The sequence below is a fragment of the Mesocricetus auratus genome, unplaced genomic scaffold, assembly GCF_017639785.1.
Source record: "Mesocricetus auratus isolate SY011 unplaced genomic scaffold, BCM_Maur_2.0 Super-Scaffold_100004, whole genome shotgun sequence".
NCBI classification, from domain to species: Eukaryota; Metazoa; Chordata; class Mammalia; order Rodentia; family Cricetidae; genus Mesocricetus; species Mesocricetus auratus.
The window spans coordinates 106020169-106164347 of NW_024429189.1; the positions used below are offsets into that span (position 1 = coordinate 106020169).

A 144179-nucleotide genomic window follows, 5' to 3' on the forward strand; every position below is an offset into this window, starting at 1 on the left:
TAGTTCAATGTCTCTCTTCTGAACAACAATTTACATAAGGTCTCTGCCTTTCTCTTAGACCTGCCATGGCAAAAAGGGAAGGCAGAATGTGTATCCATAATCACTAAGAAGCCTCAGAAGTAACAGGGCTCTACACTCCTACTTAGATCCAAATATGACTGGAAAATGTCTTCTACCTGTGGCTTAAGAATATGGAAACAGTATCCTGGGGGTGAGTGGGCTCTAAATTGGTCTTCCACAAAGATGGCCTAACCCAAGTAGGCTGGGATTAAAGACAGGCTAACAGACACATTCTACCTGAGTGTAGTAAGACCAGTGATAACATTATAAATCCAGGGCCTTGAAGATTTTTGAAGGATGTAGGATTATTTTCAAACTTTTGCCAGTTACTGGAATGATTTCCAAAATGTGCTTGAAGCACAGTTTGTTGGTGCATTGTACACATGGCTCTCTTTTCATGTGAAAGCCAATGCTTCCCAAAGCCCTTAGACGCAGGGTGCTACTGGTAGCTTTGTTTTGAGAATGCAACTGGTGTGTGCTTACCAGATTGAAGGGACTTTAGCAGCATTCATTCACACATTTGTTCAACATTTAATAAAGACTTCTGACCCCAAATCAATTTATATTTTACAACAAATTTTAATCTTTAAATCTCCAGCTATAATTTTATAAGAACTCACATTCCTTGCAAGAGTTTCCAAGTGGTTTTTTTTTCCCTTGAGTCATTTTTCCTTAGGAGGAAAAAAATGTAATTTTTGGATAAGAGGAATGCAATTGAGGCTGTGGAGAGACTGTGAGAAAAAAAATGACAAAATAGAGCATCCCTTCCACCCTAATCTAGACCAGTCTGCCTTTGGCAACAGGAATCATTTGTTCACCGCACCACTGGAAAGGCCAGGAATGCAGCCATCCTTACCCTACCTATGGCTACAGGATTCTAGTTTGCATCTTAATTTATATATTCCACCTGTGTGCTGATTCGGTTGCCTACTGCCCTTAAGTGATTCTAATTAGAAAATACACAGGGGAATCCTTATGGGATTCCAAAGCTGCTAGGATCCCCTTTGATCTCCCATCTGAGCCACCATGGTTTATTGTTTCAATTTCTTCCCTCAGCGCTCCGGTTGACAATTATTGGTATTTTAGAGCCTGGAGATAGCAATGGGATGCCAGGCAGCCTAACAGTCGACAGCAAGCACTCTGTCCCGGGTGGGGGGCCGAAGGGGGCAACTCCTAAAAGGAAAGGAAAGATACCATCGTGCACTCTATAAATAGCTGCCAGTTTGTTAATGAGCTGCTGGGTTTGGCTAGAATTTTAAAGATATTTCCAGCAAATAGGCAGACAGCCGGATACGAACAGATGCAAACTGAACATTGAACCACAGCTAGTTAAATTCTACAAAATGCTACAGCGACCCAAGGAACATTTGGAGTGATGAAAGAATTTGTCTTGAGGTTTCCAAAGTAAAGGTTTAAGCTCTAAATGGAGTTTAATTAAGAACCTTCTATCCGTTTCTAGCGGTCTTGGAAAGAGATAGAAAAGAGAAGAGCGGCGCCCCGGTTAAAAAAAAAGTTTTATTTATTTAATTGCATTAACCTAAGGAGACTCTGAAGGATTTATCCTATGGGCCTAGGGTCCGGATGAGGAATGGAAATGTGTGACAAGGGCTATGGGAATGTGTGCTCACGCTTGACTAGGGCTGGGCTCACCGGGAGGGAAGGGCTGGGCTGGCGCTGGGGAGGAAGGAGGCGGAGGGAACACAGTATAAAAGTCTCGAGCTTCACAGAACGCTTGCCACTCGGAGCCACTTCGGGAAGGCGGGAGCCAGCGCCACGCTGGGCCAGACTCAGTTCACTCTAGCATCGGAGGCGAGGATCACGCGTTCTCCTGGTCCATCGCGGAGCCATTTCGTTTGTCAGCTGCACCCCTTGCAAGGCATGAGTCGTTCGCAGGAGCCCGAGGCTGCAGCGCGGTCATGAGGAGGTGGTGCAGTTGCAGTGGCTGCGTTTCGGCAGCCCCCAAGTCCCCTCCAGGCGCGGCGCCCCCGGGATGAGTTCCCCAGACTCGAGTCTGCCAAGCTGAGAGTTGCCCAGCGCCCCGCTGACTTCCGAGTGCCTCCACCGCGCACACCGCGTCCCTTGCAGCCTCCCACGCGACACCTGCGCGCTTAAGTAGACGCGCGGACTGAATTCAACTCACCAAGGTTCCTGGCTCTTCAGGGCGCTGCGGGAGAGCGATCTGAGGTACCCAGGGATCAGCCATCCCAGAGCCCATCAGCTAGTGTCAAGACCCTTCTGGACGGACAGACACTGTGCCACTCCCCCAAGCTCGCCGGCTCAAAGCCAAGGCACAGTGGCGTTGTAGACACCTGGTTTGTCTAGCCCCTCAGTTCTCCACTCCTACAACTCAGGCTCTACTTTGCCCATAGACTTTTCTCAGGTGGAGTAGGCTCTCCCCCACTGGCCCGCAACCCCAAGCACTAGAGGGCTAGCCCCTCCGCCACAGCGACCTCCGCAGTGCACACTTAGCACAGCTGAGAAGGCGGACACAGGCGCCGGCGGGGCGCCCCGAGTTATCCTCAAACGGTGACAACCTCGGTGACCAGGAGCCAGCCCATCCGGGGACTGGGAGTGCAGGGCTACGAGACTGGCGGTCCCCAGGAGCTCGGAGTGAGAAAGGTGGTGGCCCTGAGGGTGAGTGGCTCGGGGCAGCGGGGGCGGGGGAGCTGAAAGTGGAGGTAACTCGGGGCTGCCCCTGAAGCCCTCCTCCTCCTTCTCCTCCTCCACCTCTTCCCCGCGCTCCTCTGGAGGCGGCTCCCGTTCCAGCTGCGGCACCGCGGCCACATCTGGGGCGCCCATGTGCGCTCGGGGGTTCGGCTGCGCCCGCCCCGCCGCCGCCCCCGCAACTCCCTGGCCGCAGGGTGGACCCTGGCCTGGCTTGGGTCTCGGACAGTCCCGCGTCCCCACCGCCGCCACTGCCGGACAGCGCCTGGGATTGCTCGGCCACCGGCTTGGACGTCCCCGGCCCCGCGGTGGCTCCGCTGTGGTGTGGGGGCGGCAGTGGCGGCTGCTCCTGCTCCCCGGGTCCCGCGCGATCGGCCGAGCCCAGAGCCAGCTCTGCGGGCCCGGGGAGCGGGGCCCCGGAGGGGGGCCGAGGCGGCTGCAGCGCAGCCGGGCTCCGGGGCTCCGACTCCTCCTCCCCCCGGCGCCGCCGCAGCCGCCGCCGCCGCTGCCGCCGCCCGCCGCGCGGGGTCCTAAAGCCGCGCGACTCAAGAGGATGGTGCGCCTGGCCGCGGAACTGCTCCTGTTGCTGGGGCTACTGCTGCTCACGCTGCACATCACTGTCCTGCGCGGATCTGGAGCGGCAGACCGGCCAGACGCGGCCCCCAGCAACGTCAGCGGATCTCAGCTGCAGGTGAGTGCGCCGCCGGAGGGGGCGTGCGTGGTCGCGCGAGGCTGGGTGGCAGGCAAGGTACACGCCAGGAGGCGGGTCCTCTGTCCGGCCAAAGAGCGCTTGTGCCTAGGCAACTCTGCTAAGGCAGAAGCATCGGGGCTAGATGATGGGGCGGGGTGGGGGGTGGGGGAAGTAATGTGTGGAGACCAGGTCTGCTGCAAGGTCTAATACCTCATGCACTCCTCAGATCTGTCAGTGGCCAGGCACCAGGAAGAGGTGTTAGGCTTGGGATGTGCAGGCTGGCTGGAGGATTCTTTGCTTCTGGGTGCTTTCTGAGACTAACATGGCTAGAGGCAAGGAAGGCTAGAGGTGAGGCGACACTACACAAAGAGGCCGTATGAAATAAATCTCCAAACTATTTAGGAGAAAGAAGACTGATGGGTGGTGTGCAAACAGTGTCAGAGGTCAAGACGCAATTTCTGGAGTATAGCCAGACACCCCAACCTTCCCAACCTTGCCCGTGTGATTCCTTCACCTTCTGTGCTCCTTTATACCTTGCAAAGGTTATAGTCAAGGCACCTACGGAGATTTGGTCTGGAGTTACTTGAGACTTTGAAACTTATAGCAGAGACGTCTCCCCAGTTACCATCCCCTTTGAAAGGCCCCTTTAGTAATAGGATTCCGTTGATCCATTTCAGCTCCAAAACAGGGGAAGGGTCGAGACCTGGGGGCATATATTGGGCCAGAGGTGCCAGATGAATTTTGCTGAGTAAAGGTTGCCCACATGGGCTTCTCTGCTATGTAAGACACTGGAACGCCCTTCTCTTGGTTCGAGGGATATGACAGGTGCATACCTGGAGAACTAGTACAAGTGAACCGGGAATTTCTTCAAGGCACAGTCAGGACTCCCCAGTCTCCAAAGAAATCAAATCTACTAAAACTAACTATTCGCTCTGCAATGTTGATATTTTTACATCTTTATGCCTTTTTGCAAAAAAAATAAAATAAAGATAAGCTGTTGTTGAGGGGAACATGAATTTAAACAGTTCTATGGCAGGCATTTACAGTGCTACTGTTTTAAGAGAATTACTGGCTTTAATTCATTTAATTTCATCATAATCCTCATTACAAGATTGCCAATCTCTCTGCCTTGCAGATTATGAAATCGAGGTACAGGGAGAATAAGAAACTTGTTAGAATGCACCCATTCCCGGCTGTTGATTAATTATACCAAGCATATTATCTGCCAGACTAAAGCAAGATGACCCTTACAAATGTAGGCCAGGCTTGCAAAAATATATACCATAAACTTAAATGTTCTTGGACCCTTCTAAAAACACTCTGATTTTTCTAGGAGCCTCTCATATTACCCTTTGTGTAAACCTGTACAGTGACAGATATTTCCCCACGCCAAACACTTGAAGGAATAATTCTTAATATCTTCAAGACTTCTGGAAATCGTATTTTATATGTAATGCTTTCTTTCCGCACGGACCCATGAAAAGCTGTAAAAATGATGCTCTATGGAAAAGTGCATTTGGCAGATTTCTTTATGAGGTGCTGGCTATCATTAGAATAATCTCCGGTTGGCCTTTTCCACCCCAACAGTAAGTTAATGAGAGAAGCAGCTGGTGGAATTGGATGGGATTCTCAGAGGGCTTTTACTGAAGAACAGCCTCCCCCCACCCCCAAGGCAGAAGACATGGGAAATTTAGAAAGGGTTCTGCTCCTAGGAATATCTGGGGTCCTAAGTAGCTGCTAATCCGGTAGCTTTCCTTTATCTCACTACAGTGTTCAGTTACGGTGAGCATCCAAAGCTCCCACTTAACCAGGCCCGTGATGACTTTAACAGCTTAGTTTGTAACTTTATGCTTTTTGTAATTTCTTCTTATAAAAGTTTTATATTCTTCCTGACCAGAGTTGTTTCTTAGGCTCGAGGCAGTATGATTCAAATGGACAGAGCCAACTGAACCTGCAAAATATATTTGTCTGCTTCCTGCAGGATGTAAAAGAATGCATTTGCTAGCAGCAGGTGTATTTGAAGACAAAACTGTAACTGCTCGATTCTTCCTGTTTTCTGGACATTTTGAGTCCAATCTTAAACCCCATCTAAATCATTTGATTATGCTGCCAAAGTCCTTATCCAGAAACTCAGTGGGTCCCATACATTATGAAATAGGTAATGTACTGTATTTTGAATAATTTAAAAGAAGCACATCTTTATTTAAGATTTGGTTACTTGGATGGGTCAAGGATATCCAATAAAAGTACTCAAAATACTAACAAAAGCTGAAACCTTATTGAGTGCCTCTTATAAATGACAAGCCATGCCCCTAGCACTTTACATATATTAACTTCTCTAAGTTCAAAGAAAAGGACCTCAGAAGCTAGGTAATGTCACCATCCCACTGTCAAGTGGGGAAATTGAGGTCACTCTAAAGCAGAAGAGCTAAAAAAAACTTAATTTGTTTTTCTTATTTTATAGTGTAAAGATTTATACCTTACATTTTGTATGTTGTATTTCAAATTATATATCAATATTCCAGTTTTTGGTAAACTCATGATACTGCCTACAAAAGAGGGACAACTTTTAAACAAGTTAAATTTTCAAATGCACATTTATAGTCTTCCTGTGCCAACTACCAGTACGTGTGTGTGTGTGTGTGTGTGTAGTTATATCTATACATAAACAAACTTAAGAATTATTAACAAGATTTCTTTGGTAGTTCCAGGGAATTCTAGGAAATTGAATTGGGGGGTGATTTTGTTTTGTTTTTCCTTTGTGACTGTTCCATCGCTACAGGTATGCTGCTATGAAGTAGCAATAAACTGTCTTGAGCACATAATATCTCTGTTGGTTAGTGGATCATAAAATATCCAGTAAGAAAGTCTCAGTTGTCAGCACTAGCTGTATAAAAATTTGTGGAACTGCCAAGTTTTATGACTTTTTACTGACATCTTAGGTTCTGCTGGCATAACTTTATCTTGTACTGATCAGACACTCTAATTCGTTTTTTCATATGCCTTTAATTAAATGATATAAGAAAATAATTATATATAATAAAAGTAGTCTGGAAGACAGAATATTTCAAAATATAGGCTTCACAGACAATAACAATTATAATCAAAATAATGCTATCTCCTTTTTAAGTGGAATTCTCATGTTCCTTCTAGTAAATCTCACTCAAATTTAAAATAGTGATTTTTCATAGTAAAACCCGACCTCATTAAAGCAGTGAGATTTAAGCAAGTTTAATCAAATACCAAATTGGTTATTTTTACAATAGCATGAAAGGAAACCGAACCTTGAACTTCAATGAAAAGATTTTGTTCTTGATCTGTCATCTTTACGAGCCAGCATGCTGCCTCTTTATTCGCCTGTTGCCTTCAATAAAACAGCATAGCTTCATGTATACCCTGCTTTATCTGGGCCATACAGCATTAGAAGAAAAGCCACTATTAAGTGAAGCTCCTCACAGGAACTCCAGGGGGTTCACACTCATCTCCTTATGCTTGGTTAATTCATTCTGAGACCTTGGTGAACGCCGCAAACCCCAGATAGTATGGAACCATGCAAACACTGTTTCTCCTCTACATACACACACTATGATAAAGAACAAAAACTTTCAAGAAGATAAGATTTCATCACAGTGTGCCATTTAAAACTTACAGATTAGCCATTTCAGAAATCATCCATTTAGCATTTTTAGACTACATTTGATTGCTGGTAACTAAAGCCAAGCAAGTGAACCGGCAAAAAAGGACCAGTGTCCACCCCATAGATGACGATGTGGACAGAAGAAGATATTGAAGTAGCTTGCTCAAAGCTGCACAGCTGGGGTGGGGAAAGGGCAGGCCCAGGACTTGGACTGAGACAGGCTGACTATAGAGTCCAAGCTCTTGCTCCCCCCGTCTGTCAACAAGATTTCTCCAGCTTTGATTCAAGTTAATAGGCATTTATGTTTCTTGCTTCCCAGCTTGCATGCCCACTTAACAGTCAAGCAATTTCTCTCATCACTGGAACCCTTTATAAGTGATGGATAATTGTTCCGCTTCCCTGCTGCTGCATAGCAAACCACTCCACAATTTAGTCGCTTTAATGCAGTCATACTTTTATTTGCTTATGAGTTTGTAGGGCAGCATCTAGCTCTGGGCACATGTGGGCAGGTTCTTCTGCTCATTGCTCCTTAAATTATTCAAGATTTAAGCCCTCTGTTGGTATAATGTGGCTGAGGTAGTGTTAATGACCTCATTCATAAGTCTGGTGGTTGTTGCTCATTATCGCCCACCTGTTTTCTCCACAGACCCTCTCACCTTTATCTCCACATGGTAGGCCCAGAGCAGCAAGAAAATGAGAGCAGGTGGAAGACCCCTTAGCAAACTTTTACCTCTTGGGATCAGCTTTGATTCTCAGGGGTAGGATATCGATTCTGTCCCTAACGGGGAGGAGCCACCAGGTTCCATTACAAAGGCCCATGTGCCTGTGAAGGAATTCTTGCAAATACAATATGAATCTTTTGTTTTATGGGCTTTGTAGATGTTCTGGCCAACCTGCTTTGTTTATGCTACTTTTGGCCATTTAGTAGCTGACTGGCTTACATGTATTCAACTCCCAATCTTTTCTCTAATGACCCTTTTTTAAAGTTTATAAAAATCTTTAAAATATATTCTGTTCAAATATGTTTGTAGTTAAACTGTTCTAGAACAGCAGTCTACTTTGAAGTTGTTCCTGGGTTTTAAATATACAACTATTTTTTTTTTGGCCCAAGAGAATAACCAGTTGTCTTGTCAGACTTGTTAAATACTCCACTTTGTCGTATATTAGGTTTTTCACATATGTAAGTCTGTTTTATCACACATCTATTCATATACATAAATTGCTGTGTTTTGTGTTATGTAGTTATATATGTTGTAATAGGGTTAATATCTTGTTTTGTTTCAAGTATATGGGTCAGTGACATAACTCAGCAGGTAAAGGCTTTTTCCACCAAGCCAGAGGATCTCTGAGAATATTGGTTTACCTCAGGGACTCATATTTTCGAAGATGAAAACCAGCTCCCCATAACTTGCTCTCTGACCTCCAAAAGTACACTGTGGTGTGTGAATTCACAGACACACACGTACAGTCACATTCAGATACACACTTTCACACATGCTCTCTCTCTCACACACACACACACACACACACACACATCGATCAATTGATGTTAAAAACAATTCTTGAAATTTTATTTATTTATTTATTTACTTATTTACTTATTTTGGGGGGAACACAGGAACACATTTTATTGTTTGGTGAGGTTTTTTCTGTTTTTTTATTTAAATTAGAAACAAGCTTGCTTCACATGTCAATCCCAGCTCCCTCTCCTTCCCCTCTTCCCTACCCCCACCAGCCCACCCAAACCCCTCACTCCATTCCCCCTCTGCTCCCCAGCTGCTAAGGCCCTTCATTGGGGCATCTCCAAAGTCTGTCTTATCATCCCAGGCAGGGCCTAGGCCCTCCTCCATGTGTCCAGGCTAAGAGAGCATTCCTCCATGTGGAATGGGTTTCCATAGTCTATTTGTACTCCAGGGATAAATACTGATCTACTACCCTAGGCCCCATATATTGCCAAGGCCTCCTCACTGACACCCACATTCAGGGGGTCTGGATCAGTCCCATGCTGGCCTCTCAGCCATCAGTCTGGGGTCTATGAGCTCTCCCTTGTTAAGATCAACTGTTGCTGTGAGTTTCACCAGCCCAGTCTTGACCCCTTTGCTCATCACTCCTCCCTCTCTGAAACTGGGTTCCAGGAGTGTTTAGCTGTGAAGGAAGGCTCTAGGATAGCATATAAGGTAGTCATCAATCTCATTATCAGGAAAGGGCCTTTAAAGTAGTCACTCCACTATTGCTTAGATTGCCAGTTGGTGTCATCCATGTAGGTCTCTGGAAATCTCACTAGTGCAAGATCTCTCTTCAAACCTATAATGGCTCCTTCTATTATGGTATCTCTCATCCTGCTCTCCTCTATTATTCCCCCAACTCAACATTCCTGCTCCCCCATTTCCTTCTCCCCCCTCTTCTTCTCCCCCTCTCTTTGTCCCAACTCCCTCTCACCTCCCCCAAAACTTCCAGTCCACTTCTCTGGGGTACCATGCATATCTCTCATAGGGTCCTCCCTGTTTCCCAGACTCTCTGGTAGAGTTGGTTTGCTTTAAATTACTACAATTTTATTGAGAATTATTTTAAATGTCTTACTGCTTTTACCTCTTCCATCTAGGATAAACAGAGGTGTCTGTTTCTTGAGAAAGGTTTTAAGTTTGTTTTTATCAAAGTTGGTTTTTTAGTTGAAAATGATTTTTTCATACAATATATTCTGACCATGGTTTCCCCTCCCATATTCTTCCCACCTCCCCACTCATCCAATTCTGTGACTTCTTTCTCTCTCCTTTTAGGAAACAAACAGGAACATTTTTAAAATGGGGTTTTTTTAACATTTTTATAGATTATTTTCTAGGTTTGAATGCTTTTGAGAATAGGTATTAGTTTTTGTTATGTTCATTAGTTTTGTTCTAGAACTGAGAAAAACAACACATAGCAATACTTGCTTTCAAGTGTTAGTTTGCCCTTTGTGTACAAATGAAAGCTGGCATTGCACTTCAGTAGTATCCTTACACACTCACGGCAAGGATTCAATTTTCTTTCTTTTTTTTCACTAGCACTTTAAATAATAAAAATTGAATGTCAAGTAAAATAATGTTAGAATACACTTAAAATCCTCTTAAGATTGCTATCTCCTTGACTGAAACCTCTGATTTATTTTGTCAGCTTTCCCTCAAATTATGGAAGTAATGTGTCCTATTTCTATTACTTTAAAAATCTTTTTTAAAAAACGTACTTTTGCTCACATGTGCCTATCAATGCTAAAAATAAGTCAGTACTTGTGACTTACATCCCCTACAAGACAGGATTCTGATTCCTTTCCTGTCTTATCTGTAGGTTGTCTCTAGATTTTTTAATTATATTTTCTGAACTTGTAGTATTGGATTTTCCATTTTTTCCTTTTCCTTTTGCTTTTTATTACACCTGGTGATCCATTGTTACCAGTTTTATTATGTTCTCAAGAATTACTTTGCTTTAATGTCAAAATGTCTTTAATTCTTTCTCTGCTGCTTCATAGACCTCATATTTTCATTTTTTATGTTGCTGAATACATTCTTTAGGAAGTGTTTTTATAAACAGCTTATCAACTACAAAAGTCTCCAACAACTTACATTTTCAGACACCTTTATTTGGTTCTTATATGTAATGCCAATTTGGCAGCTGGCTGAGTTACACTGTTTACTCTTGGAATTTTGAAGATGTTATTCACTTTATTATGCTATTTTATGTTTCATGGGAAAGTTTAATAGCATTTCTTAGCATTTGGCTTTTGAAACATGCTAGGCAAGTGATCTAGCACTGTAAGGGACCCTTGATCTACTAAAAATAAATTTGAAGCTTTTAAGATTTTCCTCTTTACTCATGATATTCATAAATTTTATCAGGTTGTTCTTTAGAATCAGGGATTGGCTGAGTTATTTTCAGCATATTGTGTATACACCCTTTTCATGTGAAGCCCCAAGCTTGTACTCTGCTCAGTAACATTTTGTTTATTATCCATATATGGTTCTTCTGGGACTCTTATCCAAGTGTGAAGCTAATATTAAGATTTCAAGATCTGTCTTCAGTGTCTCTTTTCCCTTCCATGCTCTAACCTTTGTTTTGAGAACATACTTTGCATCCTGGCTGCATCTTCTTAGGTGATTTACCCAGTAGCTGCTCATACCTGAGCTGCCATAGTGAATGTCAGGTGAATACGTTACCTCCAGACACTCTGAACGCCAAGACTGAAGGAAGCAGTGTTTTCCCTCTAGTCCTTGGGCTCTCCCCAAAGTCTACAGCCCCTTCTCATCTTACTTCATCCTCTCCCACTTCTCCATTTCCTTTTTTCTCATTTTTCTTTCTTTCCCATTGTTTTCCCCTCCCCCCTTCTCCTTTTTCCCTAAAAAAAGCCTTTAAAACAATGTGTGATTTACATGCAATAAAGTGGACGAATATAACGATACTCGAAGCTATATAGGGAAAACAATATATTTATTTACCAGAGAGAGAGAGAGAGAGAGAGTCGCACAGACCAGGAGTTAGAAGCATGGCTGGCTTCCAGGAGAAAAAGGGAAGCCCCTTTTCCTTTCACTTCCTTTTATCTCTACCTTGACCCCGCCCTGTTGGGCAGATAGCTTTGTGGGGTTCACTCCTACAGACGAACTCCAAGGGTTCAATTGCATTTTTGGTAGCTGTATGTCGCCATATAGTTGCTATCAAACATAGCATTCCCATCACCCTTGAAGGCTTTCAAGTGACTGTCCACCAGTACAGATTAACTTTGCCTGTCCCACTGCTCACACACATAGAATTGTACTGTATACATTTTTCTATGTATTTGATATGTTTCACTTAATGTACTATTTTGATATTCTTTGAAAAAAATGTATCAGTAGATTTCCCTTCTTTAATACTGAGTGATTTCCATCATGTAGCTATTCCATGATTTTTTTATCCACTCCCCATCAATGGATGCTTGGAGAGTTTCCAAATCTTTATATAGTGTAGGTAAGATCATGTTACTACCATAGATCCTTTTATAAATAAATGTTTTCATTTCTTGTAAGTAGATATCTAGTAACTAAAATTAAATTGTTCTCGATATTATTCAATAATTTTTTCTCAAGAACAAAGTTTTCTGAAGACTATACTTCTACATACTCAACCCTGAAGTATCTCACTTTTGATTGATTGTCATTGTACTATGTCTATTAGAAGCCTGTCTCCCGTCCTAGGTGATTTTTCTATTTCTTATGACATCTCATTATAATTTAAAGAGGAAATGAGGTGAACACAGATGCTTGGTTGTTCATGTTGAACTGAAACACTATAATTTTATTTCTTTTATTTTGGGGGGACAAAAGATCTGCTCTTTATGCAAGCTCTTAATCCTTTCCTCTCAGCCATGATCTAAAATGTATATTGACCTTTGTGTTAGAAGAATGTCCTGAGAATTGTCTATTATTAGAGAAGATTACATCTGGGGTGTCAAACCTCCAAATGAACCCCAAAACATCTTCCTTTGTGTCATTCAAATATTGTTTTTCATGTTTTTATTAGAAAACATTTTTATAAAAGATATGCATTTTCAAGGAGATGGCATAGCACTTTTTCATCACTTGAAAAAATACTAGACAAAAGCTACTTAAAGAGTGGAGAGTTTCACCGGGCGGTGGTGGCGCACGCCTTTAATCCCAGCACTCAGGAGGCAGAGGCAGGCAGATCTCTGTGAGTTCGAGGCCAGGCTAGACCGACAGCCTCCAAAACAATACAGAGAAACCCTGTCTCGTAAAACCAAAACAAAACAAAACAAAACAAAAGAAGAAAAAAAGAGTGGAGAGTTTCTTTTTTAAGTTTTTTTTATTTAAATTGAAAAAAGCTTGCTTCACATGTCAATCCCAGCTCCTCTCTCTCCCCTCCTCCCCCCCCCACCTACTCCCCTAGTCCTCCACCCAATCCCCACTCCATTCTCCAGGGAGGGTGAGGCCCTTCATGGGAATCTCCAGAGTCTGTCATTTCGTTCAGACAGGACGTAGGCCCTCCCCACAAGAGTCCAGACTGAGAGAACATCCCTCATTGTGCGATGGGCATCCAAAGTCCATTTGTATGCCAAGGATAAATAGGGTGTCCGTATCAGTCCCATGCTGGCCTCCTAGCCATCAGTCTGGGGTCCAAGAGCTCCCCCCTTGTTATGTCAGCTGTTTCTGTGGGTTAAACCAGCCCAGTCTTGACCCCTTTGCTCATCAGTCCTCCCTCTCTGTCACTGGATTCCAAGAGTTCAGTTTGGTGTTTAGCTGTGGGTGCCTGCCTCTGCTTACATCAGTCACTGAATGAAGGTTCTTGGATAACATATAAGGTAGTCATCAATCTCATTATCAGGGAGGGGCATTTAAGGTAGTCTCTCCACTATTGCTTAGTTTGCCAGTTGGTATCATCCTTGTAGATCTCTGGAAATCTCACTAGGGCCAGATCTCTCCTCAGACCTATAATGACTCCATCTATTATGGTATCTCTTGTCCTGCTCATGTGGAGGGTTTCTTTTACTCACACTTTAAGGGTCTAGTCTGTAATAGAAGTCATGGCTGCAAGAGCTTGAGATGGCTGGTCACAAAATATCCACAACCAGGAAGCACACAGGAGCCGATTCTCATCTTATCATTTTTTTTTCTAGACCAAGACTCCAACCATATAATGGTGCTATGTACATTCAAGGCCGTTCTATTACCTTAGGCTACACTGCTTTGTAAATACCTTCTCAGACATGCTGAGAGGTGTATTTCCTAGCTGGTCCTAAATCCAAGCAAATGATAAAGAAAGGTAATCATCACAGGTGGGCAAGCTAATTTCCCTGACTTATCCATTATGCTCTGTGTGTGGAGACATCGTGTGTCCATAACACAAAGAGGGATGCTCTCTCAGCCTGGACTCTTAGGGGAGTGCCTGAACCCTACCCTGAGTGAAATGACAGACTCTAGATATCCCCTATATGGAAGGAATTGGCAATAGGGTGGGAGGACGGGGGGATGGTGGGGGGTGCAGGAGGAGGGGAGAGAGAGGGAACTGGGACTGACATGTAAAACAAGCTATTTAAAATTAAAATAATAAAAAATATTTATTCTGGAAGAATAGTAAAAGTGAAGGTCAAAGTCACTCTTTCTTTTTTGGTTTTCTGTAACTCTCTTATGGAAGCACTTGCAAAGAAGGGTTTGAAGTTGATTTCTACAGCACCTAGCCAATAATGTGAAATGAAATAACTGGGCAGAACATTTCCCCAACTCAGTATTGTAATTTTATGTAATATTAGTTTAAATGAATATATTTATGGATCTTAGAACATAATTATACCCCCCACATTCAAATATTGTCAAACCTCGTTTTCAGAACACTTTTACTTTGATATGCCTTCAGGTCCTTTGAGCTACAATGTAATTCCATATTCACTTTTTAATCTCTCCAGTGTTTATGAGTAGGTGTCTGCTCTCTTTCCAAGAAATGTTGTGCACAGGTTTGAAGATTATTACGTATCAGTCCTCTTTCTGCTCCAATTTCAGTTATCTGTTTCTTTAGCACATTTTAGGTTGTTTTATATTTTAGTGCTTTCTTTGGTTCAATTTTTCGTCTCAGCATCTACGATCACTCTTGCAACTTGGATTGGTGGCGATGACGTCCCTGTCTTCAATGATAGTAAAGAAAGCCTCTCTATCTGTATTAGTCAGGATTCTCTACTGCAGCAAGCAGTTCTCAGCATGTGAATTGCGACCCCTTTTGGGGTGGGAGGTCAGACCTTTGACAGGAGTCACCTAAGTCCATTTAGATTGCTATTCGTAACAGTAAAATCCTATAGTTATAAGGTAGCAACAAAAATTAATTTTATGGTCTGGGGATCACCAAACATGAGGAACTGTATTAAAGGATTGCAGCATTAGGAAGGTTGAAAGCCACTGCTTTACAGGAACATATATATTATATATACATATACATGTTATATAGATACATATAATAAATCCTATCTCAAATGACCCCAGTATTTAAAAATTACTCAGAGGTGTGCCCAGCAACTTGGGTTTTTAGTTAATTTCAGATGTAGTCAAGTTGACAACCAAGAATAAGCATCACACTCCCTGTCCTTTGCCCCAAAACAGATTATTTAGTGGCTAAGATAGGAGTGTCTGGTTAATCTTGTATTAAATGCCACTAGTTCAAAGCAATGACAAAGGAGTATGTTGTTGAGGGATAAAAAAAGTCTCGTTTTGCATCTTTTAAAGCCTTATATATGAAGTTCAAACAAAGCTGTGGACATGAAATATATAAAATTGTCTTCTGGGGTGGCAATATGGTTCAGCAGCTAACAGCACTTGCTGCTTTTGCAGAGGACCTAGGTTTGGTTCCCAGCACCCACATAGCAGGTCCTAACCATTTGTAACTTCAGTTCTAAGGAATCTGACACCCTCTCTGGCTTCCAAGGGCACCAGACCCCTGTGTGGTGCACATACATACACACAGGTAAAACACTCAGGTGCATAAAATAAAAAAGTAAGAGAGAAAAACAACTTACTGTCTTCTGTGCTATTCGTCAAGAAGCAAGAACAAGCACGGTGCCAATTAAGCAAACACGTTAATGTCCTGCGTTCCTCTTAGTGCTGAGCATCACTGTCTATGCTAGCTACTTTCCCAAAAACGAGCTCTTATGCACCTTCCCTTCCCTTCCCACCTACTCCTTCTCTTCTAGGAATTCTGGGAGTCTTATCTGGGAAGTATCTCGTGTTTGTTTTTGGAAGACCTAAAACTAAATGATGCATTATTCACTTAAATATTAGTCACTGGGGTGGCTTCCTGTCTAGATAGCCCCAGAGTAGAACACAACAGGGAAGACAAAGCAGAGCTTCCATGAGACACCTCTGGTTATTGTCAGCTACAGTAATAAAGATTGTAAGACTCAGAAAGGGCTGTGCTATGGGCAGTAACAGTATCCAGTGTCTCATACAGATAGGAAAATTAATCAGGTAAAAACTACAAATTCCTGGTGGCCCATTTTCCCTTGAAAATTAACCCCTGCAGTCATTTACCACTTTAAATGAGAGGATAAATGAGACAGGAACTCCTCAGAATTCTGTGTGGTTGTCATCTAATGCCTGAGAAGGCAGAGCAGGATGCCTTGATAAATAATACCAACTCCCCAAACATAGACTAGCAGGTGTCACTGGAAAGTTATTTCTGTAAACTTAGCAGAAGTGAAAACAGAGGGTTAATGACTCCTTCTTCCTGTTGACATTGACCTTTGCCCATCTTAGAAAAGCAAATCATCTTGCATAAAGTGCTGTCTGTGACTAGCATCCCTCTGTGTGAGAGCCGCCTTCTTGTCCTTCCTGGAAAATACACTGGAGCAGGACCCCTAAAACTGAACTTACAACTTCAAGTCTGGGTCCCTGAGCTGTTGGGCTTACAATCTAGAGCAATCCAATCTCTAGGTATTCAATGGCAGTGAACTGGAAAATAAGAAAAAAGAATATAGACATAGATGGCAATAGGCCATCCATTTCCTGCTGTACACTATATATCTATTTTCAAACAACGAGGTATGGCTAGAATGTACACGAAGGATGCAGGAATCTTGAAATAATGTCATTCTCACACCAAGCGTTAACTTCAACAGCATCCAAACAAAATACTTACGAATGATACACACACAAACACACACATGCACCCACACTCCATACTTGATCTCAAAGTTACCTTTGGAGATGGACAATGAAAAGAAGGCAAGTAGTCATTTTATTACTTTCTAAAATACAGCCTTTTGAGACATAATTGATAAGTGATTAACTGAATATATTTAACATGACTATTTTGACAATGCAGACAACTGTGAAACATCACCATCATTAAGGTAATAAATTCCTAGACATTTCCTTGTGCCCCCTTTGCAATATCTAAAAAGTTCTAGGCACTGACTGGCCTTCTATCATTATAGATTCATTTTGTATTTCCTTGATTCTTTGTTAGTATATTCATATACATGATATGGCTTCTTTACTCACATAATGAATTTGGCAATTATCCTTTTTACTGTTAATTAGTATTCCATTGAATGGCTCCATCTACAGAATGTTAATGCGTTCGTTGGGTGTATATTTAAGAGAAAAATGGCTGGGTCATATGGATGCTGCATGTTTAACTTATAAAGAAATCTTGGGCCGGGCGGTGGTGGCGCACGCCTTTAATCCCAGCACTCGGGAGGCAGAGGCAGGCAGATCTCTGTGAGTTCGAGGCTGGGCTGGACCGATAGCCTCCAAAACAATACAGAGAAACCCTGTCTCGAAAAACCAAAAAAAAAAAAAAAAAGAAGAAGAAATCTTGGAAGTATTTTTAATGCGCTTGCATGATGTGCTTAGGATCCACAAAAACCCTGTGGCACCTTTGAAGAACTTCACAGAGTTTGGAAGTTGAATTACAGGAAGATATTTTCCTCAATTAAAATATCAGTATTTGCCTTCCAATATATTGTAAGAATCTGCAGGAGAAAAGAAAATCCTGAACCTTGGGAAGAGATTTTCCTTTCCTTTCAGGACAACCAAAGTACAAAATCCCTTATGACTATTACCCAGGTGACATAATGAGTGATATAGTGATCACTGTAGAGTGAGGATGAGGAATAAAAGGTGGGTACTGGACCAGAAAACAGATTAGAAATGTGGCCAAGCTTCATATGTGCTTGGTGCTGTTCAAAGTGCCTTCCTCATTAACCTACCCATTTCCTTTCAGACAACAAATTGAGAAAACCAGGGAAATGTTTTCTCTCTCAATTGAGTTGTGACTTAAAGTCCAGTATGAGTTGTGAGCTCAGAAAGAATTGTCAGCCAGATGAATTACTATGATGCTTTAACTTTCAGGAAACAGAAATAATAAGAATTTAAAGAAAGACAATCTCAAAAAACAGACTGAGGAAATGTTAACATGGGCTCATCTTCTGGCAAAGATGCATATTAGAACAATTCAAGAAGTGTTCACTAGCCCAGAGGTGTGTTTCCAAACACCCAGAAAGCAGGTAGTATGGAATCTATATTATTCAGCTACTCCCTAACAATGTTACAGGATTAATTGCACATAAAGCTCAGTAGCCTACAACAATTAGCATGTGTCTGAACTTTTCAGACCTGGGCAAGCACCCAAACAAATCCTGGCGCAGCTTTGCATTTGCTCCATGAGTCTTCCACTTCTCTGGGCACAGACGTCTTCCTGCTAAATTTTTATCTCATGGTGATAAGAATGTGCAGAAAGGCAAAAAGTAGCCATGTGTGTGGAACACAATTTAGCCCCTTGCTTGGGCTAAACCTATTAACATTCCATCAACCAAATCAAATCACAGGGTCCCACAGAGGGGCCAAAGAGTGGCTGATTCTGGTTCTGGTTCTTAAAAATATACCTTAAGCAAAAGCTCTTGCCTCTGTATCCCATTCAGTGAAACTGAACAAAATAGCTACATCCCTGGGAATGTATAATGTTGTAATGACTTTCATGTCACATAATAAAGTTTTAGAGTATATAGGTGGTCACTGAGAATTATGTGACCTTGAACAAACCACATCAAGTCTCTGAACTTCATTTTCTCATTAGGAAGCAGGTGATCTGGTGGGGAAATGCAACTCTATTAATCTGTAAACTTCACTTTTGAAGCCGATGGTGGTAATAATGGTGATATGAAAGCTAACGCAGAGCACTCACACCATGGTGGGCATTGCTGTTGGCCTTGATGTGTTTCCTCCTTTTCTTCTGTGTGTCACAAGTTCACCTTCTCATGGTCTTTTTGGGAGCAAGTGACCAAGATTTTAGATAGTTCTCCCTACCCACCGGTTTTGTCATTCTTTCTTTTTTGTATATACTTCTAGCTTGAGCAAATTGTGGGCCACTCTGATTCCAGATCCTTTTCTGCAATTTTTTCTCTGTCTTTAACTCCCATGTACCTCTGATGTTTATTTTGTTTTCTTCTCAATGGACCATCTCTCATTCATCAAGAACAACTTATTGACTTCCATTACACACTAGCAGTTCTTTCTTTGTGACTCAACTATGAATTTGTAACCAATCTCATTCAAGTTTCCTACATAATTCATTAATTTGGTAGCAATTACAGAATTCAACGCTGACTAAAGTACGGTAAAAAGGAAAAAAAGACTTCTATTTTGTGCTGCTGGAGATTGACCCTAAGGCCATGCACATACTAGACAAGCACTCTACCGTAGAATGACACCCCCCAACAACAACTCACCCCCTCAAAAAAAAACCAACACATAAAGGCATGTGAAAATGTAAAATGACTACACTATCCCACTGGAATGGTAAAATGAAGAAAATAATCCTTGTAGGTACTAAGTGTTGGTAATAATGTTGAGCAACCCAATGGTCTAGTGGAAGTGTAGACTGATATAAAAATTGTGGGAAATGGTTTTTCCAAAACGACTAACTGAAAACAAAATCTCTATATACCACTGCCCCATCAACTCTATCCTGATGAGATATTCACAGTCAGCACACTTAAAGACTGGGGAAAGAATAGTCAAAACATTATTAAACTCATCTCAACCTCAAGCTAACCCAAATGTCATGAATAGTAGAATGAATAAGAAAGCAATAGAGCACATGCTTAGAATGAATGAATAATAGCTGCACCCAGAGTGTAGGTTTATTGGTACAGTGCTGTGTGAAAGAAACCTATCACAAAACACTATCAGCTATATAGTCCTATCTATATCAATATCGAAACCATGACAAATGAGTGTATAAAGGTGGAAGGGAGGACACGGGTGGAAGGAGGACAGAGGTTACCCTTGTCAAGAAAGTGCCTAGGATGGCCGCTCCCTCTGAGTACTGATTGTATTCTCTCTGTTGATGTGAATGCTGGTTACAAAAGTGGCCTCTGTCCATGAATTTTGCTGAGCTATGTTTGTGCAATACCATGTGAATATCATACTCAGGTGAAAATATTGTCAAGAAAGCAGCAAGCAGGGAAAAAAGTATAGAGACTGACCCAGTCTCTGCATTCCCTGTTGTATGCCGTCCTGCAAGCTGGGGTCTCTACATTTTGATGAATGTAGACTAGTTTGTGTGTTATGGGGGTGCTCCTCTGCCTTCAAGGCCCATTGCTATTGTTAGAACATCAAAGACCAACTGCTGACAAAGATACTGTTCTTATGAAAAGAGTGACCAGCAAATTTACTGCTTAACTTCATTCCCTTTAAATGAAGCTGGCCCCATAGTCCTCTTTGAAAGCTCAATTGTGGACATATATCTTCTTTATAGGACATTGTGTACAATAAAAAGAAGCAATAACTTCAGACAATAAAAAATACCTTTGAGAATTCCGTGAGATGGGCATTCCATTTAATAAATATCACTGTGGTTACATACTCCCAAACCTACTGAACTCCAGACATTGGCCCAAGTGCCTTCTATTTGACATAGGAGCTCTTTTGAACTAATTGACTTATATTTATGCCCCCATCATTTCCTTAGGCTCTATAAGATCTTGGGAATGAAACAGGATTATTTACTCCAGAGTGCCACCATACTGAAATTGGACCAAATGGCAAGTTTCTCTCCTACTACACATTAGCTTATTAAGAGCTGCTTTTCAGCAGAACAAACTAAACTCCCATGTCCATTATATGATGTCCCCTGATAGCCATCACTACTCATAACCCTGGTGTGAAAAACTTTCGGCATTATTAGCATTTTCAGACACTGGGACAGGATTAGAAATGAATGGATTGTTTCACACCTACTAAAAGTAAAGATTGCTACTAATTGTCTATGAGAGAAAAAGAAAAACTACTTATAAAGGTTGTATTTGGTTTAATATTAAATATGAACTAGATTGTGGGAAAAGAGGCATCTAGAATCACCAGCCTTCTCAAATTAAATAAATCAGAATAATCCTTTCAAAGATAATTACTTACTGCAGAAGTGTTGAGCCCATAGCACATAAAGCATTCTCTATAGCAGCTAAGTCGCTGAGTGTGTTGGTACACATGAGGAGTGGAGGCTGGAGAATCAGGAGTTCAAGGACAGTGGTGGCTATATAATGAGTCTGAATACAGCCTGGGCTACAGAAAAAAATGTGTCACAAAAAATGAGCAAGTAAGTCGCCTACTTTAGAACTCATCACTCCTGGGGGGTCCCATACTGTACAACTAGTTCACTTGGTTGGAAGCAGGCTGCTGAATAGATCCTTGTTTTTCTTCTCTCCTCTTTGGTCCATTCAAGAAAATGTACTTGCAGTCCCCTGCTGTGATTTTGAGGGAGACAAAGAACTCAGTTCAAAAAAAATCTATGAAATAAATATGCAGAGTAACCATAAAAACCCACACAATCTTTGGTGAGCAGTAGGACCTCAAGCAAAAACTACTCTCCGAGCAGTAAGTGGAAATAATGGGTCATATTCTGCATAAGGTACCTGTGGAAGATGGTTTTACTGCTTTAGATTCTATCTCCATAATCCCACAACCCTGAATCTCATCTAGTGGCCCTTCTAGAGTCTGAGTCAATCCAAAAATGGACATCAACTCCTCAGCTCTAATTTTGCACATAAATGGTAAGACAGGAAGGAAAGAAGGGAATTGGGTTAGACCAGATCTAGCAGATTTGATTACAGATTGATACAGTCAATAAGGATGGAACTGTGTGCTGTGGAGCCAAGAGGAACAGGAATGCCACCTTCCTGGTGTGATCTGAGGGAAAACAAAAGCATGGAGTCACTGCTTCAAAGAGCTACCCTCTAATTATGAGGCTGCATCTTTTCTCCGGGACTCTGAGTGGTTACTCCAAGACTGCTCAAACCATTAACGCAATTTACTTTACTTTAAGGGCTCCTGGATGTGTCTGTTGTTCCTTTGGGTTGGCGTTTTTCGTGCCACTTAGAATGTGGTGTAAATAGAAATGCCATGGCAATCTGCCAGTCTGGTGGAGCCTATCCAGATGGGAAGAACGTCTGTTGGCTACACAGGCTCCCTTTAAAAGAAAAACTCAATACTCACAAAACCCTAGGCATTCAGGCTGGAGTGACATCAGGAGGCCATCTGCAGCCCACCACACATGAGATCTAAAGCAAACTTTTCTTTGGGTATTTCACCATGAGGTGGTTACTAGTGGGAAAGTTACAGTGGGTGTGGCCCTAGAAAGGTCTGATTTCTGGACCCAAGTGTTTAAGTGAAATGCCTTTGAGGGTATGTGGACACATGACAGATACTCTTATTCATTTATGGCAGGGGTACTAACCATTCTACTCACTGCGCTGAATCAAGCCTTCATCTGAACCTACTACTACCGGTATGAAGCACACTGTTTAAAAGACAGGTCACAGATACTCACCAAATTGATGTGAAGAAAGTTCCATATTTGCCTTTCATTAGTGAAGAATCTAAAGTATTTTTTCCAAATCTTAACATTTATGATAGTTAATCTTGACTGTCAACTTGATTAGATTAAGAAAATCGTAGGTGGTTTATGGTATCATGTTACAGTGACAATAATACCATCCAATATGCTTGATGAAGAGTCCAGAACCTGAGGAAATAAAATAATTTGGCCAAGACCATACCAATCATTTTGCATACAGCCAGCATCATATTCTGGGTTAACTAAATCCTAAGCAAATTGGCTTATATAAGCCACATTTCTGAACAGCTCACTGGCCTCTTAGATGAAGGGAATCTCAGTATGCATACTTCTAAGGGGCCTGTATTCTGTGACATTGCAGATGATGTTCCATTATTGCAGAACCTGAGAGGTCACTGATTGAGCAAGAATTCTCTTTTCTTTCAGAGTACTAGTCAGGTAAATGAAAGAATGTGTATATAAGTATAGGGCATTGCCCAACCATCTTACAATTGAATTTGCACATCATTGGGCTTATCAAATTGATATTATGAACATTCTAACTAACGTTAAAAACTCAAGAGAGAAAATAATTTATGTTCTAAAAGGAGGAGATTAAGAAAAATTCATATTGAAAGTCATCATAGATTGTGATGCTCATTAGGACAGCCATGGGAAATACATATAGGACATAACCAGGAGGTAGCTACTAAAAGAGGACAACCAAGAAGTACTCACTTGCAAAGTGACAGGTAAATCCTGAGCTCAGGAATAAGAAATGTAGGAATGAAGTATGGATAAGGAATGTAACTCAGGCAGATAAACTCAGAAGCACAAGAGCCTTCAGAGGGAAGAATTTTTGCTTGGCTGAGACATGGAAAAGAGACTGAAGAAAAATTTGCAAGAAAAAAATGTAGTAAATCAACTTGTAGGAAAATGCATGACCATTGTTCTGAGGTTGACAAGGACAAAGTCACTTGAAGGGATTTTGGATGATGGCTCTGGCTATTATTGTAGAGAATGGAAACAAAAGGCAGAAACATAGTAGAAAGTTTTATAAACCCAGTTCCTAGATGAAGCATAGTGGAGAGCAGTAGAGAGCCATGAGACACAGTACTAGGACAGATGCAGAAGGGTGTACAGATGACTGAACTTCAGAGGATGGATTCATATTGAACGCTTAGAGTATGAGATGTCAAGACACAGTACTAGGACAGATGCAGAAGGGTGTACAGATGACTGAACTTCAGAGGATGGATTCATATTGAGCGCTTAGAGTATGAGATGTCAAGACACAGTACTAGGACAGATGCAGAAGGGTGTACAGATGACTGAACTCCAGAGGATAGATTCATATTGAGCGCTTAGAGTATGAGATGTCAATGGCATGTCTCAGTAAAGATGATGAGGAAGGACATGTTTAGTTGGACCAGGAATTGAGACTGAAGTGCCGTGGCCAAAATGGTGGGTGGATTCAAAGAATCGTGAGGAGTATGTTTTAAGGAACCAGGAGTGGAGTATGTTTTAAGGAGAAGGTTCCCATAACCTTCCCCATGCTGCTGTCACAACAAAGAGGAAGTCAGAGAAATGTGTGTGCAAAGGGTTGCTACTGAGGGTAGTTCCAGGGACATTAAAGGGGGACTTGTGGTGTGTACTATAAAAAGGAATCATGGGGAGAAAGTGGAGATAGAAAACATAGATAAGACTTGGGAAATATTTAATGATTTACTTAAGATAAGACATACCAGACCATTTTGGAAGCTGGTGAGAAAGATCCAGGAGAAACAGAGATTTAGATTGATAAAGAAGGAAGTGCTTTCTTCATGAAGGCTTGAGCTTGAATGTGAAAAGTGGCTTTTCCTTTCACTTTTAGAATTGGCCTTTGGTAGAAGCAGGGAAACTCATTTTAGTCAGCTTTTGAAAGTGTGCGCTGTATGAATAAGAGTATGGATTTATGATTGAAATATGAGAGTCATGAGCCAATAGCTCCTATGTCTTCTGTGAAACTGAAGGTCAGAGTAAGGAACACAAAAGGGAGACGTGGAGAGTGACGTGAAGTGACTCTGTGACCCTGCTGAAGGTGAGGCTGTGGGAGAGAAGATGAGTAATTTGGGGACAACGATAAACCCTCACTTGTGTGAGGTTTAATGACATGGATCAAAATTAAAGTTCATTTGCCAATTTGGGTGATTTCCTTTTCTTTCATTTCTTCCCTAATTTTTTGGCTCCCAACATAAAAAAAGTTAGATTATTAAGTTTACCTAAACTGTAGGTGTTTTGTTCCCCAGTCACATGGATCATAGGGACAGAGAGGGACGAGGAAAACTGAGAGGAGTTGGCCATAAATGTTTATTATAAGAGGCTAGTACTGAACATAGAGGAAATTAGAAGTAAGAGGGGGCTGAAAGGTCATGAGTTTCTGGAAGTTTCCTTGAAAGGGTAAGATCTTGGCAGGGAAGTTGGAGTTCCTTCTCAGATTCTCACAGAATGCATTTTCTTTATGCTCTTGGTAAAATTGGACAAGGGGATGCTCATCCCTTTCTGTGGGAGCTGACTCATCTGCCAGCTAGAGAGATCATGTAAACAAAGGGCCTTGCTATGCTCTCACACATCAGTGCAAACAGAAACCTGGCAGAAGCCACTTGAGGAGTGAAAAGTTTATTTTGGCCCATGGTGTTATGGGCTATACATGGTAGCTGGGGAGGCTGGGCCAGCAGTCTGTAAGCACAGCAGCATGTCTGTCTGTTAAATGAGACAACTTCTCACATCTTGTTGAATCAGAAAGCAGAGAGCTAGTAGCAGAACCTGAAGTAGATCTCAATGACCATTTGTTTGGACTCCTCTGCAAGTGCTAAAGATTCTGGAACTTCTTAAAACAGCACCACCTGCTGAAGACCAAGTGTTCAAACACATCATCCTGTGAAGGATGCTTAAGATTCAAACTGCAACATTCTCTCCTCCCTAAAGACAGGCAATATAAAAACAGGCAGACAGAAATTTTGCTTTCATCTTGGATAAATGCAAAGGCCTGTTTGCATTTTTGGAGGCTAAGTTAAAAACTTGCAAGAAGAGGAGGCTTCATTCAGAACAACTTGTTTCTCACCAGTTTGCTGCTGCAGGCAAAGGAACTCTTGACCACTGTAGCGAGGATAGTTCTCCATGGATATCAAGCTATAGTGTGACTGCTCTATATGACATCATTGTGAAGATGTCTAATAGTTACTTGCTTGAATATGGTATGTCCTACGGTCCTACAGGTTACATGGCAGTGCAGTTCTGAAACTGTGCTTTGTTTTATTCTTTTTCTCACACTAAGACCATTGACAAGAACTTAATTATAAGCAGCACACTGAGCATAAAAACGTGTTAAAGAGATTTAGCATGGGGGTATTCTAATTCACAAATATGGTATTAACTTCGCTGTTCAATTCCATAATTCAAACATAAATGAGGAGATAATGTGGCCTTGTTTTGTTTTGTTTTCCCCAAATCTCCCAGCTGAGGTTTTTGTTAGCTGTCATTCGGGCATTTTTGGTACTACTAATGCATTTGTGGATGACCTATTTTGTATAAAGAGTGTATTTACCCTTCCTTAGTCCTGAAAAACTCAAGTTATTGATGCAAAAATTACACTTGAGGAAGATGTGTCAAAGGGAGAGAAGTGTGTTTCTCCTGTATGGGATTCAGAAGCCTCTTCTTTGTACTGTATACATGGTGATAATTTTCCTGCCACTTTCTACTGGACTGTCTCTCTGAGTCATTTGAAACTGAAAACCAAATGATAATTATTTAACCAGACCCAGGAAATTCTGAGATAAAGAAATGGCATAGAGATCTCCTTATATTCAATGTCCCTGGAATCAGTAACTCCTAGAAGAGCAGGTAGTTCTCCACCTGTGGGTTGTGACCACTTTGGTAAACTTCTACCTGTGAAAATATTTGTATTTCAATTCATCACAGTAACAAAATTACAATTATGAAGTAGCAACAAAAATAATTTTGTGGTTGGGGAATCACCACAACACGAGGAACTGTATTAAAAATTTGCAGCATCAGGAAGGTTGAGAACCACTGGCCTGGAAGAGAACATGCAACTTTGGGCCACGATAGTGAGATTTGAATCTCAAAGAGTATATATGTTTGTTACTTTTCCCCTCACCTCCCACATTAACTATCTTATACAGGCTACAGACACCTACTGCTGTGTAACAAATTGCCCCAGAATTTAGAAGATTAGGAGGATCCACATTTATTATCCCAGCATTTCTGTGTGTCAGGAAGTCAGCCCTCACAAGTTACAATTAAGGTATCAGACAGGACTAAATCTTCTTGGATGAGCTTTAGACCTGTTTCATGGGGGCATTGACAGCATTTATTTTGGCTGGAGGAAGCCCTCAGTTCCTTTACCACATGGCTTCTCTACAGTGCAGCTCACAAGAAGAGAACTGCTTTGTTTTGTTTACAGTGTAAGGAGGTAAATAGAGCCAGAAAGAGAATGTGAGACAAAACCCTTGTTTTTGGTAATCTTGTCTTAGTGACGTCCCTATACTTTATCACATTCTGTTTATTAAAAGAAGGTCTCTGGGCTGGAGGCACAGTGCAGCTCTTAAAGGCTAGGCTCATAAACAAAAATGCAAATGCAGGTCTCCTGCTCCATCCCAAATTCAATGGAAAGGTATCATACAAATATATACATTCTAAGCAATTGGGACACTGAAGGACATTTCAAAGCCTGCCAGACCATCAAATGTCTGTATGTGTGCTCATTCCTGTTCCCCCAGACAGTGACAGTTTGCCTTCATTCTGGTGTGGTGACCTGGATCCCTACTTTTCCAGATTTCTTGATTTTATTTCTGGTTTCTGTCCTCTCACCTTCATCCAAACTGTGGTACTTCAATTTCACACTCTAAATTGCTACTCTTCCTTGATAAAGAGAGTTTGATGGTTCCCTATTTCCTGACTCAACACAAGCATTAAGAATATGTATATCTTGGATTAACCTCATTTCCTACCCTTCATTTCATCAAGCTACAAGCAGCCAAGTCAGCGTCTGCAAGTCCTTTCCCCCTGTGTTCATGCTGTTTCCTTAGCTTAACACTTTCCTTACCCTTTCCAACTGTGAAAATGCTAACCATATAGCAGGAGAATTTTCTGTGCAATTCTGGGATTTTACTGGACTTAGACCTGAGCCCTCTTGCATTCCCTATCCACTAAACAATTACTATATTCTTGTTCCCATATAACTATCTAGGGCATAAATACTGCTGTTCCTTACTTTGCATGCCAATCAGAGGAAGGGCTGCAGTTGTAGTTTCCATCTCTGTAGTGACCTGTGGTATTCAGGCAGCCCCTTGAATATGGCAAGGGTTTGATGAAGTCTAGAATGGTGGTGACTGATTCCCAACATGCCTTTCTCACAATTAGGAAGACTTACTCATTTTATTATTTTTGTGTTAAAATTGTGAAAACTGAGATGGAAAGACCAAGGACCCTGACTTGTGAGTCCTCATCCATTTGTTTAATTTCATTTTTAAGTGAACAACCATATGACCTGACCTGATATTTTGTTTGTTTAGCTGCACCAGAGATTAAATCTGCAGCTTCAGACATGCTAGAAAAGCACACTAACCCTAAGATGTAGCCTCAGCCTTAATTTTATTTTAATTTTGAGAAAAGGTTTTGATAAATTATCATTGAAATTATGATATTCCTGACTTACCTTCCTGAGTTGCTGGGATTACAAATTTGTACCGCCAAGCCTGGGTTTGATAATTTTTAAAGATTTATTTACTTTTATTTTGTGTTCATGAGAGTTTTGCTACATGCTTACTACCGGTGTAGGGTGTGTGTGTGTGTGTGTGTGTGTGTGTGTTTGCAGGAGTGCTTGCATGTGTGTGTGCCCATGGAGGCCAGGAAAAGGATGCTGGGTCTCCTAGAACTGGAGTTCCAGGAAGTTGTGAAGAACCATGTGGGTTCTGGAAACCCAGGTCCTTTACAAGAGCAATAAGTGTTCTTAACCACTGAACCATCTCTCCCAGCTACCTAGCTTTGATTTTTTTAAATAGAATACAACAGATCATTCAGCAATCCTCATACTGACATTTTAAAAAAATAATTCTTAGTGAAAAAATGGAAACAGACAAATATTTTTAAAGTAAAAAGACCTTCACAAGTAAGAGGAAGGCCCACTTCTGTTAATTCATCTATGAATTAACCTTTTCAAGTTAGCAATGCAGCAGTGTCAGGAAATGCCATGTTCTTAAATGTCAGTGTGTGTCCTCCTGCCCTGGACTCACTTCTGGCATGCAATGATGTTACCAACTAGCCATAACCTGCACAGTTAGGAGGATTCCAGTGACCCAGGACATGTAGATGCTGTAGCTAGAACTGTAGGCATATCTGTCAGCAAAGCAACGTGTGTATGCATGTATCTGTGCTACAAAGAGAACTGACATGTGAAGGGTAATTATTTCTCCAAAGCCATTGTCCAGACCTCTACAGGCAATAGTCTAAATTTAAAATGACTTTCAGCCAAGTCCTGTTTGCACCTGGGAACTATGAGCGGTATTGAAAACTTCATAAAGGAGATGAAACCTGACCAGGACAGGAAGTGACTTACAGCCGGCAGGCTCAGATGTATTGACACAAGGTAGTCAAGTAGGAAATTATGGTTTTCAAAGAGAAGTCAGATCTTAGTTTCTCTTTTATCTCAGTATGATGTGTGTGTCCTTGAATCAAATCCCCTAACCACCGTGCATACGTGACATTCATGCAACAAGAGTGGTTGGAATCCCTGGTTTTTGTGAGTCTCATACACAGGGAAGTCAGACTTCCTTTATGAGTTGTTCATCGTGTGTCAGTATTGTGGTTTCCAAATGCTTTGGAAGCTGATTTTCCAAGTTCCAGGTGGGCTCTGGACCATGGCAGCAGCCAGAAGTGCTGAAGGCATTAGCTTGAATCAGTGGGTTTCCTGGAGACTCAGGCTGACTTAGTCTGTTTTACATTAGAGTATTTCTTGGTACATGAATTATCAAAATCCTTCATTCCCTAGCATTTCTTCACCTGCCTCTCCTTTCATAGCATGTCTTGTTATTTCTGCATGAACTGAGGTATCCAACAATAAGTGATTATTCCAAAACACTGAGCATGAACTGTGTGGCCAGTGAGAAGTATTTCCAAGGGAATGTGATCAACTGGAAAATTTGATAGAATTTTGACAATTGATGGATCATGAACTTGATCTCTTGAGCCAGTCCCCATAATACCAGTTTCTACTGTTTTCTCATGTGCCCTTGCTGGAGTGGAGCATGCTCATTCTATTTTCTCATCTCTTTCCCACTTCTTCTCCCCAGTTTTAGCATAAGGATAACCTTCTGAAATAGTCTAAAGGATAACACATGATCAATTCTCTCACATATATATATTAATATGTAATATTAATATATATTAATTGGGTCTCATAATGGGTCTCATTCTGACACTTTTATACATGTATATTCATCCACCCACCCCACATCCAAATGATGAATTTTGACCTATTTCCTTGATCCCATTAGATGATTCTTTGTTTTGACTGATCTGTGACTTAGAATAAAGGGAAACAATAAAATGAATATATTTTATCTGCAAAACTTAGCAGTGACTTTGAATTGACCTAAAGATGAAAATGGAAAACAAGATAAAAGTATATGACAAGAGACAACTGGTCAACAGGAAAATAACAGATAGGGTTATTTCTTAAGCTTTTGTAGGAGAAATAGCTATTTCTATTTGGGTGAGATTGGTCAAACTATGGGCTGAATTCTGGCTCCAAATACATGTGGTCAACCCAGGAGCCCTGGAAAGAATCTGGCTTTGTTTTAATCCAAATATTAGTCATTGCTGGGTGAACTTTTCTTAGGATGGTTTTTGAAAAGATAAAATAAGGACACAAAAACCCAGAAGAAAATCCAGGTATGACAAAAAGCATGGTGAGCCACTCTCCCAATCACTGAGAGATACAAAAACAGGTGTCAAGGCAGGATTTGAAGGTTGTTGTGGCTAATGGAAGTCCAGGACCTTCTTATCCAGACCAATGGATGCTATTGCCAGATATGAGGCAACAGAAGGTCATCTTGAGCTTCATTGTGCTCTGAATGGAGAGACACAGTGGGACCACACGGGGTCCAGTCTTTTCCCACAAAGTAGTGATGTGTTCCAGGCAAAAACCCAATTTGGGATGTTTTGGCCCAAAGGAAACATTTACAACCAAATTATACACCTCGGAAAATAAATGAGCTTTCATTTTGGAAGGAAACCCTGCCGGGCTCTTTATTATTTGTACCACAATCATAAAGTTGGTTTTAATCTCTGCAGTGGAATGCCATTGGGTTGGCCAAGTGGCAGACTCAGTGGTTGGAGTGGGGACCATTTCACCCTGTAGAAAACACAGTGGGAAGTAAAGGGAATTATTTCTCGTGAAACTGTTCTCAGGAATCATTTTGGGGGGGTATCTTTTTCTGGCATATTCATTGAAACTTCAAAGTTGGTTCCTTTCTTTGACTCTTTCTTTTATTCTCCTCTTCAAAAATTCCACGGGCCTTCTGGAAAAATGTGTCCTTTATAAATGAATGAAAATGCAGGAGTAGACCCAAGAAAGTCTATAATGGATTTCTCCCATTACTCATGGAGAATGGGATGCTGAAGCTGCAGGAGACTGAGGGCTGCAAAGTCTGCTTCCTTTTCTCCCTTAACAAAGAAATTTGGAGATTTAAACCTGATGAGCCTCTGCTCCCAGGATCCATGCCATGAAAGGACAGTGGAGCAGAGAAAGTGGCCAGGGGTCTGTGGGCTTCTGGGATGACCTGGTTTGTAAGTGTTTTGAACCACTATCGGAAAAGGCTCAGAGTTCTGTGCACCAGTTTAGGGTGGAACAGAAAGCGATCCTAACACCCTTCAAGGATGTGACCACATATTTTGGATTAGGAATGTCTTTTCCTAGACCTCAGCACGTAACAGTCTTGCAGGGAACTTCTCACTGGTTTCGGGGACACTAGGATGGAGTCTTTGTGGGCTTATGGAGGTGTAGCAAGCAGAGCATGGCGGGAGCTGTTCATGAGAAGAAGGGTTCATGGCAAGGCTTTGGCTCATGGATCAAGCAGTTAAGAAAGCCAGCTAACAATTCTGAGATGTTTTTAAATTCTGCTAATCCTGAATGTCCTGGTGTCTGCATCCTACTAAAGACACCTGGTTTAACCAGCTTTGGATTTGCCTAGAATATAAGAGCCACACCACTGTTTAGGCTGCTGCAGCCTGGACCTCAGTGAGGAAACGGATCTTGTTTGTCTTTCTCCCCATTGGATACCCAACCCTTGAGTCATTAGCTCCCAGTAATTAAATGAATAAGTGAAAAAGAGCCCTGTAGCTCATCTGCCCACACACCATCAAAACAAATCCCAGTTAATTAGATGATTTCAGCTCTTAATAATTTGGGGTGGTTGTCTGTGAGTGTGGCTTGAGTTTTGGGTCTTTGTCCCACTCCTATCCTCCCCGCTTCTCCTGAATTATAACATCCCAAGAATGGATTTAATAACCTCTTCTAGTCTGAATTTCATATCCGTGCCCTGGCAATGTTTAACTTATGAATATTAGTTGCTTTATATTTCCATGAGTGAGGAATGTATGCCTGAGCACATCTCCTTCTGGGGGTTCCTTACCCTTCCAATAATACCCAGTTAACCAGAGGTGGATCAACTGGGTCATTCTTTGCCAGAGAAACCCTGGGAGTGTCTTTGACTTCTTCCCTTGTTCTGACATTGAAGGCCTCCATTTCCCAGTGCCTGCCTTCATCCTACCTCACCAGCCTTCCACAGACACCAAGAAGTTCTGGCAGTGGATAAGTCAGCTTTTATTATAAGAATGTTTATGGAGACTGTCAGTTCTTAACCTTAAAACTGAACCGTGCTGTTTGTATTTTTCTAAGTGATGGGGAGTGTGAAGGACTGATGAAAATGGAGCGTGAAGAGATCAAACATGCGCCTTGGAATCTTTGTTCAAGACCTGGAATAGGAGAAATTCCACTTGAGGGGGGTTGGATTCCAGAGGAAAGGATCCCCTGTGAGCTGAGATCATGACCTGGTGTGGGGGAAAGAGAGGTGTGGGGAGCAAGGGGACCAGCGTGGGATGTGCAGGGTTAGGGTCATATGATGTTCTGAAAGCCAAACAAATAAAAAGAGTTAGAAATATATTTCTTTTGGTCAGAGAGCAAATGAATCTACTTGCAACAAACTCTATCTTCTGAACTTCTCAGGTCTGCTTTCAAATGTTGGGAGTTTGAAAGAAACCATTCATAAGCAGGTATGACAAGCTGAATTGCAGGACTTTTGTTTGCTGTGGGACTTTTCTATGGACTACTGGAGAGGGTGAACATTTGAAGCTGGGAGTTCAGCTCTTAGTAATTGAATACCTAGGACATTGGTTTAAAAAAAATGGACCTGGCTCTATCTAAAAGGCCAGCCTTTGTATCCGCAGACGCGGAATAAGTAGGAGAGGCTGAGCTGGAACCAGCAAAGGACATTTTCACAGAGCTGGTTATAAATCTGCTGAAAGAGAGTGAGACTACAGTTGTCACCAAGTGTTTTAGTTGGGGCCTGTGTAATTAGTTTGGCAAGAGCATTTTTGGGGACTGGTTCTTGCATAATTTGCCCATGTCTATGGAGCTTGGGACACTGAAAGACACTCTTCACATCTTTTTTCTGTCTCCTACCAGCTTCATTTCCATTTTTGTCACGTCCTAGTGGATTGTTTTCCCTTCTTAGCCTGTCTGAGTCTCCAGAACCCTCATAGGTCTCATGTGATATGTTACCTTTGGTCTAGGAATAGCTACCCTTTCCAATAGCCATGTGAAACATGCCTGTCTTTCTTCAGGACCTTGGGTCTTTGTAGAAAAAGAATGGGAAGGAGAAGGTTGGCAGCACTTTGCTGCCTTGTGTACATGCTACCTAAACCTGCCACAAAAGGTCAGACTATGTTGACACTAAGAAAAAGCAGAAGTGAGTTCACTCTCCATCTTTGCAGGTTGTGATCTTTTACCTTGGCGGTCTTATCACTCAGGGATCTTTAAGCAGTGACGGACAGTCCAGAGTGTCTTACCCTAGCTGGTTTTAATAATTTGTATTTATTTGTCATTTATTTGATTAGATTTTCTCAAGATAAAGCACTCTAAAAAGTTGAGAGCTCTTCATATTCTAACAGCCCAATCTCTTTGCTATAGTACCTCCTGGACAAAATAATGCCTTAACTAGTCCCTGGTTACCTGGTCCTTCTCCTGGAGCAAGCGGAGTTCATTGGGTATGAACTAGGAATGTTATGGAATATAAGCTGTGAACCCCAACTTGGGACTCTTCACAGGGGCTTGAGAGTAAGCATTCTAACACATTCCCAGGTAATGCTACTTTTAGAACAGATTAAAGTGATAACTTGGAGCTACCAGGTTCTTGTGGGAGGGTGAGAAAACTGTGAACTAGGGCGTGGATATGGTAGGGTATGGCTGTAATCTCAGGATTCCAGAGACTAAAGAAGGAAGACTATAAATTCAAGATCAGCCTGGGCTATATAGCAAGACGCTATATCAAGTAGGGAAAGCTATTTCAGTTATCTTTAATTTAAATAAAATGTTAAAACACAAATTAGTAAAGCATAGATACTGCCATGTACATATATAAATATATGCTAACATTCATAGTTATTTATGTATGTAAGCAAATACATATTTTATGTACATATAAGCATGCATTTATAAATAGGATATATATACACATATACAAATATATATACATATATCCTTTGAACATCTCAAACCCTGCCATCTCCTATTGTTTTACTAGGCTGTTCTCCTGGGCACTGGCTGAGTATTGGACAAAGGCAATATTCACTGGTTCTGTCTATTATATTTTTCTTGTCCCTCTAGGAGAAAAAGATTTGATCATGTTATCTCTTGAAAGCAGATGACTGTTGTAATTGAACTTGGAGTCATCACATGGAAACTGGGCAAAGACTATGTCTTATCTCTTGTAAGAGAACTTCATCCTCCCACCTTTGAAGAATTTAATTCTCTTCCATAGATAATAGGATGAGCCAACCATGCCCACACCTATCAGGCTTCAAACCCTGGTCTGTTCATTCTTTTCTGTATCCTTAATCCATTCATCCATTGCTCTGTCTATTACATGGTTCATTTATTCATGCAGAGGGCATTTAATGAGGGCCTATTATGTGTCAGATGCCTGGATAAGGGCCAAGTATATAAAGTTACAAACCAAAATCTAATATATGCTTTAAGGAATTGATATTCCGATGGGAGCTGTCACAAAAAGGATAGCCCATAAAATATTGTCCTGTGGTAAAAAAAAATCTTCAAAGGCGATAAGCAGAAAGGTGGGGGTATTACTAAGGGGTTGGAAGGGCCACTAATTATAAAAGGTGATGTTGCTATTATTGTTTCCCAGAGGGGAGACATAGGCAATATTTATTCCTTCTTATATGACAAACTGAGGCATAATTTCACCAAAGTTCACTGTGGGGAACCAACATGCTTATTGACTACGTTCCACAGCGTAAGTGAGGGGTTATTTATAGGTGTGTGGGTGTCACTCCAAAAAGCAGTGCCTGCAAAACCTTCACCCAACATAGATGAGAGCTTCCCTGAAGCTGCACAGATAAAACCCCTCCTCCCTTAGTCCACATGCAATTGACACAGAGTTGTATATAACAGGTGGTAGAGTGCAGCTGGATACTCAGGTGAGGGTGTCATGACCCTCCACCTCTACGTGAATGGATGTAAACAACCAAGCCAACAAGCTTAGCTAGGATAATCCTTTTGCAAGAGAGCACAGCTGAACTCCCCAAGACGGAGATTACTCTGCTCCCAGGATAGTGATACACCACAGGTGATCAGGGAAACCCCTTCTCCCTGAAAGTGACATTTAAAAAAGGAGAGGAGTATGCTCTGGACCAGCATGGAAGCAGAGGATTTGGGAAGTGGTTAAATTTTTCTTTCTGTTGTCATTGAATAGGAATGGACTTGAGGATTAGATTGGCTAATCTAATATATACTTTGTACAGCTCCGTTTGTCTTTCAATCCCTATTTAACCATAGATGATAACAAAAGTGAAAAGAAGCTCTAAGAATGTAAATAAATTAAACAAAAGAGGCCAGTGTAAGGTAATGTTGAAGAGGAATTCATCCGGCAACAACTTAAGGAAGACTTCCTAGAGAAGGGAATGCCTAAACAGGGTGGTTAAAAACACGTGGCAACTTTCTGTGGGTAGTAAAAGGAGTAAGTGTGGCATGGAGACATCTACCTGCATCAAAGCCTCTGTATGAATTACAAAACGTGTAATAGTGTCCCTTCCTTCAGTCTGAACCTCAATTCCTATTTGAGACTCCTTCCTGCTCTGTATATATTACTCTATGCAGATGGTAGCCCAGATGACATCACAGAGGGTCACCTCCGCCCTGCATTTCAAGCTTTGACATTCTGCTCATTTCATTAGCCAGATGAGTGCTCATTCATTATAGTGTGAAATTTTTATTTTAAAAAATTGTTATTTACATTTATTACTGAAAAGGCTATCAACTCTTGGCATATAGGTGATGGTTAATTATAAAAAAGACTTCTAACTTTAATTAATTTATTTTTATTAGTTGACATATTCATGCATATCTGTAACAAATTTTAGTTTCATCTTTACTCCATTACCACCCTGTCTCATTATCCCTCCTTCTCCTTTTGAACCTCTCCTTCTTCCCAAGTCCACCTCCTACTTACATGGTGTGTTTATGTCGTGTGTGTCCATGTGTGTCCGTGTGTGTCCGTGTGTGTGTGTGTGTGTGTGTGGTGTGTGTGTGTGTGAGAGAGAGAGAGAGAGGAGAGAGAGAGAGAGAGAGAGAGAGAGAGAGAGAGAGAGAGAGAGAGAGAGAGAGAGAGAGAGAGAGAGAGCAGGGTTTTCTGTTCCCACACAAGCATGAGGAAACACACCAATTCCTCATATGTACAATGGAAGGGGATGGTAATTATGCCATCTGATGGGGATGCATAAAAAGTGTTAGGATAAAGTTAGTCTAGAGATTGTTTGCTTAAGGAAGGAGGTAGAAGGTTGGTTGGTACTAGGAAAGAAAATAACTGAGCCCTGGGAGAAAAATCACTGAAAAGAAAGAGCCAGTGTAAGAGCACCAGGAAAACAGATGTGAGGAATTGGGAGAAGAAAAGCAGTGTAATTCTCCTCAAGCTGCTACCCATCTTTAGGTGAGCCCCAAGAAAATGATGTTTCCAATGTGAAGCCACTTATTTATTTATGTATTTATTATTTTTGCAGTGCTGAAGATTAAATGGTTGGAGCCTTGCACAAGCCAGGCAAGTGCTTCTAGTGGCCCCATCCCTAGTAGCTGCTCTTCTGTTGTCAAATGCTGTATTTCCCTGTGTTCTTTTATTCAGAAAATAAACAAGCAAGAACAGAAACTTGGCTTTTTCAGGGAGTGTATTTAACCTTTCCATGTGCCATTTCTCTTTGATTCCTTCCCTGGTTTCTTTTGTGGTCTTTGTAGTTACACATCCTGTATATATAACTTACACAGAGAGGGAGCACAAATCATATATGGTCTGCCCAGTGAACTTTCACAAAATGAACACATCCCTTCATGCATTTCCCAGATCAAGTAGCAGAATATAGTCGTACTCCATGAGCCTCCCAAGGACTCCCTTCCCTTCACTGGCTCCCCCAGGCTGCCACAATCCTGACATCTAAGACTATTGGTTAGTTTTGCCTGCTTTTGAACTTTATATAAATAGACTCTTAAGTCATATGTTCTTTTGTACTTGACTTCCTTTGTTCTCGATGATGTTTGTGAAATTTGTCTGTTATTAGATGTGGTTACAGTTTGTTTATTTTTATTCCTATATTGTGATTCATCCTATATTTTAGGTATACATTTTACTTATACCTTGAACTACTGGTGGCCAATTAGTTCCTGTCCTTTTTACAGTTCAGCCCATGTGTTTAGCAGGTCCAAAATAAATGTTGATGGTCCCACCTGCTAATATCCAAAGCAACACATATTTGCGACCCATTGCTTCATCTGTCCCCTGGAGTAGCTCTCTTCATGTTTGCATGACGTACTATGTGGCATTTTGCTTCGGCCTCTTTATGTGTGGGTTGGTCACCATCTGTTTTGTTTACTCCTTGTTCTATCTTCTGCTTTTATTGACCAGATCTAATTTTCCCTATAAAGTTCTCAGACTGCACAAATCACACAACATTGGACTACATGAGATCTACATAAGAGTTTCTCTAAGAAATAGAGACAAGTATTTTCCCAGTATCAAACAAAATGAGCAACTAAGTTGAGGATTTAATTCATAGTATGCTATAGTAGGATAGTGTTATTATTCTGGGTAGGGGAGAATAGGGAATTCATAACAGCTAGAAACACCTCCAGAGAGAAAGTTAGGATAAAATGCAAAAGAGACAAGGGATTTGGGTTGTGTTTCCTAGCAAGGATCATCTCAGCCTCTTCCTTTATAGAATTGGAGTTCTCACGCTTAACTCAAACAAAAGATTCATTTAACACATAGTACCTAGGAGGTTTGAGTGATGCTTTATCTACCCAATTTCCAGGACTCTCTCATTTTTCTCTCTAGATCCACTTCATATTTTTCTCTGCTCAATTATGGATATAGGTTCTACATGCATTGAATCAAATAAGCATTGCATCTGCCTCTTGCTCTGGCTTCAGACTGACTTTAGCCAATGTGAGACACAGCAGGCATAAGAAGAGAGTATTTTGAAAACCTTGTATATCTAATCCCACCCTCATTCTGACCCCCACGCATAACTCTCTATTTTCCTTATAGAAACAGGAACCTCTCCCTTTCTTTACATCATCAGGCCTGTGGTATAAGATCTTCATGGTGGTGTTGACCAAGAGGTGGTAGTTTCTGGCCCCTTTGCTCACAAATGTATAAGCTGTTCTCTTGTTGTGTCCTCTTCAGTTACCAAGCTTAAGAGCACCACTAGTTTTCTGTACATACTCAGACTGATTTATCCTAATATGGTAATGTTCATACCTGCATACTACTCAGCAGCGAAGAAAAAAAGAAACAGCAAAATCTTGAAATACACAGGCAAATGGATGGAACTAGAAGAAACCATCCTGAGTGAGGTAACCCAGTCACAGAAAGACAAACATGACATGTACTCACTCATATATGGATATTAGACATAGAGCAAAGGATTTCCAGCCTACAATCCATACCTCCAGGGTACCCAAGAGAGACATACATGGTCCCCTGGAGAAGGGGAAAGAGACAAGAGCTCCTGAGCAAATTGGGAGCATGGGGGAAAGAGAGGGAGTTAGGAGAAAGAGAAGGGAAGATGAGGAGGGAGGAGAACATGAAGGATCAAGTAGATTGAGTTGGGGGAGGAACAGAGTAGAGCAAGAGAGAGAGATACCTTAGTAGAGGGAGCCATTATAGGTGTAAAAAGAAATCTGGCACTAGGGAAGTGTCCAGAGATCCACAAGGATTTACCCCAACTAAGAATCTAAGCAATAGTGGAGAGGCCCTTCCTCTATAATGAGATTGATGAGTTCCTTATATGGCATCCTAGAGCCTTCACCCAGTAGCTGATAGAAGCAGAAGCAGAGAGCCACAGCTAAGCACTGAGCCAAATTCCTGGAATACAGCTGTAGAGAGGGAGGAGTGATGAGCAAAGGTGTCAAGACCATACTGGGGAAACCCACAGAAACAGTTGACCTGAGCAAGTGGAAGCTCATGGACAGCTGGGGAACCAGCATAGGACTGAACCAGGCCCCCTGAATGTGAGTATCAGTAGGAGGCCTGGATAGTCTATGGGGTCTCTGGCAGTGGAATCAGTATTTATCCCTAGTGTACAAATGGACTTTGGGAGGCCATACCCCATGTAGGGATACTCTCTCAGCCTAGATACACAGAGGAGGGCCCAGGCCCTGCCCCAAATGATGTGACAGACTTGGATGATCCCCCATGGAAGGCCTCACCCTCCCTGGGGAGTGAATCAGGGATGGGATGGGGAAGTTGGAGTGGGGCATGGGAAGATGGGAGGGATAGGGAACTTGGATTGATATGTAGAATAAGATTGTTTCTAATTTAAATCAAAATTTATATATAAAAATAAAAATCCAACTTGGTTGGATTAAAAGGCAACTAGATTAGTAACATTCAACTTCTGTGACAATCAGAGACTGTTAGATCATAGGAGTTCTGACCTAATGAGCAGTTGACTACTTCTTTGATAGATTCATTATATGAAAGCATCATTAGGTGGTCAGGAAATGTAGGAGGTGGAGCCTAGTTGGATAAAGTAGCTCATTGGGAGTTTGTCCTATATCCCCTTTCTCTATTCCCTGGTTGCCATAATGTGAACTGATCTGCTTTATCATGATTCACCATGATAAACTGAGACCTTTGATACAGTGAGCCAAAATAGATGAGCCCTCTCCTTCAATGGATTCTCTTAACTATTTGATGACAATGATGAGCAAAACAACCAATAGGACTGGGAAGAACAGTAAACAGATAAATACCTTCTCTGCTGTACCCCACTCTCTACAGCCCTCTGCACCCCACTCTCCACAGCCCTCTCTCTGTTCCATACTCTCCACAGCCCTCTGAACCCTCTGACAGCCTCTAATGAATGTGCAGTTCTCTTTCATGAACTTTCAATAACTGAAGGGGTATTGAAGGGAGATTTCCCTTATGTGATAAGACAACCAGGAAATGCTTTGTCTCCAGGATTAGAGGGGGACTACGTATGGGGACAGGGAGGATGAACGTAAGTTTTGTACCTGGGGGCAGGCCTTCTGTGGTCGTTTTCACACACTGTGGTTCTCCACTCTTGTTTCAGCTTTTTAGTGCCTTGGGCCAGCATCCAGACAAGTGGGATAAGATTAAAAAGCATAGAAAATGGTATGAAAGAGTCATTGGCTGAATGCGACTTTTAATCCTAGTACTCTGGAGGCAGAAGCAGAACTCTTTGAGTTCTAGGCTGGCCTGCTGATAGTAAGTTTCAGCCAGTCTAGGATAGGATGCATAGTGAAAGTGAAACCCTGACTCAAAAAAAAAAAAACTTGTGAAAACTCTGGGCCATTTCCCTTCCTTAAACTGAAAATGTCCCACCTTTTAGAATTTCCTACTTCCTACCCTTGTGTTTTTTAATGTGTGATTTTTTTATTTCCCCTCTAGAACTTCTTAAAGACAAAAGAAAAAAATCTGCCCATACATAATTTTCATAAATTTTAATTTAAAGACATGATTATCCCACCAATATAGAGTAAGCAAATCTCAAAGTTTTAACTAATTAATGAGAAAACTAGGAAGAGATTAATGCCAGGTCACAACATTTGAAGAACAGATTATAAAACCAGTTGTAAAAATAATTGAGTACATTTTTATACATGAATAAAATTGATTAATATACTGGGCACCCATAAAGTCATAAACCTTGAGCATTTCAGCTGAACCAAATCCATTTAAATTTCTACAGGATGAAGATCTCTAAGTAAGCATATCACATTTAATCTACTGCCCTAATCAATAATACTTCAAAGATGTAGCCTCCCAGAGAATTAAATAATCTCAGATGAAGTAAGTATGAACTGATGAATTTGCTCTCCCCTTTGGCTTCATTTACAAGTTTTTGATAACTTTCCCTAACAATTTATGTGTGATCTGAACTGCCATGGTCCAGCACAGTGTCTGATCCGTAATAGAGATGGCGGAAGTGTTTGTTGGGAGAACTCATGAATCTAACAAACAACTCCCCACCACCTTGATTACCCAAGCTTTGTCAAGATACCCAACAGCTGCATCACCTGCAGGGACCAGACTGTGTTTCCTTGGAGACAGGAGAACAGAAGCTTAGTCAGATTCTTCTGGATAGGCATGTGGGAGGGGGAACAAGTCCTGGTGGCCTGCAGCTTTCTCATCACCTCCGGCCACATTTTGTCTATGGCAGCTCTATAATTAGCTTAGGCTACCAGGCCTGGCTCTCTACTAAATGAGAGTGAATGGTTTCTGGCAGCCAGCAGAGCTACCCAGGTGCATCCTGGAAGCACAAGGAGAAACTGTTGTGATGCATCTCTGAATCTTTGAAAGGCTGGTGGTGAAGCTGTTAACAAAGAAGTTCGTGTAAATGAAAGTAGTAGATGGTGGGCCTTGCAATAGCATCAACCTTGAGTTAACACAAGAAAGGAGTCAGCAGTGTACTAGTCACTGAAGGCAGCATCTGCATTTGATGCGTTTAGAGCCATTGAGTTTTTATTTAATCATGCTACCTGTGGATCTGATGCTTTGGCCATTTCAAGATGCTGTTTTAAAAATAAAGCACATTGAGACAGTTAAGAGCATGGCATGTAGTACTGTTGTAGAGGACCTGAGTTCAGTTCCCAGCACCTACATCAAGCAGATCACAAGCTCCTATAACAATGGACCCAGGAGGGTCCATTGCCTATGGCACCTGCCCTATGTACACTACACATTCTCTCTCTCTCTCTCTCTCTCTCTCTCTCTCTCTCTCTCTCTCTCTCTCTCTCTCTCTCTCTCTCTCTCTCTCTCTCTCTTTCTCCACACACACACATAATTTAAAAATAGCAAATATTTTTAAATGTTTAAAACCACATTGCTGTGATACAACTCCTCAAGACAACTGTCTTGTATGGGTTACAGCCCACATCACAACTGGATGGACTGAGAGCTCTTCTGCAATTCTCATCCTACTCCATAAGACCATTATACAGGTCACATATCAGTTAGCTTTCACTGTGTAACAAGCCACTCTGAGTTCAGTAACTTAAAACCATAAAAGTCTGTTATTCTTCGTAATTATCTTAATCTCAGCCAAGTTGGCTCACCTAGTCCTCATGGGTGTGGATCTCAAGCTGAGGATTGTCCTTTGGCAAATTGATTGGTTTAAGTTATATGGCCCCTATCCACCTGTCTCTTTCAACAGGTTAATCTTGGCTTTTTGGCACACTCCAAAGAGCAACTAAAATAAGCAACACTAAAACACAAGCCCTTTGGGGTCTGTGCTTGTTGTTGTCCCTTTGGCCATAGTAAGTAGCACAGCCAAATTCACAGTCAGTCAGTAGGATCATCAAGTTCAAAGATTATATACAGGGTACACCTATGTAAGGCAGGATTATATAGGAAGGAAGAATTTGCAGACATCTTTAAACCCATTCTACCATAGAAGCAAACCACAGTAACTTACTCAAATCTACAGCAAGGCAAGGTTGGACCTGGGACACAAGTCTCATTCTGGATCCAGCACTATCCCCACAATTCCAAGGGTAGGGCTCCAAAAATCTATTTATAGTTCATTGTAATGGAGAGATTCTTAGAAGTGTTGGCCTTAAGTGTTGAGAAGACTCCACCTTCTTTATGTGTACAGTAACTGGAGAGGGCCAGCCCGGCTTCCTGCCTCAGCCTCTGAACAAGTGTCCTATGTGATCTGGCTTAGCTTCTGGAATTACCCTTCCAAAAATCAGAATTCCAGCTTTGGCCTGGGTCTTTAGAACCTTTCATTCCATATGGGAGATACTGATTCATTGCCTGAGCCTCCTTGACCTGCCAGACCACTTCTCCTGGTCAAAGCATGTTTTGAATACTTGGTATCTACTATCCGGATTTACTTTTCTGTCGCTGTGATAAACACCAAGACCAAAAGCAACTTGGGGAGTATGGTGGTTTAAAGAAAATGACTCCTGTAGGGAGTGGCACTGTTTGGAAGTGTGACTGTGTTGGAGTAGGTATGGCCTTGTTGGAGGAAGTTTGCACTGTAGGCATGGACTTTGAGTTCTCCTATGCTCAAGTCAAGCCCAGTGTGACACACAGTTTACTTCCTTTTGTCTGAGAATCAAGATGGAGAACTCTCAGCTCCTTCTCCAGCACCATGTCTGCCTGTGCACCGCCATGTCCCTCCATGGTGATAATGGACTAAATCTCTGAATCTGTAAGCCATTTATAAATGTTTTCCTTTATAAAAGCTATCATGTTCATCGTTTCTCTTCACAGCAATAGAAACTCCAAGTAAGACAAGAAGGAAAAGTTTTCATACATCTTCCACTTCAAACTTCTTCCCTTAGGGAAGCCTGGACAGAAGTTCACGGCGTGAGCCTGGAGGCAGGAATGGAGCAGAAACCATGGAGAAGTGCTGCTTGATAGCTTGCTTCCCCTGGCTTGCTCAGTTACCTTTCTTAGACACCTAAGATCCACCTACCCAGAGATGGCACCTCCCACGGAGTGTTTGACCCTTCTATTTAAATTAACAGTCAAGCAAATGCCTGCACAGAAATTCCCACAAGCCAATCTGTTGGAGGCAGTTCCTCAGTTGAGATTCTTTTTCCCAGGCCATTCTGGTTTGTATCGAGTTGACACTGACTAGCACATGAACACACTGATAAGTGCTTCTCCAAGCTGGGTCCTGGAAAGTGGATCCAGATCAGCAGTTCTCAGCCTGTGAGTTTGCAACCTCTTTGGGGACTGAATGACCCTTTCATAGGGGTCACCTAAGACCATCAGAAAACACAGATCTTTACATTATGATTCATAAAAGTTGCAAAATTACAGTTATGAAGTAGCAACAAAAATAATTTTATGGTGGGGGTCACCACAACAGGAGCATTAGGAAGGTTGAGAATTACCAGTCTATATAATCACTCTGTTTTCCTTCTTTCTTTTAAAATAATTTTTGAGAACTCATTTAGGAATACCTCTAGAACTCTTTCAGTGTCCTCCACACATTCTCTCAATTTTATGACCTCTTCTTTGTCATTATTTACACACAAACACAGTCTACAGAGTCTATTTAGTGTTACTCACATGTACACATGTTTGGGACAGACCACTGATAAGATAACCAGTCAGTGAGCTCATCCCTTAAGAAAACTGACTCTCTCTCTCCTCTCCCTCTCTCTCTCCATCTCTCTCTCCCTCTCTCTCTCTCCCTCTCTCTCTCCCTGTCTCCCTGTCTCCCTGTCTCCCTGTCTCCCTGTCTCCCTGTCTCCCTGTCTCCCTCTCTCCCTCTCCCCCTCCCCCTCCCCCTCCCCCTCCCCTCCTCTTCCCCCCCCCCTCTCTCTCTCTCTCCAGCCATTAACTACCTGCAGATCTTTATGTAGGGAAGCACTTTGTGAGATTTCTCCTATTTGTATTGGTATGTCAAGTGGTGTTGTCTTTATGCAAATCTTCTTTAGGCAACAATATTGTTGCCATGTTATGGGTATAGAGTCCCTTTCACATCCAGACATTATAACAGTAACGCTCTGGTCCTCTACTCTTACAATCTTTCCACCCCATCTTCTGTAATTTTCTCTGAGCCTTGGATATAGTTAAAATGCAAAGAATCACTGTCTTCTTTCCTAGCAATAGAGAAAGCACAACTTGAAACATCACCAATAGTCCATACTCAATAACATTTGCTCAGAGTGCAACATTTAGAGGATGCTGAGCTCCAGCGTGACCAAAAGGCAGTGACTGAAGCCCCCTGGTGGACAGCCCAGGCCTATCCATTATAGCCCTTGGCAAATTAGGTCTGGCCTCAAATTTGAGTATCCAGGGACAAGGTCTCATGAAATCCAGCTTTATTATCTAGTTTGTCAACCTACCCCTAAGGAGGATTCTAGAAAAGACAAATTTTTCATCTTATATTTTCATTGATGTTTTATAGCATGAGTAAAGATTCTCTCCTGAAAAAACTAGCTTTCCATCCTTGTAATTATGACTTCTATGCTATCTTAAAGTTGAAAGGGTGATTTCAGTTCATTTTTTAACTAACAGAACATAAAAGAAGTGAGTCCTGAAAAAATTACCCCCTCTATTTTCTGTGCCAGTGATGGAGAAAACACAACTTGAAATGCCACTAATAATCTACAGAGTTTTAAGATCAAAGCAATACAGAAGTATTAGAGATAAATCAGTAACATGCTGACTTCCATTTTGCCAGCTGGCCCAGAAGCATTAGGGAAGATGCACAGAGTTGGGCAGCCCCTCCCCCAGAGAGCCAATTCCTGCCCCTGTGCAGAGAATTGACCATCCTTCATCTCTTCTAAAGCAGTGCCTGGGATCCTTAGTGAGGTCACTCCCATGCCCTAAAGTAAACATCCTCCTGATGCATTCTGCCACCACAACCGGAGATTCCTCAGCTATTAGTCAGGCTTTAAACAGAAGGCTCTATTGGTTCCCAGCCAGACTGTGACACTTCTGCCTTCTTGAAACATGATGTGGCTGTGTCGCCAACGCCCAGGGTTGTCTCTGGGATCCCCTAACAAAGACCGAAGCACATGTCTGGCCATCTCTGTCTCCTCTCTGCCAGGATGTTTCCTAAGGAGTTGTTGCATTTTTACGCTCAATTTAGAATAGAGGCACTGATGAAGTAACTGTTGACTTCACCCCTGCTGTTTGCAGGGGAGTGACTGCCATTGCATACAGGTACAGCAAGAACAGATGTCACTCAACCTTTGCACCCTCACATCCAGACTGGATGGTGATTCCCTAGTGGATCTTGATTGCCTCTTCCCAGCACCCACTGCTGCCACTTATAGAGTGCCCATCTCCTTCCCATCTTCTTGAGCACCAGGAAGAAATGTGTCCCTTGGAGAAAGAGATGTTGAGAACCAAAACTCAATTTATTCATTCTCTGGCTTTTCTCTCCCCAGAAGTACTTGCTTTTCAATCATGTGTGAAGATAATTAGTGTGTCCTTTATTCATTGTCTCCCCAATTGGAGAACTTTTGCTCTCCCCTTTGAAACCCCACCAGTGGCATTCTTGAACTTATTTTTAGATGTGTGGAAGTTTTCCAGACAAAATCGATGCCCAGCACAGATTAAAAAAAAAAGTATGATTATCCTGGGTACAAGAAAACAGAGTGTTTTAATATGGAAGAAGTGTAGCCATATGCCTGAGTGCAGTATGGCTTCCTTTAATCTGGAAAAAGGAAACAAGCATTGTTGATAATAATATGCAGATGTCCAGCTGTAAATGAGGACATATTGCTAATTAGCTATATTGTTAGTGTGTTTTCAGGAGAGAGATTACAGTGATGTTAATTATAATCTCTGTTGTTTGTTGTTCAAAGCCTATGAGACCAAATGCATTGCTAATAATATCTTCTTTAATATCTTCAATAGAAGATTCTTAAATTTTTTTTGGCCTTTAGAATCCCACATTAAAGCTACATTAGGAGTAATGAAACCTACAGCCTGAGCCTAATTAAAACAAAACTAACAAGACATAGCAATCATTATCATTAACTAGTATTTATTTGGCGCCCCCTTAGCAGTTGGAATTGGGGGATGGGGCTCAGAGATTGGAGATATAGCCTTCTTTGCCCCCCAGAAATTTGCCATCTAGTTTAACTCTGAGAAGTCAGCCTGGTTGTATTAATCAGGGAATAGTTTCCACAGCCTTAAAAAGGAAAAGCACTGAAACATTTCTAGCCAGCCAGTTTGTTACCAGTGTGTGCCTCTCTTGGAGGCTCAGGTAGAGGCCAGAGCAGCCTTGTTTTTCACAGCCTTTGACTGATGCCTGCCAAGAGGAGTGGGTGCTATTTGCAGACAGGGACAACAGTGCTTAGGTCATTTTCCAAAAACTGGGTCCACTGACCATTTCTTTGCCTTGTTCCTCTCTGCTGTGATCATCTTCTTTAGTAGATGATCATCATCTCAATTTGTCCTGTGGTTTGTTATCTAAAGAATGTTGCGCTTTGCCCTTGCATTCATTGCCTGGAGCAAATGACCATCTGGGACACTCTGGCCATTCTGACCACTCTGGCCATTGATGTGGTTGTGGTAATCCACCTTGACCACAGGAAAGTCACAATGAGAAGCTTGAGTCACACAGTGGCAGAATGCCATGACTGGACATCCTTGGTCTTGAACCTATAATGTATTCAGCATAAGGAACACGGTGATCAAAAAACAGAGGTTTATCATCTTAAAAATTCAAAAAAAAAAAGCGGTGGTGGCGCACGCCTTTAATCCCAGCACTCAGGAGTCAGAGGCAGGCGGATTTCTGTAAGTTCGAGGCCAGGCTGGACCAACAGCCTCCAAAACAATACAGAGAAACCCTGTCTCGTAAAACCAAAAAAAAAAATTGTTCCAAAATATCCTCTTGTCCATCTCAGTATAACTGCTCCAGCATATGTAGGACCAGATTGTGAGAGAAAAGGGAGACAGAAGATATGGGAGGGTTCAGGTAATCTGAGTACCACACAGCTCCAACTAACTTGCAGAATGCCATCAGTGAAGTAGCACCTAGGGGAGAAGTCACAAAACAAGCTGGTATTTACACTAGCCAGCTACGTCACAGTAGGGCTGTGAGGCATACCCCTCCCAGCTCCAAACTTTTCAGTATTATAAAGCAGACTCTGTCAACTGCAGGGCTTGTGTCTTCCCAGCTCACCTTTCCACTTTCCCGTTCTCTTCACCTGCTCACTTTTATTTCCTTTTGATCTCAGTTCACAAATTACCCCTTCCGAGTTTAATTATAGCTACTTCAAATAGTGATAGTCATTTTTCTGGGATTTTTCTTTATAGGTTCTATTATATGTGTGCTCATGCTCTTTCAGATTCAGTGTGTATCAGTTATATAGTTTTGCTTTTGTTTTTCGATGCCCAAATTGTCTAATCTAACTGGAAGCCCCTCAAGCTGATTTCTGTGGGTTTTTTTCTAAGAGAACTTTGTTAAGCACTGAAAGTATCCTTGCTGTCTATCACTGCAAAATATTCCAAACTCATGTGCACTATCAATTCCCAAGTTCTTGGTTCAGTCATTTGTACAAGGAGCTCTGGTTCATTTGAGTGAAGTCAAACCCTTGAACATTACTGAGAGCACTCTAGCATAATTTAAAGGAAATACAGCCTAGCACAGTCAGCAAGATTTGAGGGATGTAATGTGTAAATGCAGAGACAATGACAGTTCAGCATCTGTAGAATAATCAGATCTGTAGATGTTACAGGAGGTTGCATAGCCCAGCATCTGTAACTAGCTGCCAAGGAGTCAGTCACATTCCATCTTATGCTCTGCCAATCATTCTGTCATTTAAGGATTGAGTTCAATCACAAAGATCAAAAACTCAACATGTTTAATTAGCTAAATAGGTTTTTACTTTTTATTGAAAATATTTTCATATAACATATATATAACATTGTGTATATTTATAGAGTATAGTATAATTAAAAATATGTATACCACATGAAATAAGTTGCTGATAACTAACCTCAAATATTTATTATTAATATATCATATCTATGTTTTAGGAATTTTCTAACTCTTCTAGTTAGTTTGAAACAAACGGTAAATTTTTGGAGACTATTGTTAGCCCCCTGTGCTATAAAACAACAGATCTAATTTGTCCTCTCAACTGCATTTATGTACCCATTACCTAAGTTCTCCTGGACCTCACTCCCGAACCTTCCCAATCTCTGGAAACCAGCACACTCACTACTTCATGGAGATTATTTTTTAACTACCACAAATGAGCTACAACAGGCAGTATTTGTCTTTCTATGCTTTGCTTGTTTCGATGACAGGATTTTTTTTCAACCAAGCCAAACACATGACCCTGGCACAAAAACTGACACACAAACCAATAAAGCAAAGAGTTTAACGTTTAATTAATTGCCACAGCTCTAAAAACACAATAGATTTTACAGAAGGGAACACTGCAACTGCTACTGTTGCAGTATTGTGCTGGCTATTTCTATGTCGATTTGATACAAGCTAGAGTCATCAAAGAGGAAAGATCCTCAACTAAGAAGATGCCTCTGTAAGATCTGGCTAGAGGGCATTTTCTTAATTTGTTGATTGATTTTATTGATTAATTTATTAATTGTTGGATTACTTGATTTATGTGGGAGAGGTCAGCCCATTGTGATTGGTGCCACTCCTGTGTTCTGTAAGAAGGCAGACTGAGCAAGCCAGTAAGCAGCACCCCTCACTGGTCTCTGCATCAGCTCTTGCTTCCAGGTTCCTGCCCTGCTTGAGTTCCTGTCCTGACTCCCTTTGGTGATGAACTGTGATATGGAAGCATAAGCTGAATAAACCCTTTCTTCCCCAAGTTGCTTTTGGTCATGGTGTTTCATGACAGCAATAGTAACCGTAACTAGGGCAATTATCAATGACAATGAACAACGATAATGGGAAGACATCTAGGGAGCCACCAATCCCAATGCTCTCAATTCTTTATACAGGAGAAGGCGGGATAGAGAAGGACAAAGGGCAAATGGAACCTGCTTCCTTTTCAGCACTTCAAGTCCTTACCTCCCCTTAACCCTAACTGGACAACCTGTGTCACATGATCAGCCCTCAGGTGCAACAGAGTTTGGGAAATAGAGTTTTAGGCATCCATGTTCCCACCTGAAACAAACACGGAATAAGAAAAGATAGGAAGGATCATTGGGTAGCCAACTGCAATAACTGCCGCACTACTGCTATCTGAAGCAAAACACTAACCTGCAAGAGCCTGATGATTTTAGAAACATGCTATTTTAAGCCCAACAGCTTGTAGAAAAACTAAGGGATTCCTATGCACAAAGATAGCAAGTATGAAGCTGCAGCTACTTAATTTGACCCACCTAGATCACCCCCCTCAACTTCAGTTACCTTGTTTTCATTTTCAGTGGGTAACTGATCTGTCATTAGGACTATCAAGGGAGTGTTGGTGTCCTATTGGGGCTCTGCTACAGCATAGCCAATGGAAAGTCACAGATTAAAGGATGGATAGAAGGAACATGTTCCCATACTGAGCAGACCAGCCCCTTGTGCCACTTTAATTCAGACAAATATGCATCTTGTGACATCTCAGAAGGAATGCAGTGTTTCTTGTCTTAAATTCCTGACCATCTCTAAGCTATCATCTCCAGAAAAAGAGTGTTTGCTTGTCTAAATGAAACACTGTTTTTACATTTTTCACCTGTCCTGTGACTCTTTACCCTGTTAAAGTAACTTAAGTGGGACATTCAATGAGTACATATGGTGACAACCAGAGTGTTGACATCAACTAGACTCTGCAAGGAAGATATGACCCATGCCCCTTTAGGAAAGATGAAGAAAGGCCTTTGCCTGTACTGATAGTGGATGTCCATCATCCTCCTGTCACAGATCATCAAAATAATGGGTACTCTCATATTTTGTTATTGATGAAGTAAAATTCCATTTCATCTTAGAGGGATCATTCTTTTTTATTGATTTTTTATTTCTAATTTAATTTAAATTAGAGACAAGTTTGCTTCACATGTCAATCCTAGCTCTGTCTCCTTTCCCTCCTCTTCCACCCCCCCTTCAACCATCTCCCAACCTCTTCCCCAACCCCTACCACTCTCCAAGGAGGGTGAGGCCATTGTTGGGATCTTGAAAATCTGTCATATGATCTGGGGCAGGGCCTAGGCCCTCCCGCATATGTCCAGGCAGAGAAGGCATCCTTCCACATGGAATGGGATCCCAAAGTCCATCTGGATGACAGGGATAAATTGCCTGAGGCCCCAAAGGATGCTGACACCTCCTCACTGACACCTATGTTCAGGGTGTCTGGATCATTCCCTGGCCTCTCAGCTATCAGTCTGGGGTCTATGAGCTCCCCTTGTTCAGGTCAGCTGATTCTGTGGGTTTCACCTGCCAAGTCATAACCCCTTTGCTCATCACTCCTCCCTTTCTGCAACTGGGTTCCAGGGGTAAGTTCGGTTTTTAGCTGTGGGTGTCTGCCTTTGTTTCCTTCAGCTACTGGATGAAGGCTCTAGGATGACACACAAGGAAGTCATCAATTACGTTATAGGGAAGGGCATTTAAGGTAGCCTCTCCACTATTCATTAGATTGTCAGTTGGTATCATCCTTGTAGGCCTCTGGACATCTCACTAGCATCAGATCTTCAAACCTATAATGGTATTTTTTTGGTTTTTACGAGACAGGGTTTCTCTGTATTGTTTTTGAGGCTGTCGGTCCAGCCTGGCCTTGAACTACAGAGATCCGCCTGCCTCTGCCTCCCGAGTGCTGGGATTAAAGGTGTGCGCCACCACCGCCCAGCTCTATTATGGTATTTCTAATCCTTCTTTCCTCTATTCCTCCCCCTACTCAACTTTCCTGCTCCACCATGTCCTCCTATCTCCTCCTCTTCACCACCTCTCTTTCTCCCAGCTTCCTCACCCTTCCCCCATGCTCACAATCCCATCAGTAGATTCTGTCCTGTTCCCCTTCTGGGTTACCGTGCATATCTCTTTTATGGTCCTCCCTGTTTGCCAGACTTTCTGGCTGGGGATTGTAGGCTGGCATGCCCCTGTCTCAGGCCTAAAATCCATATATAAGTGAGTACATACCATGCTTGACTTTTTGTGACTGGGTTACCTCACTCAGGATGAGTGCCATCCACTTACCAGCAAATTTCAAGTTTCCATTGTTTTTTTCCCACTGAGTAGTACTCCATTGTGTAAATGTGCCACATTTTCTCTATCCACTCTTCAGTTGATGGGCATCTAGGTTGCTTCCAAGTTCTGGCTAGGTTGCTTCCAGGTTCTGGCTATTACAAATAATGCTGCTATGAACATAGTAAAACAGATGTCCTTGTTTATGAATGTGCATCTTTTGGGTATATGCCTAAGAGTGGAATTTCTGGGTCTTGTGGTAGGCTGATTCCCATTTTCCTGAGGAATCTCCATACTGATTTCCAAAGTGGCTGTACAAGTTGGCACTCCCACCAGCAGTGGAGGAGTGTTCCCCTCTCTCCACATCCTCTCCAGCATCAATTGTCATTGGTGTTTTTTATTTTAGCCATTCTGACAGGAGTAAGATGGTATCTCAGAGTTGTTTTGATTTGCAGTTCTCTAAGAGTGTTGGGCACTTTCTCAAGTATCTCTCAGCCATTTTAAACTCCTCTATTGAGAATTCTCTATTTAGTTCTGTAGCCCACTTTTTCATTGGATCCTTTGGTGTTTTGGAGAGTTTCTTCTTGAGTTCTTTGTAAATTTTGGAGATCAGCCCTCTGTCAGATGTGGGGTTAGTGAATATCTTTTCCCATTCTGTGGGCTGCCTTTTTGTCTCGTTGACTGTGTCCTTTGCCTCACAGAAGCTTCTCAGTTTCAGGAGGTCCCATTTATTAATTGTTAATCTCAGTGTCTGTGCTATTAGTGTTATGTTCTAGAAGTGGTCTCCTGCAACAATTCGTTCAAGGGTACCTCCCACTTTCTCCTCTACGAGTTTCAGTGTGGCAGGATTTATGTTTGGGTCTTTGGTCCATTTGAACTTAAGTTTTGTGCATGGCCATAGACATGGGTTTATCTGCAGTCTTCTACATGCCGGCATCCAGTTATGCCATCACCATTTGTTGAAGATACTGTCTTTTTTCCAATGTAAAATTTTAGCTTCTTTGTCAAAAATCAAGTATTCGTGGGTGTGTGGGTTGGTATCAAGGTTTTCAATTAGATTCCATTGGTCTACCTGTCTATTTTTGTGCCAATACCAAGCTGTTTTCAGGAATATAGCTCTATAATAGAGCTTGAAGCCAGGCATAGTGATGCCTCTGGAAGTTCCTTTATTGTACAGGGTTGTTTTGGCTATTCTTGATTTTTTTTCATGTAAAGTTGAGTATTATTTTTTCAAGGTCTGTGAAAAATTGTGCCAGTATTTTGATGGGGATTGTGTTGAATCTGTAGATTGTTTTGACAAGATTGCCATTTTTATTATGTTGAGCCTACCAATCCAAGAGCTTGGGAGATCTTTCCATTGTCTTGTATCTTCTTTAATTTCTTTCTTTAAAGACTCAAAGTTCTTGCTGTACATGTCTTTCACTTGGTTGGTTAGTGTTATCCCCAAATATTTTATGTTTCTTGGGGCTATTGTAAAGGGTGATGTTTCTCTGATTTCTTTCTCATCCCATTTATCATCTGTATATAATAGGGCTACTGATTTTTTTGAGTTAACCTTGTATCATGCCACTGAGGGACCATTCTTACATACCCTTCCCTGAACCCAAGGTTTCAGTTTTTGAACAGTTAGTAACACAACATAACATGGTATCAAGGTAATTACATTTGGAAGAGGTGCAAACATAATTCAGATTTTCAGAGATTGTGAATAGCTTTTTTAAATTAATTCTAATCTCTCAAATATTTTACAAATGTTGAGCCCCAGTATCTTGGGGATAGGGTGGTTGGGGAATGATGGAGCAATGCCACAGTTTGTGCAAGACTCAATTCAAAACGTAATTGAATCCCAGTCCTCAAACTATTCCCAGCAGAGGTACTTGTGGCCTGAATTGCTCAGCCAAGGGTCCTAACTTTGCACTTCTCTTTCATTGTGTAGATACAGCCCAACTCTTGACCATCTTGCTGGAAGAGTATAGAACTGTGATTATCTGCTGTGCTTTTGCATGGAGGAGTATTAAGCCAAAGAAAGTTGAAAGAGTTTGTTTTGTTTGAAACTAAGCCAGGAATCACTCTATGGCAGTGAATTTTTTATCAGAAGAGTTCAAAAGTCAGTGGAAAAAAAGAAATAAATTCAGTCCTTTCCTTTTCAGACACCTAAGTAAAATTTCAATTAGCCACATATGTTCATTTCCAATCTGTTCAAAAACAGAAAGTTTAGTAGTAAAAATAATTTTTCACTGATTATATGTGTGTGCATTGCAATGCTGAGAAGTGAACCTAGGACCTTAATCATGCTAGGAAAATGCTCCACCACCATGCTATAGCACCACACAAAGAGTTTTGTTGTTGATCTAGTTAAGAGTATATTCAATTGATACAATAAATCTGGGCTTGAATTACAAAAATCCATAAAGCATTTGGAAAGCAAATACCAAGCCCCTTACGTGATTTATATGCCTGAGTGTCCAACGAGAAATTATACAGGAGAACCAACTGTACATTCTCACACCAATAGGGATAAACAACACCACCAGGTGTTACCAACTGTACTCTCCAACACCACCAGGCATTACCAATTGTACTCTCCAACACCATAAGGGAGAGCCAACTGTACTCTCTAACACCATCAGGCATTACCAACTGTACACTCTAACACCATCAGGGAGAGCCAACTGTACTTTAATACCATCAGTATTGGCTGGGCATTCCATGGTAGCTGCCCAGAAACAACCTCATTAGGTACTTTTTGGGAGGTTGGAACAGAGTGGTCTCATGTCAAAGAAAACTGTTCTCTTCTATTTTCATTCTTTCCTTTCTCCTCTCCTCTTTCTCTTCCTCTCTCTCCCTCTCTCTTCTCTATCTTTCTTCCTTGTCTACCCCCCACAACTCAATCAAACAATAATACATTTAGAATTCATTGCATTGAGCAATGCCTCAGAATACTAGTCCAATTCACTCTACAATCTGCCAGGAAACAGAAACCATGGCAAAGAGGTAGCTGGAAACATTAACAGAAACACTGGCTTGGCCATATCTCCTGAGCAAAAGGGAAAGGCAAGTGAAAACATGAAAGCAACCTCTCTCTTCACACTTCAGAGGTGACAGATATGCTCCCTGAGTTCCTCCTTGCCACTTCAAACATTGACAAAGGTGGTCTGTGTTTGTGTGTCAGTCTCAGGCTGCTCTTGACCTTGGGTACTCAAAGCCCAAGTGTTTTCATTCTAGACAGAACTGTTTGGCTGGGTCAACAGCACTGTATTGGGGGCAGAGAGTGCGTGTGGAGACAATGTGCTGGAACATAACTCCCAAACCTCAAAACATGCCCAACAATAACAATAGTGTTAACCACTGACCCAAGGGCTGGGGAAATTCTATCTCTAAATTTCCTTCTACTAGTAAACATAAAAATACTATCCCTGAAGGGGTAGAGGATGTCTTCACTGAGTGTTCCAGAGAGAGTATGAGGACAGAGTTATCTACATTAGAAAAGTTTTACCAATGACAAGTAAATTGGGACATTTTTCACTAGGTAAGAAAACCATTTGACTTGCAATTTTAAGAATAAAGGCAATAAATTTCCTGATTTTATATTTCTGAAAGTAGCTGTCAGTTCCTCTTCTAAGTAGTATCTTATTTGCTCTTTGCTATTCCTCTGGATCACTTTGAGGCTTCTTCTCTTGTTCAGATCTTGTTTCTACTATTAACTCCTCAAAGAGGTCCTCTCTGTCTACCCAGCTAATGTTTCCTCCAGCATTGTGTACTTTTAGCAATCAATAGTCTCTTGTCTTACTTGCCTATGTATTCTTTGTTTATTACACATAGCTATACATTCAAAAAGAGTACCAATCATGTGGCTATCTCATTTATTAGTGCATCTCATATCTAGCTTGTAGATGGGATTTATTTATTGGAGAGACAGAAATATATGCATGAAATGGGTAAATGATTAGATTATTAGACAAAATGGCTGAATGGAAATGAAGAGGTAAATGTATTGATAAGTGAAGAGAGATACAATGTGTGAATGGATAAATGTAATCAATAGTTTGACTTAAATATTTATCCAATTTAATAAAATCTTTTCATTTGCGGCTTATACCAAAGAAACAAAACTGGACGTCAAGATCGTAATTAAAGTCATGGTGGTACCCAGTTAAGGCTGTGAGGAATAAACTATGAGTTGGTCCCAGTTTTAAATGAGTATCTCTTTTCCTTCAAAATGGATCTCTTATTTTTAATGTGCTTTAGTACTTGATAAATGGCTCATAGCTCCAAAGAAAATTCCTAAATAGGAAACTGAGAAACATTTCCTGATATGACCTTTAAAGATGGAAAGACTAAACCATGTGCTAGGGAAATGAGTTGGAAATACTATGCTGGCTATGGTGGTTTGGATAAGAACGACCCCCAAAGGCTTATATATTTGAATGCTTAGTCATCAGTTGGTAGAGCCTTTTGGGAATGACTGGGAGGTATGGTCTTGTTGGAGTAGGTGTGGTCTTGGAGGAAGTAGGTTATTGGGAGAGGGCTTTGAGGTTTTAAAAGTTCATTCTAGGCCCAGTGTCTCTGCCTGGTGCCCGTGGGTCAGGAAGTAAAGATCTCAGCTACTGCTACAACACCATGCTCGTCTGCTTGTCACCATGACAATAATGGGTTGATTAATGCTCTAGAACTATATATAAGCAAATGTTTTTATTTTAATAAGAGTTGCCTTGGTCATGGTGTCTCCTCACAGCAATAGAACAATGGCTAAGACACTGGCTTAACTTCAGCCACTGGAATAAAGTGTCCTTGTTCCTTGACTCAATGAACTGTTACAAGGAGCACTTTTAACCAGCTGCCTTCTAAGTATTTGTTCATTACTTGTCTGACTGTTTGTCTGTTTTAGAATAACCTCAACCTGGAGAGTGATTCCACATCAGAAACTGGCTTTCCTCTGTCCAAAGAAGTCCCAGGGGAGCACCAAATCATCCACCAACCCTTCCCCAGACAGCGATTCCCTCAAGAGACTGGGCATCCTTCACTGCAAAGAGACGGCCCCAGATCCTTTCTCCTTGACCTACCAAACTTCCCAGATCTTTCCAAAGCTGATATCAATGGGCAGAATCCAAATATTCAGGTAAGTCTCAGTGGCTGGCAGGTGAAGGAAAAGGAAACAATGCATCTTTGTTTCCTAAACTGATTCTAACAAGTCCTGGAGCCTTAACCCTTTGCCCTTCTCAACCCCTCTGTGATTCCTGCTGAGGGTTATATTTTTCCCATAAATATAGTGTTGCAATATGCCTGATGGCTTTTGAGACATTGAGATATAAAAACAAAGCAAAAACAATGCACCCTGAAATTAATGAAATGCGGTAGCTATAAGAAAAGGCTATCATGGCCTGAGACTAGATCAGGTAACCCACAATCTATCTTCAAAGCACTCAGGAAGGTACTTCCCTCAGTGTCTTGCTAGCTTACCTTCAACACCAGAAATTCCTTCAGTAGAGGACAACCTCCTAAAGAATAAATGACTTACAAAAAATTAAATAAGAAAGGTAAGATTGGAACTTCCTAGAAGAGAGATTGATATATTTTTTTAATTGGGATTTTAATGAAGCCAGGGAAAAGGGACATCAGCAAAGAGTTCTTGGATTTAAAAGCAATAGCATTCATCTATATTATAAGGGAAAAGTTGCTTTGGTCTGACCCTCCAAGAATCTTCATGAAGGAGAAGTCATCCTCCCAGCAGCAGCTGTTCAGAGAATCACTATGTGGCTCACCAAGGCCGTGTGACAAGTACACTGTAGTTATAGAGCTCTGGCTCCCAGGAACACCTGCCCACCAAAGCATGTTCCAGGGGCAAACTTCTGATTGTGAGTGTTGCTTGTACCTTTTCTTCTTCGTGAACAAAGTTCTCTTGACAGGACAGACAGGCCATGGGCAGCTTATCCCTCTCTTCACTCCAATCTTTATGTGCCTGCGTCCATATTTTTATGCTTTGCTCTGATTCCTTCATTTGTGTAAGGGCAGCTTTTCCTTATTTTATCATCATATCAAATGCCTGCTAGCTTGTGTAGCAGCAGAAAGTTCCTCAACTTGGAATCAGAACATTCTTATTTTAGTGGTTCTCCCACACCTCCAATGTTTGTGAGGTGTGTGTGTGTGTGTGTGTGTGTGTGTGTGTGTGTGTGTGTGTGTGTGTGTGTGTCCTTCCTCTCTCCTCCATGGCCCTTCTGGCTCACTCTCCTGACACTCTCTGCGTGATATCACTTCAAAGCAGCTTCCCTCCATCAGAGTTGTTTTGCTTTTTAACACTGAATGACACTGAGAACATACCTTAATTAGTGACCATCAAGCAAGGCCTGCTATATATAAAACACTACATTAGGTTATAAGACTTTAGGAAGCAGAAAACCATATTCCTTCAATCCCTCCTGATGACGGCACAGGTATGACTATCCCAGCTACCACATAGGATAGCACCAGACAGATCTTGTAGACAGAGTAAGGAAAAGCACTGTGTTCCCCAACAGAAGACAGAAAGAAGCTGGGCAGGGCTCTGTGAGTGCTCTACAAAGAAAGTATTTTGGAAATCATAGTTGACAGAGCAAGCTCAGAAGTCACTACCTGTTCCAAGTAAGATTTCTGGTGAGTGCTATAGTCTAATGATTTATTGGAAAAAGAAAAAAATTTGCTCTGGTGCCCTCCCTGGAACTGGCCACATGACTCTGAAAGGGCAGTGAATGTCCCTGGGGGCAGGACAAAACAACAGAGTAGGATATGACTCCATACCATTGCTCACCACTGCTCCGTATTGTGGCTTTGTCTATGGGAATTTTTCATTGTTCATAGAGTCTATGTCTCCTAGACTCAATAGCCCTCATCTCAAAGGTCCTTAGACCATGGTTAACCTTAATCTCCCCATGGCTATAATTTATCCCAAAGGCAGGAAATCAGGGAGAGTATTACTGCTGAGGCTTAAGCATTGGGAGCAGTGGATTTAAGAACTGTTAATGTAAAGCTACAGGAGAATGCTGGATTGGGGGGAAAGGAACACTGTGGCCCTTTGAGGTGTTCTCTTACTAAAATTTTACTAGGTACCATTGTGCACGCAGTAGTAAGTTAAGTTTGGGGCCAAACTTCTTGTGTCCTTTTCTTTCTCCATCAGTCTGAATATGCCCAATCCCCGTCCAGGGACCTCTGGGACATTTGAAAGTACCACCTAAATGTTAAGGAAGGACAATGGCACAAAGGTTTTGGGATGACAGGTTAAACCTGGGGAAAGCTGAGCCCTTTCCCTCCCACACGACAGATCTGTGCAAGCATTCCGTAAAGCAGCCAAGGAAACTACTCAGTTTCCCAGATAATAAGCTGTGCTGTTTTTCTGAGTAGGAAATAAGGGACCATTTGAGACCATTCCTCCTGGGGAAGAAGCTAACCAGTGCAGAAAGAACTAGATGGAGGCCGAGGTGAGGTAGCAGAGAATAAGGGCGGGACAAGAGAAGGCCCCACCCACAGAGCTAAGGAGCCTCACAAGGTAGGATTGTCTCGGGCAGAGTCCCTTGGACTTTCACAGAATCCTCTTCAGCCACCACAAAGGGTGGTTGTGGATGGAAATCATTTGCCTTCATGCCCCTGAGACTCTCAGCACCATGCTTCCATGGACTTGGAACAAGCTAAAGTCCCTGCCAATGCTTTTTGGTTGGTTCCATCCTTACCCAGCACAGGAGCAAGAAGTGCTTCTGAAAGGGAAGTTTTGGAGGACATGGAGGGAGGAGGATAGAGTTATTCCTGGGAAGACTCCTTGTTTTTCTAGAGTCGCCATTTGGACACCAAAGACCACACTATCTGCCAAGAATACAGGTTTTCTATGGCTTCAAGTATCATAGTTATTGGCAGAATGTATTTGAAACTAACACAGTTCCAACACAGAGATTTTGAAGCCAGACCCCAAACAACACAAGGCTAATACATTCTTCTGCCCACTTTACAGTCCAGTTATTCCATTCTGTTTAGATAGTCCCTGCCTGTTGACCTTCCACAGTACAGAGGAGTGAGAGAGAAATGTTTAATTGATCTGATGGTTTCTTTATCTTAAAGAGAATTGAACTCCATTTCTGGCCTTTTGTTTCTAAGAAGGCCACTGAGAGTTAGTGTGAGTCACTCAGTAAAATACCCAAACAAAGGCAGCTACTGTCTCCATCAACTCCAACCCCTCTCTCTCTCTCTCTCTCTCTCTCTCTCTCTCTCTCTCTCTCTCTCTGTCTCTGTCTCTGTGTGTGTGTGTGTGTGTGTGTATTTATGTTCTGTCTGTGTGTGTCTGTATCTCTGTCTCTCTCTTCTCTGTCTTTCTGTTTCTGTATGTCTGTATCTCTGTGTATCCTCTCTCTCACTCTCTCTGTCTCTCTCTGTCTCTGTCTCTGTCTCTCTCTGTTTGTGTGTGTGTTTGTGTTCTCTCTGTGTGTGACTGTGTCTCTGTGTCTCTGTTCTCTGTCTTTCTATTTCTCTCTGTGTGTCTGTATCTCTGTGTATCTTCTCTCTCTCTCATTCTCTCTGTGTGTCTGTCTGTCTGTGTGTCTGTCTGTCTGCACATACATATGCATATGCACAGCATTCGTCCCTACCATCCCATGCACCACTACCCTTGAGTAAACCAGTTCCTCGGTGGTCCATTTAGAACATAAGGGGCTTCCTTCCCAAAGGGGAGGAGGTGATGATTTCTGGGCTGGCAGCCCTCAGCCAGGCCTCAGAGTACTGTTCTTTTGTTGAAAGCCACTGGCTTGACCCAGCCCATCCAGTCAATCACAAAACCCTGCTACTCACCATGGCCCCTCAGTATTTCTCCCCTGGTTAGCATCATGAATACAGGTGAGGGGTGTGTCCATGGGTATGTTTCTGCTGCCAGACCCTCTGGCCTCCTGTGCACCCTCCCTAGGCAAAGTGCCCCTTACTCTCACCCAGTTATCCTCAGCTGGAGCCCAGGAGCCTGGAAGGAATCAATACCCTGCCCTTGATCCCTCTGCAGTTCCAAGCTCTGGAAATGTGCCCAAAGCTCCAGGACTGCACCCTATCCATCCTTTGAAAATGTCTGAACCTCTCCAAAATGACATTGCTGAGCTTCTGCAAAGGGTGTTGTCCCTTGGTCCCCTTGGCTTTTAGGGTAAAGAATCCTTATAAAAGCCCTACATCTGCTTCTGTGGAGATTCCTAAGTTGCCTCTCTATGTTAGATTTAAAACAACTTAAGAAATTAGTTTCTGCTCTTAAAAAAATCATTCAGGAAAGAAAGTAAATCCCCCAGGAAAACTTAGACTTGAACTTTAATGCCCTCAGCTGAGTTTTTGTTCTTTGGTTGATGGTCAGATAATAAAGACAAAATTCCAAAACAAACTCATTATTAGACTGGCTGCATCGATCCATCACTGCAGTAGCTAGTCACAATCAAATATATCCCTTTTTCTGAATCAATCTGAGGTCAGGGTCTACTTCAAGCAATATAATTCTGTCTTTGCCTCCACTGAGAGGGACTTAACACAGTGATCCAGAGACCTTCTCCACACAGACTTAATTCCATGGTCCTAGGCCTCTGAGGTGCTACAAGATATACTCAGAGGGACTGGCCAGGGTTTTTTATGCTTCTACTTCTGATTCTTTCTCCTGTGTCTATAATACTTTTGAAAGGGCCAGTCTGGCTGAGTAAGAGCCAAATCCTGGATAAGGACCAGGGTGCCAATGGGAACAAACCTGGACAGCTGAGATTCTCAGGCTACTGCTGTCATTGTGAACTATGGAGTCAGAGTGAGCTAGGGTTGGAGTCTAGCACTACCACTCAGTCTGCTAGTCTTGGGTTCCACAGTTCCTGAATGATTTTTCAATCTCTTTGTACCTCAGTTTCCTTATCTGAAGAATTGGTGTGATAATTCTACCTACAATTACCTGAATCATCTGATCTCTGAGGACTGAGATTATCCATATGAAGGGCTTAGCACAGGGTTATGTGAATGGTGAACCTTCTGGAACTTATAGATATGTTGGGTGAAGATGATGCAGTTGAGGATGACAGAAAGATGTCTATAAGAATAATTAGGCTCATTAAGATGGCTCAGTGAGTAAAGGCCCCTACTTCAGAAACCTGGCTACCTAGTTCAACCACTAGAGCCCACATTGATATGAAAGGAGAGAAATCACTCCACAAAGTTGTTCACTGACCTCCACACACACATTATAGCAAGTATGTATACAAAGCACACACACACACACACACACACACACACACACACACACACACACACACACACACTGGGCAGGGCCAGGGATAAATAAAATTTTAAAAGATTAGTTGGGAATCAGAAGATTTACCTGGAAACTGTCTCTACACTTTTTTCACCATTTATCATAGGAAGTTGATTTCCCTAAGGCAAGTTTGTGCCTGAAAATTGAGTCTAAATTTTGTAGAGCAGACAATACTATCTGGGCAGGCACACTGCTACAAATCTCAGTGCACTAACCGCAATTATGTAGGGAATACCACAGTTTCTTTAGAGCATCAGCTGGTCTAAGACAAGAGGATTTAATATCTTCCTGATCTATTTTGTTCTTTCTGCTGCAGTTGTCAAGGAAGGTATCAGAAACCTTTGCCACAGACATATTCCTGGTTGTTCTGTGCTCTTGAGGGAATCCTTTTTCAGTCTGGGAAATTCTAAACTACATCCATTCGCCCAGTCTGTTTAGCTCACAAAGCTCAGAGGAGCAACAAGGAAGAAAACTCCCTTAGGTTCATTGTGGCAGCACAGCTTACATATTCATGGTGGCGATGGCTCATTAGCAGTTAGAGTAGGCACTGCCTTAGTCATGCTACAGAAATTGTTTTGTAGAGCAAGAGCGAGTTTGATTCTAATAGAAGTTTTAACTATTTAACAACAATAACAACAAAAAGATGAACTAAGTTAAAAGTTTGGGGCAGAATTGGTACCTATTTTGCATTATCCTTTGGAGCTGAGAAATTTTGTCTTGCCTTGGTCCTAGAGCTTTTGAAAGAGTTCTCTTTCTTTCGCTAGGTGTACTAAGGTAGCTCGGGGTTATATAATAGAGCTAGAAAGGATGGAGAGACCTAGGGTCTTTATCAGCTTGAAGTTTACTGTACTCACTCCATAACTCCAGTACATTCACATGTATTGCTCAAGAGACCATTCCAACCGTTTCCCTGACTCTAAAATACCCGAATAGAACAAGGGAAACAGGAAACAGAAAAATAACCCCAGCCATTTGAGAAGGCATTTGCCATGCTCATTGCGTTTTTTAATTGGATGCCTATAAAATTTCAGGTTCAAGATTAGATTTCTTCTTTTGATATCAGTATGAGGTTTCCACATTGCTGACTGTGGGGAAGGGTGGGTCCTAAGATTTGTTTGTGTTTTGTTTTGTAATTCATTTGGGGCAGTGGCTAGAAATTAAAGAGAAGAAAGAAACCTCGAAGCTGTTGAGATTTAGTCATTGATATAGTTTTTGGAGTAAATTCCTGTTTTACTACCCATTGCCTCGACAGGCAAGGACTCTATTTTGTTTGGATCTGAGCAGCAATTTGAGAGGAAAAAAAATCGTATTGACGGTAATAGCTTGAAACATGAAATTGTTTTTATTCCCAGCTTGGAGAAATTGCAGGGCACATTTTGTTTAAGCAATCCCTTTGACTCCAGTCTGAATACAAACGGAGTATCGAAACTATTGGGCATGTTGTCCGCTCCTATCTTCTACTCAGAGACTGATTCCATTACCATAATTGCCTGCTTGCCTGGCTCCCCTGGTTCTTGGCAGCCTCTCTCCTCCAAGACCCTTAATATCCTTGCAGACAGTCGTTGCAGCCCAGTGGTTCTATCTGTAGGCAGAGGGGGATGGGGCTTCAAAGGATAAAGGTTAACTATTCAAAGACTCTGCCCTGCCCATTATGCATGGTGGTTTTACATATGTCATCCAGTGGTGCACTCTTTATTCACTTGTCCTTTCAAAGTTCCATGTGGGTCCTAGTAGTCATTATTCCCTAGCAACTGTTCATTCTACCAAACAACAATGATAACAACACCCATGTTGTACTTCTTTTCTTCTCCTAATCTTAAGACTATAGCTAAATCACATAAAACCTTCACAATTATAAGAATACAAGTGTTGCTCACAAATTAAGGCAATGGTGGCAACATGGGCTAAAGCTCCTGATGCCCTTCTAGGCATCGCACAGCAGAGGAGATAGATGTACTTGGCCTGATACATCCTCAGTATACTATGGGCTCTGAGGTCACCCTCTGGATAGACCTCAGACTCAGGACCACTATTGACTTGGCAGCTTTTTTAAGTGTTATACTAAGGATGATGCAAACACCCCCCCCAAGCTGTTTATCTAAAGGATGTGCACACCCCAGTGCAATTTGGCAGGGAATCACAACAACTCTTCAGATGTTGGGTCAGGGCAAAAGGGGAATACATCTGCCCAGGACATCTTGCGCTGATTATTTGGAGTGCATGTTTCTGATTCATTTGCACGTAACTCTTCCAGGAGGTGTTGCAAGAACTATGTGATGGCCAGAGGAACCCAATGAGACTTTTATTATTTTTAAGCAAGTTTTTTCTATGCTGATTGTCTCTCAGAGCCAAGAAGCTGTGTTCTTCCAGACCTGTGACAGATTTCAAAAGTAGGCTTCATTAATCCAAAGAATTAGTTCTAAACCTAGCTCAGGGACTATGTGCTTTGACCCTGCTGCTGGAGTTGAACAATGGGAGGGGTGAAATATCATAGCTGGAAAAGCCTTGTCCTGAGAGCCTTGCATTCATATCTATGCAAGTCCTATAACATCTAGCCTGCCCCTAGTATTTGGACCTCTCTGCTTCCCTCAATCTTGTGATAGGGCCATACATCGATCAATTACATTTGAAAGGCAGGGTGGCAAAGTTGATAAGAACATGGGCTCTGGACTCATAATCTTCTCATCTGCTCCTTCCTAGCCTTATGACCTATGGCCACCTTAGCCTCTGCCTGCCAGTTTCCCTAATCTATAAAAGGCTGTAACCATCTCACACTAATCAGTAGCTTGGAACAATGACCATTGGATTGCCCATGGTCCTCTAGAACAGAAATTGTGTAGAACTCCACCAAGGGAGCTTGTACAGGTTTCATGTGGTATCACTGAGAGTGACCCAGCTGGGACTGAAAGATCCATAACAGTGCCAGTCATGAGTCATTAGCCTCAGTTTTCTTCCACATTTCCTTTATCCTGCCTGTATTTATGCAGTGATCAAAGCTAGGCTCCCTTACATATCTGTGAGAACACGGGAAGGAAAAGAAAGTGGGAGCTCCGACACACTTCCGTATACTCTTTTGTCATGTGTATGTGTATGTGTATGTGGTCTCCATACCAGTGATTACACATGTTCAGATATATGTGGGTGCACTTATATAATCAGGTACATGTATGTGCAGAGGCCAGGTGTTAATGTTGGGTGTTTTTGTCAACCCTTTACTACCTTTCTATATTCAGGGTCTGCCACGTGAACTCAGAGTTCTCCAATTCAGTTAATCAAGCTAGCTAGCTCACTTTGGGGAACACCCTGTCTCTGGCTCCCAAGAGCTGTGATTACAAATAGGCCATCATGCCTACCTGGCATTGATGTAGGTGTTCAGGATTGGAAGCCCAGCCCTCACACTTATTCAACAGATAACTTTACCCACTGATCCATCACCCCAGTCTTCCCCGAATCATCTCCCCCAACCCCATGAGTGTCACTTATTTCCATTCAATTAGACCAAGTGATTCATGAGACCAGCCCAGATGACAGGAAATGAAAATAGACTCTACCTGTTGATGGGAAATGTGTATAGCACATGTGCAGGGATGTGTATTTGATAAAGTCACGTGGACAGAACATTTAGAACAGTGTCTTATATGGCACCTTATCAATAAGTTATGCTTTGTTGTGGCTGTTATTTTGTCACATGAGGAACACAGACAGTGTTCCTTCAGTGAAAGACTTATCTACAATTTGGTTATCAGTAAACCAAGAACCCAGGCATGCCTGTCTCCTTCTCCCTAGCTTGAGCAATTCGTCATTGATTTGGCCTGTTCTGAATTCCTCAGGTCACCATAGAGGTGGTCGACGGTCCTGACTCTGAAGCAGAAAAAGATCAGAATGCAGAGAACAAACCCAGCTGGTCAGTCCCAGCTCCTGACTGGCGGGCCTGGTGGCAGAGGTCCTTGTCCTTGACCAGGACAAACAGCGGGGACCAGGACTACAAGTATGACAGTACCTCAGATAACAGCAACTTCCTCAGTGTTCCTAGGGGGTGGGACCATCCAGCCCCAGGTCACCGGACTTTTGAAACCAAAGAACAACCAGAATATGGTGAGTTTACTACCCAGTAATATAAAATTGGTGGGGAGAGTAAATGAAGATGATAAGGACTCACAGACATGGGGCCAAACAAAACCCAGTTTACAGTATGTGGTTTTCAGTCCTCTATGAGGCATACCTCATAAAGTCTGTGTTCACAGAAGCCCTGTGGAGCCATCTGCAGCCACATTTTTTGGAACACTGTAATTTTAAAATTATACTTAAGATATTTTTTAGGGTCTTTGGGGTTCTTTCTTGTCTTGTCTTTTCCAAAGTTTAATTGTATTTCTAAAGATGAATAAATCATCAAATCACCTTCCCTGTATTTTTTTAGATGTAAAACTCTGTGCTGAAAATCAGTTTAATAAAAAAGATATGTACAGTTGCTTCCTGTGACCAGGCAGCATGTCATGTCTGAAATTAGCAGTGGAGTAGCCCTTGAAGACCCACATGAACAACTTGTGTCACAGGTTGCTTAAGGAAGCTTCTCCCCTCTACTATAAATGTTATAACCCCAAGTTGAGACTACTAGGCTCATAAGGTAATGGGAAATTTCCAAATTCAATGATTATTATTTTATTGAAATAATAAAGGTTCTCTTCTTACTTTGGAGAAGACGAGGGATGGGGTGGAGGGATCTCAGATCCACTCTGTCACTATGATTCTTCCTCCTTCTTCCTTCAAATGAATACTTGATGTGACACAAATGCCCCTGGTGTTACGTTCTTGTGGCTTCACCACCAACAGACCAAGGAATGAACAACACATAATGAGGAGTGTAGAGTTTTGGATGAGATGCCCCATCCCATACATCTCAGATAGTTGAGTACTTGGTCCCCAGTTGGTAACTGTTTGGAAAGAACTGGGAGTTGTGGCCTGGTCGAAGGAAGTTACAAAAGCCACTTCTCTCCAGGGTGCTCTTTCTGCCTCCTACTTGTGAGCTGTCTGCTGCTGCTCCTGTCACCTGATGCCTGCTACTTCCAGCTGTGTCCTCTAACCCCCCCCCCAGCATGGACTCTAACACTCTGAGACTATAAACTGAAAATAAACTCTTTCTTAAGTTACCTTGGTCATGGTGTTTTATCACAGAAAAAGAAAAGCACAAGATACAAGAATGGTGGAGAACATGTCAAACAGAGATCCACACAAGTATTTTTCTGTCCATGGTAGTTTTCCATTCCAGAAACTGACCACAGTGAAGTGGGGTGGGCACTGCTCATTGGTACCTTCATTAGAATTCAATTCTCCAGAATTCTCTAACTTGTCATGGTCTAACTGTAACAGACTATTTTGCAGTCTTCTTTTAATGGAATTTTCTTTGTAATGTTCATTATGGATGTATTATTAATGTCTTAGGAAAGGGAGGCTAACTTTGACCAGAATCAGTGTTGCTGGGAGGCAGGATAGATAAGAGTGTGATGGGAATATATAGACCTCAGATATAAAACATTCTATGCTAAGTCTGAGCTGTGAGGACATCCATACGTATCTTTTTTCTTTTTATTTTTTTCTTTTTCCATAAGCATCTTCAGTTTTATTACAAGCCTCAGTTTCCTTACCCATAAAAGGAGTATAATTCTTTCTGCCACAAGCTTATCCTAGGAGTAAAATGGAACCATGACCACCCAGGACTGGTGATGCTGGATTCCCAGTGACTAATTCCAGGCCATGCCAGTAAATTCAGTGGCCCCCATGCTAGAACTGGTCCACAAAGCTCTACTGTCCTAACACTATATATAAAATGTTCATATAACATCTATGAACACCAACTCTTGGCTCATTGCAATGGTGAGGACTGCCTTCCTTCCGTGAGCCCTTTGATGTCATTGGGCTGTCAGAATACCACAGAAATATTCTCAGGAACAGTTTGTTCTTCTTGTCATTGTTGTCTTTGCAATTATTGTTGTGTTGCTGAGGTGAGTTTTCTGCTCCTAGCCCCACCCCCGGTTTAGCCAACATACAGTGTCCTCACTTGTCTTTTCAACATTGTAAATTAGGTTTACCTTCTGTTGCATATATCACAACTTCTCTATTGGGCATTAAAACAGAGAGGATTTCTCCATCAGAAAGATGTAATCCAGCCTGAAATCCTGATCTGCCTTTTGACCTCATGAAACAGGAACCCCCAGGAAGGATTTTGCTGGATTCTGTGTGTGGATAGAGGCCTCAAGATTCTCCTAGGTGATTGCTCCCCCATAAAATGATTAGTCTTGTGGCTAATTTGTAAGCAGTTAAGGATTTGAAGGAAGCCACCTACTGGTAAAATAAATTATCAATGGCTGCTTGTGGATAACATATTTTAGGATAAATATTGTGGCATATTTCTAACATTTTAGAGGGAACCACTCTATGCAATCCTAGCATTCCGGAGGCTGAGGCAGAAGAATCATGAGCTTGTGGCCAGCCCAGCCTACATAGTTAGCTCCTGTCTCAAAAACAAACAAAACAACAAAGAAAGTACTCCCAGTCCAATTTAGCAGCTTCAAACAACAGAAGAAGGGTTCTCTCTTAGGACTCTGCAGGTTGACCGGAATGTTCATCTGAGATGATATGGGCTGGCCTGGCTGGAGCTGAACAGTCTCTAGTAACCTCAGTAACAAGGATGGGGCTCAGCTAGGCAATTACAAGTGCTAAGATGGCCAGAGCCTCTCTTCTCCTGGCCCTTAACTTCCTTGGGCTCTTTACATGGTAGTTGAATAGTTCCCTCAAATTAAAAAAGACAAGTCTACATGCTTAGACATTTTTCAGGCCTTTGCTTGCATCCTATTTGCCATCATCCCATTGACTGAAGCAAATAATGTGGTCCAGATCCAGCATAAAAAACTATGTAACCAAGAAGTGGACATGGAGAAAGGATTTATGGGCATCATTTCACACACACTCTTATGTAGCACTAGCATTCAGTCATTATGCTACATGGGTTTTGTCAAATTGACACAAGCTATAGTCGATTTTGAAAAGGGAAACTCAACTGAGGAATTGCCTCCAATTCACTGCCCTCTGGGCTTTCTGTGAGGGCATTTCCTGATTAATGATTGATATGAATAGGCTTATTGTGAGCAGGCTATTCTGGATTGATTGAGAAAGAAGGCTGAAGTTGGGTGGTGGCGGCACACGTCTTTGATTCCAACACTCAGGAGCAAAGGCAGGCAGATCTCTGTGAGTTCAAGGCCATCCTGGTATACAGAGTGAGTTCCAGGACAACCAAGACTACACAGAGAAACCCTTTCTTGGGAAAGAAAGAAAGAAAGAAAGAAAGAAAGAAAGAAAGAAAGAAAGAAAGAAAGAAAGAAAGAAAGAAAGAAAGAAGAGGAGGAGGAAGAGAAGGAGGAGGAGGAGAAGAAGAAGGATAAGAAGAAGGAGGAGGAGGAGGAGGAGGAGAGAAGAGAAGAGAAGAGAAGAGAAGAGAAGAGAAGAGAAGAGAAGAGAAGAGAAGAGAAGAGAAGAGAAGAGAGCAGACTGAGCACGCCATGGGGAACAAATCAGTAAGCAGGGTTCCTCCTGGTCTCTGCTTCAGCTCTTGCTTCCAGATTCCTGCCTCCAGGTTCCTGGCTTGAGCTCCTGCCCTGACATCCTTCGGTGATTGATTACAACATGTGAGTCATAAGATGAACCACACCATTTCCTCCCCCAACTGATTTTGGTCAGTGTTTTATCATATCAATAAATGGAAACTAATAGTCATTTAGATCCAGAAAACCAAAACAAGGAGTCCAGGTCATGCAGAGATCCAAATATAGGCCTCATAAGAAGTTAAGCCCTCAAGTTGAGTGGCATTGCCCCACGTGAGTTGTTGCTCTTAATGAAATGGAAGGGACACATGGACTCACGCACGCACATTCATGCACACTCACACAAATTCTGAATAGTAGACTGAGAAGGCTCAGCAGCCCTGTGATAGCCCAGGGTGCCTTCAGAATCAGCATTGTATAAACAACAGCCGTGGAAGCTGGCACAGTACCCAAGATTTGGGTGGAAACATGTGGAGAACATTCTTGCTGGGTCTATGTAATAACAACCACCACAACCTATTGTGAATGAAGGTTATTCCGTCCCTTCAAGGCACATGACTATAGCCCTATGCTTGACACTCATAGAGGCCCCAAGGCTATTAGAAGCTGTGTATAAGCCAGGAGAAATAATTATGGGATGGTGTTACTGAAGAAAAGCCATGCTTTAGAGATGTAAGGCTTGATGCTATAGCCCAAGCTTCCCTTTCTGTTAACCTGATAACCCTGGGCAATATTCACTTCAGATAAGAGAAAGTCAATCTTGATTAAGTACCCACATCCCCAGCCCTCTCCAGCCCACTCCCTTGTATGGTCTACTTTTTTTCCCCATGCCATTCATAGCTTCTAGCATAGTATATAATTTACTATTTTATATTCATTATTCATTCCACCATGGTGAGAACTATTCTTAAAAATATTCCACATACCTAGAATTATGCTTGACTTAGCGTGAGAGTTCAACTAATATTCATTGGCCAGATGTTGAATAATGACTTCAAAGGATATTTCTACATTTACCATTACTATATTGGTTATTTGCTACTGTATAACAATCCATCCTATACTTAACACCTGAAAAAATAGCAATCATTATTTCTAATGATTTAGTGGCTCAGAAAGTCCAGACCACTGGGCAGTTCTACTCCTGATGGCTTCAGCTACATTCAGTTTGTATACAGACATGTTGAGAGGTTCCCTTCCATTGTCAAATGTTTCTATGAGACTCCATTTTTTTTGGTGGCATCTCATCATTCTTGAATTTGTTCATCAGCCTCAACTTCTTTCATAGTGATTGGATTTACCAGAGTAAATTAGACTGGAAGCCAATGGTTACCATAAGGTCAAAGCAAGACCCAATTCTGTGGAACTTCTCTTCTCTTCTTATTCCCTTCCTCCTCTTCTTCCCCTCTCTCTCTCCCTAGTTCCTCCCTCCATCTCTTTCTTCCTTCCCCCTGAATTCCTCTTCCTTTCACTCCTCTGTTCTCCCCTTCTATTTCCCTTCTTCTTTATCTCCTTCCCCTATTCCCCCACAAGGAGGAAAGTTTTGTCCCAAGGATTAAGTCCTAGTCATGTACAGTTCAACACAACACTGCAACCATCTATCTAGGTCTTCACAAAGCTGAGCTCTGACATGAACCCCCAGCTGTGAGCCTTTGAGCTCAGGCTGCCACCAATGCCTTCGAGAGTGAGAATGATGCAAGTCAAAGACTGCATGGCCAACAGGCAACTTGAACAGGAGACTTGGCAACTAACTCTTCAGGTGGGGATGATGACCGTCTCCCTGGCTCCCTTCCAGATTCCACAGACGGTGAGGGTGACTGGAGTCTCTGGTCTGTCTGCAGCGTCACCTGTGGAAATGGCAACCAGAAACGGACCCGTTCTTGTGGCTATGCATGCATTGCAACAGAATCGAGGACTTGTGACCGTCCAAACTGCCCAGGTAATTGTGGGGTTGTGGTTCCGAGTTCAAGTGGAAGGTTTTTCATTCATATTTTAAAACTTAAAGAAATTATTTAGAAGATAATAATTTTCCTCATAAATCTTTGGACCAGAATGGGGCAACTAGAAATAGCTGATAAATTCGGTGGTTGGAAAGATAGATTTCCTAAGTCTTAAGCACAATGGCAGTGGCTGTGACCTAAAGGGCAGTGCCATACTATACTTAACTTGAAGGAGGGACTCTGGTAAGTTTGGGACTTTGATGTAAGATTGTTATGACTTGAAAAACTCTTTTGAAAACAGATACTTACTTAGGTCTGATAAAGATATCATCATGAGTAGATGTTCATTCTCAGTCAAACCATGGAGTTAGCCTTGTCAGTAATACCTGAGAGTTGCTGAGACTTCCCAAGAAACAAACTGGTGCATCTTAGCATTTAGTTGTGACCTTATGCTATAATATCAGTGCCTTGAAAATTAAATTAATTGCTAGTTTGATGAGGAATCATGTTGAGACTAAATAATAATGGTTGTCAAAGTTATAATGGTTTGTCAAAATCTAGCCTATGGCCTATTTATGTAGAGCCCTTCATTGTTAAAGAGATCAAACAGGAGGAGCAGAGACAACCAAGACCATGAGTGACCCACAAAGCCTGGACTATGTGCCTCCCAGACCTTTACACAAAGTTTACTGTCCCCTTCCCCCGCATCTATAGTTTTACTGTGTTCTCATTTCGAGGCAGAATACCAGCCTACAATATCATCTTGGGCCCATTCATGAAACCACACATTCCAAGCGGCTTCATCTAAAAGAAATTTCACAGACTAAATCTGATCCCCATACCTCAGACTTCATTTTTCTACTCTTAGACATTCTATTCTCAAGCCAGGGACATTTGGATCAAAACAAAAGCGGAAGCGCAAAGGAATTTCTGCAGGGGGGAGCTGGAATGAGGTGTATGCTGGCAAAGGGTATGCGGAGAAAATGGAGTTGAAATGTAAGAAATGGTGGCTCCAGCTCCATGCCAGCCCTTGAAAACCTCCTACCTCTCCTAATCCTTCCTGTGACCTAAGGGAATGAGCAGGGATGGGAGTCTGGCAAGTGGGTTTGGGGTAGGTGGGAACACAGTATTAAATAATAACATGAATGGGGAAGTGACAGTTAGGAAGGATGTGAAGATAACAAGAAGACTATGAAGAATAAAAGGTAATGAGTTGGAGAACAGGAAGATTGCCCAGGGGTGAGAAAGGGTGTTTTTCTAGCTATGTGTGAGGTCCTGGAGTAGATTCCCTAGCACCAAGCAAAAGAGAGGAAGGAAGGAGAGAGGAGAAAGCAGAGGGGGAGGAGAGAGGAGTGGAAAGGGGGAGGGAAAAAGAAGAGAAAAGAGGGGTGGAGAGAAAGGTAAAGATTAAAGAGTTGAAGAAAAACATGAAAAAATGTAATAAAGAATATGGGAGTGTTCTGAGTAATTCAATGTATCAATCAGCCTTCCATGACTTTTAGGTGTATTATTTCATTTAATTCTCAAAAATGCCTCTTGGAACAGAATTTTACCATTGTATTTATTTGGCATTTGTGAAAACTAAAGCCCTAAACCAGCATGGGATATGAATCCATGCTGCCTGACTCTATGAATCTATGCAAGGCCTTTACTGTTATACACTTCCACCTTCGCCATGAAGGAAGGCCTCTGACTTGACGACACATGGACACAGACAGAATTTACATTGAGTCATATGAGTATGCCTGTGCATTTTTCTTTCAGAGCTAGCATACCGAGCCAAGGCAGTAAATTTGGATTTCTTGTCAGGGAAAGGTTCTTCCCTGCTGCCATTTTGCATGTTTCCTTTTGGGGTCCCAGGACCACTAAGAACACTGCAGCTAGAATCCCTTAGCTTGCATTTTCTTCTCATCTGTCCTTGTCCACTTCAGTCATTCCAGTTTTCTGTTTTAGGAAGTTCCAGCTTCAAAGGTTCCTTTGGATATAAATGATTACTTTCATCAGGGTTCCCGTCCTTATTTGGTTTATTGAATCTGAAGTAACTATGGAATAGATAAGGTCTTATAGGCTTGATAATGACCATCCTAAAAAAGCATGACCCCTTAGGGACAGGAGAGATGACTTGGTGATTAAAAGCACCCGCTGCTCCTTCAGTTCCCAGTGCCTATGTCAGGCAGTTCAGAACCACCTGAAACTCCAGGTGCCAGGAATCTGATGCCCTTTTCTGGCATTCTTGGACACCTGAACACACATAGCACACACTCACTCATACACACACACACACTCACACACACACACTCATACACACAAATAAAACTAAATAAATATTTCTTACAACCATGTCCTTAGGTACCCTTGCTTGAGGTACCTAATAAAATCAGAGCCACCTCTTATGGAACATACAGTCCTGCTCAAGAAAAAAAAAGGCTGCCAGACTCCATTTTTCCTCTTTCTCGTGATTTAGCTTGCTGAATCTCAGTTGGGTGTGATCATTCTGAGGGGAGGCTTAAGGGAGCTGAAAGGTTTGAGTCAGACAGGGTTGAGTTCCTTAGAGTAGGTAATGGTTTCTCTGTGCCCTTTTTCTGGAGCATCAGTACAAATAGAGCTAGACAACCAATGAAGCTGGAAACATGAGCTTCTACTTCCCATTCTAGGAGATGCTCTCTCTGCATTTCACTCATTGTAACTCAATTGACTCTGCCGGGGAGAGGTGCCTGAATTCAGAGAAATGAAACTGAGGCACACAGATGAAATGTCCTGCCAGCTGCACACAGCTAGTAGTGATTTAAACCTAGGCAGTCAGCCATTAAAAAGAAGGTCCTGAGCATTCTTCTGCCTCTGGTTTAGTCTCTCACTCACCAGACAGCCACCCTGACAAGTGCCCCACCACCACCACCCACCCCTCATCTCCAAGGCAAACTGGTAAGTCTGTGGGGATCACTGCAGGCACATTTGGATCTGATTTTGTGCTGTGGATAGTATCTGGAGTTTTAATATGTTTTATGCACTGCTACCTCCTTTTACTGTTTCCTCTGTTGGCAAGTTTCTACCCATGAGAAGTGATGAATACAAAAAGGCTTTGTTCAGGTGTATTTGTTTTGTATTTGAGGGGGGTGGCGGTGAATTTTTCCATAAATCTGGGGAAAATGAGCTCTTGTCTGTGTTTAGGAATTGAAGACACTTTCAGGACAGCAGCCACTGAAGTGAGTCTGCTTGCGGGAAGTGAGGAGTTTAATGCCACCAAGTTGTTTGAAGTTGGTAAGAGTTTTTCCCTTTTTCTAAAATCCAAATATTAGTTCAGTGCTTTGGAGATTCATTTTGCTCTTGCAGTGCCATCCTTGGACCCATGAAAATGTTTCATTTTCCCCTTTGAGGGTCCAGTTCTCGCAACAGATTTCCTGCTCACTGAATAGTCTCCAGGCACGAAAGGGAACCTCATCCCTCCAATACCAGACTAGACTGCGCCATAGGGAACTTCGGTGAGCAGCCTGCAGAGCCTGTCAAGTTAGACAGGTTAAGCCGACCCTCCCCCTAGCACAAAATAAGCACATCACCCTCACCCAGCATCCTGTAAAACAAAGTCTCCAGCAGAGGGGAGAAAGAGGGGAGGAAGTTTTCTCAATATTATATACTTCCCTCTTTTCCAAGACTTTTCCATTGTGGGGCGGGGAACTTCGGTACATATTTTTGTGCTTCTCACTCCTCTACCAGAACATGCTGGCTCAGAAGCAACAACCTAAACAAGCACAACAGAAGGCACACACTCAGGTACGAGCTTGCTTTTCAGCACAGCTTCATTTACTTCTGGGTACCATTCCATGTTGTAAGAGTCAGATTCCTTCCATCCCACTTCTTTTATCCTCGAAAATCCTTGTGTAAACTCAAGTCTGCGGTATCTCCTCAGACAAAATTGAGTAGGCCTAACTATTTTGAGATTAAATTTTCTCTTTCTCGGAGAACTAAAAGAGACAGTCAATGATCTAAGTAGGATAGTCTAGAAAGTAGAGATATGTTGAAAAGAATGGTGTCAACACTCTGATGAAAAGAAATAAGAAACAGCTACAGCATCGTTATCAGAGGGCAGTAATGGGTAGGGTAGGGACAGTCCTGCCTCATCTCACCATCGGCACCTCAGCTGAGGAGGCATTGACAGCAGAAAGCTGTTGGGAGACGGACAGTCAGTTTTCTTTAGCAGTGTAGCCTCTAGCAAGCTGAGCATGCTCCGGTTGAAGACCACATAGCCAAGAATATTTGGATGGCACAAATTGGTCTTAATGGGGAAAAAGGGGGGCTAGACAGTTAGGAAGAAGGGGAACTCTGGAAAGAGTGGGGTGGTGAATATGACCAAAACACATTGCACAAAATTGTCAAAGAACTAATAATATTGTTTTCTAAAAGACAGGGGCAGCCATGCCTTAACCACTCTGAAGTGAATATCAAGCCATTACCACTGTGTTATAAAAGAGACCCCTTCCTTCCCATTTCCTTTAACCCTGAAAATTCTTTCATAAAATCAATTCTAGAGTATCTCCTCAGACTGAAAACCAGGTGAGCTGATTTGCTGAGACAGATTCCAAATCTGGTTTAGCTAAAATATACTTTAATTTTTACAATGCTTGTTAATAATTTATTTTTACAACAAGTCCATTCAAACATGTGTGTAAGCCAAACTCAGGACAGTATAGAAATTCTGTGCTAGCAAGGCCTCCACCTCACCCCTCACCTCACACACACAGTGAAATTACATTTATTTAGCAAGACCTGTCTGAGAACACAGTTCAATGGATTTATTTTTTCAAACTGTATTTAAAGGTGTGAGTTTTACATAAAATGGAAGAACAGAAGACATGGTCTTTGAGGAGCACAGAACTTCTCATGTCCCCTCATATCACATTTCACAGGCAAGCATCCTTTACCTCTTTATACAGGGTGAGACAGAAGGCCGCATCCAATGCATGGCAAAGGATACCAGAACTAAGAGCTATTTTAGCCAGAATCCAGGCAAAAATGAATTGAGTACATTCAGTGTAGGCAAGTGGCAAATATTTGGTGAAGGACCATTTATTTGTAAAACTTTGAGCAGCGTTGATATAAACCAATAAGGGAACCCCAAGACCGGCAACCATGAATAACCCTTATCATTCTTGACCAGATGTGACCAGGGTAGGAGCAGCAAGCATAGCTCATGGAGAGAGTCACCTGACCATAGTCCCAACTCTCCAAAGGATGCAGACAATCAATATGCAGTGAGAGATGCACCAGTGAACGGTCCTAACTACTCTCTTCCCTCTGTGTGTTCCATTGATGGGTCTTCCCATGGGGCAATCCAGATAGAAATCAGGTGTGAGGAGCCTATTGATATGGTCTACATGGATCAGGACAAGAACATTACGAATGAAGTCATAGAAGGGCAAACATAAAATGAGAAAAGAGGAGCCTGGAAACATCTGATAGCCATATGATCAAGTTACTTAAATGTAAAATGGCATGAGATAGTGCATCTCACAAAATGACTGCGGAATCTAGTGTGTTACTATCTGCTGAATTAAAGCACGTCCATCATGCTGTATAAGTACATTTTTAAAAATTAAAAAGGAGTCAATAAATGTCCTGTAGGCACAGGAATTACGGTAGGCTTCCACCTTGGAAAATCGAATACCATTTTCTGGGAGCTCCTGAATGTTGTTTCTGAATGTTCTGTCCTTCCAAAGAAATTCTATGACTAACTTCCCAGGTACTGCCCAAGATGGAACTGTCCCACTGAGTGACTGTGCAGACAAGAGGACATAGCCACAAAATCCTAGAACTCAGAGAAGAAGGGAGCCACTGTGCATGCAGCTGGCCCTACTCAGAGCAGTGAACTGTTCACTTCACATCCTGATACTGAGTCTCCATCCCACACTCATCAGAGAAGTCCCACGTTCAGGACAACTTGACAATTAGGAAATAAAAGCCGAGCAAGTTAAAATGACTTGTCTGTGGTCACAAAGCTTCTAAGAAGTTGGGCTTTAATCCCAGCCAGGTCAAATATGACAACCTAATCTCACACCAGATCTTTGTGATCTCACGAGAAATGTCTCATCTCCCCTTCCCCATCTAACCGATGAGAAACACACACTCCCTCCCAGTTGACTCTATGTCCTGACCATGTGATCCCACTTATAACTATACCAGCCTTCCAGGCATTTGACTCAAAACTGGAGTCATTTCTCCTACCTTACTCTCTTTAGCCACTAGACTTCAAAGCCACTGAAGTCTAACAACTCTGACTTCCCTTGCTCCAACCTGCTTTTACCACCAAGCATACTTTTCTGAGCTCGTTACCATTGATAAACTGTATTGAATTCAGTACTGGGTTAATTTTCTTGCTGCACAGCTTAGTTGATATATAGTTCACTGTACTCAGTGGCTCCCTCTGAACAAGCCTAAACTGAGTAAGATCTCCACTGCCCAATGCCAACAACCTTGTTCTCTTGTACCTTCTTCTCAGAGAAGAAGAAAGTGTCCTCCGCCCCATTCATCCAGTTTTTGAGTACTCTGTGAGTGTGTCCATGTGTGTGTCCTGTGTGTGTGTGTGTGTGTTTGTGTGTGTGTGTTTCCCCATGTGTATACATGTGAAAGCCAGAGGTCAATATCAGATGCTCTCCATCTTAACTTTTTGAGACTACATCTCTCACTGAATCAGGATCTCATTATTTCAACCAGCTTAAGATCCCCCATGACCCACATGTCTCTACTATACAACCTCCCTCAGTGCTGAGGTTACAAACATTCTGCTGCACCCAGCTTTTTCATCGGTGCTGGAGATCTGAACTTGAGTTATAATGCTTAGTAGCAAGTGCATTGAGCCATTTCTCTAGACCCCCGTCAGATATTTTTACTGCTCAAGTTTGGTTTTTACAATTAATGCTTAGCTGAAGGCCCTCCCCTGCCTCTCCTGCCTCTGCTACTGAAGCTTGTATCAGTTTGGGTTCTACAAGCAGCGCATACCAGATGAGAGGGAACACACAAGGTGACAGTATGACACCTAAGGAAGGTAAAAAGAAGAATCAGGAAGGAAGAAACCAAACAACTCAGAGCCCTGTCCAACAGGGAATGCCAAGCTGAGGGGACCCAGAGGGGAGCCAAACAGCAGGGCTTCCTCCACGCTTTGTCATGCTGACCTCCAAGACCTTGATGATGGAAGGTGCTCAGCAAGTGTGCACAGCAGGCTCTTCTGGGAGCTCTGAAGAAGTCTGGCCACCACCAACCCTGCCATGGCTCATGATCAGCATGATGTCACAAACACCCAAAACTATTCCTGACTTACCCTCCTAGAAATAACATTTCATTTCAGTTTTGCAATGCTTTGGTTTTGTTTGTTTGTTTTGCTTTGCTTTGGTTTTAAGACAAGAAAGCTAAGTATTGTGGTACATGACTGTAATCCCAGCATTCAGAGGCTGAAGTGAGTTCCAGGCCAGTCTGGGACACACAATGAGACTGTCTCCAAAACAACAACAGAAGAATGTCTAGGTTTTGGTAAACAGGGTTTTCTGTCATGGAGAAGGAAATGAATCCAGAAAGAACCAGTGGTGTGTTCATCAGACAGCTTTCTGTCAATGTGAAAAAGTACTTGAAAGAGAAGAAAGGTTTATTTTGGCCTCTAGTTCCAGTGCATGGCATTTGGCCTGTTGCCTTTGGGCCTGTGGCAAAGCAGAACATCATGGTGAGGGAACAGGCGATGGAGGAGGCTGTTTACCTCATGGCAACCAGGAAGGAAAAGAGAGAATGAAAGAGACTGTCATTCCAAGGTGCCTTTCAATGGCACACATTATAAGTTCCACTACCTCCCCATAGAGACACAGGCTGGGGACCATATGTGGTCTATTGATGGCCATATGTGGTCTATTGATGGCCATTTAAGATCCAAACTAAAACAGTGGGAAATGGAAGGTAAGTGTGCAAGGTGGAACAGCAGATCAAAGAGTGTTTTATCCTGGGGCCAGCCAGCCTGCTTTCAGAAGGGACCCTGATGGAAAAGCTGTGTGCCCGCTCGGCAAAGTGAAAGCGGAAGTTCAGAGGCTTGAAGAAAGGAGAGGAGTTTAGTAACGTTCGACTAAGATGCATTTTGTTCTGATCAGTCAGTGTGGGCAAGTAGTTCAACTAACCATGAACAAAGAAAAGAAAGTCTGTGACTGAACTCATCATCCATAAATGGAGATGCAGCTTTCATGAGTCCAAGGTGAAAATGGCTTCTTTGCAGTAAGGTAAAGATGGAATGGGGGTATAGATTCTTAATGTTGCTGTTTTAGGGGAACTGGAGAGATGGCTCAGAAGTTAAAAGCACTGGCTGCTCTTCCAGAAGTCTTGAGTTCAATTCCCAGCAACCACATGATGACTTGCAACTATTTATAATGAAACCTGGTGCCCTCTTCTGGTTTGCAGGTATACATGCAGGTAGAACACTCAATACATAATAAATAAATCTTTTAAAAAATATATATGGCTGTTTTCCAGGACAAAGCTCTTTGAATCATAGGCATTAGGCCTATTTATATGACTACGCTTCCTTTACTTGTTGTTTTAAGATAAGATCTCAAGTATACACACGGACTTTGGACTCCCATAGAACAATGTGAGGTGCACTCTCACCCGAACTCTTGGGGAAGGGTCTAGGCCCTGCCCTATATGAAATGACAGACTATGCACACCCCCATGGAGGGCCTCACCCTCCCTGGGGAAATGAGGGGATAACGGGGGGGGGCTCGGGAGGAAGGGAGGGAATGGGAGAGGGACCTGGAACTGACTTGTGAAGCAACCTTGTTTCTTATCCAAATTTAAACTGGAAAATAAAATTAAAAAAAAAAAGATAAGATCTCACTAAGTTGCCCAGGCTGACCCTGAAGCCCTTCTGAATATCAGGCTAGCCTTGGACTTGTTCTCTATACAAGATTTACCATAAACGTATTCTGTAGACGAAGCAGACCTTGAACTTGTGATTCTTCTGCCTCAGCCTCTAGATTAGCTGGGATCAGGTGTATATGATCAAACTTGATCTGGGATAAAGTCTTTAAGTAAAGTATAACATTGGGGTTGAATGGGAATCCTAAGAAGGGATTTTCTGCATTCCTGGGCTACAGTGAGACTCTATACTTGTTCCTGACATCAGTTTGATTCCTTCCTTATATCAAGTCCCCTTCCTTTTGGCTATCATTTCCCCAGTGTCTGTTTCTATTGGCATCTTGGCCTGAGAGTCTGACAGACATATGCTGAATCGAATGTCATTGACCCAAACAACTGAAGGACCATGTGAACCCCTGTGAGTGATCAGTCAAGAGCCAGGCTGACCTGGGAACATTCTGTACTGTCCAAGTCGAGTGTCACTGTACACATATACCCTGGCCAGTTGTTCCCATGGGGCAACACAAGAGCAGCATATATTCAAATTTCAGTCCTTAAAGAAAGCCAGGAATTCACAATTAGATTGGAATCCATAAATTATTTTTTATTTTAAAACAAACTTTAAATTTAAATATATTTTATCATATTCTTCCCTTACCCCAAGTCCTTCCATATCATCTCCCTCCTCCTACCCACACAACCTTATTTCTCAAAGAACAAAAACCTAATATAACAACAAAACCAGGAAAACAAAATAAAACCCTACCCAAAAGAGAAAAAAAAGCCATCAAACTATAACCGAATAAAGGTAGTTGATTAACATATAAGTGGAATCCATAAATGCTTAAGATTTGCAACTAAATCAACCTTTTCTTACTGCTTTGCAAACCAAGCATATCACCTCGAGGCTCCAGGTTACATTCTCACTCCTTTGGGGCATCTTAGCCTATGTATTTGCATACAGTGAAAATTAAGGTCCAGCACTTGGGAGATGCGTTATGTTTTAAACCACTCAGTGAGAGGCAGAAATAAAATAAACTCAGCTCCACAAATTGTCCTTTGAGGCCTATCCACCACATTTAGGACATTCAATACAGCTCTCTGAATTAGCTAATTGTGTTAGGGTGTATAATTAGGCTATGGTTATCTGTGATGATATTCTGTTTTTTGTTTTATATTTCAGGGTTTTATTGGGGTTTTGTTGAGATCTGGTTTGGTTTGGACATTTTTGGAGATGCTATATTTTGACATAAAATTTAAATATGAGTGAAGTGATTTTGATAGTCATTCAGTCAGTGACTTATTCTTTGCTGTTCTGTGTTTGAAAAATTCCTCATACTATAAAGTAAGAAGTCGGGAAGATGCCTTACAAACAAAGTTGCCAAGTTCAGGGGTGATGAGAATGACCACCAAGTGTCATTATGGATACTTGCCGGGTATCTGATAGGACACTGTCGACTACGGTGTCATCCTCCCAGAAAGTTTAGCCTGTGCTTAGAGGGTTTTTTCTGGTCTTTTTCAGACATGGACAGTTGTGAGCGATGGATGAGCTGCAAGAGCGAGTTCTTAAAGAAATACATGCACAAGGTGATCAATGACCTACCCAGCTGTCCGTGTTCCTACCCCACCGAGGTTGCTTACAGCACAGCCGACATCTTTGACCGCATCAAGCGCAAGGACTTCCGATGGAAGGATGCCAGTGGGCCCAAAGAGAAACTGGAGATCTACAAGCCCACTGCCCGGTACTGCATCCGCTCTATGCTGTCCCTGGAGAGTACCACGCTGGCTGCCCAGCACTGTTGCTATGGTGACAACATGCAGCTCATCACCAGAGGCAAAGGGGCAGGCACGCCCAATCTCATCAGCACTGAGTTCTCTGCTGAGCTCCACTACAAAGTGGATGTTCTGCCCTGGATCATCTGCAAGGGTGACTGGAGCAGGTATAATGAGGCCCGGCCTCCCAATAACGGACAGAAGTGCACAGAGAGCCCTTCTGATGAGGACTACATTAAACAGTTTCAAGAGGCCAGGGAGTACTAAAGCACCACTGGTTTTGAGGCACAAATGCACTGATCTGCCAACAGTCACCCAGTTTTTTTATCCACATTTTTGTACATTTGTATATTCCACATGAGTATTTTTCTAAGTACACTAGAGGTATGCACCAGGTCTGGGGGACTGCTGTCTGTTGTCTAGAAGACATGTTAGAAGTCATCCTAGTGGCTGTGTAGGCAGGAAGAGGAACCTGGGAGCCATAGTGGGTGTGATTCTATTCCCACCTCCATCCAGTGCACAAGAGCACAGAGACTGAGGTTGTAAACATTATAAGCAGTTTTATATATAACTTATTTAATACAAATGTGACTTAAGCTTATACTTTTCTCTGGAGTTGTCCTTGTAAAAAATATTTAATTGCTTCTGAGAGAGATCAAAAAGGAAAGGACTTAGGGGAGTGGAGAGAAAGGGAATCTTGCAGTGGAAATGCATGAAAAATGAGAAAACAGCCACCTTTCACCAGGTGCTCTTTAGTCATAGGGCATTCGCTGGAGTCACAGATTTAAAAATTTTTTCTTTCTTAGACTAGGCAAGGTGTGGATTGTAAGTGAATGTTTAGAGTCCAGTCTAAGACACTGTTTTTAAATGTCTTTAAGCTAAATGACCTGTGTGATTCTACTAAAGAGCCCCAGAACCAGCATTGCTGCTGTGCCTTAACAAGCTCAGAAGACTGCAAGAATTTGAGGCGTAAAGCCAGAAGTGGCACTTTCCAAAAGAAAAAAGCAAAATAAGTGGGAAAATAATATGGGCCCCATTTTGTCTATTTTATTTTAATATAACAACTTTTCTACACCAATATATTCCCAGTAAATAAATATAAAAGGTGGGTGGTAGGAGCTGAAGTCTGGGAAATCCTATTTTTTTATGTTTTAAGAAAGAAAAACACTGCATTATTTTTGTAAAGTATTTATTGAGTCATTGGATATTGTGAATTGTGCAGTTGTAAGACGGTCCTGTTCTGTGGGGTAGAACTGGAGGACAGATGAAAAGTTGGTTCTTATGCAATCATACTTGCAAAACTCCAGGAAAAGAAATATATAATAAAATCATAATACAATTTGTTACCTGCATCCTTGATTTATGATACAAATATTGTAACAAGGCTTTCATGGGGAGAAAACTTCAACCCAGATGGGAATAAAAGATTCACAAATGGATTTATGGTGGCTAGGGTAAGTTATAGCATCATTGTATCAAGTGCATCTCCCTAGCTACCAATTAGCTCAAGATTTTTTTTCCTCACCAAGAACCAAGCTAGAGCCAAGATTTAAGAAGGGCAAGACTACTCCAGACAAAATACAGAAATACACGTAATATGCAGAACTACTTACAATGCAAATTATTCATTTGCCAGATGAGAGAAGGCAAAGGTCAGAAAGCATAAACCACATTCCTTGTATCCATGGTGACTTTGATATTCTTAACCACACGCTCAAGTTCTTTGGTAAAAGTGTGTTCTTTGGAAAAGCTCTCCTAGTTCATTATACTGTAGAATTAATTGTTTACTGAGGTGATACCCATTAGATTATTTGTATTTAGGTACTGCATCTAGTGATGGAATAATAAGTCCTGTTTGGGGCTAGAGAGATGATTCAGTAGTAGTTAAGAGCATTTACTGGTCTTGCAAAGGACCTGGTTGAATTTTAATTGATTTTTTAAATTATTTCTTTAATTTTTAAGATTATAATATGATTACATCATCCTTTCCTCCCTCCAGACTGTCCTATATATCCCTTTGTCCTCTTGTTCATTAATTATTGATTGGTTCTGTGTATGTGTGTGTGTGTGTGTGTGTGTGTGTGTGTGTGTGTATTCCTAAATACATAAGTACAACCTGCTCAGTCTGTTTTCAGAGATGATCACATGGTACTGGATGTGCTCTTCCCTGGGGAAGATGATTTCTCCCACTCAGCATTCTTGTTTGGTTGCTTGGTTGGGTTTTTTTGGTTTGTTTGTTTCCTTTTTATTTAAATTACAAACAAGCTTACTTCACATGTCAATGCCAGCTCCCTCTCCCTCCCCTGCTCCCCTGCCCCCCCAACCAGGCCCCCAGCTCCTCACCCAATCCCCACTCCATTCCCCAGGGAGGGTGAGGCCCTCCATGGGGGATCTCCGGAGTCTGTCATTTCATTCAGGGCAGGGCAGGGCAGGGTGTAGGCCCGCCCCCAAGAGTCCAGGCTGAGAGAGTATCCCTCATTGTGGGATGGGCACCCAAAGTCCATTTGTATGCCAAGGATAAATACTGATCTACTACCCAAGGCCTCCTCACTGACACCCACATTCAGGGGATCTGGGTCAGTCCCATGGTGGCCTCCCAGTCATCAGTCTGGGGTCCAAGAGCTCCCCCTTGTTCAGGTCAGCTGTTTCTGTGGGTTAAACCAGCCCAGTTGACCCCTTTGCTCACCAGTCCTCCCTCTCTGTCACTGAATTCCAGGAGTTCAGTTCAGTGTTTAGGCCCACTCAGCATTCTTTAGGTGCCTGTAGTCCTCTGTATAGAGTTAATGCCTCTTGGGCTTTCCCTGTCTACTTTGGCATGTCTATTTTTGTTGTCCTTGTTCAGCTCATTGTTAGATAATAATGTTAGTGAGACTTCATTGGTAAATCTCTGGGATTCCTAGGAGATACAGTCTCGCAGCAAACTCCCTGATCCTCTGGATTTTACAACTCACCCCCCCGTCACAATGATCTCTTGAGTTTTAGGTGCAGGAGTGTTTTGTAGATATATCCATTGGGTCTGAGTTCCATAACACAGCATTTTGACTGCCTGTGATTTTCTGTAACAATCTCCATTTGTTACAAAGAAAAATTTTCTTGATAAGGGTTACGACTACACTTATCTGTTGGTATAAAGACAAGTATTTGGAGTATAGTTAGGGATTCTCCTAATTTAGTAAAGTGTCTGTTGTAGATTCTACTCCAAGATCCATAACTTCATTAGGTCCCGGTACTTGGCTAGGTTTTCAGTAACATTGGGTATAGGGGTAGTCCTGCTGAGGAGATGGAGGATAGGTTTTACGAGTCAAAGATGTCAGAGATATTGGAGAAACAGTTAGCTTGGCTCATGGGAACTCACCAGTGAGCCTCCAAGGGACCAACCTAGGCCCTCTGCATATATGGGACCATTATGTAGCTTGGTTTATTTGTAGGACTCCTGGCAATGGAGCAGGGCTGTCCCTGGTGCTTTGGCTGGCTCTTAGGAAACTTTTCCTCATGCTGTATTGCCATGCCCAGACTGAATACAGGGGGAGGTACTTGGTCTTATGGCAGCTTGATATGCTACGCTTTGCTGATGCCCATGGGAGGCATGCCCCTTTCTGAGCAAATACAGGGGAGGGGTGGATTGAGGGGGGCAGAGGAGAGGTGGGGGAATTGGAAGGAAAGGATGGGAGGCTGCAGTTGGGATGTAAAATAAATAAATGAATAAAAAGAATTTTCAGAAAAAAATAAGGAAGCTCTCCTATAAGAAAAATGTATTCCTCTAACTGCCTGTCTTAAAAAAAATCATGAAGAGGACAAATAAACGATATAATGATACAATTCAAACATATGGAAAAATAAGAATAAACCAAGTCCAAATCCAGTCAACAGCAAGAAATAATACAAATCAGGCCAGAAATCAATGAAATAGAGACAAAGAAAACACAAATAATCAATGAATCCAAGAGCCAATTCTTTGAGAAGATAAATAAAATTGACAGATTTTTGTCCTAAATAACCAGAAAAAGAAAAAGGACCCAAATTAAAAGAATCAGAAACGAACAGGGAAACATTGCAACAGATAAGAAAGAAATTTAGAATGACATAAGGGAATATTTTTTAAAACCTGTACTACTTTAGGTTGGAAAACATAAAAGAATTGGATGAATGTCTAAATTCCAACAAACCACCAAAATTAAACCAAGAAGAAGCCAACAACCTAAACAGACCTGTAACAAATGAGGAGATTGAAATAGTAATAAAAAACCTTCCAACTAAAAAATATCCAGGGCCAAATGGAGTCACAGCAGAATTCTACTTAACTTTCAAAGACTATCTCTTACTCTATTCAAAATAATAGAAACAGAAGGAGGACTCCTAAATTCTTTCTATGAAGCAGGATGACTCTTATACCAAAACCAGGTAAACACACACACACACACACACACACACACACACACACACACACACACCAAAAAGGAAATATACTGGACAACATCCTTGATGAACATATATTTTAAAATGCAAGGATAGTTCATCATACATAAGCCAATAAATGTAATAAACCACATAAATGAATCTAAAGACAAAAGTCACATGATCATCTCAGTAGCAGCAAAGCCTTTCACAGAATCTACCATGCCCTCCTGATAAAAGTCCTAGAGAATGTAAGGCTAGAGGGAACACATCTCAAGATAATAAACTTATATCGGAGAAGCCCACAGCCAACATCATCCAATGGAGAAAAACTTGAAGCAATCCTACTGAAATCAGGAACAAGACAAAGGTGAACACCATCCCAACCCCTTTCCAATATTATACTGGAAGCACTAGCAAGAGCAATAGGCAAGAGAAAGAAATTAAAGGGCTGGAATTTTTATTTTTTTAAAAATAGGGGGTGGCAAATGATATGTTGGCAGCACAAAAAGGAGCTTGGCAAGAAATTCATGTTTTCTGAAGTTTCAGGCATGTAATGATGAGAGAGATATGATATGTCCTAGAGTAACAGCCAAAGTGCTTTTGTTAAGGATTTACCATGGAACTGAAAAGAGAATTCTTTTCACGATTCAATGAGAATAACTGAGAACAGTTCATTTTCTCCCATGAGCCACTTGCCTTTTAATGCCAGATCTTGCTGACCTCATGAATTATGAGCAGGAGAGGTTGTGTAGGCTCTTAAGTATATTGAGACTGTTATCTTCTATATGCCACTGAGATTGTCCCATGCCTCTGGAAAGTCACCAAATAATTACTAAACAATAATCTGTTACACACTGTCAAATAGTGCTAATTTTGGGGCCTAAAGCCCAGAGGACCAACGAGTAATCTTCCAGATCATTTGATAGACACAATGACTCTCCCCTAGTTTGGCTCAAGGCCCTGAGCTGTCCTGGGCAACAGAGGAATATGGCACAGCCTCATCTGCAATCTGTAAACATCACCCGTTGACAGCACCTCTCTGAATGCTTGATTCCTCTTACTCTTCCTGGAAAGAGCCTTCCTTGTGGTCATCCACCAGACCTCTTGAGGCCCACACCTGGATGGATGGTGCCAGCAGAGACAGACACACCTCTTGTGGCTTTCTTGTGGCTGCATCTGGAAAGGGTGGGGATAGGGGATAGGAGTTCATTGCTTTCTCTTCTGCTCCAGGTTCTAGCATATGCCATGATTACTTTCTCCTAAGTGTCTCTAGCCTTACATTTCTGTAGTTGAGAGGGTAGGAGTTCCCAGTCCTCAAAACAGTGATCAAAGAGTAGAAACTACACCAATTTGCTAGTAGCTCTCTGGGCACTATTACCTGGAGTTTTGAGAAGAAAATAAGTTCCATGAGGTTAGCAGCTGTGGTAAGATCTCTCTATATGTAAAAACAACACTTGGGTGAAGGCAGTTCCTTATTACTGAACCTGTATCCTTTAACTATTCCTTCTCTGTTCTACTTCTAACTCTTGCCAGTGTCTTCCCTGTGACTTCCTCAGCCTTTGTTCAAGTAGTTCACCAGAGTCTGGCCCCGTTTTATGTTCAGTTCTCACAGATTCCTGAGAGAAATTTTCTGACTCTGTAGCTGAGCCTTTGCTCTTGTTAAGTAACAAAACTCAGTGGGGTGGTGGTGGCTCATGCCTTTGCTCCCAGCACTTGGGAGGCAGAGGCAAGTGGATCTCTGTAAGTTTGAGGCCAGCCTGGTCTACAGAGTGAGTTCCAGGACAACCAGAGGTATTACACAGAGAAACCCTTTCTTGAAAAACCAAAAAAAAAAAAAAAAAAAAAGGAACAGCTCAGCATTTCTACATTCAGGATAAGGACAGCATTGGCTCCATTTCTCAGCACTGACTTCGTTTCTGCTCGTTACTCTGATTAAAAACACTCGGACAAAAGCAACATAAGGAAGGATTTATTTTGGCTCTCGGTCTCGGGGCACAGACTGTGACAGTGGGAAGCTGTGACAGTGGTGCTTGAAGCAGCTCATCACGTCAGTTTCACAATTGGAGAGCTGAGCAGAATGAATGCCTGCTCCTGCTTAGCTCCCTTTCTCTCCTTGCACACTTCTGGATTCCAGGCAACAAGCGATGCTCCCAAGAGTGGGTGGACCTTCCCACCTCTATTAAAGCAATCAAGACAATCCCCACAGGCATATCCAGAGTCCCATCTTCCAGATGACTCTATATCCTGTCAGGATGACAACATTAATCATCACAAAGTATGACAAGCAGAGAGAACAAATGCATGGCTTTTTGTAAGTCAGGCTTCAAAACACTTGACGTCATATCTACACTCTACAATTTTGTCCATGCCACACCATTCTCCAGTGGTGTTTAGAAAACAAGTCAGTTAGGGGCCTAGGAGGAAGAAATCCTCTATGGCAGTGAGTTCTCAACCTTCCTAATGCTGAGACTCCTTAGCTCAATTCTTAATGTTGTGGTAACCCCCAACCATAAAATTGTTTTCATAACTCTAATTTTACTACTGCTATGAATCATAATGTAAATATGTGATATGAAGGATATATGATATGTGACCCCTATGAAAGGGTAATTTAACCCCCCAAGAAGGGTTGTGATCCACAGGTTGAGAACCACTGGTGTATGGGAATTCCCAGGAAGTTTCTGCATGGGAGAAAATGTGGAAGAAGGATCTCTGTATGGACATAAAGTTGGCAAAGGGGTAAGGTTCTTTTCTCCTCTCCAGTGTCTCCAATATTGCATTACCATACTTATCTAGACCTCAGTTCCCTATCTGTAAATAGGGAAGGACCACCTGACCTGCCTACACGCTGGGAGGTATGTGTGATGTCCTAAATATCACCCTTAGAACTCTCCATGTCTGTTTATGCCAACAAGTTTTTGCTGGAAGGTCCTAAAAACCTTTACCTGATGTTTCTCTCCAACAACTACTCTCTGCACCTGCTGGGAGCTCCAGGGAATGTACATAACTCTCACAAGCACAGAACAGCAGACTGACAGGCACATGGTAAGAGTATCATGCTCGCCTCTCAAGGTGTGCAACTGTGAAGCATATCTTGTTCCATTTCTGGAGCCGCCATGGAATTGATTCCTAGTCACCCATGGTGCTAACCTGCTGGGTAACACACAGCTTGTTGGCTTCCCACTCTTCGTTGCTTCTCTTCCCCACTTCCCTACTGGTCCTTGCTGGGATAATCTCTCAAATTTGCTGCTTTCCCAGATCCTTCTCTCATTTCAGTTTTGTGGAATCCTAAACAAAGACCAGCTCTTATGCTTTAACATCTGTTGAGGCTATTTAAATGTAACGTTATTATTATTGTCATCATACCCTACAAAATTGAGATTTTTGTCACTGGTGACAGAGCTACCAAAAGTCTCACCCTGCCAACCTGCAGTGCTTGTTTTTAAATTTAACAGCTAAAAATGTTTCTCTGCCAAATACCTCTATATATTTACAACTTTTCCCTTTCCAAATTAACTTCCTTACTGACCATGCATAGACCAACACAATCCCAAGGACCACACTTGGACAGAGTTCAAATCAACTAACCAAACAAACAAACAAACAAAATTTTTTGAAATCCCAGTGATCAAAACACCCCTGAACATCCATTCTGTCATGACTCACAGAACTTCCCAGGAAGTAGGCTGTGGAGGGGTCGGGTGGAACTCCCTTTTTGTCATCCATTTACAATTTCCAATGGAAAAATGTGTGGGTTGTCACCATGATGCCTGTACAATTTCAGATAAATTAAAGGCTTGCCTCAGTAATTACTGGGTGGGTATATACACAAACATGTACCCGTGTGTACAGGCCCCACATCCAGTAGTATAAATTAAGACAGAAAGTTTAAAGTCAGATGCTTCTCTGAGATGAAGAAACAGTTTACTGTATAGGATTAGAAGAATGGCAACATTTTCTAGGATCAGAAGGTAAGATTTTTCTGGAACAAATTCACAGGACTCAAAACTCTTTTATTGAGCCCCACCAGAAAAACAAAGCTTTGACACAGATAATTGTGTTAGGTCTCCGTGTAGAGATGTGGAAAGACAACATACAGAGATCCATGCCCCTGCATGTAATGGCAAAAATAACATCATCCTTAAGCATTTTAGTGGCAGGGAACTGGCAAGGTACTGGGTTGAGACCCAGCTGCAATAGCAAAGCTGAGTACAGATTTTATGACTTTGTTAATTTTCTATCTGTTCTGGGAGTAATAAATGTACCCTCATAGATATTCATGGTTTCCCTCAAAAATAAAAAAAAAACTTGAAAAAAGAAACCCTTTTAAATGGCACAGAAAAGCCTTTCATTCTTGAGGCATGTAATTCATGGATGATTTTCAAAATGTCATGTTTGAATTGGGAAAGTAACATTTCTTGAATTAATCAGCCAATTGCTTCAAGAATATGACTCAAAGGACATAAAATTTTCAAGCCTGACTTTTTAAAGGTATTTTTTTCCTCTGCAGTGAGTTTATTTTTCACAAAGGTCATGGCTAAATCCTCAGTTTATTTGCCATGGACGAGAACCATCTAGATGAAGTGTGCCTTTCATACCTTAGCAAGAGGGAATCAGCAATTCCTAATGGGCACCACTTCAATTTTTATACAGGCACTTTCATGCTGTGCAGGCCTATTCTCTTCTAGAGCCCTCCTGTACCTGGATTTTCTATTGTTTATTTCATTTTAAAGTTTCTTCCCTACTCTTTAAATCCGTATTTACCTATCAACACTTTACATAATTATTTGAGAATTTCATACAATGTATTTTCATCATATTTAACATCCCCCATTCCTTCAAGATCTCCCCCATCTCCCTACCCCTCACCAATTGTGTGTCCTCTTTTTTTTTTTAATGACCAGTCAACTCCAATTTGTGCTGCTCATAAATGACTGTATGTGGAGTAACCCACTGGAGCAGGATCAACTTACTAGGAGCCACACTCTCAAAGAAAATTCAGAAGCCATCAGTTGTCCAAAGCTCCTTAGCTGGAAAGCAGAGCTTGTGAATCCCTTTCCATTCCATGCTAGAATGTGGAATGGTCTGATCTTGTTCAGACCTCGTACAGGCAACCACAGCTGCTGTGAGTTTATGATTACAGCAGTCCTGTCATGCACAGAAGACACTTTACTCTGGTCCTCCCTGACTACTACAATCTGTTTCCACATACATGCTTCTTCCACTGTGGTTCCTGAGCTTTGGGGACTGAGTCTGATATAGATATGTCCTTTGTGGATGAGCACTCCGGCAACATTTATTCTCTGTTCTTTTCACTGGTTGTCAGTTGCTGCATTAACCACTGTCCATAGCACAGAGAATCTTCTCTGATAAGGTCTCAGAGCTACACTAATCTTTGGGTGGAGAGATATTAATTTAGAGGGCGGTTTTATCCTGTGTCTGTAAGGTAGAATAATAGTAAAAGAATCACCGTTACTGGTGGAGTGTTGGAAAATCCTGCTATTAAGGTCACAGACCACCATATCTGGATAGCTCTCTGAGAGAGGTGAAAATAGAGGATTCCCTTTCTCAATAGGCTTCCTCTTCTCTGTCTAACTGTAAGTGGAACGCGCCCCTAAGCGCAGATGCCTCTCTGAAGCTGACTCTTTCCATCATGGCTGTCTGAACCCGGCTTGCAGCTTCTGCTCCCTTCACTCTTGTGGGCTGGTGGCCAACAACCCCCAAGAAAAGGAGAAGCACATGTGCATACCCCAAATCATGTTTTTTTTGAGGGGGCACATTTACTGTACCAATCATGTATTTCTTCCTGTGAACTGACTTTAAATCCAATCAGGAAGCAACAGGTTACCCTCATCATACTTGTGCCACTATTGTAACCCACCAACATGTTTTTCCCCAATGGTCATTATTGAAGTTCATATGTTCACAGCCAGGTAAGACTGCTGATAGCTTACCTCCCTCCCCTGCTGTCTGCCTGCATAGCACTTTTGAATGCTATGAAGAGCTAGCCCACATGGAGGTATTTATTTGATCAGGTATTTAGTCACAATGAGGAGAAAATTAACACAGTACTTTTTCAAATAGTGCCACTGTGAATACTCCAGTGTCTGTCTTTGGGTTCTCATTTATACAAGCTTCTATTTTGAGTGGAATTAAGAGACCACTGACTGCAGTGATTTGAATGAGAGTGGTCCCCACAGTTCATATGTTTGAATACTTGGTCCCCGGCTGGTGGAACTGTTTGGGAAGTTTTAGGAGGTGTGCTCTTGTTGGAAAAGGTAAGTCACTGGGGATGGATGTTGAGATTCAAGGCTTTTACCATTTCCAGTGTGTCTCTGTGGTGGTTTGAATAAGAATAGGCCCCATAGACTCATGTGTTTGAATGCCTGGCCCATAGGGAGTGGCACTATTAGGAGGTGTGGCCTTTAGAGTAAGTATGGCCTTGGTGGAGGAAATGTGTCACTGTGGGGACAGGCTTTGAGGTCTCATATGCTCAAGCTATGTCCAGTGTAGCACATAGTTTCCTTACTGTTGCCTGCTGATCAGATGTAGAACTCTTAGCTTCTTCTCCCACACTATGTCTGCTTGCATGGTACCATGTTTCCTGCCATGATAATAATGGACTAAACCTCTGAAACTGTAAATCAGTCCCAATTAAATGTTATCATTTATAAGAGTTGCTATAGTCATGGTGTCTCCTCACATCAATAGAAGTCCTAAGATGGCCTCTCTCAGGCTTTTACTTATGGTTTAAGATGTGAGCTCTCTGCTGTTCTTGCTGCCATGTTTTTGCCCCACCATTATGGGTGGGCTTCTTCTGTTTGAAATCATAAGCCCAATTAAATGCTATTTCTATAAGTTGCCATGGTTGCCAAGATAGTCATTTTTTATTGCTATGATAAAACACCATGACTAAGGCAACTTACAGAAGAAAGCATTTATTTTAGGTGCATGATTCCAGAGGGATAAGCATTTGCAACCATCATGACAGGGAGAATGGCAGCAGGCAGGCAAACATAGCACTGAGTCGCAGTGGAGATTTACATCTCTATCCACTGACAGGAAGCAGAAAGAGGTCACTTGAAACAACACAAGCATTTTGAAATGTCAGATCTAGCCTCAGAGGCATTTCTCCTCCATCAAGGCCATACTTTCCCCAACCAGTCACTGACTAGGGGCCAAGTGTTCAAATACCCCAGACCTGTGACATCTCATTCAAACCACCATATAGATGAAACAGATGAACTCTTTTAGACAAGATATGACACAACTTCTAATGAAGACATAGAACTGGACAGGTTTATATCTAAAAGGAAGCGCTAATTCATAATCACTCAAAGCAGAACACATGCGTCTCAGGTGGGTCCACTGATAAATTTCCAAACACTCAAAGAAATTACTGTATCTTTCTAGGGAGTCTTTCAAAATACAGAAGGAAAAAAGAAAAAAAAACATTTGCTAACTTCCTAGTTTGGGGTATATATAAGTAGAGTAAGGAGCCTGTGTCTAAACTCAATCATATGTGTAAGGAATTACAAATGACCAATGATCTCCTTTTCCTGGTTGTCCAGAAGAATGACCCTCCATGTATAGAAAGCCAAGGCTGCTCTTTGCTCAACACTCCTTTATTAGCCCAGTCTTCTCATTCTCATTGATTACATCTTTGGGTAATCAAGAGGATGGCTAAAGTCTCAGTTTCTAGGACGTACAAGAAGACAGCCTTTATAGTTTATCTACTCTAATTTCCCAGTGCCTCTGAAGTCTGAGTCCTCTGATGACTTTTGCAATGAGTGACTGCAACCTGGATCAGGAGTGGGGAGGCTTCTGTAAGTTGTAAAATAAGAGAAGCATGTTTGGTGATTAAGCCTTTGATTGTCAGGACTTTCTTCCCAGATCTCTGCATAGGAATGTAGACCATAGAAGTCTTATTTAGAGTGTGTACATACCAAGTCTTTTGTTCTTTTCCATAGTTGGAGCTACAAGCTCTATCTTTAGGATAATTGTCAGCTTTCTATAGTCTGAGTTGCAGTTGTTACAGAATATCCTGATTTCCTTATTCCATTTAGGATAAAACACTACAAAGTATAAACCACATGTGTTTGGGATGTGGGAGAGAAGAGCCGGTGAAGTCTAGGAAGAGTGACCAAGAGCATTCTAAAGCAACTGATAAAAGGTGTATGACATGCTCAGGAGTATGGGATTTGTAAATAGAGATGTTTGACTTTCCTAGACAAAGGATTTGGTACTGAATACAGCAGAAGCCTGTATGGAGCTGAGAAGCACTATTGTTTAGTGCATATATGACTTGGTGGGGGGGGGAGATGACATCTATTTGTTGTCCATAGGCAACCTTACTGTCCATAGGACAGTAACCACTACATCCTAGGGTATAGGGTCCAGTCTCCAGCAGTCATACCCACTTGTTTGGAAGGAAAGACACTGTCTTCAGATCTAGGGATCCTAATATTATTCCTTCACTCTCTGTTACAAAAAAAAAGAAAATTATTTTGTGGATAAGAATGGTTAAATTAATCCTTCAAGTATGATCTGATTAAGGGTTTGAAAAGTAAGAAATGGAGAGCCAGTCAAGAAGCTTTCTGTAGGGTCTTACGTCCATAATTCGGGATCCAGACTTGATTTTTAAATATTATTAATTCCTTGAAAATACCATACAGTATATTTTTATCATATTCACTCTCCCCAACTCTTGCCATATCCTACCACCTTCACCCTCACTCCCCTGTCCATCTTGGATTGATTTTTCTTCTTCTCTTGCCATCAAATCCAGTTTGTATTGTCCAACTACTCTTAGGAGTAGGCCCTGTTCTGTAGTGTGGCTGATCTGTCAGAGGTTACATCATTAAAGAAAACGGACTCTTTCTTGCAGTAGCTATCAAGTGTCAGATAGTGGTAGGATTTTATGCCTACTTCTCCCCTTTACTGGGCAGGTTATAGACCCTGAAGGGAAAACTGTTTTATGTGCATTGTTTTTTGCCTGCGTGTATATGTCTGCGTGAGGGTGTAGAACCCCCTGGAACTAGAGCTACAGACAGTTGTGAGCTGTTGTGTGGGTGCTGGGAACTGAACCCTGGTCCTCTGGAAGAGAGGCCAGTACTCTTAACCACTGACTCATTTCTCCAGCCCTGAAAGACCCTACTTCTTGAGTCTTGCTAAACATACATACGATCAAACATTCTCTCAAATACATACATTTATATGCGTAGATTAGCGCTGCTCTCAGCCTTTGCCCAGAGGCACTTGTGCATTGGTCAGTGATTAAAGTCACAGCTGGTCAAAGTGCCAAGGATAAGTGACTGCCGAGTGCTCATCCATCCATGGGATATCTATACCAACTTCCTAAAGACTCAGGGAACATCACAGATGATGAAGACAAAAGGATGGAAGAACCCAAAGATGGGGAGGACTACTGTGAAATACTGTCTACTGCATATGGCACAGTCATTGCACTCATAAAACTCATAGCAGCTATGGTTATCTGCACAAGACTAACACAACATCAAGCTATTCAGTAGTACCAGCATGGAAGGAGAAGTGACTCAGGAGGCTCCTCCCCAGCTGAGGAGTGGCAATTAGGTGCCATTTCAAAAATCAGTGATAGTAACAAAAGGAAACAGAAAGAATAAAAGACTGGAAGACAAGGTGAAATGTTGGGAAATGCTATCTGCTGGGCAAGACATGGCCATTGTCAACATTATCTCATAGAAGCTGTGGTTGATTGCACTGGACCTGCTAAGACTGGGCCTGTCAACCCCTAATCATAGGTCAGAGAAGTGACCATATCCATATACCTTCAACTATTGGTAACTGATGGATTGTGGAGGAAGGACATTCCTTGTCTTCAGAGAAGCAACTAAGCCACATAGGTGGCTCTGATTAAACTCAGTGAGCCACAAAACGAAACAAAAATATATGAATGTGAAGTAGGGACCAGTAGGGAAGGGGAAAGATGACAGAAATGTGAAGGAGATAATGAGGGAGGGGATAAGAATAAACAGAATCCACTATATACATACATAAATTGTCAATGAATCAATTTAATAAGTAAATAAGTAAACAAAGCAGACTGCTGATGTAACTGGAAATCATTCAGTTAACATAAGTAGCTGAATCTGTAACTTCAGAAAGGCAAATATCAATACTGCTTGTTCTCAATACAAAACCTAAGTTGAAAAGCATGTACTGAGCATGCATCTGTGTTTGTGTGTGTGTGTGTGTGGTGTGTATGCATGTGTGTGCATGTGTGTTTGTGTATCTATGAATGTGTGTCTGTTGATCGTGAAGCTAGAAAAGGGACACCTTTCTACAGGATCACCACCTATAAGAATGAGGTTGTTTGGCCCAAACTACTTTCAAGACACGGATAATGGGGGCAGAGAGGCAGAGAGGCAGAGGAGGAAGCATGTTGGTTTGTAGTGTCCGTGTTCCCAAAGTTAGAAAAATGCAGGTGGAGTTTGCTTCCAAATAACCACAAAGAGGCTTATATTAATTTTAAATGCTTGGCCAATAGCTCAGACTTATTACTAACTAACTCCTACATTTTAAATTAATCCAGATTCATTATTAACAAGGCATGTTCATCTTGCTTCTCCTCTCAAATCTCTAACTCCATCCTTCTTTCTCCCTGTATCCCCAGTTTGATCACCTGCCTATCCTTTTTGCTTGGTTATTAGGCCAATCAGCTTTTATTAGTCAATAAGAGTAATACATATTCATAGTGTGCAAAAGGATTGTTCCACAGCAGGAAAACATAAGGATTCTTAGGAAACAGAGAAGATGATGGGGCAAAAACTAGGCAGTCTGTTTCTCAGGGATTAAGCCCCTGTGTGAACTTTAACTATAGTCAAAGTTGCACAGCCTGTGTGGTCCAACCCAACCCCAGGCTGCTTCCCTCCATCAGGGCCTCCCTTCCAGGAGGTGGGAACTATTGCTTGGACCCAAGGAGAAAAGTTCTAGGAAGTTCCAGGACCCCGGCCCTGCAGTTCATTGCAAGAATGGTGTTTGCCTCTCCTCTGGAAGACAGACATTTGGTGTGTTTTCTCCACCACTCGGTGCCCAGCACCCACCCAGGCCTGGCACACACTGCCAGCTCTCAAAGAAACCTTTGTGAAACCAATGAATAAGCCACTACATTCCACTCCCTTCCACATAGCTACGTGACTATTTTCATGTGTTCATAAATGTTTTCTGAAAATATTGAATTCCTACCTTCATGTCTTGCTGGCTGTCTGAGTGTGTATGGAGGGTGTTCAGGCAATAGAAGAGGCAGATTGAATCCCTACCTTCATGTTCTGGGTGTTTTCTTGCTGGCTGTCTGAGTGTGTATGGAGGGTGTTCAAGCAATAGAAGAGGCAGATTGAATCCCTACCTTCATGTTCTGGGTGTTTTCTTGCTGGCTGTCAGAGTGTGTATGGAGGGTGTTCAGGCAATAGAAGAGGCAGATTCTTCAGCTAACCTGTTTGAATGCCCTCTTAGTTAGCCACACATTTGCTGTATGACTCTGAGAAAAGTGCTCCTTGGCCTCTGCCCCCTGGTGTGAGGCAGGGGTGGTAAACATGTTGTTTGTTGCTTATACGGCCATCCTACATGGTACAAATGGTGAATGTGCAGCACTTAGAATAGTGATGGCTACAGAGCATGGGATTAAATATCAGAAGGCAATACCTTTTTGCAATGAAATGCCATCCTTTCTCAACCCAAAACACTGAACCGAGCAGGAAGCTGCAACCTAGTCCAGTTTTCAACTGGGCAGCTCTTTGTATTGAAGCACTTAATGTAATTGCCCTGAGCGAGTCAGCTCATTGTCATTGAAGACATCTTGTGGCACATCTATCTCTTGGGTGTCTGGATGTGGCTTAAAGAGTTTCAGGTTACCCTATGAGAAAAGATACCCCACCCATTTTCTTGGCTGATGACCCAGTGCACGCACTGTTCTCTCCCCCAAATGATCCACCTGCCAGCTCGCCTGCGTCACAGTCCCTACAGCTGACCATGTTGCAGACAGAGATCAATTCCCTTTGATGCCCAGGGCCAGACGAGGTCCAGATGAGTCTCAGAGCAGTTTTGCTCTATCTCTAAACAACTTGAACTGAACTCAAGGGGGAAGAGGTGTCCCATTTTCTCAGGCTCCCCTTTCCTCCTGAAACAGAAAGAAAAACCCAGGATTCCCAAAAGGCTCCCAAGGAGACAGTGTCAATCTTTAAGGACACCAGAACACAGGACGAGGAAGACGGCAAAGCTTAGATTACATCCCAAAGGGTGGGGGCGGGGAAACCCGATCTTTATCTAATCAGACAGTCTGCCCAGGAAGTCCCTGACATCAAAGCATGAGGCTTTTTATTTAGCACTGTGTCAACTTAAAAACAGTCCTGGCAAAGCCACAGATCTGGACAGACTCACACCTCTCCCTGCTCCCCCACCTCCCCCCCCCACCTTGCCTTCCTGACCTGTTCCTCTGCATCTAAACCTTCTTTACCTTCCTTTTGGAATAAAACCCTGGGATGAAGAGTCCTGAGATTCATGAAGGAAGCAACAACGCTGAACAGGACAAGACAGAAAATACCTCACTTCCTCCCTGGTTCCAGACCCCAGAGTAATTAGGTGGGCATTCTGGAGGAGGCAGCATACTCTGTACATCTCTAAGCAGATTCTCCAGAAAGCAAAGGAAGGGAGTGTGTGTACATACCCCCCCAACCCCTGCCAACTCCCCCCATGCCCCCCACCGTGTGTGTGTGTGTGTGTGTGTGTGTGTGTGTATGTGTGTGTGTGTGTGTTTAATATTTCCCCAAACTTTCCAGAAAAGACAGGGCCTGAGGACCTAACCAAATGGAAAAGGACACTTCTAAGAAGTGACAGGGCTACAGGGAACAGGCAGGAAAGTGCTCTGTTACTAGTGATGGTGGAAAAGCAGGGCCTAGAGGAGCGGGAACATGGGACTTAAATAGTTCTTGTCTCTCATAGGCACCATTACTGAGACATCAGTCAATGTGTTCTGGCATATCCAAAGAGGCTATGAGCTGAGCTGAGCACTGGAGCCATATTCTTGAACTCTGAGAACAGTAAACCAGGTAAATCATCTTCACATTACCTAGTTTCTGGTGATTGTGTTATAGCAACAGAAAATTAACTAATTCTCCAAGACTGGTGTCAATTCAGGTGGCAGAAATGGCAGCAGCACCACCCCCACCCGGAAAACACTGATTAAATCTATTGTTAGATATTTAAAAGTTTAAAGCCAGAAACACACCTTGCAACAACCAATTTTGAGACTTTTATCTTTCAGAGGAGGAAATCAAAGCCCAAAGAGGCACTCACAGAGGCTCTCCACAGCATTAAAGAAAAATCTTCCAAGGATTCCTGGTTCAAATGATCACATTTTCACACCACTCTGTCGGAAGATGCTGTTTATCTTCTGCCCCTTCTCTTAGTCATCAGCTATTTCTTTGTAGATGTTCCAAAGAAATGTACCAGAACATTTCTGTTTATGTTATACACAATACTCCGGCAGGCCACAACACTCCTGGACACAAGGAACAGAGAGCCAGCCACTCAACATAAATGACCACCAGGGGGTGCTCAGAGGACAAGCTGACACATGGGGGGGGTGGCCCTGGCCAGTGGCCCCTCTCATGGGAAACACATGCCATAGCAACAGACTGTTACCTTTTGTTCTTTAGCGATGTAGAGGTCTTGGGTCCCCTCTGCAAAGCTTGGTTGCACATCTGTCCTGAGCAGGAAAACCTCCAACATGTGCTGACCTTGTGTTAGCATACACTTTCCCAGGGCTCTTGTTTGCTAGCTGTTCTGTGTGTGTCCATGAATAATGTGGAGGGCCATGCCACTGTGATGCCCAAACAACATAGAGAAGAGAGCTATGGCTTGGTGTCATAAGACACTGGGAATTTCTGTTACAGGAAAGAGAATAAAGGGGACTAGGGTAGCCAGCCACCTTATGCCCAGCTTCATCTGTAACGTTGCCTGGTTATTCTCAGAAATTTGATCACAGGGTTAGACAAATCCCACCCTTGAGCAGAATGCAAGACTCAGGGTAAGGTTACTTCTTCCATCAGTCTACCCGTCTCAAACGTCTGTAATAAGGGCCATGCCTACCTGCTCGCAGTTAGTTCCCATTTGGTGAATGAGGTTCCCCAATTTGGACTTGATTTTTCTTATACCTCCCATCAATGACTCTAAGAGCAGCTTATGGAAGAAACTCTCATAAGGAAAGTATGTAGCATCCATCTTTCCAGAAAAACATGTTGGTTACATACAACAGTTAAAATTGGAGGCTTCCTTGGAGTGAGGAGATGCTTCAAGCTCAGGCAGCCTACCTGATATGGAAAGCCTCAGGAGGAAGATGCCTAAACATACTGTCTTAGTTAGGGTTTCTATTGCTATGATGAAACACCATGACCAAAAAGCAAGTTGGAGAGATAAGAGATTATTTGTGTTATACTTCGTTATCAAAGGAAGTCATGACAGAAACTCAGACAGGGCAGGATCCTAGAGGCAGGAGCTGATGCAGAGCCCATGGAGGGGTGCTTCTTACTGGCTTGCTTCATATGGATTACTCAACCTGCTTTCTTATATGATGTAAGACTACCACCAACCCAGCCATGGCACCATCCACCATAAGCTGAGCCCTCCTCCATTGATCACTAATTAAGAAAATGCCTTACAGTTGGATCTCATGGAGGCATTTCCTCAGCTGAGGCTCCTTTTTTAGAGGACTCCAACTTATGTCAAATTGAAATACAAAACAGCCTGCACACATACACACACACACACACACACACACACACACACAGACACTAACACACACACACATTGAAGGTTTCTCTATGAATACAGAACTATTATATCAAATCCTCCCTAAAACGAGATACCTACAAAGAGATGGTCCTGGTTTATTACATTATAGTCATGTTCTCCACCTACTTAACTTTTGGAAACCATTAATCTATTCTCATCACTACAATTTTATATCTTTTGGAATGTAATCTAACTAGAATTATATCATGTCATACTTTTGTATTGATATGTACTACTCTACCGTATTGATATACTGGAGGGGTTTTTAACACATTACCTCACTAAATGACACTGAAATTGTGAATTATAGGCAATTGTGCTGTATTTATATAAAAACTTGTGTGCATATAAGATTTTGTTTCTCTAATTATCTAGGAGTGAGGTAGCTGGGCTTTTGATTATTTTTAGGCTAGGCAAGTCCTCTACCACTGAGCCACATTCTTGGCTCTGTGCTTAGCATTTTTTAAAAATGCCTGAATGGGTTTTCAGGATGCTATTTTGTTTCTTAAGAAATTGCTTCATTCCATCCCGGCTAGAGCGTTTGTATGCATTCAACTGTTCATCTGTCATTTTTAAATGCTAGTCTGCATATTTTATTCCTAAAGTTGTTAAGTTTTGTCTTCTCCCTTTTATGAAGTTCCATTTAATTAGTTATTGTTGTATTTATGTGTGGGGGTGTACCGGTGGAGGTCAGAGGGCAACTGTGTGAAATTGGCTCTCTCTTGAAAAGCAAGGACCAATAGCCACTGAGCCATCTCTCCAGCTCTTTGAAGTTTTTTTTTTTTGCTTCTCTTGTATATGTGCATGTGGTACAAATGTGTGCACGTGTGTGCACGTGTGTGTGTGCGTTTGTGAAAACATGTGTGCCAATTCATACTCACATGTGTGCACGTAAGTAGAGAGGCCACAGCGTAAGGTTGCAAATCTTCCCCTCATCTTATTTACTGAGGCAGGATCTCACAGTCAAACCCAGAGCTCTCAGATCTGCCTACTCGGGTTAGCCAGGGTGCCTCAGAGATCTGTCCATGTCATCAGAGGTTAGAATTACAGGCACATAGCTTCACTCCTTGAGCATTTATGTTAAATTTAGGTATTCAAACTCAGGTCCTTTTGCTAGTCCAGTAAGCACTTTAACTGATGAGCTATTTTCCCAAACCACTTCTCTTGTTGTTGTCATTTGTTTTTGTTTTTGTCAGTTTTGCTAGACTTATAATTTGCATTGTTCCTTTTAAAGAACCAACTCTGATTGGCTGGATTTGCTCCACTGTTTTCCTCTTTCAAATTTCATAATTTCTGCCCGTATTTGGACTCATGGCTTCCTTACTTCTGTGTGTTTAAAATTGTGTGTGTGGGTATAGTGGTGGCAGGGCATGTGTGTGGATACGTGTGCATGAGTACAAGTGTCTGTGGAGGCTAAGAGAACACAATGGATCTCCAAGAGTTAGAGTTACAAGTAGTATCAGCCACCCACATCAGTGCCAAAAACCTGAGTAACACATTTTTCCGTTTCCTTTCTAATTAATTTAAGGCTGAACCTTAATCTAAGTGGCAACCTCTCTTAGTATTGGCAATGTGTTGGTTCACTCCTTGAGTATAAAGAGACTGGAAAAGGTTTCAATGTTCAGGTACTGTTGGACAAATGATCACGTGTAGTCTGATCCTTATATAATCATCCACAAAACTCTTTCCCTGGTTCATCGCAATACATGGTATTACAATCCCTGTCCTTAGAGACCACTACAGCATATATTCACTTAAGGACAAGTCTGACACTGATGTGTAGCACTACAATAAAGACTACTTATTTCAAACTATACCAACATGTAATGTTTCTCTACTGGGTGAAATGCTGCTAAAGTTACTAAAAGAGAAAGCCTTTTTTTTTTTTTTCCATGTTCTTCTTCCAAGCTTTTCAGGTTGAATTCTTAATTTGATATTAAGTTTAGAAAGATGAAATTACAAGTTTAACTTGTTAACTTGTTATCATTGACTTTATAGTGTACAATCCCAGTTTTAAATGAAACTTTAAGGCCATTTAATTTTTGACAGCATTACTATAATTATTATATTTTAGTTTCTGTATTTTGTTCATACAGATGTATTTCATTCTTGCTAAGACTATGGAAATACTATACAAAACTAACTGAACTATTTTACTTCTTCATACAGTCACATTCTACTGATACTATATTTTTGGCTTAGCAATGAATAATGAAATATGAAAGGGAAAAGAACTCTAGATTGCCCTATCTTCCCTTCTGTGCCATGTTCAGTCAGTATGCTGGTTGACTTGTGCAGGACATGATAAGCTTTCATGATCATTCACTTTCATTCAATACCATTTTCATCTTACATTCACAGAAGGATCTGATTTGAATATAGAAGTGAATACTTTGAAAGGTACTAGGATTCTACCTTTATTTCTATGCTGTAGACATAATGTAAGTTGAGTCTTGGTGAGTTCCCATGCATTGGAAATCCACCAGAACTCTGTGTATGTGGGCCAATGCAAACACTACAAAGGCACCTCAAAGAACTGCAGATAGACACATGCCCTGTCTGCATATCTTATTTGTGTTTATGCTCCATTGACCCATCAGACTTTACATACACAACACAAATTAAAAGACAAAATGATTAAGAATGCCAAGAGAATGGAGAAGAGTATTCAGCCAAGCACAGTGACCTCCTGAGCTGACCCTTTGCTGTGCTTGCTCGTGGCTCACATGCCCATGAAGTCAGAATGTTGTGTATACATAGTGAACAGTGTGTATGCATAAAAACCAGGCAGGTGATTCTCTGTTTTCCATTTGTTTTGTCACTCTATCCACACTGGACTCCCTGGGAAATCTGGAGAATCCACTGTGACATTTTGAGATCATTAACTACTTGACAGGGGAGTAGAGAGAGATTTAAAGCAAATGTGTCAGAAGTCACACCTGATTAAAGATCAATCTGGAGCAAAGATAAAAGCTCCTTGGAAATTGCAACATGAATCCATAGCAAGATAGGATTTGAGTCCAGATATCTGGGGAGTGGGTCAGTTATGTCAAGGAACACAGACTCCCAAACACACATCAGTAAAGACACATTTTTCACCTCCCACAATCTGTCACCACTGTTTCTTTTTAAGCGATGCAGCTGATAGCTAACACTTTAGCTATGATGCTAAAACTTAAAACAATTTGGTGTCAGACCAAGGTTCATGAGAAAACCAATACCTCATCGTTCTGTCAACATGTATGTTTAAGGTAAATTTCATACAATAAAAATTTATTTCACTTAAAAAAATACACATCACTCTTGTAATCTTTAACCTAATATACAGCTTACTATGTAATTTTTCCTGGGAACTAAGGCTTGTCACTGTCAGTCAGATTTCACCACCAGCATGTACTCAGGAGCAGTTAGAAGCAGGGCATTATTCCAGGAGCAATGACATTTTCTCCTGGCTGTGCATGATTCAACTGCCAATCTATAAATTCAAAACTCCTAGTAAAATGTAGCAAGTTCTATTGAATGAGTCTAAAGTTCTATAGAAACACAGAGGAATGAGAAGGAAAAGTACAAGGTGAGAATTCCAATGGGATTTCAAGCATTAAAAAGGGGGTTGGGATGATCAATTCACAGCTGTACAGGAGAAATTCAGGGATGTGAAACAGCATGGGATGCCCCCATTGGAACCACCAGCCTCATGTCTGCTAACAAAGGAATGGGGAGAGAGAAGGGAGTCTCAGTGTTCAAACATTGGGGAGGCAGGCTTTTCATGAGGGTGTGGCAACTTGACTGACTTCCATGGAGCAATGCCTTTAAAATGTGGAAGACTATGTCCCCAAGAAACTCTTGTGTTGTCGTGTGTTCTGCAGCAGCTTCTCATTTGGTCTGCCACTGATCTCTTGGTATTCTCAGGAATCAAGCCACATCCATATTCAACTGTCTACTAAAATACTGCTCTTTGTCTCATCAGGCCTTGGAAATTAAATAACCAGGATTTCTAGAATTCTATTTGGACCAGAACTTGGCAATGAGAAACAGAGTAAAAGATGTTATTTCTCTAGAACTTCCCGGTTTCACTGACTACAAAGCAAGGCTTCACCTAACAGTAAACAAGTCTGCATTCCATCAGAGATTAGGATCTCTTCAGGACTTCAGGTTGCAAATATACCTGGACATGACTATCATTTCTTCCTACTCCAAACCCATTTAAAGTGACTGTCATGTAACCTTTTAAAACAAATTAATAAACACTGTCCAAGAGAGTGAGAGTCCATTTGCCACGAATACATTCAACACATTTTTGGAAAGTGATAAGTAAGAGAAAAAATGCTAATTATCTTGGCAGAACACAGAAAATGGAAAGCCAGATGCTTTCAGACAAGTAGAAACACAGACAATTCTCCCCGAAGAAGCACTAAGTTGCTTAGTTGTGTGTAAGTGGGGAATATTTCAGAAGGAAGACAGATAAGAGCTGCTGTGGGAAGGATTTTTTGTTGAAAGTTCACCCTCTTGGGTAAGTCCAGGAAGTCTCTTTCCCCATGTTGAGCATTATGAAATTAGTGTGTTTATGAATAAGGACCAGAAAAAAAAAGCAGAATTAAAACAAAGGTGAGCTAAAGTCTACCATAGTAGAAAGCCACAGTCTAGAAAGAAACTGCACTTCTCTTCTAAATAGTAAAGACTTGGAGGTATTCAATGAATCATTGATTGGATGCATTGTTCTCCAAGTGGTGAAGTTTATAGATGTTCCCATCCATGATCTTAGAGTACTCAATCATAGCAAGTATCAGATACTGCAAAGAATTTCAGCGTGAATGAATGAAATCCAAGAGAAAAATATCAGTATTAAGACAGAACCAATAAAAACATTAGGGCTGGTGATGTAGCTTAATGATAGAGCATTGGTCTAGCATTTTGTGAGGTACTCCGTTCAATCTTCAGTACTACCGAAAAAAATGAAATGTTAGTATTTTCAAGCAGGAAAAGATATTGTATCCATATAAGAAGGGGCTGTCATAAAATGAACAAAGAAAAACAGAACTGTTAAGAATCAAACATACAAGTCTCATTTTTTTTTATTCAGTAGAACACTGACAAAGTTGAAGAAAATTCTCAAAGGGCAGAGAAAAAAATCACACTAAACAATATAAGGTAACTGCCATTTGTTTTCTAGGCTGGCATATGTGGGAGCTGCTCAGTCTTTCAAGCCATGAGGCCTATAGGAGGTCTTCGGGGAGAGGACTGCTGGGTCCCTCTTCACTCCTTTGTTGCCTGACCATAACATGAGTAGACCCTAACATTCCCTGTCACATCCTCTTTTGCCACTCGGCCTCACCACAGTCCTAAAAGCAACAAGGCCAACTTCATCAGCTGGAACCAGTATAAAGGGTGGAAAATAAATGTCTTCTGTTTGCAAGATGATTGTCTTAAGTAGTTTGTTATAGCGATGGGCAGCTGACCAACACCAAAAGCAAATTAGAAGACTGAGTCAAGGTCTGTTAAGAAGCGGTAAGAGAAAACAAAGGAAGAAACAAAGAAAAGAAAGCCCATCAAGGAAAGCACGCAAGACAATTTCCTAAAACCGAGAGGATGAGTTTACAGGTTTAAGGGTTTGCTTTTTGTTTTTCCCTGAGGGCCCAAGATTGTGAGTAATAATAAATGCATGCCAAGGTACATGACTGAGAACTTTCAGAATAGCAGGAGTAACAGGAAGATCATTAATACATCCAGGGATTAAAAGCAGACTACATAGGACAGTGCGGGAATCCAAAAGCCACCAAGAAAATTCCTGATAGCTATTGAGCTATATATGGCCACATGATGAGAGAGAATTCTTTTTGAAGATTTTACTTTTATTTAGTACATACGAGTGTTTTGCCTTCATGTATTCAAGTGTACCACATATGCACAGTGCCTGTGGATGCTAAAAGAAGGATATAGGATCCCTTAGAACCAGAGTTACAGGTGGTTGAATGGATATGAGTCGTTGTGTGTGTGCCAAGAGCTGAACCTCAATTCTCTGTAAGAGTTGCAAGCACTCTTAACAGTTGAGCCATTTCAACATCCCAGAAAAAATTCATTTTAACTCTCACAATCAGTAGACTGCACATTGGGTTTAATGTTATGGTTACCATTTTGAAATTCTTAACCATTTTGTCTTCAACTTTGTGTTTTGTAAGTCAATAGAACAGTGGTATGTGTAACAGGCAGTGTTGGCTCCTGTACTGTCCTAAACCTGCCATCTCTTGGCCCCTTAGTATGGGTCCTAAACTCTCTGCACCTCTTAAGCTGTCCAGATAGTGCCTGTATGTCTCTGTCCCCCTGCCCACTATCTCTGTGGGATGACTTGATTGAGAAGGTGCTATCTTCACTTGTAAGTGCCAATGAAGGGTCACACTTACCTCTCAAGGGAGGTATCTCAGGGAAGGGCACTTGCCTAGCATGCATGAGGCCTTGAGTTTGATTCCAGAAGCAACAAGATCTTATAACAGAAGAAAGGGGGGGGCTTTAGTCACCTGGTTTTTGAAAAACATGAAAAGTCCCATATTTTCATTTGTATATATTACATAGAAAGCCTTGATTTCAACTTAATTACTGCTTAAGAAGTGAGAATTATTTTCTGAATATCAAATACTCAACTGTGACTAACAAAAAAGTTGTTTTGTTTTAATGCAGGAAATCTACGTAAGCTCACGTATAAGCTGACTGCATTCAGAACTCCATTGGGGTGGTTCAGATTTGAGCCTGGGATCCTACAACTCCAGATCCAGGTTCCAGTGCTTTCATTTCTGAGCCACACCTTGTCTGTTGGATGAGACAGCACTGGATTCACATCTACCCAAACCAGACAGTTTCTGACCACAGGAAAAGACAGTCTCATGTAGACAGTTTCATGCGTGTATTTGAAGGCTTAGTGGAGTTTGGGCCAGGAGAATAGAGGCACCTGTATCTAAGTTCAAGTAGAGCAACACCTTCTCTAGAAGACATGAGACCCTGAAAGTGGGTTCTGGGCATAGGCACTCTTTTCTTCTGTGGGGTACTAGCCGCTCTGGAAGGGCACAGACCAGCCAGAAGCTAAAGGATGGGGGCAGGGAGGACTCGCTGTGAGCCCCTTCTGATGCAAGAGTCTGAGCTTTATTTTAGCAGACACCAAGGTCACTGCCAGCTGTGAAAGCTGCCAAGTCTAGACCTTGACTTTTGAAGTGCTGCTTCTTGTTTCACTCAGGTCCACATCCCCCCCCTCCCACCCCCAGAAGGTTTTTCCTCCTCCATCTTCCTCAGGCAGCCATCGCAGAACCATAGACCTCACTGGATCTGGTGACCTGACAGCTGCCCTTACATGGGGATTTGTATCATAAATTCCCACTAAGAGGCCCCCGATCCACATCTTCCTTACCAATTCATGCTGCCGTGTCTTTCAGACAGAAACTGGTGTGTTCACATGTGGCAGGACTGGCGGCTCATCAGACAGGTTCTATTAACTTGGTCACCAGGTGGTAACCATATTATTTCATGCTTCTTGGTAACTTCTGTGCAACACAATTACCTTTGACAGTTCTTGAGTGGGACAGCAATTTTCAGCAAATGTTTTCAGTAACCAAAGGCCAGGAGGAAAGGAAACGAGAGTGCTTCAGTTAAGCTTTGAGCGTGGCTCTGACAGGTCTTCAGCACCTCTGTTGTGTTATAAATAGGAATTCCGTGGAAATTCAGCACACATGGAATTTGCAGAAGGGAGTTGGGCAAGGCCAATGGTTTCCATTGTACTTACAAAAGAATGTGTCCTGACACAGGATAATAAGGCCTACCGTGACGAAGTTCCTTCCAGCCCACCAAATACCGTAGGCTGCAAGAATTTTCTTTCAGTGAGTTTTTCATACTAAGGATGCTTTTCTTGTCTGTCTTCACACGAATTCTTCATTGAAAGGAGTGTGACATTCCCTTCTGTGATTTTCTTAGATTCACAACACCTTCAGCTTTCCTCAGAGTTACCTCAAGAGGACATATCTCATCATCCGTGTGTTGGTTTCTAGTCTCAGAACAAAAGATGCATAATTATTTCAGGTAGGCTGTTCCAAATGTAATTTTACAGAACGAGAATCGGAAAGTCAATTTTGGTCCATACTTCAGCACCACGATGGTATACGCATGCTCATGGACATACTTGCACATACACACATTCACAAGCACACATACATGAAGTCATTTTTTTTAAAAGAAAGCCTAAAACAAAGGTCTCTAGTCACACACTATGGAAAATAAACAGAGCTACTCGGTCACCATGTCACAGGTACACAGGGGAAGGATCATACACAACCTAATGTTTGTAGGGCTTGTGAGGTTGAATGTAAGGCCACATGGCCATAACTACACCCATAGAACATACTATGACTCACATGCCTTTGGCCCACTACCCAGCAACGCTTCCCTTTGACACACCCAAGAGGAGCCTGGCCTACGCTCTCGTTTCATTAGCAGTGTTTTACAGGCCAACATGCTTTTGATCTCGGCTGACTAGACACACGATATCATCAGCTCTAAATCAAGCCACATTTTTATTCTTTCTTCCAAACTAACCTCCTTGGTGAGGACAAGAGCAGCTAATCCCTAACATGTTGCAGATTGTGACATCAAGTACGTCATTTTTACCTTCTTTATTTACTTAGCAGCCACTTTGTCAATAGCAGCTGTTGGCTTTTCTTTTAGACTCAAAGCGTAGAGGATTGAATTTTGGTTGTGAGCCTAGCCTTTAACGGCTAAGCTATCCCTCCAACCCGAGGGATTGAATTTTGATTGTAAAGTTTGCCTCATATCATTAATAATTTTGAAGTCATTTTTTTCTTGCTTATCTGTGATTTAAAAAAATACAGACCTTTGAACTCAGAGATGATTCAGTGATTGAGAGCATTTGCTGCTCTTGCAAAAGGCTTAGATTAGGCTCCCAGAACCCACATAATGGACCATAATGCCCATTCCATGGGACCCATGGGATCCAGTAGCATCTTCTGGCCTCTGCAGGCATCCATATGCTCATGGCCCACATACAGACAAGCAGGCACTCACACACAGAGACCAACAATCCCAAAACTGATCTGTACGGGTAATGTGGTGGTTTGTCTTGATTGATGACTTGATAGGATTTAGACACACCTTTTGGCATGTCTATGAGTGTTTCAACAGAGTCTTAACCAGGGAGAGAGACCCCACTCTAAATGTGGGTGCTATAACTACCAACAGGGGTCTTAAGATGAATAAAAGGGAGAAAGGGAGCTGAGCATTCATATCTCTTTCTGCTTTCTGACTCCATAAGTAAGCACTGGCCCCAGAAGTGACACCCACTTTCTGATCCCACAACTCCCTCTCCTTGTCAGGCTTCAAACCATGAGCCAAATGAAACTTTGCCCTCCTTCGGATGTTTTTGTCATATATTATGTCATAGCAATGAGAAAAATGATGGCTACAGGTATAATACAGAAAAAAATCCATGAAGATATGTCCTTCCTCCACCCACCACTACCACAAAAGAAAGGGAGGGAGGGAAAGAGAGAGGGAAGGAAGAAGGAAGGAAGAAAGGAAGGAGAAAAAAAACATCACAGGCTGCAGCTTTTCATGGTTGCTGACCATCAGACATTTGCAAGGTTTTAGAGGTACAAGGAAAAGCTGTAGGCAGCTATCACTGTTGGTCAAACAGTTCCCAGACCCTGCTCAATACTGAAGGAAGACTGAAGTATTTTATTTGACTCATTTAAATATTATAGTCATCTTATGTTTGCTTTCTTATAATAAAACAAAATATGTTTGTGACAAAAAATGTCAGGAACCATAAACAAACCAAAAAACTTGAAGATTTAAAGTTTTCCTGTAAGAGCTCTGTTGATTAGGCCAACAAATTCCCAAATACTTTCTCATTTAACTGTTTATGTTATGGTGTCTGTAAAAGGCTAAACTCTTACCAGTTAGATGGTCAAGACACATTTCTAACCAACAAAACTTAAATAAAGGAGGAAAAGATACCTGAGAAAATGCGAGGTTCTACCATTTCCCTCTCTTGACTGGAACTGCAGCAGCTATCTTGAGGCCATGAGGCACTAACTATGAGGACAAAAGTCAAAATCATGAGAGAGTATAGAATAGTAAGAGGGGATTACTGCATAACTAGATCCACGCCAGCAACTTGTTACTTCCAAGTGGAGGAAGAAATGCCAGGCTACCTTGAGCAAAGTTAACTGGGTTTTTCTGTCATGTTTGGTATTGTTCATTAATAGCTCCAATCACCCACAAAAATCTCTGTGATAACCAGTGAACCTTGTTCCAGGAGCTTTGGCTCTAGAACCAAGTACCATACATGTCTTTGTTTAACGCAAAGCCTCTTCAATTTCAATAATGGTTCTGCTCTTATAATAATAACAACAACTGATATTCCTGTGGTGGTTCAATTTTCATTATCTCATTCATCTTCATTCTGAAAATAAGGAAACAGAAGTGCTAAGAGGTCAGGAGTTGCCCAGGAAGACATCAGGACTGTTACTCAAACACTGTGATTATAACTACTTCCCTCATTCAGCCATTATGGAACTGAGACCTCACCTACATGAGATACACATCTATACAAACCTATAGGTCTGTGAATGCACAAACAGCTCCCTCATCTCCAAGCCAGCTATGCTATTAGCCAAGCCTGTTTCTGAAACAGATCAGCCTGAACCTAGTAGCCTTACAGCTCATAACTTCTGTAAACAGGACTTACTGTCTGTTTTATCTCAGCAGCAGAGTAAAGCCACTAGCTTTTCTTTTCTTTGGTCTTCTACAAATAGGATGTGTTAATCTTTCTTTTGCATTATCATTCATCCCTTTCAGTGAGCAGGCCTCAAAGGTAGTCTTTAAATATATGAACCAAAGGTTTTAAATGACAATAGTTAGAGATGTGACCTTTAGCTTTCCATAGGACTAAGTTCAATCTGGCTACACTATTATTAGTATGAATCCTGGCCAGATAACTCTTGGATTTCAGCCCTAGTCTTATACAGGGGTGGAATTCTCAAAACACTGAAAATGGGTTTTTAGAATTAAATGAGATAGTGGGAGCTTAGGAAGTGAAGTTCCTGTCATGTGGCTTCACACATGCTCTTAGAGAGCTCTGCGGTCTCTTCCATAACTCCATGGTAGGAATCAGATAGCATTTTCTGCCAGTTTATGATGCTGCATCATCTTGGATGATCCTTGCAGTAACCCTGAGGAGCTGGGATATGATTCCCAAACTTTGCGGCTATTAACAACCACCATTCATTTCTCTTCGACATCCTGTGGCTGGGTAAGGTGGGTCTGCTCATCAAAAATGCTCAGCTAGGCTAGCATGTCTGTGATCAAACAAGGGGTCACCTGGTACCTAGCTATTCTGGGATGACCACCTGTGGTGGTTGGATGGCTGTCAGCCTCTGAAGCAGGATGATTAGCCACGTGACTGTCACCTCCAGCTGGCTATCTGGAGCTTGTTCACTTAGTGGTCACGAGAGAGGAAAAGAAAGTGTGCAGTGCTCCTTGAGGCCCAGGTTCAAAACAGTCACATGTCTAACTTACCCATATTCCAGCAGCTAAAGCCAGATCTAATGCATGGGGAAACAGGCTCATCTCTTGGCAGAGGAACTGCAAAGGAGCCGAACGCTGGGCTAAGAAAAATGTGTGGCCATTTTAGCAATAGTTGGCAGTATCCAGACAGTTTTCCAGAGTTACACACATGGGCTGACCTTCCCAAATACTCTTTGCCCCAATCCCAGACCAAGTTTAATTTTCTATCAAGGCAGATACTGCAGGCCTGCATGGGTTATTTGTTTTGCTGCTTGTTTTGACTTTTAGCTATTTCCAATGTATGTCTTTCAGAGAGAGAATAAATAGCTCAGAGCTGTCTGTCATGTGACATTGCCCTGTCAGAGACCTTATAACCTGCTGGGGACATGATGGGCATTTGAGGCACTGGAGGCCTCCCTTCCTTCTTAGGTAGGAACCCATCAACTGCCAAGGTTGTACAAGGCACAGTGCTCCATATACTGTCTAGATGGCTGGGGGTGACAAAGTAATTTCAACTTACCCTCTAACAGGAGAGCATCCTGGACTGGGAAAAGTGGAACTCCTGGCCCACAGATGGCAATATTTGCCTGCACTTACCTGGTTGAAGGTTTGACACAGGTTGTGAAAGATTGTCAAGGGACTTGGAATGTCTGGTTTTAGAACCATTTTGTCCCTTCTGGACAGAAATAAGGAGCCACATGTCCCAACAGGGGGCTTCCTAAGGACATGTGTGTTGGAGGCAGGGTACAGGAACAGGTTCCTGCTCTGTCCCAATCACTTCTGCCCTTTACAAGAAGTCACGTGGGATCCGGACGATGAGAAACCACGATGTAGCTGCCAGAGGTGCAAGAAGGAATGTCTCCGAAGGAACAAAACTGGCCCTCGTGTGCGCTGCTGGCAAAGCCTCTGGGAACAGAGCCTTCCCTTGAGGCGATGTTGTAACATGGCTGAGCTGCAAAAGGGTCAGGGAAGGGTCCTGGCCAGCTGTGGCAAGTGTTCCTTCACCGGCCCTTGCCTCAGACGTAGCCCCAGCAGCTGCATTCCTGTGTGAGTGGGCAAATGAGCAAGTCCTTATCCAATAGTCACCACCTACACAGAGGTATTAAGTAAAGTCCGGCAGGAGGCCAGTATCTGATATGCCTAGAGGGCCCCATGGGGATGCCAGAGCCTCCACCCAAACAAGCCATGGCCAGCTCACCCACCTTTCTCCAAGAGAGCAGACTCAGCAAAGCCTCGGGGGAAACACAGTTTGGCTCAACGAAAAGGGTCCTACTGGACCTCGTTCCCCACATTCTTGTTTTTGGCTCAAGAGACAATGCCCAGTTCAGTTCCTTATAAAGTTTCCAGATTTACAAGCCAGGAAGACTCCCCAAACCATACCTGGACCAGGAAACAAGCAAAAGAAATGCACATACTTTCCAACTCCGCACTTTTCCCTGCAGGCTCAGTTCTTTGATCGGGAGTAACAGGATGGGACCAAGCACCATGGCTCCCGCTTTCCTTGCAGGAAAGTTCTCCCCGTTCAAAGGTGGCTCACACAGAACCTGAGATGCCAGGCTTGGCCTCAGACCTCTGAGAATTGCACTCTACCTCCCTATTGCTGTTGGCAAAGCATCTGCTCTCGGTATCCCAGCAGATGACTGTGTCCAGCCCTTTACAACCCCAACCAACAGAGTCAGGTCCTGCAGAACCCAGCATCTGGCTGCATTTCCAAGCCTAACCAGCAGCCCCATTGTCAAGCCCCATGTGCTAATTACTTTTCTTGTTCCTATGGCACAATGCCTGACAAAAACAACAAAAGGAAGGCTTATATTGGCTCATGGTTTGAAAAGGTATAGAGTCTGCCATGGTAGGAAAGCATGGCAGCAGGCAAGTGAGGGAGATGTTCACATTTGAAAGAGGTAAAAATGGATGCTCGGCTCTTTCTTCACTGTGCTGATCTTAGGACCCGACTGTAGGGAGATGCCATCTACATTCAGGGCGGGTCTTCCTTCCTTAAACACACTGGAATTGTATGCACATTGGTGATCCTAAAATACTGTCCTGTTGACAATAAATATTCACCAACATACCCCTCCACACACCCTTCCTTCCCATCTTACTCTGCAAGTTCCATGTGGAGACTCCACTAAGGAATGTTCTCACTGGTAACACCATCACTGTAGATATCAGAATTCCTCGTTTTCTTGACAGCTCCATCCTAGATGAATTCCATGTTTGTTTGTTTTTTATTTTTATTGCTGTTGGGTTTTGTTGTTTGTTTTTTAGGATATTCTCTAGTAATCAAATGACTTTTTGGTTGCACCACACCAACAGGAATGTCATCCTAGGCTGAGGAAAAATGTGACTTACAGAAGGCCAGAAGGATTCTTGATCTTGGCCTCTAAGCTCTGAGACTCATAAATTGGGATGGTTTAAAGTATATGGAGTGTCTGCAATAATCATAAGTGTACACACACACATACACACACACACATACACACACACAAACACCAACTCAGACTGAGTTTTCCTGCCCAAGGAGTTCCTCAACATACTTAGAAATAAGATTTCTAAGGTCTTGGCAAAAGGGAGCAACTGGTTTAAGTAAATGGAGGTAAAGGGACTGGTGAGTTTATTATGGGATGAGGAGTTGGGAGGGAAGAAATGGGGGTCACTTTCTTCACAGGTAATCGACCTAAAATCAGTGATTCTTAGACTCTATCTGAGAGATCCATTTGTAGAGGCAGTTGTACCTGAAGGAGTTTTTCTGGAATGATCAGAATACACTCTTAAAGATCTCATCTCCCCTGAGTAACATCCAACTTCTTGAAGAGAAAATCTGACATTAGTTAATAGGGCTGTTGCCAAGTAAAAGGGAAAAGGCTCCTGAAGTCAAGTTCTCCAGCATGCTTTGCATCTTCCTCTTCCTCGGGGTGTATATTCTCTACATACCTGTGTGCTTAGGCCTTTCTGCTAGTCCTTCTTTATCTGTAGACTCTGTTTCCACTCTTCAATGAGCTCACTCAAGTGTGGTGAGTGGCTATCACAGACTCTGTAAACTTCAAGTTTTGTTTGTCTTCAGACAAAATGGAGGCCCTGAGGTTCCTTTAAGCTCAATTCTGGGTAAGAAAATCAGTGTCACACAGGTAAACTAGGCAGCTACAACCATTAACTGCCCTACCCCTCAGTTCACTTCTGAGAACCGAGGAAAGCTTTAGAGTTATTTCTCCCATCTCCCTCCACTCTTTCTTCCACCCTGTGCCCCCTGTGCCAGTGGGGATCAAACTCAAGGCCTGGATTTGCTCATGGTAGGCAAGTGCTCTAGTACAGAACTACATTCCCAGCCTTTTCTTCCTTTCTTTTCTTTTTCATTGGAAAGGCAAAGAAGCCACATTATAGAAAATGAGAAAATTGACTTGAAAACTTCATTCCCAGTTTATCCACCCATATCTGTTATTTTTAGTACTCCTTAGTCCTTATTGTATAAATGCTAGATTTATGTCAATTTGACATAAGCTAAAGTCATTTGAGAAGAGGGATCCTCAATTGGGAAAATGCTTCCACAAGACTGGGCTGCAGGCAAACCTGTAGGGCATTTTCTTAAATAGTGATTGATTGGGCTGGTGGTCCTGGGTTCTATGAGAAAACAGGCTGACTGACATTATGCCAAGAAGAGTCTAAATGGGAGGTCTCCCTCACTTTCGAGCTCAAGGAATACTGTGGAAGAAAGATTGTAAGAGTCAGAGGAACTGAAGAACATGGCCCACTGAATCAACTCAGCAAGTCCACACAACTAAGCAAATTTGTATGGACTTAGAGAGACTGAAGCCGAAAGCACGGGGCCTACAGGGGTCAGCACCGTGTCCTCTGTGTGTTTGTGGTGGCTGTTACTCTGGTGCTTTTGTGGATTCCTAACTGTGGGGGTAGGTATGTCTTTTATTCTTTTGCCTGCTTTTAGGAGTCTTCCTCCTGTTTGGTAGCCTTGTCTAGCCTTGAGGTAAGAGTGTATGCCTTGTCTTACTGTGTTTTGTTTTGTCTTGTTTGGTTGTCTCGTGGGGGGTCTGATCTTTTCTGAACATAGAGGGTGGTGGACCTAGGGGAGGGAGAGGTGTTGGGGCAGGTGTGGGAGGATACAGGATGAGTGGAACGAGGGGAATCTGTGGTCAGGATGTATTGTATGAGAGTAGAATATATTTTCTATTTAAAATTACAATTGTCAATTAAAAATATACAAACAAGCTCAGTGAGATGGGGCACTTGCCTTATAAACTTGGACACGGGCACACTAATAATAAAATTTTAAAAAGAAAAGGACAAAGAAAAGATAATAGCTGAGCAAGCCAGAAGTAAGACAGTAAGCACTCTTCCATGGTCTCTGCATCAGCTCATGTCTCCATGATGATAGACTGTGATCCGTCCAGTCTATCCCTTCCCTCCCCAAGTTACTTCAGTCATGGTGTTTCATCATAGCAACAGTGCCCCTAATGAAGACCATATATACTGATTTCTTTAGGTAGCGATAATCATTTTTCTCCATATCTGCTGTTTTCTGACTCACAGGCTTTCAGGCATTAGGGTCCACCAATGGGCAAGATAGGCTTCACAGGCTGACTTAGGAAGCAATGTCAGAGTGCTTGTTCTGCGGTTTCTTCACTGCCACCCTTCCAGCCTAAGCATTCTTGACCTTCAAAAGATGCCAAAGAAAAGTGGGTCGCCTCTCTTAGTGCCCTTACATATATCCAATGGGCTCTGCTTTGCAACCTTGTAAAATAGAGATTGGTCTGGCCCACACCTTTCTGAAGATGAGTAATAGAACCCTGAATTTGACATTATAGAGTCACCAATGTCTCTGGAAGATGGGCCTGAGGTTAGGAGCATGTAGGACAACATGGGCTTAAGAGCTGAGTCTATCCCACTTACCCAACTACCTCCCCAAACCCTGTGCATCTTTCTGTCAGCCTTAGATTGAAGGAATATTTAAAGATATTGAGCAGGACCCAGGGGACTGACCCCCAGCAAACACACTACCGTTAAAGCTCCTTCACATGTTGGTCATTTCTCTATATTCTAAGTGTGTGAGCAACAAGATTGTTTGACCAGAACACTGGCTACTTAGAGGCAGCTCAGGGCTTCTGCTTCTCTGACGGAAGCTTTGCTCCAGACATAAATATTATCAGGCTGTCTCATTCTTCATTACTTAGTACTTTGGGGGAATCGTGCTTAAGTTAAAGTAAGAAGAAAGAGATGAAGAAGAGAAAATGTTCCATGGAACAAAGTGAGGTTTAATTCTTACTGGTCTTTAACTGGTAGTAGTCCTTAAAACCTGTTTTTCTATATATGACTCAAATCCTGGCAGCTCCCAGATCCTCATTCTGGAAACACCAAAATAAAAACGTCAGTGTCTGGATTTTGGGTAAAGATGGCAAAACACCTGAGTGGACCACTAACCCCACACAGCTCAGGACTGGAAGCTATGAGGGTAAGACACAGTACTGGAGGGCCATTCTGTATGGTGGCCTTCTGCCAGGTGAAATCCTAGCCAAGAAACACAGAGGGTCTGTGCACTACACCAAGACAGAGGCAAGGTACATGTGTCATGCCAGGAGCTAAATGCTCTGGGGATGGAAGAGCAAAGTCTTCTCAGGGACACCAGACTTGTCAGTTGCTGCAGGCGGTCAGCTTACAGGAGCAATGGAGCTTTTGAAACTAGGAGTCCCTGACCTCAAAAGCTACCTGAGCTTTGGTAAAGCCAGGAAAAATGTACACAATAGCTGTCATGTCACCCTTCTGTGATTTCTGGCATGGTTGACTAAATTTCCTTAAACTACAGGAGTCATTCCGCTTAAAACCTGCAATAGAGCGTTACCCTTTCCTGGCCATACACCACTACTCTAAGGCAGCAGCCCCTCTCCCTGATAAGCCAAGTTCAACTATGCCTCTTATTTCTGGTTTCAGCTTCTCAGATGGCCTTGGGTGAATAAAAGCAGCCCAGCTTACCCTGAGCTCCAGTTGCCTCCACCGGGGAGTGGTAAAGCAGACAGCTTTTATTCTATTTCCTTCAGTACCTTATAAGTGTCATCAAGTCTCCCGGAGCAGAAAAGAGTAAGTGGGGACTTCAGTCAGAAAATCTTCTGAAGCCAGTATGACAAAGGCAGTGTGGTTCTGAGAGCTTGCCCCCATCCCAGGAGATGATAGAAAATGCCTGAAACTATTTTGGTTGTCCCAGCTGGAGCAGTGAATGGAGAGGGAGTTGTAACTGGCAGTTGGTGGGTAGGGGCCAGAGATGCTGGTGAGCATACACCCCTGCCCAGGAATCCCTCCTCAGCAAAGACTCATCTAGCCCCAAATGTCAGGACCCTGACAATGCTGAGGGGCCCAGACCTGCAGGATACACACTAATGTGCTTTCTTTTTTCTGTGTCTCTACCTTTTATACAACATTAACATGTTGACTTACTAATAAGAAAAAAAGATAAAAGTTACTTTACATTTTAAACTGAAATGACTAGCATATCAAAAGTTCTGCTGTGGCCAAATGCTTACATTGATTGATGAACAAAATAATAAACCAGGTCCCTACCAACAACTCTGGCAGTCTTCGGAAGCCTCTGTAGACTGGAAATGCAGAAGAGGACTGAGGGACTTGGAAGAATCCATTTAAAGGCATGCATTACTAGGAGGGGGAGAGGAGAGAGATGAAGGGGAAAGAAAAGACAAAGAGACAGAGAGAAAAGCCACCCCTAGAGATATAGGTTTTATCTTGACTTACTTTTTCCCCTATTCACTCAGATGTGAATTTTGTTTTTGTTTGTTTGTTTGTTTGTTTGTTTTGGCTTCTGAGACCTGGAGGGAGTGGAGCACATGCCAAGAGCTCCTAGGTCTGCTTTGTAGATACATTATGGCAGCTCAGTCCTAATTAAAAGACTCCCTTTGTGTCCTCAGAATTTCCTGACATGGCACCAGGGCTTTATTTTTGGCTCTGAGCATCTTTGCTGCTTCCTGTTTTCTAGCCAGTTTAATGGTATCTAAGACCTAGTGAGTTAGGATAGCCCAGAGGAATTATATCCCTCACCCACCTTCACGTTCTGTAGGACAATTCTGGAGCCACAGCAGATTAAGTGTATCATCTGAGAGCCAGCAACCCTGATGTGCAAAACACCCGTGTCCCGCCACCTCCTGCATGTTGGTATTTTTGATAGTCCACAATTAGAGAAAGCAGGGTTAACTTCAGCCTGTCATTTGTGTGGGCTCAGCTGTTTGAAAACTCCATGAGGGAGCAGCCAGTGGTTGGAGGGTGGTTTCCCATAAACAGATGATGGACCCTCAGTGTCTAGAAGACACCAGCTGTGGTTTGTTTCCTGAAGCTTTTTGAGGGGCACAGAGTCAACCCCCTTCTTCCTTGGTTCCACAGCTGTCTCACTGCTGGGCTGATGTTTGTCCTGCTGTTGTCAGACAACCTGCAGGGCCTCTGGTTCTAGGTCCATTTCATTGTGTGAGTGCTAAAGGAGCCACATGTACCCCCTGAGTATATGGAGTAAGTGACTCATGGGCTTGCTGGCTATGACTTTTTTTATAATAACTTTTTAAAAGGAAATCTGACACATTGCTTTTGATTGATTTTAGGACAGTGAATAACTCACAAGGGGTCACGAAGACCATCCTGTGATGTGACATTTCATCAGGACATGATTTATGGATAGTGACATGAGACAGAAATGAAAAAGGAAAGAGAGCAGTTGCTGTACCTTTGTTCCACACAACTGAACCTCTGATATCTCAATAGGCCGTCACCAAAATTCTGATATTGGGAAGAAGTCCCTGCATATACAACATAATAATCAATGTAGAAATATGAAAAAGCCTGCAAAACACCTCTAGAAATAATAGATGTTTGTCAATCAGTAAACACATCAAATGATTCCACTTACACGGAGTTTTGAAAAGGGGTTGGTTCTATTAAATTTGAACCAATGGGGCTATTTTGTACCATGATTGTCATGACATCTATTCTCATCCATATTTATGTTACACTTTAGTTTACACACTCAAAAATTAGCCAAGTTTGGTATGTTTAAATGTTTAGGTTTCTTTTTTTTTCAATTCAAAGTAGACTTTGTAACCAAAGTTGGCTGTATGTGCTGATGTGTTACCAATGGAATTTTTGGCGATAATGTATCCCATATTTTTATCTCCAACACTGTAGTCAGTAGCTGCATGTATCCACAAGGTCATTGAGATATTGCTGCATAACTGAGTATCTTGTTTAATTTTAGTGAATTTCATTTTAAATAGTCCCTACACCTAGCATCTACTGCACTGGACAGTGCAACTGCAGGGTACCAGCCTGTCTATATTGTGTCTCAGAGTTTATCTGAAATGTGCTGGCACACAGGCTATAGCATCTAATTATGAGGGAAAATTAAAATTCGTTGTGTATGTGCTTGCTGAGAATGCAGTAATTTAAAAGTTATAGCAGATTAATAGGCTCAATGAGAATTTTTGAGATTTTCCCAGGTTGGGGGAGATAGTGCCACTAATGAAATTCCTACCACAAAAGCATGAGGACCTTCATTTGGATACCCAACACCCAAGTAAAAGTCAAGCATCCAACATGCTTCTGTAACTCCAACACTGGGGAGGAGGGTAGCAGAAACAGGTGAATCCATGGAGCTCATTTCTTGGCCAGTCTAGATCATTAGTGAGCCCCCAATCCAATAAGAGATCAAAAATCCTTGACAAAACAATTTTTAACCTCTGAGCCATCTCTCCAGCCCTTGACAAAACAATTTACAGGATGAAGAATGTATTTTGTCTCATGACTTTATTTAGCTCTGTCGCATATCAGCATAGTGAGGCAGAACATCGTGTGAAGAGCACATGGTGAAGCAAAGTAGCCCACCTCACTGTGACTAGGAAGCAGAGTATGGGAGAAAGAATCAGAAGGAAACAAGATGTGTGTCTTTTCAAGGCACAATACCAGTGACTTACTTATTTTTCTCAATTAGGTTTCACCTCCCCAAATAGCATCACTTGCTGGAGACCAAACCTTTAGCACATGAACCCATGAGAAATCCTTCATATTTAAACCATCACACCTTAATATGTTTTTACTTAACTCACCTCAATATGTACCGTTCGTATTCAGCAATAGTATCCGTGACATTGTAGGCTTGATGTGTTAGTAATATCTTGCTAACACACTAAAATAAGTCCTATATGCAAATTATCAAAAATTAAAAAGAACAAAGAAAGAACAGTAAATAACGAAATACTAGGAAAAATTAGTTTAGATGTAAGAACTTAGATTTTTAAAAATCTTTTTAGATTTATTCATTTTCATTTTAGGTGTATGAGTCACAACCATACACATACATACACACAGGCAAATCATTTGTAAAATAAATAGATCTTTAAAAAAAACTAAATGGAAATGTGTAGGGATAGAGAGATGGGTCAGCAGTTAAGAGTGCTGGTTCTTTCAGGAGACCTGGGTTCAGTTCCTAGCACCTACATGTGTGACTACAGTTCCAGATGATCCGATGCCATTTTCTGACCTCTGAGGGCACAAGGGTTAGGTGCTAGCAACTGAACCCAGGTCTCCTGAAAGAACAAGCACTAAAAGATATGAGCTGCCGAATCTCAGTCAGAAATCTATATACGGTCAAAGTATAAATATGTTTATTCCTTAAATTAAAATATAATGCTGCCCATGTACTCTTTCTCATGGAAACTAAGCAGATGAGAATAAGAATAGAAAACAAAAGGCACCATCCTAGAAAAGGGAAGGTCACAGGAAATGGTAGAGGGACAACCACACAACACTTTTCAAAACTGCAAGAAAACAGGAAGGTGGAGGATCCTGGCAGGTAGGCCTGCAAAGGAGAACATGGAAAGAACAAATTACCTGATATATTAGATGTTTTGGCAGATCTGGTGGGAAGAGACTAAGGTGAGCATACAAAACTGCAACTGAGAAACAAAATGAGGCAGTGCACAAGGAAGATAACCTTATGTGACTCCTGTGTGTCACAATTCAGATGAGAACTGCTACAGAACAGGGAGAAATGAAAACAGAAAGAGCCCTGCAGAGGTGTGGCATCCTTACATAATGCTGAGGGGATTGACACACAGGATGTAAAATGGATATATCCAAGGAGAATGCAAGCAAATGAATGTAAATACCAGAAGAAAAGGTTTGAAGAGATCAAAGTGGGTCATGGGCAGTAAGGACTGAGGGGCCAAAGAGATAAGTCCCCTGTGTTTGGGAGATTTATTTAATCTAAATGTTATGGATAAATATTTTATGAAAAGTAAAGGAATGATTTAAAAAGGAAAAGAGAAACCAGGCTTGCTGGGCTATACCAAAGATTTAGTTGGTGAGGGAAGCCATAAATTGTGACACAATCATCTTTCTAAAGGCTCCTTTCCACACATACTACCCCCAGATGATATGACGATATTATGCAAGGGAAGAAAAGAAAATCTATGCCAAGCTCCACCCTCCCTTTTGGGAAATTCTTGGCTCTGTTCATAATACTGAGTCTTTGTTCCATGGTGTTTTCAGAAGTGTAGCCATTGGGAGGTGAGATGTTTATTTTCCATGGTTAGAATGTTTCCTATGTCCCTACTCACCATACAAGTCCTGTCAGAAATTGCACAAGCCTCAGCATGCTCCCTCCACCACTGGTGTGGCAAGTCTTGACTGCCAATCAAGCATAGCATGCAGGCAATGAAAGCTTTGAAATGCTTTATTAACTGGTTCTGGGTTCTATTTCAGTCAGATGAGTGCGGCTCAGCATCCAGCAGGCAGGGAAACAAGCTTATTTCATTACATTGAACTGTCTCTGTGTAATTCTTTCTGCGTTCCTTTCTCCCAAGTCTTGTTTAACTTAGACTGAAATGTCCCTCAAGCTCAGGAAGTCCTGTAAAGATCTCACCTCTCCTCACACTGGCAAAAAATAGCTAGGCTGACCAATTGGGCAACCTTAATTGTGATTCAACTACTGCTGCTAACGGAGCTTTAAAATAGAGACTCCTGCTGCTGTGGTGGCACACTACCAGTATTTTCTTCCATTTCTGTTCCTAGTAGATTTTGAGGTGGAGAGATAAAGTTTTATCTAGCAGAGGATTTTTAAGAAGCTGAAGTCAAAGAAAAGGTAGGAACTCACAATTGCACATCTTGCCAGATGAAGTGCCATGCTCCTGAAGTCTCCAAGCATTTGGGGATACAGGCAGGTAGATTGCTGTGAGTTTCAGACTGGACTGGGTTATATAATTGGTGGCTGAATAGGTATGGCCCCAAAGACTCATGTTTGAATGTGTGGTGTAGGGAAAAGGGACCAGTCAAAGAAACACATCCTGAGCAGAGCCAAAGCAACACTTTGGCCCTGCAACCAGAACAAAAGAAATGTACCCTGACCCTGAAACCAGTGCCAAAGAAACACACTTTGTCCCTGGAATCAGAGTCAGTGAAAGAAATACACCCTGTTCCTAAAATTGGAGCCAAAAGGCTAAAAAGAACCAAAGAAAGAAGCACACTTTGGCCCTGAGACCACAGCCAGATCTGACCCTAATCCTGTGCAGAAAACTATCCAATCCTCAAGCAGAGCTCTAGCCAATCTAAGCTCAGCACTAAAATCCCACTTCTGACACCAAACGATAAATGGCACACTTACTGAAAGTAAAACTAAGTATTTATTGTAGAAATTACTCACAAGATACCAAACAAGTAACCCAGATGAGCCCAGTAGTTTTCCGCTGCCGAACTGGAAGCCAAAATTCGGGAAAAGAGACCAAGACTTCCTTTGTGCTGTCTTTTATGCCTTCCCCTGTAATGCTCCCTAGCCATGCCCAAAAGTGGGCCTGGCTAGTGACATAGTTCACCGCCTACGTACGTATACATCTTTAGTCATGCTTAAAGTGGGTGTGGTTAGCAGTGTGGTAAACCGCTCTTTTATTACCTTATCTGTATGCGCCTCTAGTAAGTCACATGGTTAATGGCGGCATACAGGCTTCCTCCTACAATAAAATCTGACCAATCCCCACCCTGGAAGCCCTATATAAACCCTGTGTCTGTTCAGCTTGTGGCTGTTCAGCTATCGGGCTGTCCTCTGCCACTCTGGCAGAGGGCAGCCACTCTCCTGGATTCTTCCCTGCCAATAAACCCCTTGGATGAGCTTTGGATGAAGATCTTTTGCAGTGGTGGTGGAGCAGAGGCGACCCTCGGCAGAGCAGAGTGAGCAGGGCTGTAACACTTTTGCCAGGGAAACCTTCCCTTGGCAGAGCAGAGTTGTTATACTCTGCACTCCAATCTCCATTCTCTGCTCTCCAGGAGCAGAGCTGAACTGTAGCAACTTCGCCCAAGAAACCTCCTGATGCGCAGAACTGCTACACTGGTGTTGAGCCCCAGCCCCCCACGGGGTCTCTGTGAGTCACTGGTCAGTCCACAAGTCCATCCTGTTTTCCAGACTAAGTGCATCCTGTTTTCTAGTCCTGTCTTCCTGCCCTGGCCTTGACCCTCTGACATCAACATCCAGCAAAAGGAAAGCATGCTCTCTTCCACCTGGGGTTTTTCCACTGTGCTCCTCCCTCCCCACAAGAGAGAGATCTATTAGCACTTGCAATAAAGACACACACACACTCTCTCTCTCCTGGCAATAAAGGCAGCACATACATTTCTCTTAGTACAAACAGCTGGATGTCTTGTCTTTCTTTTCCCAATACCTTGGACTTATTGTGGCGTGGGTGCCACACACTGGGCAAACATCCCCAGCTGGAAGAACCTGTCCTGCTGGAGTGGAGCCGATACACTGGGGAAGCCTTTCCCTGAGGCAAGGCTGTAAGCTGCTAAGCTTACTACAACCTATGGTGGTCCTTGGCTTCCAGATCCAGGATACCTTTCCACCTGAACTGTGTAACACTCAGTATTCTGTGACTCCCAGAGTGCCAGAATACCTAACCCATCCCCATCTGCCTGGAATGCTTACATGTGGTCTATAGGGAGTGGCATTATTAGGAGTTGTGACCTTGTTGGAGTAGGTATGGCCTTATTGGAGGAAGAACGTCACTATGGGGCAAAGCTTTGAGGTCTCATATGCTCAAGTTACACCTAGAGTGGGACACATGTGTGTTCACTTCCGGTTGCTCAAGGATCAAGTTGCAGAACTCTTAGCTTCTTCTCCAGCACCATGTCTGCCTGCATGCTGTCATGCTTCCTGCCATGATGATAATGGACTACACCTCTGAACAGCAAACTAGCCCCAATTAAATGTTTTCCTTTATAAGAGTTGCTATGGTCACAGTGTCTCTTCACAACAATAGAAACCCTAATAAGACACAGAGTGAGTTCCAGGCCAATGAGGGATAAACTAAGATCCTATCTCAAAAAACAAACAAACACACAAAAAAACCCAACAAATTCTATATCTTAATTCTTGAATGTGCCTTTGAGACGTTATTATTTTCCCTTATGAGAAGATAGGGAAAATAATACAGCAGTTGACAGTGCTATCATGTCTGCAGGCTTCTCAGATTTAACAATGAATATCAACAATTCTATAGTTTTAGGGAGTTTTGTTTGGTTATTGATGAATTATCTTCAGTCTAACTAGAGAACTAAGTGTTTATCAGTATGGCTTTACAGTTTGTTTCAGAAAAATTTTATTCAGTAAATAAGCTATATATTTTGGGGGGAACTCCTTGGACACCTAGTGGGGTATTCTTTCCCCCCAAAAATGAACTCTTCAACTAGCTTCCCTTCTCAGGTCAACATAAAGTTCTCTAAGAAAGACTCTCTACTTTATCAAAGTATGACTTGGGCTAGAGCCCACCACTCAGTGTATGTGCCTCATCTAAGCCGTTTAGCTGGTGAATTTTTGCCATATGACTCTCCACTTTGAATGGTCTGCCCAATACCAGATTGGAATTTCTAGTCCTATCCGCCTTTGGCCCTTTCCTTCTAAAAGCCCGAGTCTTCCAAATGGTGCTTTCTTTACAATAAGTGAATGATCTCAGCTTTGTTTGAATGAGTCTGCCTGCCCTTGTCCTTTGGAGGAGCTGGCAAATGACAAACACATGCAGGTTTTCACTTCACTCATAGAACCTCAACTGTTGACTTGGCAGCCCTGTTCTCTAGTTATTCATTTGCATATTTATGCAAATGCTTTTGGATTCTACTATGAGGCGGGATGAAAAGCGTTTTGGTTACTCTTGTGTAGAAAGGGAGATACTCAATCATGAAAATACAAATGGCTATAAACTACTCAGTACCAAAATGGAAAGATGAATGAGGTCAAAGGAATGACTGTTGGCCCTACTTTGAGAAGTGTACAAACGATTGGGCCATTAAGGCTGAGTTAGAATGAATCCAAATCTCTGAGTAAAGGAATAAACAGGACTTCTTCAGTGGAACAAACCCACCCATTAGCCTAGAAAGCAATTAACATATTCTTCTATTCCTCTTGCTTCAGGATCAGATAACTATTTTGTTTCTCCCAACTGTGTCTCTCTCAGAAAGGAAAAAGAAAGCTAAATGTGTTTCAAATAAGAAGCACACCAAAGAGAAAAACAAAGTTATGTCTCCCATTGTTAAGTCCTCTCTTTTTCTCTGAGCTCTTTTAAGAAACAGTTTGAGGAAATGAAAGAGGCTAAAGCATTGGAGGACAGCTGCACAAGTTCTTCTAAAGCTATAAAATAGCAGCAGGCCCAGAATTTTCAATGCTATATATTTCTTCAAGAGAAAGGATATCCACATTAAGACAATATATAAGCATATTGCCATCCCTCCTGGCTCAAGCAGAAAACAACATAGGGTTTACCAACAGTAGAAAAGGTAAATAAGTGTGGTAAATTTAGCCAATTGGAGACTCTACAACTAAAAAAATTAATGGTCTATTACAGTGGTTCTCAACCTTCCTAATGTTGCAACCCCTTAACACAATTTTCCTCCTGTTGTGGTAAACCCCAATCATAAAATTATTTTCATTGCTACTTTATAACTGTAATTTTGCTACTGTTATGAATCATAATATCTGTTTTCTGGTGGCCTTAAGTGATCCCTGTGAAAGGGTCATTCAGCCGCCAAAGGAGTTGTGACCCATAGGTTGAGAACCACTGACATAGTGTGTGTGTGTATTTTATAAACATAATAATCCAAATACAAATAATATATATTATATGATTCCATTTATATGAAATTCTAGAAAAAGATAAAATTAATCCATCATGCAAACAAAAAGATCAGTGATTGCCTAGAATTTGAGGTATAAAGGGGCTGACTGCAACAGGTGAAAATAATAATAAATTTATATGTTAGTCTATGCCTCTGGTTCCTGTCCTAGGGTTCCTAAAACCCTTACCATTTCTTAAAGACTCAAGTGGAACATCTTTCCTTCTAATAGTTGCCAGTTGCCCTTTGACCTTGATTTAAGACTTCTAAAACCTTCATAGTTTCCTGAGAGATGGGAACGCTCAAATCCCTTAGAATCTTCTGTTTAGCAGGAACAAGTTTTTGTTTTTGTTTTTTTCCTAATGAGGTGACTCTAGATGAGATTGTGGATGGAGCAGCTCACCAGAAATAAACCACAATCAAAAGCCTGGAGTTTTCACACGCACACACCCACACGCACCACCACCACACACACACTTTCCAGAGAAAGGGAGAAAGACTGTAACTTGAGTTAGTAATCAGTCATGCTACATGATGACATCTTCAAGAAAAAAAATGCATCCCTGATCCATGGGCTCTGAATTGGGAAACATGTCCCCCGCCAGCAGAGTGGCTGGCACACCCCAACTCTGTGGGGATAAAAGCTCCTGTGCTCAGAAATCCTTCAGACCCTGCCCTGTGGATCTCTTCATGTGGCTGCTCATCTGCATGTCATTGTGTCTCTTATTAACAAGTCGCTTTAGCAAATTAATCCACCAGGAAGAGGAGGTCATGGAGACCCTGAATCGTAGCCAGCCATCCAGATGTATTGGTAACAACATACTATTTGCAATAGTACTTGAATGAAGAAAAGGGGTTGAACCCTCAACCCATGGAATCTGACACTCTCTCTAGATAGACTTGTCACGATTAAGATATACTACAGAATACCCTGTTGCTTTGGTGTGTGTGGAGGGGGCATCCATAAACATCTGCTATTAGAAGAATTGCAGTGAATGGCATGTAAGAGTCGGGGAGGAGGGTTGATTTTTGTTCCCACATTGTCGTGTCTTTATTGCTTTTCCATTGCTACAATAAAAGACCATGACCAAATTTGCTTATAAAAGCATTTAATTCAGGTTTCAGAGTGTTAGAATCAATTAATGTGGGTTTATTTTACTCTTACATCAAGTTTGCTTTTAAAACTGCAGGAAATTGTGTTCCAGAGTAGTACCATCTTTCTAGACAAATGTTACTACCACCATTTTATAGAGGAGGAAATGGACTTTCAAACATCCAGCTCAGGGTGTAGGAGATGTAGTTACTGCAGACCTGAAAGGGATCACATAGCTAATTGTATGGGCATATGGGGGTGGATGGAGAATGGGAACTGCCATTCAATAGTGATGAGGAAGGTGCTGATGGAGGAAGGCTGATGGAGAAGCACTGGTGGGAAAGAATGGAGACATTATAAGGGACAGGCCTTCAAAAGAACAAATCTCCCAGAATAGTCCCATTCCTTCTCAAAGGCATTTTGTGAGGCTAGAGAAATGGCTCATTGTAAGAGCACTGGTAGTTCTTTGAGGGGACCAGAGTTTGATAACTAGCATCCACATTGTGACTTATAACCTTCTATGATTCTAGTCCCAAGGGATCTAACATCCTCTTCTGGCCTCCACAAGTACATGCTATGCATGGCACACACACTGGCAGAATACTGACCCACATAAAATGAAATAAAAATAAGTTGAAGAGAAGACTTTTACCTACAGTCCATTATAGACAACTGTTTCCTCGTAACAATAACAACCAAATTCAGTAAGAATCCAGGTGTAGTGGTAAACATCTGTAATCCCAGTTTTTTGATAGGTAGAAGCAGGAGGATTGCAAGATTGAGGCCAGCCTGGGTTATACAGGAAGACTCTGTCTTAAAACCTAACAAACATAAAATTCAGCTTGATGATTTGGTATGGTTGAATGTGGAATGCCCTCCATGGGCTCAGGAACACTTGGTCCCACCTAAAGGGGAGCTGTAAAGTGGGACTAGCTAGAAGAAGTTGACCACTGGGAGCAGGCCTTGAGATTAGATAGCAGAGGCCCAGGAGGAACGTGGGAGAGTTTGGAACTGTGTACTAGAAGTCTTGGAGTACTGTAAACTAAGTTTAATAGGGCAGTCTTATCATGATATGGGAAGGCCAGGATGCCAATAAGGGAGCAAAACGCCTGAGAATTGAGAGGGGAATAAAAACTCTGGCAGGAACAGGAATAGAAGACACTTATGTCACATTCTGACAGAGAATCTAGCTGCATTCTATTCATATCCTGTAAACTTGAGGCTGAATTCAAAAGTGACAGATCTGCTTGTTGAGCAATGAAATTTCAACAGAGGAGAGTATTTAGGCTGTGTCATAGTTACTGTTTACTGCTCTTACCCAAGTCATAGTAAGAGAGAACCACAACTATAACAGAAAGAAAGTGCACTATTTTATGGCAAAAGGAGAGAGTTTTAAACTGCAGAGACGGTGGCTAAAAAAGGAGCTGCAATAATTAGTGAGATTAGCATTATTAATGCAGCTGAAAAGATGGCTCATTCCGTAAAGAGCTAGGCACATAAAGTGTGAGGACCTGAGTTTGTGCTGCCAAAAGCCAAGTGTAGGGCATAGTGCTGATGGTAGAGTCAGAGGAATCCCTGGGGCTCACTGGCTATGCAGTAAAAAAAAAAAAACCTTTCTTCAAAAAATAAAATGGGAAACAGTGAAACAGCTCAGCAGATAAAGGTATTTGCATCACAAAGCTCGGCAGTCCTGAGTTCAATACTCAGAATTATAAAGGCAGAAGGAGACAACTAATTTCACAAAGTTGTCCCTCTGTCATCCACATGTTCTGTTGTACATAACACACACACACACACACACACACACATGCATGGACACACACACTATGTAAACACAAACAATAATAATTTTTAAAATTAAAAGATGGACAGTGATTATGGAAGATGCCTGATATCTACCTGTGTCTTCCACATGCACACAGATACACACATACATGCAAAAAAGACATAGCACTAATAAAGGGAAACACTGTGTTCAGCCCTTGGCTAACAGGAGAGCACAAACCACTCACCAAGGATTCCATATTATGTATACACAAGTTTATTTGAAAGGAGAGAATAGAAACTGAGATTATCACAGAGGGAAATCCCTGTTTGAAAACAATCATCGAAGTGGTGGTGGCACACACACTTTAATTCCCCCTTCTGGGAATGGAATATTTACCTTTTGTCATTGTGCTGGCTCGTTTTTCTGTCAACCTGACACAAGCAAGGATCATCTGGGAAGAAGTAATCAATTGAGAATGCTTCCATACAATTGGCTTTAGGCAAGTCTGCAGGGCATTTTCTTGGTTGACGATTGATGTGGTAGAGCCCAACTTCAGGTGCGACCTCTGGGCAGGCAATTCTGAATGATGTAAGAAAGCAGGCTGGGAAAGTCATGAGCAAATCAAAAAGCAACACTCCTCTCTGGCTTCTGCTCCAGTTCCTGCCTCCAGGTTCCTGTCCTTTCTCTCAGTGACAAAAGGACTGTCATTTAGAAGTGTAAGATGAGATGAACACTTTCCTCCTCGAGTTTCTTTTAGTCATTCATAACTTGTATCACAGCACTAAAGAAACTAACTTAGTCACTGCAAATTGGAAGTATGAAACTTGCTTTTTGACTTCCTAGGGACTGGCAATTGAAAGATGGTCTTGAGTTTCAGAGGAGACATCATATTTTTAAACAGTGTTGATGCTACTAAAGATGATTGGGACTTCTAAAGTTGAAATGAAAGTATGTCACATTAGGAGATGGCCATGAGCCCATGGGGGTCAGGGCATAGTGTAAGGTTTTGAATGTGAAATGTCCCCAGTAGGCTCAAGTGACTGAATATTTGGTGCCCAGCTTGATGTGGGTCTTGGTTTGATAGTCCATGTCTATTTCTTGTCCCTTCCTGACTGTATATGGAATGTCCCATACTTCTGCCTCTATGATCTCAGAAACTAGAAAAACAAAACAAACAACAACATGGGCATGCCATGGCTCCTTCCCATATTGAAATCAGAGCAACTGTGATTACTACAGAAGACCCTCAAAAGATAGAGCTGGTTACATTTTTCATAGGAGAGAATGGAGAGAGTCATTAGACCATCACTGAGATTCCAACTACTCCTTGGCTCATGCTGAATACGACTCTGATCCAGTTGTGTGTAGTTTAGGGTAGTGCAGAATTATAGGGGAAGTAGATGGTTAACTGAGGACAAAAATCTAAATTCACACAGATTTCTGCAAGTTATCTATGACACAACATGTACCTCTCTTGGGTGGGATTTTCAGTGATTCAGCTGTTTGAGGGGCACCCATACTCTTGTAAGTAACCCCTCTCACCCATACTCCTTTAAGTAGGACCAATATACTTTTCTTTTACCAAACTAAACTAGGATGAAATTATTTCTTTGGCATATCACTGATCCCTTCTTAATATTAAAACAGACATTGTTCATGTCTGCCCAGAAAAAGCCATAAAACAAAGATGTAATGCTGGTTTAGAATACTGTCTTAAGCAGGTCAACAGCAAGAACTCTAGTATAAGCCTATGATAAGGCAAACATCTCTTCAAGACCAATTATCTGTTCTTAGACAGAATGAGTTGAATTACACTCCTGAAAAAATGGTTCAACTTCTTGCCTTCAACTTAATGTTAGTGAATAACAATAACAACCAACCTATGGCTGTTCCTAAGTATAATTAGGGCTTCTTGTCTTGGTAAAGTGAGAAATAAAATATTAATGAGAGCTGAGGAGATGGCTCAGTGGTTAAAGTGCTCTGTGTGCAAGCCTGAGGATTGGGGTTCTAATACCCAGACCCCACAGTGAATTGTTATTCCTAACCCCATGCTCAGTTACGCAAAATTTGTATTAATGTTTACAATTCTTTGGGTTTGCCATTTAGTCCTTCTGTTTCATATGGAAATTGGTTGGGACAATTTGAAAACTGGAAGGTTCAACATGAACTTGTCCATAGGAATAACAGTTGGTGTTGGTTGCTTGTTGGCCAATAGCCTGACCAAGGCTGACTTCACATAGCTGCTCACGTTTTCCTCACATCAGGCAAGTGGGTCTGGAGAGGGAGAATTCCAAGAGGAAAGAAAGAAAAGCTTCCAATGTTCTTTAAGGCCTGGGTTCAGAAGTCCCAGGTATGCAGCATTCAATTGGCCAAAGCTCTAAGAGGTGAGCCAACTCTGAGCTTGTGAGAGCAGCATTACTGTCCCTGCCCCTTTTTGTCTGCCATGTGGTGGCATGGGTGAGAGAAAGATGCACACCCCTCTCCCCATCCATTCAGCAAGCACTTCCTCCCTGAGCCAACCTAAGGCCTGTGATATGCCCAGAGAGTGCTGATGCAGACACCTGACTGGAGGTGCCAATGAGGAAAGGACAAAGCAGCAGAGTCAGCCACCTGAGCCAATGGGACCTTGGGAGGGGGTATAAAGGCAGGTCTAACATCCTTAATAAAGGAGTCTGCAGCATGCTCCGCTACTTATTTCACTCGTGGTGTCAGGGTCATATGTGCCTCGTCTTCTTACCCCCTCCTGCAAGGGGTGTCCAAGCAAGGTTGACTGCAAAGCATTAGCACCTGCAGCAGGGTCACAAAAGTGGGAAAGCTAGCCCTGACCCTCACTGGCTGCAGCCCACAGGACAGCAAGCAGGTTCTGTACCTCATCTGGCCAGCAGATTAGAGCTGACCCTGGAATGAGGCAGGGGAGCCAGTCCTCAGGGCATGAGAGCAACAGAGCTGACCCTGCCCCCATGCGGTGGCATGGGTAAGACAAAGATGCCCTCCCCCCTTCACCCCTTGCTGCAGCACACTGGAGACTGAGCCCTGCACCCCATCTGAGAGCACACTAGAGCTGACTCCCCCCATGCCTCCTGTAGCAATCGGGAGAGAGGGCTCTGCACCTCTCCTGAGCAAAACAGTAAAACTGGCTCTGAGTGTAGGGGACTGGGATCTGAAGACCTGAGAGCAGGAGAATTGGCCCCAGTCCTTGCTACAGGAGCGAGCTACCTGAGTCAGTGCTGGAGAGTCCATCCAGTAGTGACAATGAGGGAAAGCTAGTGGGCTAACCAACCCAGTTACCACTCAGGCCCAGAACCAGGACTAAAAGTTGGCCCACTCCAACATCCACTGAATCTATGAACTACTGGAGCACAAGAAGGGGATGAACCTACAGATCTAAAAGAGCAGGATCTCCAGGACACAGAATAGCAGCAGGATATCGAAAAGAAGGCCCAGTGAGAGCCCATTACTGGTGGCTTAGCAGAAGCCAGACAAATGATTTGTGAAAATGATGTAATGATGTAAATGATGTGTAAAGATGAATGAACTAAAAAGTAATTATATAATGGAAAAAAGAAACATTTTCAACAAATGGTGCTGGCATAACTGGAGACTGACATGTAGAAGACTGCAAACAGATCCATGTCTATCGCCATGCACAAAACTTAAATCCAAATGGATCAAAGACCTCAACATAAATCCAGCTACACTGAACCTGGTAGAGGAGAAAGTGGGTGGTACCCTTGAATGAATTGGTACAAGAGACTACTTCCTGAATATAACACCAGTAGCACAGACAGTGAGATCAACAATTAATACATGGGACCTCTTGAAACTGAGAAGCTTCTGTAAGGCAAAGGACACAGTCAGCAAGACAAAAAGGCAACCCAGAGATTGGTTAGATATTCACTAACGCCACATCTGACAGAGGACTGATGTTCAAAATTTACAAAGAACTCAAGAAGCAAGTCTCCAAAACACCAAAGGATACAATCAAAAAGTGGGGGACTGAACTAAATAGAGAATTCTCAGTAGAGGAGTCTAAAATGGCTGAGAGATACTTGAGAAAGAAAGTGCTCAACATCCCTAGCCATCTGGGAAATGTAACTCAAAACAGCCCTGAGATACCATCTTACTCTTGTCAGAATGCTAAAATCAAAAACTCCAATGACAGTTTATGCTGGAGAGGATGTGGAGAAAGGGGAACACTCCTCCACTGCTGGTGGGAGTGCCGACTCATACATACAGCCACTTTGGAAATCAGTATGGAGATTCCTCAGGAAAAGGGGAATCAGTCTACCACAAGATCCAACAATTCCACTCTGAGGCATATACTCAAAAGATGCACATTCATTAAAAGGATATCTGTTCCATTATGTTCATAGCAGCATTGTTTGTAATAGCCAGAACCTGGAAGCAACCTAGATGCCCCTCAAATGAAGAGTAGATAGAGAAAATGTGGTACATTTATACAATGGAGTACTATTCAGTGGAAAAAAACAATGGACTCTTGAAATTTGCAGGCAAATGGACAGCACTAGAATAAACCATCCTGAGTGAGGTAACCCAGTCACAAAAAAGAGAAACATGGTGTGTACTCACTCATATATGGATTTTAGACATGAATCAGGGGGAGTGCCAGCATACAAACCCACTGTCAGAGAATCTAGGAAACAGAACCTTCATGCAGTGACTGATGGAAACAGAGGCAGACAGCCACAACTAAACACTAAACTAAACTCCTGGAGTCCAGTGACAGAAAGGGAGAACTGATGAGCAAAGGAGTTAAGACTGGGCTGGTTTAACCCACAGAAACAGTTAACCTGAACAAGGGGGAGCTCTTGGACCCCAGACTGATGGCTGTGTGGAAAGCATGGGACTGACCCAGACCCCCTGAATGTGGGTGTCAGTGAAGAAGCCTAGGTAATCTACGGCCCCGTAGTATTTATCCCTGGCATACAAACAGGCTTTGAGTGCCCATCCCACAATGAGGGATGCTCTCTCAGCCTGGACTATTGTGGGAGGGCCTAGGCCCTGCCCTGGATGAAATGACAGACTCTGGAGATCCACCATGTAAGGCCTCACCCTCCCTGGGGATTGAAGTGGAGATTGAGCGGGGGACTGTGGGGCCTTGTGGGGAGGGCAGGGGAGGAGGGGAGGGAGAGGGAGCTGGGATTGACATGTGAAACAAGATTGTTTCTAATTTAAATAAAAAAAGGGAGCAAAAAAAAAAAGTGTGTGTGTGACTCAAAGAGCCATATATGCTGACAGTCACAGTGGGGAATGGATTGAGTATAGCTATCAATAGAAACTACCAGCTGCATAGGTACTCAATAGACCTTTGTGGGTCATATGGGTGTCATAGCTTGTGTTCACAGCCACTCAGAGTGAAGTCAGAACAAGGCTGCAGATCTGTTGGTAAGAAGAGTCAGCAGAAGGTTCTGAACACATCACTCAACTTAACCGGGAAATTATGGCTCTGCCATAAATTACTTGATTTTAAGAAAGTCATGGAACCCTAGACAACTATTTTTACATTTGAAAAACAGAGATGTGGCCTACAGCTGCAGGGTTTTTGTGAGATTAAACCATGACAATTGCTCTGCGACATACCAAGAAGTATGTGCTAGGTATTATATTCTACCAATTTGGTTACCCTGCTTCTGGCAATGCAGTCACTGACATAGTACCTAACTGTTGACTTCCCAGTGGACATTCAGATTTTCTCTGGAATGAAAATGCAATATAATCACACGCTGGTTCTCAGGGGATATACTTCTTATATCATTCTCAATAAACATTCCCTGAGATTTCTACAATTTACTAGAGCCTCTCCCATTCAAAGGGCATCTAGATTTTTAAGAAAATAATTTAGAGAATACATACTTAGCATTAAAAATATCCTTAATATCAAAAGTATTGTCTTGTGTTTTTCAACTTAAAAAGAAAACAACTTTTTTTGGAGAAAATTGTGGGCACCCATCAAATTTTATGACAGTTTTGATGTGGGGCAAGAACCACAGAAGGCCCATTCCAAGGATTTACGTAGAGAGATTTTTGCTTTGGGTCACCAGCTCACAAAAATGACACAGAAACTTACTAATTATGAAAGCTCAGCCTACAGCTTAGGCTTGTCCCATTAGCTCTTGTAACTTAAATTTACCACTTATGTTAATCTATGTTTTGTCTCATGGCTTTTTCCCCCTCTTCCATCTTGGATCTTCTATTTCCTCTCAGTGTTCTCTGGCATCTCCCTCTTGCCAAGATTCATCTTCCCTTCCTCTTTCTCTACTTAGAAGCCCACCTAATCATTTCCCACGTAGCTACTGTCAAAGAGAAGTTGCTCTGAAACATCTGGCTAATGACCCCATGTCAGAGCTGGTTGTTCATCTGTCCAAGATCATGCCCAATATCCTCTTAGGGCAAGGGAAGGATGTTCACAGTGGGGTGCTGCTCCTGTACTATGGCATGATGGAGATAATTACACAGTCCTGTTCAGAGTGTCGAGGGCACTTGGGTGTGCTAGCACAACTCTGTCTGGAGCAGAGCCCAAGTCCGTGAGCACAGATGGTCTGATGAAGTTTGCGGAAACTTGACTATAAGAAAATGAGGAAGCTTAATAATAAATTATAATTTTGTTTCAGGAGCTTTTAAGACTTAGAATTAAACTGTAATTGAGGCACTGAAGATACATTTGAAATTAAAAGATGAAAAGCAACCCCTACTTCCTTCAGCAGCTCACCTCACCCACCTGGTGTGAGTTGCTCAACTAACTGTAGTATGAGGGGGACTACTGCATTTCATCAGACTGAGAGTCCGGCTCTTCTTCTTTAGGTCAAAGCAGGTTACAGAAAGGCTGCAGTCACTCTGTGAAGCATTCGCTTCTACTCTACCCCAGCCCTCTAAATCATTTAGGCCAGGTCCAGGCCCCTTTTGTTTCCATAGGAATCACGTTGGATGTCAACTGTGTTAAACTCTCGGGCCTTTTCTGGTGTGCACAAGCACCTCCTAGTAAGATCTACTGTTTAGCTGGAAACACGTTAGCAACTTTGTATGCTATCAGGTGACCATAAATGGCATGGTATTTATTGTGACGGGTACCCAACATTTGATTCTATTTTTCTTTTTAATTATACCATTAAAATTAAGGTCTGAGAATGTTCTGTTTCCTTCCAGACTTCCTATATGTGCTGTACCTCAGCTGAGGATGCTCTGGGTCTCCCGCCATAGCCACTGTTAGGGTCCTCTGAGCAGGCCTGTGATCTGTGGTCTTCCCAGTACTTGACAGCAGTCAGGTCTCTAACCTTAGTTTCTCCTGTCAACATGCTCTGGCACACAGAACAAGAACTCGGGAGTGACCAGCCTCTTCATGGTCTGGTCCCAGAGGTTTTATCCTTCCTTTTTGAACAGAAAGATGATTTGTGATTTGTAGGGAGAAATCTCACTTATCTGCAACACTGACCACGCCCGTTTGGTATGTGGGCGGGGAGAGATAAAAGGGAAAGGGAAAGGGGCTGCTATGGAGGTCGGGGTGGAACAGAGTACTAACCTCAGTTCTCGGCTTCTCATGTAAGTGACTTCTCTCTATTAAAGTATCATACGATCCCCTCCTTCCCAGTATCCTTGGCATGGCTCTTTTACCATCATCAGTGATTGGACATAGTTCCCTTTCAGTATCAGCTGGACCTAGGGCCAAGGGCATTCAAAACAGTAAGTCTTCTTCTCAACCCCCGCGTCAAGGACGTCCGTTTATTTATCCATGTCGTTCTGTTGCTCTTTCCTAAGTAAGAGCCCATAGCACAGTGTTTATTTTAGCAGCCCCATTTGTGCAGATACTCAGTGACCCAGAGTGTTCAACTGCCTTTTCTTTGAGAAAAGGTTGAGGTATACTCCTCTTGTGCCCCCTCCATACCCCCAAACTCCTGACTGTGTTTGTATAGAAACCAAACCCCAGCACCACACTGCTGAGCTGTACACACTATAACCCCTCGGGGAAATCTTAAGTCATGATGCAGACTTCAGGTTGTTCTGTATAAAATGAAAAAATCATGTCTTTGCCACACAGCACTGTTCTGTGCATATGGACAATAGACTTGCTTTATCAGTGGGGGCATTTCAAAAATCCCAATGGATGTCTCAAGCTATAGATAACACTGAACTAGATGCAGTTTATTCCTATGCATACATGCCCATGATGAAATTTAACATAAATAATGGATAACAAAATATTGACACAATAATTATCGAATAGAGCAATTTCTAATGTACCATACTGTTTAAGAATTATGAGTCATTTATTTCTGTCACTTTCCACTTAATATTCTTGGACTATGGTTGGCTGTGGGTAACTTTTGAAGAAAGGAAGGAAAAATACAGATGAAGGGAGAATGTTGTATTAGATCTTTCTTCTCCTTGCTACTTGGGCTACTGTACGTCTGAATCCCAGGACTACAAGGATAATTGGGATAGACTACCAAGAGCTTGAAGAACACCCCCACTCCCTGAAGGGAGTGTGTGAGCCACAATGTTTATTGAGACTTTCTAACAAGGAAGCTAATGGGAGAGAGAAACACTAACTAGGCTGAATGTCCAGACGCTAAGCAGCTGGGTGTGGTTGACAGAAACCTTGCTGGGAGCTGGAGCCTCGCCACTTCCACAGGGCTGTTGAGGTCCGAGACCATCAACTAGATTAAAACCCCTCCTCTCCCTTGTGGTGCTCTTAAGAATTTAAAGTACAGGAACAGTGGCAACATGCACTGAGCTTGCATGCTCAACATCCCAAGTATTGGCTCACTCAGAGGGTGGGCAGGAGGCAGATTTTCTTTTAGATAACCTGAGTTTAGCCCCAGTTCCCAGTATACATAAGAACATGTCAGTGGTCCTCCACATGGCCACTACTTGGATGTTCCTGTGTTGGTCTACTTTCATGGTCCCCGAGAGCTGAGGAGGGCCTTAGTAACAGGAAGGGGTGTTTCTGTCAGGAATTATGGAGTTACTGTTGCATACATCTTTTTGTACTGTTTACCCTGTTTTTTCCTAAGTTAAATTAAAATGTTGGGTTTTCAGTCTTATCCAAGAAAGCAAGTAAAACAATGTATTTTGACTAACACTTTTCTAACATAATTAGTGGTAGAAAATGCAGCTTGATCAAATAAAAGCTTTACCCCTCGTTTTTGTATTATTTTCTGCTATAGGCTTTTCCATTGTCTATCTTTACAAACCTACAATCATTTCAACGGCAAATCTTCAGAATTTTTCCAGTTATTCTAGTGAGATCTTATACTTATCTATCTTTATTCAATAAATAAATATTTACTTAATCCCTATTCCATGCCAAACATTATTCTAGACAGGACTAGAGGCAAGATAGGGCAGATTCCAGCTTCATTAAATTCATAATGTAAAGGACAGAAAATAGGAAGGCTAATAAAAAATGTCAAAAAGCTGTAGGTGTTGTGATAAGAAATTAAAGAAGGTAATGAAACAGAGGAAGTATAATATATGTGGGATACATTTTAGGTTATTGTGTTTTGAAGGATGTTCAGAGTGGGGATTAGTGAGCAAAGGCTTGAGTCATTGGAAAGAGATGGGATCGTCAGTCTAAGTAGATGGAATGACAATCGTAAACAACCCTAAATCATCGATAAGCTTAGTGTATGGAGGGAACATAGACAAGGTCATTGTACTAGAGTAGACACAATGGGAAGGGGGTAAGGGAGATGGCTTTCAAAAGATGTGAGCTACGACGATATGGAGAACTCTGCAAGCTGTGGTGCACTAAAGGGAGCAGATTTCTAGGTGAGTACCAAACAATAGCCCCTGCTTTTCTTGCAAACTTGGCCTTGCTCTTAAAACCAAGAGGGTTATCTTTCTTGGCTACACACCCACATATACTTCAGACCATCTATTGAGAACATTGAGTAACTAAGAAATTGATTGTAGGAACCGGAGTACTACATGTTACCACCTTCCAGATCTAGCTAGGCCTTGGGAGTTGTAGCTAATCAGTTAGTAACACTGAAAGACTCCTTTTATGGAGGCTTCCCCCACAATCAATGAACTCATTTTATATAAATATTTAGCCAGGCAATAAACTGGACAGCCTATATTACTCAACAGCAGCCTCAAAAGGACCTCCCGATTTATATACACAGCATTTTCGTAGAGCAATACATTTTACATGCATGACATGGTCAGCGATAAATATACCAGGGTAGGTCAAACCCTATTTGGTTCTTTGCTTTTAACTGTCTTAAGCTTTGTGAGTTTCTTTAATCAGTTGGATGATTTAGATAAACAACATGTATTAGTCTTTGGAAGTATAACATGCCTTGAACTTTCTCCAGATATTCATTCTCATTCATCATCATAATAGTTGTTCTCCCTGGGCCATCATTAAGATTAGAAATTTCCCTGAACCATTTAATGATATTCCAGAAGACTGGACAGACTTTTCATGCCTTGATAAATTGCGATCATTCAGCTTATACCAATGAAATTGGATATCCTTTAATGTGCTTGATGCCTGTAAGGAGTTTGGGGAAAACACTGCAACCTCAAAATGGCTTCTCAGAACAACTATCCATTGGGGGAAGATGTTAGTACCTACTCTGATAGCTAACCGCAATGGTATTATTTCTTTGTTCATACTGCTAAATACGACTTTGTCTAGTAACTAAGTGACTCATTATAATCCTTATGAAATGATTCTTTTAACTCAACTTAGATGTCAAAGAATGAGATTCCCCCAAATTGACTTTCAAATGCTCACACCAGCTGATAGAAACATTTAAAAAGTCATGATTAGCTTGCATTCCAGCCACTTGAGAGTAAAGAAAAATGAGTTGTTTCTCCCTGTGTCTCCACGTGGCTACTGAGGGAAAAAAAGATTCTCTCATGTATGTAACACAAGCAAACACCTGTGGCATTTGGTCTCACAGATACCTTGAGTCCACAGACTAAAACCATTGTCATTGCTCTGCACTAGAACTGATGATATTTGCAGCACACTTACAGAACCTTTAAGGCATGCATATAGCTCAGTAATAGAGTACTTCCAAAGAATGGATGTAGTCACAGGCTCAATTACCAGTACATTCAAAATTTTAAAAAATATATAAGCAAGATCTTTTAAAATGTACTTTAAATCAGCACCTTTGTGTGTATGTGTATACAAATGAAGGTGCCTGCAAAGACCAGGAAAGGGCATCAGCTCTCCTGGGGTTACAGGTGGTTTGTGAACTGCCTAACCTGGGTGCCAGGAACTAAACTCGGGTCTTCTGGAAGAGCAGTCAGTGTTAAGCTCAGTTCTTATAAATGCAATTTCTAAGTTCATCTACAAATATTACCAAGACCACAGAAATAGAGAGACAGAGTCAGAGACAGAGACAGAGACAGAGACAGAGAGAGCTATGGACTTCTTTAAATTTCTGGCTATACCAAGGAGTACTTTCAATTTCTAGCTATAGCACTACCAACTTCATCAAATTTCTTACAGGAATATCCATTTCTCCATTTATTTGTCAAATATTTATTCACGATGTATAATGAGCCAAGTGATATTCTTGGGATGTATGGGGAGGAAAAAAACAGATACAGGGATTTATTCCATCACAGGTTTTTTCTAATATGACTCCTTCCTTCCAGAACAGCTTTATGGGTCAAATGAGATACAACTCTTGGGAACCATAAATCAGGATTTCATGGAATGTTACTCCTGGCCTTCTAGAGGTGGAGCAGTCCCCTGAGGATGGCTTGGGTAGACTCCTCAGGCAGAGATGCAGATAAGCATCCTTGGAAATAGACTACAGGGATCTGGAAGTAGTGGGGGTCAAGGGCCCTGGAGAACTGCCAGTGAGTGATACAGAGCAAAGGAAAAGCCCACAGCTCTCACCACTACTCCACCAGCCTTCCCAAACCCAGGTGGACCAGTGGTCACTGGCAGTACATCAGTAACTCTTCTCATTAAACAGCTTGGATCTAACCCTGAGTTTTCCAAACTCCACTTTGTGTATCCTCCTGTGTGTCTGCCACATCTCATGAATGAGATGAAATTACACACATGAAAAAAAAAGTTAGTTCAAGTAAAACAATACAAGAAGTCCCTGAGCATGGGGACATTCTTCAGTGGGCTACCTTCACACTCACCTCTTCTGACTCCCAAGGGCTTGACCAATAAACCTGTAACTACTGCTGTAGTTATATATGTTGTTTAAGACTATAGTTAAATATGCTGTTTAATTTTTTATATGTACATTTTGTTCCTCTATCCTTCCTTTACTGCTTTATTTCTCTTCCAACCTATAGTTTGCTGAGCTTGAATAGAGTGTTTTTACAGCAGATTTAAGCAAGTTTCAGTTGTATTTCTTTATTTTGTTTTCAGATCTTTCCTCTCATCTTGTGATAACTTCCATTCTGACATGACAATACACTAGACATCCCATGTTTCTGTAAGGTTTTCTTCCTTGTTTTGTTACCCCCCCCCACTTCCTTAGAATGCATAAATATTAGAATATTGATCTGTCCAGTTTGCATGCTTTCCCAGATATTCTCAGCAGAAATTTCAAGTCTCATCTTGGAATCTGAGGGATAATACCAGCAGCCTGCCTCTACTGGTGAGACACAATACAAGTGATATGGTATTTCTTAGTCATTTTTTTCTTCTTTTGAGGACTATCTGTTAAGATTCATAGCCCATTTTTAAAAATGGGCCATTTGGTTTTTTGACTCTTAAATTACTTTATATATTCTGGATATTAATCCCCTATCAGATGTATAGCTGACAAAGATTCTCTCCCATTCAACCACTTCACCTGGTTAGTTTTTCTTTAGCTGTGCAGAAACTTTTTAGTCTTATGAAGTCCCCACTTGCAAATTGTTGGCCTTAATTCTTGGGCGAATAGAGTCCTATTCAGAAAGTTATTTACTACACCTATATCATTATAGTACTGCCTATGTCTTCTGGCAGTTTCAGGTTTCACATTTATTTCTTTGATCTACTTAGAGTTAGGTTTTGTGAATGGTCTAATTTCATTCTTCTGCTTGTGAACATCCAGTTTCCCCAGTACCAATTGTTGAAAATGCTTTCTCTTTTCTGGAGTATGTTCTTGGCAACTTTATCAAAC

The 144179-nt window shown here is 42.0% G+C and overlaps 1 protein-coding gene and 2 long non-coding RNA genes across 5 annotated transcripts; 1 reads left to right on the plus strand and 2 right to left on the minus strand.

Annotated features, from left to right (window-relative positions):
* Positions 1-3226: 3226 nt before the first annotated feature.
* Ism1 (isthmin 1) lies at positions 3227-83617 on the plus strand. 2 transcript variants are annotated; one of them, XM_005068696.4, is made up of 6 exons: positions 3230-3415; positions 56701-56931; positions 65916-66180; positions 71476-71619; positions 74789-74878; positions 82023-83617. In XM_005068696.4, exons 1-6 carry the CDS (start codon positions 3278-3280, stop codon positions 82538-82540), a joined length of 1386 nt encoding a protein of 461 aa, XP_005068753.1. In that variant the 5' UTR covers positions 3230-3277; the 3' UTR covers positions 82541-83617. The 2 variants fall into 2 exon arrangements, with proteins under 2 accessions (XP_021082043.1, XP_005068753.1); XM_021226384.2 differs by lacking the exon at positions 74789-74878 and having other exon boundaries at positions 3227-3415.
* A 5008-nt stretch (positions 83618-88625) lies between these two features.
* LOC121140539 lies at positions 88626-113510 on the minus strand. Of its 2 annotated transcripts, XR_005877444.1 has the most exons (5): positions 111509-113510; positions 108894-109523; positions 107899-107978; positions 100352-100529; positions 99942-100208 (listed from the first exon to the last, which is right to left on the minus strand). It is a non-coding gene; the product is annotated as an uncharacterized LOC121140539 (long non-coding RNA). The 2 variants fall into 2 exon arrangements; XR_005877445.1 differs by lacking the exons at positions 99942-100208; positions 100352-100529 and adding an exon at positions 88626-88915 and having other exon boundaries at positions 111509-113482.
* Positions 113511-120789: 7279 nt separating this feature from the next.
* LOC121140274 lies at positions 120790-124335 on the minus strand. The gene is made up of 3 exons (XR_005877063.1): positions 124209-124335; positions 122161-122252; positions 120790-120858 (listed from the first exon to the last, which is right to left on the minus strand). It is a non-coding gene; the product is annotated as an uncharacterized LOC121140274 (long non-coding RNA).
* Between the last annotated feature and the right edge of the window lie 19844 nt (positions 124336-144179).

What these genes read in the sequence shown, in the direction of transcription:
- Ism1 (XM_005068696.4), top strand. Translation starts at nt 3,278, where the DNA reads ATGGTGCGCCTGGCCGCGGAACTGCTCCTGTTGCTGGGGCTACTGCTG. An exon ending in TCAGCGGATCTCAGCTGCAG is followed by an intron (nt 3,416 to 56,700) that starts GTGAGTGCGCCG and finishes TGTCTGTTTTAG; the next exon opens with AATAACCTCAACCTGGAGAG. An exon ending in GGCAGAATCCAAATATTCAG is followed by an intron (nt 56,932 to 65,915) that starts GTAAGTCTCAGT and finishes TGAATTCCTCAG; the next exon opens with GTCACCATAGAGGTGGTCGA.